The 144,179-nt window shown below is 40.6% G+C and overlaps 2 protein-coding genes and 1 pseudogene across 4 annotated transcripts; 2 read left to right on the forward strand and 1 right to left on the reverse strand.

Moving 5' to 3' along the window:
* Positions 1-12,521: 12,521 nt before the first annotated feature.
* Positions 12,522-73,891, reverse strand: LOC129557459 (fatty acid desaturase 2-like protein FADS2B). 3 transcript variants are annotated; one of them, XM_088837804.1, is made up of 12 exons: positions 73,674-73,891; positions 58,487-58,597; positions 31,890-32,087; positions 30,081-30,182; positions 26,761-26,886; positions 23,843-23,903; positions 21,150-21,226; positions 20,893-20,990; positions 19,173-19,269; positions 15,740-15,819; positions 14,386-14,511; positions 12,522-13,006 (listed from the first exon to the last, which is right to left on the reverse strand). In XM_088837804.1, the coding sequence occupies exons 2-12, from the start codon at positions 58,580-58,582 to the stop codon at positions 12,946-12,948; spliced, it is 1,122 nt and encodes a 373-aa protein (XP_088693930.1). In that variant the 5' UTR covers positions 58,583-58,597; positions 73,674-73,891; the 3' UTR covers positions 12,522-12,945. The 3 variants fall into 3 exon arrangements, with proteins under 3 accessions (XP_088693930.1, XP_055283957.2, XP_055283958.2); XM_055427982.2 differs by lacking the exon at positions 73,674-73,891 and adding an exon at positions 67,473-68,074; XM_055427983.2 differs by lacking the exons at positions 30,081-30,182; positions 73,674-73,891 and adding an exon at positions 67,473-68,072.
* LOC148777244 (uncharacterized) lies at positions 68,195-78,084 on the forward strand. The gene is made up of 3 exons (XM_088837805.1): positions 68,195-69,057; positions 72,469-72,608; positions 77,510-78,084. The coding sequence occupies exons 1-3, from the start codon at positions 68,752-68,754 to the stop codon at positions 77,589-77,591; spliced, it is 528 nt and encodes a 175-aa protein (XP_088693931.1). The 5' UTR covers positions 68,195-68,751; the 3' UTR covers positions 77,592-78,084.
* A 59,096-nt stretch (positions 78,085-137,180) lies between these two features.
* On the forward strand, positions 137,181-138,171 carry LOC129557420 (olfactory receptor 9G19-like; annotated as a pseudogene).
* The last annotated feature ends 6,008 nt before the right edge of the window (positions 138,172-144,179 follow it).

The following is a 144,179-nucleotide window of genomic DNA, read 5'->3' on the forward strand; positions in this document are numbered from 1 at the left end:
AGTTTCTAGGTACATGATGTTAGAAGAGATAAATTTATTCTGGATCTTTAAAATGCAACAATATTGGAAAGGTAATTACAGGATTGAATCCGTCTTCACAGATCTTAGTAAACACAAAGGAGCCCTAGCTTGGTTGAGCATGAGAATAAGATGGGAGAACTTTTAAAAGACTAAACTGTCACATCCCCAATGTATTCTTTCAAAATGTAGAGCCCAGCTCAGAATCTTATGTATGAATACACTTCCTGGGTTACCTACATGAGGAGAAAGCCACTCAGTAGATGTTCTGTGCTCTGGGATCTTCTCCCCTGTCCTTCCTACACTGACACCAGATCTGGGAACACAGATAGCAAAATACGGGCAGCATTACTGGTCCTTGCACTAGTTCATCAATGGATCTTGCACTAGTTCCACGTGACCAGCTCTTTCCGTGCCTGCAGGAAACCTAATTCACCTCAGTCATTCAGAAAAGTACTCCTTTTCAAATTTTCAACACTTTCAAAATGAATATGAATGTCCTGATACCCAAATAAATTTGAATCTTGATTGTGAACAGAGACTAAGCAATATTCATTGCTGGCAGAATTTGTCCTATTAAAAACCAAATGTTAAATCAACATTTTGAGTGGAGAGAAAGCTTTAAATTATATATGAATTTTCCAAATAAGAAAATTATTGCTTGTGTTTTATACCAATAAAAGTAAAATAGCCTTTAAAACATTTTAATCTCAATCAATTATACTACACTGTCTTCATACAGTATTGCTGAACTTTCGGTTTCCTGAAAGATGGAGAATAATTTCATCTATAAGGAAATGGCAACCCACTCCAATACTCTTGCCTGGAAAATCCCATGGACTGAGAAGCCTGGTAGGCTACAGTCCATGGAGTTGCAAAGAGTCGGACACGACTGAGCAACTTCACTTCATATAATTAATTATGTTTTTGAGTCCATCATTTTAATACATGAAGAAGCCCACTATGTGGTACAGACTAATACTCTTTGAGGTAAGGGCAAATGTCCACAAACACTTATCTCCCTTTGAACTATAGCCCACGTTTTTGAGGCATTTAATTGGGACATCTCCAAGACTGATTCTTATCTAATTAAATTCATTTGGACCTCAATCAGAATTTTGATGATAGACTCTTTATCTCCAGAGATTTCACCAGAATAATCACCATGTAGAAATGGGCTTCCAGAACCATGTTCTCTGGGGGGGATAAGCATAAAATAACAACTCGAATTCAAACCACTAAAAGGAAAAAGTTCAGTCTGAGCAGAAAAGAAATATGTAAAGCCTTTCCTGTTTAAATTATGGCCTTCAAAATAGGCAAATCTGTTAAGTTCAAGCTTTGTCTTTGTACATGACATCTGACCACATTTTCAGAAATGATGCATGCTAATCTCAGAAGTCATTTAAAACTTGTTTCTAGTGCATACAATTTGTCACACAGTTTCAGACATGCAATTTGACAGAATCTGTGTTTGTGTAAGGGTGGAGAATTATAAAACACTTGTGGGACTACTCTATTCATCTCAAAGTGCTACTCATGGAGCATTCACCAAGTAAACAGTGCGCTTGGCCACAAAAGAAGTTGCAATACATTTCAAAGGACTTAAATCATATAGAACATATAGATAAATTAAATATGCAATTCAACTAGAAAATGATTTTTTAAAAAACATTTCCTAGCTATTTACAAATTAAACAATGCATCTATGAACATTTCAAAAAATTAACTTTCAATAGAAATATGATCACTCATACATATAATATATATTAAATATATCTATGAAATGTATATATAATATATTATAATATATGTAAATTAATTGTATACACAGAATCACTAATTATTAGAGAAATACAAGTCAAAACTACAATGAGGTATCACCTCACACCGGTCAGAATGACTATTATCAAAAAATCCACAAACAAAAATTGCTGGAGAGGGTGTGTAGAAAAGGGAACCCTCTTGCATTGTTGTTGGGAATGTAAATTGATACAGTCACATGGAGAACAGTATGAAGTTTCCCTAAAGTATTAAAAATAAAACTACCCAGCAATCCCACCACTGGGCATAAACCCTGAGAAGACCATAATTCAAAAAGGCGTATGTACTTCAATGTTCATTGCAACAACATTTACAATAGCAAGAGATAGACACAAGCTAAATGTCTGTTGACAGATGAATGATAAAGATGATCTGGTACATATATACAATGGAATATTTCTTGGCCATAAATAGGAACAAAATTGGGCCATTTTCAGAGATGTGGATGGACCTAGAGTCTGTCATACAAAGTGAAGTAAGTCAGAAAGAAAAAATGAAATACTGTATATTAACTCACATACATGGATTCTAGGAAAATGGCACAGATGAACCCATCTGCAGGGCCGGAGTACAGATGAAGATGTAGAGAGTGGACATATGGACGCAAGGGCAGAATGTGGATGGGGGATGAATTAGGACTGAGAACCATACACCACCATGTGTAAATTACATTGCTAATGGGAACCTGCTGTGAACACAGGGAACTCAGCTCAGTGCTCTGTGATGATGCAAAGGGGTGAGAAGGAGATCCAAGGGAGAGTTTGAATATAATGATTCATTTCATTGTACCGCAGAGACTAACACAACATTGTAAAGTAACTATACCCCAACTAAAAAAATTTAAAGTGATTCTTAAAACATAAAAAAAAAAAAAAATTAATCGGATATAGCTTAAGGAATGGTAAGATAGTTGTTTATATCCTTAAATGCAAGTATTAGAGAACAAGTAATGTTAAAAATAAATTAAACTTTGATATAGGAAACTATTGATAGAAAAGAAAAAGCAAAATAAGCATAGAGAATGTTGTAGAATGGAAATAGAGAATAGAAGATAGAAAATCAATGAAATAAGTGCTAATTGGAAAATAAGTAAAATACATGAATCCATGAATTAATTCTTTGAAAGTTTGATAAAATTGAAAAGTTCCTAGCCAAAAAAAAATAAAGAAGGAAAACAAGCGATCAGAATTAAGAATGAAAAGTTCATCATCACTGCAGATTCCATAGATCTTAAAAAGATAATAAGTGAATATGATCAATGAACTTATGACAATATACTAGCCAACTAAAGAAAATGGGTCACCACCACAACTTTCTAAAAGCACTAGGAAAAATAATGAGAAACTAGAATAATCTAATATTCCAGAAAATTACTTCTTTAGAATGCTTCCTTTCCCAAACAAAATTGAATTCTCACATAGCTTTACTAATAAATTCAATATGACTATTAATCAAGAAATACTACCAATCCTACAGAAATACTTATAGACATGGGAGTAAATTATTAAACTTCCCAAGTCATTTTATGCACCAGATTAACTCTTATACCAGAATGAAGCAAGCACATTACAAGGAAAGCAACCAGATCAAATCTCACAGTAACACAGTCAGAAAACTCTGAACATAACATTATTTGGATTCCTTTGGATGCTTTATTCATTTATTTTTCCTCTTGCTGTTGTTGTTTATGAGGCAGGTCTGGAGAGGTGCTTAGGCCAGAGCTAATTATGTCATATACTACTGATGTACAACCTCCCTGGTAATCAACCCACAGCACTGACCCCATGAATTATGAGGATTTCCAGCTGGTGAGAATAAGCACTATTCCTGGTTCAGTGTGAGTACCACTTTCACTGTCTAATCCATAGGGGTAAATCTTTAGCCAGCCTGAGGTAGTCTTCTCAAATGCATGAATAGTTGAGGGGAATCTTCTCCAGATATCCAGCATTCCCCCTCTATGTATCTCTGAATCTCTCTCTCTGCCCCTCTGATCTATAGGTCTATCATCTGTGACATTCTACCATCAGAATTCTAGATGCCTTGGTCTCCTTAGACCCTCAACTTCATTTCCTATGCTGTTTGCGGATGGTTTAGAGTAGCTAAAAGTGTTTAGTATGCTCATTCCACCTATGAAAATTAGTTATACTGAACAGATAGTAAAATTATCCTCAAACGCCATCTTTTTCTGAACTGTTTTGGCGATGGAGAAGATGGTATTAGGGGTTTTAACCTTGATTTTTAATGTCAAAATTTCTTCTATCAAGAAGTATATATACTCATATACTTATTATATCAAGAAATATATATTCAATATATGTGTACTGAGAATAAATTCTCTACCATTTTCAAATGTTCCCTTCTTGCTTTAAAAATTGTATTGAAATGTCTATACAGATGTGCAGTTAATACAATTTTTATTTTTGTTTTTCTCATTTAACATATTGTAAAATTCTTCACCATCTATATTATTGACTAGTATTTTAGTTATAGAATATTATGTTATTAAGTTGTAGTGGTCTGATTTACATAAACATCTTATTATTGAGCATTTCATCAGTGATATTGGCCTGTAGTTCTCTTTATTTTTGTGGCATCTTTGTCAGGTTTTGGTATTGGGGTGACAGTGGCCTCATAGAATGAGTTTGGAAGTTTACCTTCCTCTGCAATTTTCTGGAAGAGTTTGAGTAGGATAGGTGTTAGCTCTTCTCTAAATTTTTGGTAGAATTCAGCTGTGAAGCTGTCTGGACCTGGGCTTTTGTTTGCTGGAAGATTTCTGATTACAGGTTCAATTTCCGTGGTTGTGATGGGTCAGTTAAGGTTGTCTATTTCTTCCTGGTTTAGTTTTGGAAAGTTGTAATTTTCTAAGAATTTGTCCATTTCTTCCAAGTTGTTCATTTTATTGGCGTATATTTGCTGATAGTAGTGTCTTATGATCATTTGTATTTCTGTGTTGTCTGTTGTGATCGCTCCATTTTCATTTCTAGAAAGTGAAAGAAAAGTGAAAGTGAAGTCGTTCAGTCGTGTCCAACTCTTTGCGACCCTGTGGACTGTGGCCCACCAGACTCCTCCGTCCATGGGATTCTCCAGGCAAGAAAACTGTAGAGGGTTGCCATTTCCTTCTCCAGGGGATCTTCCTGACCCAGGGATCGAACCTAGATCTCCCACATTGAGGGGAAGACGCTTTAACCTCTGAGCCACCAGGGAAGCCCTAATTTTATTGAGTTGGTTTTTCTCCCTTTGTTTCTTAATGAGTCTGGCTAATGGTTTGTCAATTTTATTTACCCTCTCGAAGAACCAGCTTTGGGTTTTGTTGATTTTTTCATATGGTTTCTTTTACTTCTTTTGCATTTATTTCTGCCCTAATTTTTAAGATTTCTTTCCTTCTACTAACCCTGGGGTTCTTCATTTCTTCCTTTTCTAGTTGCTTTAGGTGTAGAGTTAGGTTATTTAGTTGACTTTTTTCTTGTTTCTTGAGGTATGCCTGTATTGCTATGAACCTTCCCCTTAGCACTGCTTTTACAGTGTCCCACAGGTTTTGCGTTTTTCATTTACATCCTTTCTAAGCATATTTTGATTTCTTTTTTTATTTCTTCTATGATTTTGGTTATTGAGCAGCTTGTTGTTCAGCCTCCATATGTTGGAATTTTTAATAGTTTTTCTCCTGTAATTGCTCTCTAGCCTTACTGCATTGTGGTCAGAAAAGATGCTTGGAATGATTTCAATTCTCTTGAATTTACCAAGGCTAGATTTATGGCCCAGGATGTGATCTATCCTGGAGAAGGTTCCATGTGCGCTTGAGAAGAAGGTGAAATTCATTGTTTTGGGGTGAAATGTCCTATAGATATCAATTAGGTCTAACTGGTCTATTGGATAATTTAACACTTGTGTTTCCTTGTTAATTTTCTGTTTAGGTGATACATCATTAGGTGTGAGTGGGGTATTAAAGTCTCCCACTTTTTTTACTGTTAATTTCCCCTTTCATACTTGTTAGCATTTGTCTTACATATTGTGGTGCTACTATGTTGGGTGTATATATATTTATAATTGTTATATCTTCTTCTTGGATTGATCCTTTGATCATTATATAGTGTCCTTCTTTGTCTCTTTTCATAGCCTTTGTCTTAAAGTTTATATGAGTATTGTTACTCCTGCTTTCTTTTGGTCTCTATTTGTGTGGAATATATTTTTCCAGCCCTTCACTTTCAATCTGTGTGTGTCCTTCGTTTTGAGGTGGGTCTCTTGTTGCCAAAATATATAAGGGTCTTTTTTTGTATCCATTCAGCCAGCCTTTGTCTTTTGGTTGTGGCATTCAACCCACTTACATTTAAGGTAGTTATTGATAAATATGATCCCGTTGCCACTCATTTATTGTTTTGGGTTTGAGTTTATACACTCTTTCTCTGTTTTCTGTCTAGAGCAGGTCCTTTAGCATTTGTTGGAGAGCTGGTTTGGTGATGCTGAATTCTCTCAGATTTTGCTTGTCTGTAAAGCTTTTGATTTCTCCTTCATATTTAAATGAGATCCTTGCTGGGTACAGTAATCTGGGCTGTTGGTTATTTTCTTTCAACACTTTAAGTATGCCCTGCCATTCACTCCTGGCCCGAACAGTTTCTATTGAAAGATCAGCTGTTATCCTTATGGGAATCCCCTTGTGTGTTATTTGTTGCTTTTCCCTTGCTGATTTTAATATTTGTTCTTTGTGTTTCATCTTCGTTAATTTGATTAATATGTGTCTTGGGGTACTTCTTCTTGGGTTTATCCTGTTTGGGACTCTCTTGGATTCTTGGACTTGGGTGATTATTTCCTTCCCCATTTTAGGGAAATTTTCAACTATTATCTCCTCAAGTATTTTCTCATCGTCTTTCTTCTTGTCTTCTTCTTCTGGGGCTCCTATGATTCAGACGTTGGGGCGTTTAACATTATCCCAGAGATCTCTGAGATTGTCCTCATTTCTTTTAATTTCTTTTCCTTTTTTCCTCTCTGTTTCATTTATTTCTACCATTCTATCTTCTAAGTCACTTATTCTATCTTCTGCCCCCATTATTCTACTGTTGGTTCCCTCCAGAGTGTTTTTGATCTCATCTGTTGCATTACTCATTGTATATTGACTCTTTTTAATTTCTTCTATATACTTGTTAAACCTTTCTTGCATCTTCTCAATCCTTGTCTCCAGGTTATTTATCGGTAACTCCAATTTATTTTCAAGATTTTGGATCATTTTCACTATCATTATTCGGAATTCTTTATCAGGTAGGTTCCCTATCTCTTCCTCTTTTGTTTGGGTTGATGGGCATTTATCCTGTTCCTTAATTTGCTGGGTATTTCTCTGACTCTTTGTCTTACTTATATTGCTGTGTTTGGGGTGGCCTTTCCATCTTCTGACAGTTTGTGTAGTTCTGCCTATTGTGGAGTTTCCTCACTGTGGGTGAGGTCGGATGGGTGACTTGTCAAGGTTCCCTGTTTAGGGAAGCGTGTGTCGGTGTTCTGGTGGGTGGAGCTGGATTTCTTCTCTCTGGAGTGCAATGAAGTGTCCAGTAATGAGTTATGAGATGTCAATGGGTTTAGAGTGACTTTGGGCAGCCTGTATATTGAAGCTCAGAGCTATGTTCCTGTGTTGCTGGAGAATTTGCATGGTATGTGTTGCTCTGGAACTTGTTGGCCCTTGGGTGGTGCTTGGTTTCAGTGTAGGTATGGAAGCGTTTGATGAGCTCCTATTAATAAAATTTCCCTGGAATCAGGAGTTCTCTGGTGTTCTCGGAATTTGGACTTAAGCCTCCTGCCTCTGGTTTCAGGCTTATTCTTACAGTAGTCTCAAGGCTTCTCCATCTGTCACTTCCAAGGTGGTTCCCTCTGTTTTAGCTTCTTCTGTTTGCTGGTCTCTTCAGTGTCTAATTTCCGCCCTGACACTAGAGGGTGGTGGTGGACACTTTTTAAGGCTCACTTTTCAGTTGTGTTGTGGGGAGGGTGGAATGCTGCAGACAAATATCACTGATGGCTGTGGGGAGTGATCGCAGTGTCTTGGCCACACTGGGATTGCCCCCGCTCACAGCGTGTGTGCTGTCCCAGTCTACACTGCACAAGCTCTAGGTTGCTCTGCTGGGAACTGTCTGAGGCCAGCGCTGGGTTGCATGCACATCCCAGATCTAAGCCGCTCAGGTTCACATATGCAGGTACTCCACAAAGGCGCAGACTCGGTTGGGCCTGCGTTTTGTGCCCTTCCCCGGTCTGAACAGCTTAGGTGACCAGGTGTTTGGCGAGTGTGGTCACTGCGACGTATCACCTCCCTGGTCCCTGCTGCTCGGTTTTTTGGGTGTTCAACCAGCGAAACTTCTCAGGCAGATGTCGACCAACCAGAAACCCAAGAAGTCTTGGTTAGCAATGAAGCCTGTTTGCAGTTTGGTATCGGATAACTCACTAGGGCCACAATTGTCCCCTTCTGGCTCTGGCTGGCCTCCCCTGCCTGTCTCTGGTGGGGGATGGGTGATGGGCGGGTCAACAGCTGCCTATCTCTGCTCAGTCCTTTGTTATGTGAGCTGGTCTGGCGGAGTCTTAGGTTAGGGCTTTTCACCTTGTCACGGGGTAGCTATCCCACAGTCTGCTTTGCTATCTCCAGTTAGGTCTCTCAGATTGCCCTCATGGCATGCAGGCCCGGTCCTCACTCTAAGTGATGCAGCCTGCACCTCCCTGCCCAGCCCCCGCTTGCTAGTGGCAGATGCGTGCATCTGCGCTGCTTCCCCGCTGGGAGTTACCATTGGGCCCGTAATCTGTGGGTTTTACTTATTTCTTTCATTTTCCTCCTGGTTATGTTGCCCTCTGAGGTTCCAAGGCTCGCCACAGACTCGCCAGTGAGAGTGTTTCCTGTTGTTTGGAAACCTCTGTTTTTAAAGCCTCCCTTCCCGGGACAGAGCTCCGTCCCTACCTCTTTTGCCTCTCTTTTTATCTTTTATATTTTCTCCTACCTCCATTTGAAGACAATGGGCTGCTTTTCTGGGTGCCTGATGTCCTCTGCCAGCATTCAGAAGTTGTTTTGTGCAATTTACTCAGTGTTCAAATTTTCTTTTGATGAATTTGTGAGGGAGTAGTGGTCTTTCTGTCCTATTCCTCTGCCATCTTGATGACATCCCCTAGAGTTTATGTTTAATCTATACTTTCTGTGTCCTTCAGGTGGATGATTAGCAAGGAAATAGTCAAGAAAATCCTTTACAGTATATTGTTTAAGCAACAAGTGATATGCTTGGTATGATTTCCAGTAGAGAGTTGTGCACTCACATGGTTAATTGGAAGTTGCGAAAACTAGAGCCCATGTCTCACTATTCCTCTGGCTTAAAATCTGGCTACTGGTTCCAGGGGCTTGAGTAAAGTCAGAAGTGTAAAGTGACTCCCAGGTGTTACCTGTTGAAACAGGAGAAATCATTGTCTCACTTGTGACTCATAATTCTCTTATCTAAGGAAATGTGTCCTTGGCATCATTAAGATGGTTCAGTGTTTTTCTGTCTTGTTAATCTATTTGACCTTGTGGTTGCTCTTGCTTTTGATGGTCCAGGATGGGAGGAACCCTCATTACATTAATAACAATAACCAGAATGTGAATGAGTGTTCCTGGCTTATGAAAGTATTCTATTTGCCTTACTTTATTCGGTTGTCCCAACAATGCTGTTTCAAATAGGCCAAGTAATATTGTGCAACCACCTATTTTACAGATCGAGGCAATGTGTGAAAGACATAGCCAATTTCACGGTATGGTATTGAGGAGCTGAAATTAGGGCTGAGGTTCCTGACTTCTAATCTAATCAGTCACCTTTATCTAATGCCCAACTGGAAATGTAGGCAATTTTTCACTACCTGATTTTATCAAAAGGAGGGAGACTTTTTCAAGGAAAAAGAGTATCAGAGAAAAACCACAGGGAAAATGAACTTTTCCCAGGTTGAATTCATGCTGTTATCACAAAAACCCGAATCGATTTCTTCATTCTGTTCTTCCATGTTTTTTTGCAGTGTCTGTCCCTTCTGAAAGGTTAAATCTCTGCTTGATTCCCTCCCAGTGAATTTCTCTGAGGTAGATAATACTCTTTTAGGATTAGGGAGTAGAGACTAGCCAACAGGCATCCTTACTATGTTGCTGCTTGCCTGTCATATGTTCCTTGTATTCTCTCCTCCCCAGGTGGCTGTTCTTAGTGAGGTGGAACGATAACTACTTTAATGCTTATTCCATCAGCTCCTGGGAAACTATTAGAATTCAAATGCGTCCACTGCTCATGACTTGTAATGCCACTAAATTCCCGTTTACTTTTGGTTTCTTGAATGTTAATGAGTGTTGACTATGGAGTCAGACATCCCTGCCTCTGAGACTATACTCAAATTACCTGTGCCATCAGGCAAGTTGCTTGGCCTCCCTTAAGTCTCATGTTTTTATCTATAAAATGAGATTAATTATAAAACTTGCCCTTTGGAGCTGTTGTTAGTACTAAATGGAATAATACTTATGAAGGGGGCAACTCAGTACTTACTGCTTAGTAGATGCTCATAACTATTGCAAAGAATTTTAATAATTCAGAGTTATAATATAGAAATGCTCCTCATAAATTTAATAAAATTCATCTTATTCTCTAATTAGAAGGAATTGCATATACACTATTTTGCCAACAAAGGTCCATATAGTCAAAGCTATGGTTTTTCCAGTAGTCATGTACAAATGTGAGATTTGGACCATTAAGAAGACTGAGCACCAAAGAATTGATGCTTTTCAATTGTGATGGAGAAGATTCTCAAGAGTCCCTTGGATAGCATAGAGATTAAACCAGTCAATCCTGAAAGAAATCAACCCTGAATATACATTGGAAGGACTGATACTGAAGCTGAAATTTCAGTATTTGGTCACCTATTTTGAAGAGCTGACTCATTGGAAAAGACTCTGATGCTGAGAAAGACTGAGGGCAGGAGGAGAAGCGGGGTGAGGGGGTAGGGGGAGGCGGTGGGGGGCAGAGGATGCTATGGTTAGATGACATCCCTGATTCAATGAACATGAGTTCATTATGACAGCGAAGGACAGGGAAGCCTGGTGTGTTGCAGTTCACTGGGTCACAAAGAGAGTTGAATACAGCTTAGTGACTGAACAACAGCAACATTTACATACAGCTTTTTCTTCACGCCTCCTCCCTCCCTCTCTCCCTTCCTTCCTCTTACAGAGTGAAACAAAGGCACATCGTGAGAGCTGTGAGTTAAGTTTTGTTGGGGCAAAATGAGGACTATAGCCTGGAAGACAGCATTTCTGATAGCTCTGAGAAACTGCTCCAAAGAGGAACTGCTGCCTGTCTTACAGTTTTGTTTTTTTCTCGGAAAAAAAACTCAGTATCTGGTTATGGGATAAGATAAGTGTCATATATGATTTTAGTGAAGGGAGCACCTGCAGTCATGCACACATTTTGGCAGAGGTTTGCTGCTATTCATGAGCAAATTTGTCATCAATGATTTTAGTGCTTTTCTGGATATGAAGAGATGTAATAATTGAGTTCATAAAATCTTTGAAAATATCTAACTATCTGAAGACCTGTCCTGCCGGTTTTTCCAAGAGCACAAAGTGCTTCATTTCCACTCTCCACTCTAAATTCCTTTCAGAGAATATTGAATGTTAGCAGGTGCACCAACACTTGATTTATTCCTTGTAGAGGTAGCTATCAAGTGCCAATTTGTAGTTGACGCTTCCTTCTTTCCCTCCTTCCTTTCTCCCTTCCAGCTCCCTCTCTCCCTCTCTTCCTTCCTTCTGCACATTTTCATTGAGTGTCTCTATCATGCTAGGCAGTCTCTACTCTGATGGGTATTGCACGTTACAGTGGAAGACTAGTTAAGGAATCACAGAAATGGATGTAAAATTATACCTCTAGTAATTTCTACAGAGTATATCACAAGGAGGCCTTGAACTAATGGGGAAGCTTCCCTGAAATCTTTACCAAGCAAAGGGCTCACTGCTTGAAGCACGTGGAAACCAATACTATGGCAACACCTTTTGAGAAGAGTTTTATTTTGAGGCCAACTAGCAAGGAGATGCAGGAAGGGTTCCAATCTGTGTCTTTGATCTGGCGTTCGGTTAAACATGTGTTGGTGGAAGATGTATTAGTTGGCAGAAATGTTGGTGGAGTAGGTCTCAATTAGTGGGCTTTGAAACTTGTCCATTTATGATAAAATATGGTTCAGGCTTCAACAGGGGATCTTCTAGGATCCTTTGGTTCCCTGGAGGTGGTATGGGGACTTAGTTTTGGGATGTTATTTGAGGTCAAAAATTCTTCCCTTGTGCCCACTTTGACTTCCTGGGACTGGGAGGGAGTGGTACAAGGTGGATCAGGTTTCCTGGAGGAGGGCCAATGCTGGTAATCTGTTGCCAATCACCAGGTTGCAGATTGCAACTGTATTCCAAAAGCAATGGGAATCCATTGAAGAATTTCATGTAGGAATGTAACATAACTTCATGAGTCATTTAGTTTAAATGGAAATCTGCCCAACTAAGCCATCTTTATTTATGTGGGCCAGTGAGCAGAAGGCAGACATGATCCACAGGATTGATCATCTGAATTTTAACACTGTGCTCAGTGATCTGGGAAGTTGTGAAAGTAATAGGCCTTGGGTGTCCTCCTCTGGGAAGCTTATTGAACAAACTGTTAAAAAAACAAAACTTCAGTTGAGTAAACTTGAAGACTTAATTGGCTTTATTCAATGTCTTCTGAATCAACCCCAGTTAGTAAGCAGAAGGGAGTTCTGAGGGGTTGTGCAAGTGGAAGGTTTTTAAAGGAAGAAAGGAGAGGAAAGGAAACCATTAGAAAAGTATATTTAGGGCAGACACCATTTTTGTGGGGAGGGAGGGATTACACGGGTTTTATCATGCAGATATATATATATTCTTTCTCTGGGCCAGGGACAGGAAAAGAGAGTAAAATGCAACAGATTGCCACATTGCCTACCCAAATATTCCAGATATGTTGATTAAGATTACATTTCTGGGGAAGGCTGTAACTGCAATTATGTCAGGTATTGTAGAGGTTTGGTATCATGGATTTTATCACAAGTGACACTTTTGGGGCCTGTGGTTTTCTCTTTAGCACCTGAACATCTGCATTATATTTCTGGATGCATGCAGTAAGCCTCCTTCCAGAGGGTTCCGGACTTCTTCAAGGCCCTGCAAGAGGAGCAGACAAAATCATGAGTAGGAGAGACTCAGGTCAAAGTATGTTCTACTTCATGGAACATTTGCTCTATTTACTTCATACTTTATAACATTGTCATTTTCAGCTATATCTGAAAGACCTCTTTCTACCTTGCCTGGTGGAGGGAGTCAAATACACTGAATTTCATTTTAGAAGGTGAGCTCACATTTTCTATACTGAGGAGATTGAGATTTTCTTTTGTTTTATGCTTTTCTGTACTCCAAAGCATCACTTTCCTTTTCTCCAGTATTAAAAGAAAAAGCTCTGCTGAATCTCTATAAGATAAACCATATAACTTTAAACCAACTCATACTGTATCCACCTACCTCTTCTACTTTATAAAGTGAAATATTTTTCTAGGCTTTGGTGAAACAGCAGTGAATAAGAGTGATGAGAGTCTTGTCCACCTGGAGTTCTTGGTCTGCATTTGGAGACACATATTACCCAATATGCTATTTAATGATTGTGATAAAGGTCAGACAGGAAGAGAACCAAGCATGTGACAGGTTTAGTCTTGGGGGCAAGGGAGGACTGAGATGAAGAAAAGACCATTCAGGTGAGCTTTGGAGAGTGAATGGAAATTGAGAAGGTGACAGGAGGGCTGTGGCAAGTTGGAAGATTATTCTGGTAGAAGAAAAGGTGACCAAGGATGTGTCATGCAAGGGGCAGGGAGTTATGTAGAAACTGTAGGGAGGTCAGATATCTGGAGAGCAGGAGAGGAGGAGGGCAGTGGCAGAAAGTGAAGATGGGTCACTGTTCAGGGATCCAGGTCTAGCCTTGCTGGCTTATTTATTCATGAGATACTGTTTTTCTTTTTCCTAATCTTAAAATTAAAAAAAAAAAATAATCATCCAAGGTTTTGGTTGTTAATTTGATGCGCACAGGATTCTCTAGGGAACTATGAATGCTCCAGGATGAGTATGGATTCTCATTTCCCATAGAAAGAGTCACCCCTGCCTGTCCCATCAGACCTTGCAAGCATCTTAGTTTGCAACCCTGGACCAGATGATTTGAGAGTCCCTCCCACCGGTTAAGTTCTAAAGCATGTCAAGGCTCTGTGGGTGATACAAAGACAAATAATACAGAATCCTGGTTTATAAGAAGCTTGAAATTTAGTAGGGCATCAAGGTATTTTCACTAAGAAGTACCTAGAAGGCAGAAGGTAAACGGTAGGAATTACTATTAACATTTCTGTGTTAAGTGTTGTTCCTTATAGACCCTCATGTCCATGGTGGGCACATGAATGTTTCTTAATAAATAGTTATTGGCTGAATGATTCATAAAGCAGTGAAGAGTCTGGGGACCAGCAGTGAAGGGAAATGAGAGCTTTGGGTTGAGGGACTGTTATTACCTGAGAATATCTCCAAACGCCTTCAACATGGGCTTATTCACATACTGCAGTCCATGCTTGGCACACAGTGACTTCACCAGAGGTGCCACCTTGTGATAATTATGGCGTGGCATTGTGGGAAATAGACTAGGGAAACAGAGAACGTAGATATAAAACTTCTCAGACCTAAGGAGAAACCCAAAGTTTCCATTCCCCTTTTACAAAATAAAATGATATCAGCCACACAGACCCAACCTTGACCTTGCACAATACTTTTGTTCTGGGAAGTTAAGAAAGTTGCTGGCAGACTCATCTTATCCCTTATCCCTCTACAAGCCTTGTGGGTGGCAGATGTTGAGGAAGAACTAAGATATGTTTTAGCTCCATCAACTGTTTATTTTTGGCCTGATCCAATGAAAGTATACCTTTTGGAATTTTATACCATTTAGAACTACCCAGAGAACTGGAGATACTGAATTGCCCACCCTACCCCTACTAATCTCTGTTTTAGTCTCTGTCTTTCTAACTTCTTTAGCAAGAATAGATGAATGTATATTAAGTCATGGTAAATAGCTACTATTTTCAGGAAAGGAATAAGAAGTGAGGAGAGATGGATTTTTAATTCCAAGTTTTCATTAGTCAGATGACCATCTTGGATGTAAATCTCCCCTTTAATAAAACTATGAGCAATAATATTTTTGTTTGTTTTGCTGAAATTTTCAAGCCTTAACATGAGAAATACAGTGAAAAAAAACTCCTTGAACAAATAATGGTCTTGTTCCTTCTTTGACTATCATAGACTCACATGGTTTAGACAAAGAGAATGTGGAAAACCTCTGCCCTGATACTCTGGAGAAATTGACTCTCAATGTTTTAACTTGCATCAAGGCGTGAACTACCCACTTCCTCTCTGTAACTGACCCATTGGTAAAGTATTTCCAGATACCATTTAGAAATTACAGCAGGGACTCCATTATTTATCTTGTAAACTTGGCTGTAAAGAGAGATAAGTAAATATTTGAATTATAGCAAAGCTACATTTGAACACAAGTTGGTTACCCAAGTGTCCTGGTTTTTCTTAGGTTTTGCCAACAAAGCAAATACGAAGAAATCAATTCCTAAGCCCATAGGAATCTGGAAACTGAGTCACTGATAATTTCCCACGATTTCACTCCATTTACTCGCAATTGTGACATTTCATTTCTTTATTCCTTTCTTTATCATTGTTGTTAATTGAAAAATAGCATCCTTTAGGGAGTCCTGGTTCATTGTTTCCCCTTAAGATCGGGAGTCTAGTGCTCCACTCTGGACTATATGGAGGGCAGGTATTAGTGACAGCCCTTGCCCTTTATTGTGAACTATTTCTCTTACTCACTGGTGCTCAATTTGGAGGTTCAGGTGCCCAGTGAACCAGTCATTGAAAAGGGACTGTTCAACATTACAAGTGGCCAAGACCTGCAAAGAAAAACTTACATTAGATGTAAATGAACCCATGTCATACAAGATATTTAGTTACTCTTTTATTTATCCACCATTCAACAAGTGCTGATTGAGTATGCAGTTTGTGTAACAAACTATGAGGGATAAAAATTAGTCCCAGGTCTCAGGGGCCTTACAGTTATAAAGGAAATAAGGCATTTTGCTAAGAAGAAAAGACAAGGCAATAGATATGAAGAAGTAAATAGGATTTGAGAGGACTAAGTCCCTATCAGCTATCAAAATCAGAAGAGTAAGGTGTCATGGACAGGGAGGCCTGGCGTGCTGTGATTCATGGGGTTGCGGAGAGTCGGACACGACTGAGCGACTGAACTGAACTGAACTGAACTGAAGGTGTCATGAGTAAGGACTTTGGCAGATGGAAGTGGGATTGTAGGACTGATAGAAATTATAGGAGTTTGAATATCATTACCACAGAATAGACTTAAAGGACTTCTAAATGGGGAATAAAGCATGCAAGTGCTCTAATCAAGGGTTTTGTGCATAGAAATACATTTATTAATAAGTAGCTTCCTTTTTAATCTAGTGTATTTTACTCTATACAAAGACAGACTGAGAAGAAGTTCATAGGATTCTCCAGATTACTTAGAATGCTTATGAACGTGACTTTATTCAGTGTCTTTCAAAGAATTAATTCTTGTTACGGTTGTTGCCATTTTGAATGTTATTTTTGCAGTTGTTCTAAGGGTTCCTCAAAGTGTACTTTAGAGCACCTCAGGGTTCCCCAGGACACTTTCAGGGGATCTTCACGGTCAAAATGATTCCCATAATACTTCTAAGACAGAATTTGCCTTTTTCATTCTCATTCATGCATGCTTATTTAAACATGGGATGATGTCATCAATCTGATGTTAAGCTTTCTTGGATTTATCTTGTTATTTTAAAATTAATAAATATTTGTAAAGTTTCAATTTCAAATACAGTAAGTATCAGTGGTATCAGTTCAGTTCAGTTCAGTTCAGTCGCTCAGTCATGTCCGACTCTTAGCGACCCCATGAACCACAGCACGCCAGGCCTCCCTGTCCATCACCAACTCCTGGAGTTCACTCAAACTCATGTCCATCGAGTCGAGATGCCATCCAGCCATCTCATCCTCTGTCGTCCCCGTCTCCTCCTGCCCCCAATCGCTCCCAGCATCAGAGTCTTTTCCAGTGAGTCAACTCTTCACATGAGGTGGCCAAAGTATTGGAGTTTCAGCTTTAGCATCAGTCCTTCCAATGAACACCCAGGATTGATCTCCTTTAGAATGGACTGGTTGGATCTCCTTGCAGCCCAAGGGACTCTCAAGAGTCTTCTCCAGCACCACAGTTCAAAAGCATCAATTCTTCGGCGATCAGCTTTCTTCACAGTCCAACTCTCACATCCATACATGACCACTGGAAAAACCATAGCCTTGACTAGACGGACCTTGGTTGGCAAAGTAATGTCTCTGCCTTTTAATGTACTATTAAGGTTAGTCATAACTTTCCTTCCAAGGAGTAAGTGTCTTTTAATTTCATGGCTTCAATCAGCATCTGAAGTGATTTTGGAGCCCAGAAAAATAAAGGCTGACACAGTTTCCACTGTTTTCCCATCTATTTCCCATGAAGTGATGGGACCAGATGCCATGATCTTTGTTTTCTGAATGTTGAGCTTCAAGCCAACCTTTTCACTCTCCTCTTTCACTTTCATCAAGAGGCCTTTGAGTTCCTCTTCACTTTCTGCCATAAAGGTGGTGTCATCTGCATATCTGAGGTTATTGATATTTCTCCCAGCAATCTTGATTCCAGCTTGTGCTTCTTCCAGCCCAGCGTTCCTCATGATGTACTCTGCATATAAGTTAAATAAGCAGGGTGGCAATATACAACCTTGACGTACTCCTTTTCCTATTTGGAACCAGTCTGTTGTTCCATGTCCAGTTCTAACTGTTGCTTCCTGACCTGCATACAGATTTCTCAAGAGGCAGGTCAGGTGGTCTGGGATTCCCATCTCCTTCAGAATGTTCCACAGTTTATTGTGATCCACACAGTCAAAGGCCTTGGCATAGTCAATGAAGCAGAAATAGATGTTTTTCTTGAACTCTCTTGCTTTCTCCATGATCCAGTGGATGTTGGCAATTGGATCTCTGGTGCCTCTGCCTTTTCTAAAACTTGCTTGAACATCTGGAAGTTCACGATTCACATATTGCTGAAGCCTAACCTCCACAAACAAAAGCTCTTTGATGTTCTCAATAAGTTTTAAGTGTGGTTTCTTGACCAAAACGATTGAGTACCACTACTTTGTGGAATGTCCACTGAATTTGGAAATGAACATGGAGAAGGAAGCAGTATGATGACCAGATTCTCCAGTTGATCATGGCACAGCCAGTGTCAGGCTTAGGAGGCAGTGGTGTTCTGCATGGTTCACAAATCTTTTAATATTTAGCAGCATTCTTACCAAGAATGCTGTCTCCTCTCAACTATCTATACAAAGAAATGAGGGGGATTCCAGTGTTCGTCCTTCTGTTATTCTAGGAGTGTGAGATTCGTTGAAAGACTATCATGTTGAGGGAGGTTTAGTAAACCTTACCTGTAAAGTGCCACACAGTAAATGTTTTAATTCTGCATCAGTTCAGTTCAGTTCATTTCAGTCGCTCAGTCGTGTCTGACTCTCCGTGACCCCATGAATCACAGCACGCCAGGCCTCCCTGTCCATCACCAACTCCCGGAGTTCACTCAAACTCATGTCCACAGAGTCGGTGATGCCATCCAGCCATCTCATTCTCTGTCGTCCCCTTCTCCTCCCGCCCCCAACCTTTCCTGCTGTTTTAGAATGAAAGCTATCATAGAGAATATGTAATGTATGAGTGTGGCTGTGTTCCAATAAAACTATACAAAAACACAGACTGGGCTAAATTGACCCTTGGACTGTAGTTTATTAAGCCTTGGTTAAGAACAAAGGTTCTGAAATCAAACTGCCGAGGTTTAGAATATGCTTCTAGGGAACACCCACGTGGTCCACTGGTTAAGACTGTGTGCTTAAAACAGGTTTGATCCCTGATGGGAGAACTAAGATCCTGCATGCCACACAGTGTGGCCAAATAAATGAATGAAACCTGCTTCTACCACTTATTACCTGTGCGATCTTACACAAGTTAGGCAACTTCTTCATACATCAATTTTATCATTGCTAAAGTGGGAATACTCCAAGCACGTAGCTACATACCATATAGCCCCATTCAAAATGGTTGACAGTGCCTGGCCGCTAGCAAGCCTCCAATAAACATTATTTGAAGTAAGCAGATGGTAATCAGGATGCTTTGATGGATGCTTTCCCAAGAACAGCATTATTACCTGAGTGCTGAACCAGTCCTGGTTCTCCTCTTTGCTCATCTTCATTGGTATGTGGCTCATCTGGGTAACATATGCAATCCAGGGACTTTCAAGAAACCTTTAAGAGGATAAAAGGAAGATATGATCACTCCTTGGGGAGTGTCAGTTCTAGTCACTGAGCTTGCATAACCACTGGCAGATCTGGCTGAGCATTAGAGGAAATGGCATTGACTCAAAGGTTCCAATCATGTGGTTATTTGTTTTTCATCTTTGCAGACCTTTCATATCTAAAGATGAATACACTAGGTAGTCAGTCACACTACCTGTCTTGCAGCCTAATGTACCAGAGCAGTGTCCCCAGTATTTTCTGTAGGCATTGGTGCAAGGTTCAGAAGATACCTAGATAACTTAAGGTCAGGCTTCCCTGGTGGTTCAGTGGTAAAGATTCCATCTGCCAATGCAGGAGATGCGGGTTTGATTCCTGGGTAGGGAAGATCCCCTGGACTAAGAATTGGCAACCAACTCCAAGATTCTTGCCTGTGAAACCCCCAGAGCAGAGGAGCCTGGCAGGCTACAGTCCATGGGGTTGCAAAAGAATCAGACATGAGTTAGCGACTAAAGCAACAACAACTTATAGATATATGCAATGTGCTTAGTAGCTGGACTCTTGTCATCAGATAGAACTGTGTACAAGTTCTGATTTGGCACTGCCACTGGCCCTTATTTGCTCTAGAGTAAGTGATTTAATTTCTCTGAGCTTTAGCTCTCTTACCAAAAAAATGAAATTGATACTATCTACATTGCCTGGTTGTGCATTTTTTATTACATCAAATAAGATAACGCATGTAAAGTGAGTGAAGTTGCTAATCATGTCTGACTCTTTGTGACCTCATGGACCAGCTCTTCCATCCATGGAATTTTCCAAGCGAGAATACTGGACTGGGTTGTCATTTCCTTCTCCAGGGGATCTTCCCGACCCAGGGATTGAACCCGGGTCTCCCACAATGCAGGCAGGTGCTTTACTGTCTGAGCCACCAGGGAAGCCCACAATGTAAAGCCTTTAGCAAATTGCCTGAGGCATAGCAGCTACCATTATTGTTATAAATAGTAATGCAAATGAATGAGGAATGAATAAATTGGGAAGTTGAAGAGGGTTTTTCGGTTTAAAGTCATTTTGATTTGGGGGAAATCTCTAGTCATAAAATAACTTTTAAAAAAACTGGCCTCCTATTATCTTTGGTAAGAATTATTATGTCCAGCTGGCTTACAGTTTGAAAGACTTGGTGATCAGGCAGAATACAGTTGACCTTTGAGATACATGCAGGTCTACTTAAATGTGGATATTTTTAATTAAACACATACAATACTACAAGATTAGTGGTTGCCTGAATCCACAGTTATGGAACCACATATATGGATAGATGAGCTTGAATATCTTTGGATTTTGGTAACTGAGGTGGATCCAGGGACTAATCCCCCTCAGATGCTGAGAGACTACTATACTGCAACTGGGAATTAATAACGTGGGAAAAAATGACAAGATTGGGCAAATTCAGTTTCCAAGGAACTCATTCAACTATTTCAGATATTTTACCCCACATTTTCTTGGGAATGTCTCACCTACAAGAACGAGGTCTGGTGTCATAATCTGCTAATCATTGCTAATCATAAATAGATCAGATAAGAAAGGTAAGATTACCATCCAGGTAATAAGAGTAGGAGAATATTATTGTTTTCTTACTTGACTGAGTATATGAGCACCATGGTTCCAAAGATTCCATAGAAAGGGCCAAATGTGATGAAATAGCGGATATAAAAGCTGCTGACCCAGGCGATCTCCTGCAGAAAGAAGTGCTTGAAAGTTAATCTAGCGGAAATAAAACTGGCTAAATCTTATACCCTGGTACTCAAGGAAGCTACATCTGAAAAGGACCAAGCACTTACATTTCCCTTTTCTACCAGCCTGATCTAGCTCTAGGAAGGAATCGAGTTACTCACCTCCCAGTCCCTTCCGTTGTACATCAATAGAATGGCTTTCAGGGTGAAATATACCGGCACGAAAAGGGGGGCCCCAACTGAAAAGAAACCAAGAAGATGGTGAATAAATGAACAGATATGATTCCTGTGGAAGCTAGTGGGAGTTGATCTCGTTAACATGCTACACCTGGAATACTGCCCCTGAGAAGGAATGCAAGGTGGAGATCCACAGCCACATCCTGGATACTGCTGGGCTTTTAGAGTCTCTGAGGCTGAACCAGGACTTTGGTTCACGCTCCCTAAAGGAGACTAGGGAAGCTTTGAAGATCTAAGTCATTCCTGATGAAGGCATCCTGGAAGGGCTTCTACTGTGATCTTTCAAGTTTTCTCAAGGTTCCTGGAATCCTTCAATCCTCATGATCCTTTGTGTTGGGCCCTGTCACAATATGTCAAGGTGGCAGATATAGAATAGGTATACTGAGTCTGGCCAGATAGTTATTTACCTGCTTCTCCCCCAGGACCAATGAAGTTGCCTGGAGCATGCAGAAGTCATATGGAGACCCTTCAGATTTTGACACTCTCTTCTTAATCAAACTTTAAGTCAGATGCTCTGGAGCCCCCTTCCTGACTAGGCTTCAAAGTTGACCTGTAAACTTTTGAAGTCTGAAAACTGTCAGCACAAATGATTTTTCCACATGACACGCTAAGAGACTCGCATAAATGCTAGAAATAGTTTCTAAGAACAGTTCAAGGCCATGCTCCTGGGATGACTCCAGTCCCTTAAAATTCTTGCTTGAGAAAGTTCAAGACTGTCCAAAGAACTTACTGCTTGTTCAGTAGGCTTCTGATCTCCTTTTCCTTCGATCGTTTGTTAGAAAACTTACAATTATAAAATTCTTACTCTGTCCCTCTAAGATGGATGTTCCCTGACCCAGAAGTGTCTTTCTTAAGGACTTGGGAGTTATCCCTTTGGAGTACAATCTTTGAGGATTGGGCTCTGCTCTGCAGCCTCTGGGAAGGTAGGAGTTTGACTTTGATAAAGACCAGTTAGAAGACACACATGACTTAACCACAGGACCAGGTTCCCCTCCCTTTATCCTCTTTCCCTAATTTCCTTTAGCATGTTTCAGTGTTTTAAAAGTCTCCCACCTTTCACTTCTGGAGAGTTGAGCTTAGTTTATACTTAAGTACCTTTCCCTGCTACAGGAATCTGAATGAAAGCTGTCTCACCACCTTTATGAAATGTCAACCCTTATCTCTCTTTGACAGGTTGAGTGTGACTCATTTGTACCTCTCATACTAAGTTGAAGACATTTGAAAGAAAATGACAAAATGAAACAGCTCCTGAGGACGATGTGGTTTGTAAGCTGGGCATTCTGCAGTAAAGCTGCAATATTCATCCATTCCTCATAAACTACGGCTGTATTGTTTTACTACACACAGGAAGAGAGTTCAGACAAGAGACTCCAACAGTTTTTTCTTATGTGATTACACATCAGTCTGGACTGGAAGAGTTACCTTTCAAACTGGGATACCAATGTCCTCCACACCCTTTTTGGTCATGAAAGAGAATAACTGCATTACGATAAGTCCTCAGAATTCTAGCACTGGAAGAGGCTGCAGTGGTGGTTGAGCCTCGTACCTCAGAAAATGGACTCACAGGCCATCTTAGTCAGGCATGAGACAGATGACCACTGGTGGCCAATGTTTGGGCAAGCCAAATCATCTGCAACAGTTTCTCAATCTTATCACTGTTGGCATTTTAGGGTCAGATAATTCTTTATTGTTCAGGGCTGTTCTGTGTACTATAAGACATTTCATAACATCCCTGGCTTCTGCCCCATGGGTGTCAGTACCATACCTCCCCCTTTGTTATGATCATCAAAAAAATATATGGTGTCAAACGTCCCACTAGGGGCAACAATGCTCTTAGGTAGAACCAATGATCTACAGGAAATGTTTGGAATCTTCCCTAATTTGGGTTTATTTTGAAAATGAGTAAGCATGTTTTAGATGAGCATATTTTGGGGTCCTAAACTTTTCTTTGTGAGCTATCATGAGTTTGGCTTGGTTAAGAGCAAAACATTTTTGCTTCTAATATTTTTACTGGTATTAGCATTATTTAGCTACCCTATTTTCTCTCAAGCCTAGAACATATCCAGACCTATCTTATTATATGTGTGTGTGGGTGTGGGTGTGTATCTGTCCACTAAAATACCTTCTACAGCTGTGTGTAAGCTGTCAGAACAGTCAACTTTCTTCCACACAGAAGCTCTACAGGTGACTTTTATTCATGAGACTCTGCTTTTTCTGGTACTGCTGTCAGTGCTTGAGCATTCTTTTCCTATTTTTCCTCCTTATCCATATACCACTATCCTTTTCTTCTTGATAAGTTTTGTATTTGGTTTATCCAGGACGAGAGTCACAGATACCAGACCCCTTGATTGGCATCCTGCCTCCCATCCTTCTTAGAACATCTCCTTCCCTGTACAGTAGCCAGAGTGATGAGATGCCCATTAAGAATGCCTAATTGCTCTTCTATTTTCCTTTTCAGATTTTCACCAAAGTGTGAAATAAAACATGCTGCTTTTTTGAGGCAAAACAAGACATGAGATCGTGTTTCTGTGGGAGGATTTCAGTCATGCCTTCTGTCTTGACAACAGTTTGCTTCAAGGAAATGGGATTATAAGGATTGTGGCTCCCTGGTGACTCACCCGTGCAGAAGTACAGATGCTGTTTCTCGTAGTCGACGTATTTGATTTTTTTCTTGCCATACTGAATGAAGAGAGAATAAAACTAAAGTAAGAGCAATATAGACTTCTGTTATTATACTCAAGGGTGTGTGTGTGTGTGTGTGTGTGTGTGTGTGTGTGTGTGTGTGTAGAATCTCTATAGAAAGAGCCATCTGGTCAGAGTTCATTTACGGTCAAACTGAAGGCACTGAAAAACCAGAACTGAAGGGGGAGGGAATATTGTGGTATCTTTTTCTTTATTTAAATGCCGGAAACTCTTGAAGGGATGGTTTATTCCATTTCACTTCAGGGATTATGATTGTTTTTCATTCTTCCCATGGGAGCCATTTTGAAATTTTTGTCCTGGTGTAGAATGGAATTGTGATTGAGGAGAAATATTTCTGATCAGCTTTCAAGGTCTTCTTCAACCTATGTGCTTAGAATTCTGCTTGAATCTCAGTCTGCTTATATCCATTCCTCCATTTAACAGATATTTGTTGAATGGTTATGTTATAAAACCCATAGTTATAACCTCTAGTATCTACTTCATCTTCCCTCCTTTATTTCCATTGTGGATCTCATGCTGTGATTTACTCATGTTAAGGCATGACAATATATAATCTTACCACTGGGAATTTGAGTCATTTTCTAGGGGTCTTCTTAGTTAATTTAGTCGGTACCCAAATGCTTCCCTGGTGGCTCAGAGGTTAAAGCGTCTGCCTGCAATGCGGAAGAACCTGGGTTCTATTCTTGGGTCGGGAAGATCCCCTGGAGAAGGAAATGGCAACCCACTCCAGTATTCTTGCCTGGAGAATCCCGTGGAAGGAGGAGCCTGGCGGGCTACAGTCCACGGGGTCGCAAAGAGTCGGACACGACTGAGAGACTTCACTTTCAAATGCACAAAGGCAGCAAATATCTTGAGAGGAGGCATAGAAGTAATGGTTTATCTCTATTACCTAAGAGACACTTAATAAATGTTTAGTTGAAGGAATTAATGAATGAATGATAATTCAAATCTCCTCTATAATTTTACCATATGTTCAGTCAGTTTAAACACTGTGAGCCGTATTTGATTTTTGCTTTTCCCATTCTTTTGATACCTTTGCTTCAATATAGTTCTTCCGTTATTTGGATATTAGACTTGACCCTTCTTTCTCGTACTATCATAAATAAAAATAAATGTCATGGTGATAAAGTAATGATAGTTATTTACAGTTACTCCCAAGCTTCTGGATATTTAAGTGGTAGGAGATTTGAAAGAGGGAGTCAGTGGGAAATTTTGGAGAGTTGTCAAATGTAGGTTTGTAGACTGATTTTTGAGTATTGCTTCAAAAGAGAAGCCTAACTCTTCCAGAGTATGAGCACAAGACCTGGCCCTAGAGGATATAATTAATACTTGTTAAAGGAATGAATGTTTCAAGAAAGTGGTAGACAGACTGACAGGAAAATGGGAAGAACAGAAACACTTAGGGCTTATCAGAATTTGTTTTGCTGCAAAACTGAATTTTAGAGATTAAATTATTTTAAGTAATGTGTTGTACAGTTGCTTCGAAATTAAAGTATACAGAAACCTAAGGCTCGATGGATATGTCTCTAGAATAATGGATAAGTAATGACGTCTCCATCCTCTGTGAAGAGGCAGCATGTGAACTAGATACAGTTCTACAGAAGGCACTTCTGGAGGGGGCCAGGCTGCCTCATGAACTCCAGTGAGACAAGGCTCCATTGCTGTGAGGGAATGAGGAGAAAAGACAAAATATCATAAGTTTAGTGATCAGCCTAGGAGTTCACAGGGATTTCCTGTTGGCTCAAATGGTAAAGAGTCTGCTTGCAATGTGGGAGACCTAGGTTCGATCCCTGGAGGTGAAAACCCACTCCAGTATTCTTGCCTGGAAAATCCCATGGGTGGAGGAGCCTGGTGGGCTACAGTCCATAGGGTCACAAAGAGTCAGACATGACTGAACAACTTCACTTTAGGAGTTTGCAAACTTTAGAGAGCTCTGACTTGTTTGTGGAGTCATTCTGAAGAACAACTGACAGAAGACTAGAGTCAAAGTTTCTTTCTTTCTTTTTTTTTCTTTAAATCTAGGCAGGAGACTTTTTTTCCTAATTGGAAGAAGGTTGTCTTCCAAAACTAGGAAAATCTATCTTGAGAAAGTTGCACAATTTTGGTTACCACAAAGTTCATGCAGCAACTGACCAAGCTACACTCCTTTGTTTTTAGAAAGCTCCTAAATTCTTCCAGAAGGAGATAGAGCCTCTTCCTTAGGATTTAATTCTCAGGATCCATCATTTTCTCTTGAGGAAAAATACCTTTCTCTGATTATCCTTATACCTTCTATGTTGAAAGCAGACTCTAAACATCTTGGTAATAATCCTTACATTCTGGTTTTTAAGTTGAGGTTTTAGAAAGTCAACAGCTGAGACATTCTGGAGTTTGCCTTCCTTTCTCTGTTGCTTAAGAAGTCTGAATTAGAGGTGGGGTCCTAAGTGTATTATGAGGCATTTGAGCTGAGTTTCATGTATAAATGAACCAAAATGAACCTAAACTAAAAAATAGCAGCTTAGTTTCTTCCAACAGCTAGAATTAGTTGACATAACTAGGTATGTAGATGTTTCATGATTTAGCACTTGTTGAATTCTGCCATGCCTTCAATGAGTGATTTAGCATGAATGACTTTTAAGATCATGGAGTCATTTATTCCACATTTTCTTCTTTTCTTACAACACCAGTTTCACTTATTTCAAATCTATGTCCTGGCCATAAAAGAAGAAAAGACGCTCTGAAACCATGCTTGAAGCCAGAATCTCCAGCCTAATCTCCTCAAGACAAAAGTGTAGACCTTTCCAAGAACCACTTACTGGAACATTTCTCTAATGCTTAGGATTTCTAAACATACCTTGACAGGTTGTAAATCTCCAATAACAAAAAGTGGGCCTACATCAATATCTGGGTCTTTGGGGTAGATGTTTGTTTTAACATGGTGTGGGAAGTGTTGGCTATTCCACCATTTTGCAGATAGGCCCTGAGGAGAAAAGAACATTCATTAGCTGCAAGATTTCTCTCCTGAAATATCTTTCATTATCAGAGTTTTTCAAAAATAAAGAAAATTAACCCTGAATATTACTTGGAAGGACTGATGCTGAAGCTGAAGCTCCAATACTGGTCACCTGATGCGAAGAGCCAACTCACTGGTAAAGACCCTGATGCTGGGAAAGACTGAGAGCAGGAGGAAAAGGGGATGACAGAGGATGAGATGATTGGATGGCATCACTGACTCAATGGACATGGGTCTGAGCAAACTTTATGAACTGATAAAGGACAGGGAAGCCTGGTGTGCTGTGTTCATGGGGTCGCAATGAGTCAGACATGACTAGAGTCTAAATAGTAACTGATTTCTGCCTACATCTCCAAAGTTTAAGATATGTATTCCTGGAACATGCCACCCCCATTCCTGGGTCACAGAATGATTCATTGGCTAGAGGCTCTAAAAGCCTACCAGGAAATAATTATCTTATCCAGGAACACAGAGTCCAAGCTAAAACAACTCTTGATAAGATTAAAAACCATAGAAAAGAAATGTTTTTCCATCTTTTTATTGTCCTCCTTTTAAAGGAAATATGAAATAGGTACAGCAGAAAGTACACTTCTTATTTTATAAATAAAAGAAACTTCAGCTCTAAAACTAATTAGTTCTGGGGAGAAAATGGCCCCAGGGTTCCTAATTCAATGAATATTTTAAAGAGTCATGGATTTGAAGTCATCTATGGGGGTTTGCCTCTGATCATCACATGTTCAAGCTTCAATTATCTCATTAAATATAAATGAGAATAGTTGATGCTGAGCTCATATCATCTCTGATTAAGTTGTTTGGGATTTTCTCTCTTTCAGTGAAAATCTGAAAGTTTTAACAGAGAAAAGGATTTGGAAGCATATCAACTTAGTTGCATCCACTGGATATATAAATGCTTCGGTGTAGTTTGGGAAAATTGTCTACCTTTTGGTGTTAAATTTCATCTTCAGTAAATATAGTATAATATAATGACATTTACCTACATGGGTTGTTTGAGGAGACATGAGATGCTGTATGTAGAATGCTGGCATATTGAAATATTCAATTTCTCTTCCCTTCCCCTATTATGTTAATCATTTATAGAAGAATAAACAATAGTCATAGTTTTTATTGCATATTTGACATCTCTCAAAATTTTATTAATGTGTATTTTAGATCTACAGTGCTCAATAGAGTAGCCATTATCTATGTATGGCCACTGAGCACTTAATATGTGACCAGTCAAATTAAGGCAGGCTGTGTAAGTATATAATACATGTTAGATTCAAAACCTCAGAATGAAAAAAGAAATGTAAAATATATTAACAATTTTTATATTTCTTTCATGTTAAAATGAAAATATCTTGAATATATACAGGAGTAATAAAGTTGGAAGAAGGTGTTTGCTGTAACCAGTGTGTTCTCTTGGCAAAATTCTGTTGGCCTTTACCCTGCTTCATTCTGTACTCCAAGGCCAAATTTGCCTGTTACTCTAGGTGTCCCTTGATTTCCTACTTTTGCATTCCAGTCCCCAACAAAGAAAAGGACATATGTTTGTGGTGTTAGTTCTAGAAGGTCATGTAGGTCTTCATAGAACCATTCAACTTCAGCATCTTCAGTGTTAGTGGTTGGGGCATAGACTTCGATTACTGTGATATTGAATGGTTTGCCTTGGAAACGAACAGAGATCATTCTTTCATTTTTGAGATTGCATCCAATTCCTGCATTTCAGACTGTTTTGTTGATTATGAGGGTTACTCCATTTCTTCTAAGGGATTCCTGCCCACAGTAGTAGATATAATGGTCATCTGAATTAAATTTACCCATTCTCATCCATTTTAGTTCACTAACTCCTGAAATGTCAGTGTTCACTCTTGTCATCTCCTGTTTGACCACTTCCAATTTATCTTGATTCATGGACCTAACATTCCAGGTTCCTATGCAATATCGCTCTTTACAGCATTGTACTTTACTTCCACCACCAGTCACATCTATAGCTCAGTGTTGTTTTCACTTTAGCTCCAACTCTTCATTCTTGCTGGAGTTATTTCTCCACTCTTCTCCAGTAGCATATTGGGTACCTACCGACCTGGGAGTTCATCTTTCAATGTCACATCTTTTTGCCTTTTCATACTGTTCATGGGGTTCTCAAAGCAAGAATACTGAAATGGAGTACAAAATGAAGCAGGGCAAGGGCTACCAGAGTTAGGTAGGCTTTGATTACTGTGATACTGAATGTTTTGCCTTAGAAACAGAGATCATGCTGTCATTTGGTTTCTCACCAAATCCTAGAACATCATAGAAAAGCTGTGATCCAGTTGAAGTCCTAGTTTTAGAGGTGAGAACACTGAGAGCCAGGGATAGAATCTGACTTGTTCAGGGTTGCACAGTGAGCATTATCAGAGCCAGGACTAAAACCAGCTTTCATCAGTCCTTGTACTGTTATCTAGTTTCATTCATCTGTCCATCTATGCATCCATCATTCCATCCATCCATCCATTCCTTCATGCATTCAACAAATGCTTATTGAAGGCCTCCTGTGTGTTAGGCACTCTGTTAGGTGCTGCATTTCAGGGGTGCATAGGATAGTGTGCCTGTCCTCCTGGAGCATAATAAGGGGGATAAGACCAACTGTCCCTGCTTTTTCCAGCAGTCTGGGGTTTGCAACCCTCAACTCTTAAACAGAACCATCTAACTTTCCTTGGTTTCTCTCTTTTGTTAAACTTGTATCTATTCTTCATCCTTTCTTTTATTTATACACAGTGCTCCCAGGACTAAATGGTTTGATGGATTCCCCCAGCCTCCCAGAAGTACACATGCAGACCCCTTCTAAGAATATCCTTACTCATGACTTTATAAGATATATTTCCTGAGAGGTCGTTCTTTAATGGTGTACCAGGGATTGGGCCAAATAGTTTATTGGCTAAGAAAAAAAAAAGAACTTCTTAAATAAAAATAAACCTTTTCTCCTAAATATTTAAAATTCTAATTTTAGTGTATATATTATAATGTTATGTGTGTGTTTGTGTATAGTCACTACATTGTTAATATATTTAAATTTACTTGTGGGGTGTGTAGTAACATTTTTTGCTGATAAGTGTATGCAGAAACCACTGCTTAGTAAAATGACTTTCAGAATCCCATCATACTCCTGGAACATTCTGTACCTTCAGATGACCCATCACAAATTTTTGCATCAGGTAGTTCCACTTGGATTTCTTAAATATGCATAGGTGTCCCATGTCATGCTGCAGATATAAACCCTGAGCCTAGAAGAGACAGGGTTGCTGTCAGAGAAGTTGACAAGGAAAGAAGAAAGTAGTAAGTGAGCCTGCTGGTAGCTTCGGGAACCCATAAGAAAAGTGGGAGATCTCGTCTGACCTCAAGCCAAGTGTGTATCTATCACACTTGCTGAGTTCTTTCCCATCTCTGTGTCTTTGCACAGGTGGCTCTCTTAGCCTAGAATGCTCTTCTCTCCACTGTCAGAATCTTCCAATGTGTAATGGAAGGAGGATGCCTTTGGAGTCAGGCTGACTTGGGCTGTAAACAGTCCTTCACCACTTTACAAGTTATACAACTCTTGGCAAACTAGTCGGTAGCTCTGAACTCAGTTCTTTGTCTAAGAAGCAGGGCTTATAATATTATACCTTGCTCATTCAGCTGTCTTGCAGCCAAAATACATGTAAAATTCCTGATGATGCTAGATAGTCAAACAAATATTTGCTCCCTTTCTTGATTCCAAAAGTTTCTTTTCAAAGAATAAAGCAAGTTGACTTTTCAAGAAAAAAATGAGCATATAAAATTTTGTAATTAACTTTGATGTTATTTCTCCATGAAATCATCCCCAACTGCCTCAATAAGAATTAAATGCCTCTTTCTGCTCCAATAGCCCATGCTTGTTTCTTTCCTTTCTGCCTTGTATTCTGTCTAGATATTTAAATGACCATCTCCTCCACTGGATGACTGTGTAGGGTCCTCCACTTGGCCCTTCCCAAGTGCAGGGTCAGGTGCATTTCCCTTTGTGTCCACAATACAGTCTTGTGGTCATAGAAGGCCGTCTTCGGAGATCTGTGCTTCATTCAAAGGATTTATCAATTGCCCTGCTGCATGACAGTTGATGATTGTCAATTCTGGCAGAATACATGATCCTATTATCATGTAATAATAAATAGACTCTCTTCATAGACTGGTGTATTGACAAAAATTGGTGAAATGAGGCTTTTGGCTAGTGTCTTGGAATTTTTTTTAAGATACAAATATAACCTCTTTTTAGTAGATTTTTAAATTATGAAACAGCATGTATAAATAGTGAATAAATTAATGTGGGGCTTCCTTTCTTCATGGTGACTAAAGATGGTAAAGAATCTGCCTGTAATGTGGGAGACTCAGATTTGATCCCTGGGTCAGGAAGATTCCCTCATAAAGGGAATGGCAACCTACTCCAGTATTCTTGCCTGAAGAAATCCATGGACAGAGGAGCCTGGCAGGTTACAGTCCATGGGGTCTAAAAACGTTGGAAACAAATGAGTGATTTAAAAGAAAAGAAAAATAAGTTCACGTATGTACATATCATCTTAATAAAATCATTGAACAACCATGAAAAATGTTGGTTGGTTAACGAACAGAAGACAAAGGTGAAGGTTACACGGCCTAGAACAGAACATCGGTTACTGACACTTTGTGGATACTATCGGGCAAAGAGCAGCAACTGTCAAGGACATTGACTACACGCCAGTCTGTGTGCTGGGTACCCTACAGTTTAGTTCTCCTCAGAATATTCTCATAAAAAACGGTTACCTCATGTTATAGATAAGAAAACTGGGGCCCAGTGGGCTTTGATAACTTGCTTGTGTTAGACACTGGTGAGTAGCTTGCCAGGAAGTGCCAGACAGCCGCTGACACCAGTGTAAAGAGAGAAGGAAAAAATTCTGAGTCTTCCCATAAAGCCACTGCCTGGGCTTAGGATACCTGCTTACCTGAGCAACCGTGAGAAGAAACAAAATGAATATTGTGATAAGCCAGCCACTGCCAAAATGCCACACTATTACCCAAGCCAGGGCTTCCAAAATCAAGATCTGGGCGAGGTGAAGGAAGAAGAATCCCAGGTTGGCACTGAACATATTCATGGTCTCTAATGTTCTCCGCAGTTCTTGGAAATCTTCCACCAACTGGGACTGTGAGATAAATGTGCAGGAAAGGAATTAGTTCCTTCAGCGGAGAAGAGGCACAGATGAACATAATTATTAATATATTTTATCAAGGTATGATAACTTAATTTTATGAATAGACATTTATTTATTTAATAAATATAATAATGCATAATTTAAGTAAAAAACAAAATGTTAAAAACTAATAAAAAGTAAAATGCTTAAAACAAGTTATGATAATTTGTTTGCTGGAAAAGAAACAGATGAGTAGTGATTTGTAAACTGTCCTCAAAATGTTACGGGAATCATAAATTACTTCATTTGAGGGGGCCTGGGGGAACTTCAATGAAGAGATACATAACTCTAACAATTCTCTTTTTAAAACTGATTCAGTTCAGTTCACTTCAGTCGCTCAGACGTGTCTGACCTTTGCGACCCCATGAATCACAGCATGCCAGGCATCCCTGTCCATCACCAAATCCCAGAGTCCACTCAAACTAATGTCCATCGAGTTGGTGATGCCACCCAGACATCTCATCCTCTGTCGTCCCATTTTCCTCCTGCCACCAATCCCTCCCATTATCAGGGTCTTTCCAATGAGTCAACTCTTCGCATAAGGTGGCCAAAGTATTGGAGTTTCAGCTTTAACATCAGTCCTTCCAATGAACACCCAGGACTGATCTCCTTTAGGTGGACTGGTTGGATCTTCTTGCAGTCCAAGGGACTCTCAAGAGTCTTCTCCAGCACAACAGTTCAAAAGCATCAATTCTTTGGCGATCAGCTTTCTTCACAGTCCATCTCTCACATCCATACATGACCACTGGAAAAACCATAGCCTTGATTAGATGGACCTTTGTTGGCAAAGTAATGTCTCTGCTTTTTAACATGCTATCTAGGTTGGTCATAGCTTTACTTCCAAGGAGTAAACATCTTTTAATTTCGTGGCTGTAATCACCATCTGCAGTGATTTTAGAGCCCAAAAAATAAAGTCTGACACTGTTTCCACTGTTTCCCCATATATATCCCATGAAAGGATGAGACCAAATGCCATGATCTTATTTTTCTGAATGTTGAGCTTTAAGCCAACTTTTCAATCTCCTCTTTCACATTTTTTTTTTTTTTGATGCTTTCGAATTGTATTGCTTGAGAAGTCTCTCTCTCTCTCTCTCTCTTTTTTTTTACTTTACATTATTATATTGGTTTTGAAATACACTGACATGAATCTGCCCCGGGTGTACATGTGTTCCCCATCTTGAACACCCCTCCCACCTTCCTCCCCATCCCATCCCTCTGGTTCATCCCAGTACACCAGCCCCAAGCATCTTGTATCATGCATTGAACCTGAACTGGCGATTCGTTTCACATATGATAGTATTTCAATGCCATTCTCCCTAATCATCCCACCCTCGCCCTCTCCCATAGAGTCCAAAAGACTGTTCTATATATCTGTGTCACTTTTGCTGTCACGTATACAGGGTTATCGTTGCCATCTTTCTAAATTCCACATGCGTTAGTATACTGTATCGGTGTTTTTCTTTCTGGCTTACTTCACTCTGTATAATAGGCTCCAGTTTCATCCTCCTCATTAGAACTGATTCAAATGTATCCTTTTTAATTACTGAGTAATGCTCCATTATGTACACGTACCACAGCTTTCTTATCCATTCATCTGCAGATGGACATCTAGGTTTCTTCCATGTCCTGGCTATTATAAACAGTGCTGCAATGAACATTGGAGTACACGTGTCTCTTTCAATTCTGGTTTCCTCGGTGTGTAAGGCCAGGAGTGCGATTGCTGGGTCGTATGGCAGTTCTATTTCCAGTTTTTTAAGGAATCTCCACACTGTTCTCCATAGTGGCTGGACTAGTTTGCATTCCCACCAACAGTGTAAGAGGGTTCCCTTTTCTCCACACCCTCTCCACCATTTATTGCTTGTAGACATTTGAATAGCAGCCATTATGACTGGGGTGAAATGGTAACTCATTGTGGTTTTGATTTGCATTTCTCTGATTATGAAGGATGTTGAGCATCTTTTCATGTGTGTGTTAGCCATTTGTATGTCTTCTTTGGAGAAATGTCTATTTAGTTCTTTGGCCCATTTTTTCATTTGGTCGTTTATTTTTCTGGAATTGAGCTGCAGGTGTTGCTTGTATATTTTGGAGATTAATTCTTTGTCAGTTGCTTCACTTGCTATTATTTTCTCCCATTCTGAAGGCTGTCTTTTCACCTTGCTTATAGTTTCCTTTGCTGTGCAGAAGCTTTTGATTTTAATTAGGTCCCATTTGTTTATTTTTGCTTTTATTTCTGATATTCTGGGAGGTAGGTCATGGAGGACACTGCCATGATTTATGTCGGAGAGTGTTTTGCCTATGTTCTCCTCTAGGAGTTTTATAGTTTCTGGCCTTACATTTAGATCTTTAATCCATTTTGAGTTTATTTTTGTGTATGGTATTAGGGAGTGTTCCAGTTTCATTTTTTTACAAGTAGTTGACCAGTTTTCCCAGCACCACTTGTTAAAGAGATTGTCTTTTCTCCATCGAATATTCTTGCCTCCTTTGTCAAAGATAAGGTGTCCATATGTGTATGGATTTATCTCTGGGATTTCAATTTTGTTCCATTGACCTATATTTCTGTCTTTATGCCAGTACCATACTGTCTTGATGACTGTGGCTTTGTAGTAGAGCCTGAAGTCCAGCAGGATGATTCCACCAGTTCCATTCTTCTTTCTTAAAACTGCTTTGGCTATCCGAGGTTTTTTCTATTTCCATACAAATTGTGAAATTATTTGTTCTACCTCTGTGAAAAATACCATTGGTAGCTTGATAAGGATTGCATTGAACCTATAAATTACTTTGGGTAATATATTCATTTTCATAATGTTTATTCTTCCAATCCATGAACATGGTATATTTCTCCACCTATTAGTGTCCTCTCTGATTTTTGTCACCAGTGTTTTATAGTTTTCTATATATAAGCCTTTTGTTTCTTTTTTTTTTTTTGCTTTAATTTTTTTTTTTAATTTTTGTTTTTATTGGAGGCTAATTATTTTACAATATTATATTGGTTGGTTTTGTCATACACTGACATGAATCCGCCCTGGGTGTACATGAGTTCCCCCTCCAGAACCCCCCTCCCACATCCCTCCTCCCCTTATCCTCCCTCTGGGTCATCCCTGCATACCTGCCCTGAGCATCCTGTAACATGCATCGACCCTGAACTGGCGATTCGTTTCACATATGATAATATACATGTTTCAATGCCATTCTCCCAAACCATCCCACCCTCACCCTCTCCCACAGAGTCCCAAAGACTGTTCTATACATCTGTGTCTCTTTTGCTGTCTCGTATACAGGGTTATCATTTGCATCTTTCTAAATTCCATATATATGCATTAGTATATTGTATTGGTGTTTTTCTTTCTGGCTTACTTCACTCTGTATAATAGGCTCTAGTTTCATCCACCTCATTAGAACTGATTCAAATGCATTCTTTTTAATGGCTGAGTAATACTCCATTGTGTATATGTACCAAAGCTTTCTTATCCATTCGTCTGCAGATGGACATCTAGGTTGCTTACATGTCCTGGCTATTATAAACAGTGCTGCAATGAACATTGGAGTACATGTGTCTCTTTCAATTCTGGTTTCCTCGGTGTGTATGCCCAGGAGTGCGATTGCTGGATCATATGACAGTTCTATTTCCAGGTTTTGAGGAATCTCCGCACTGTTCTCCATAGTGGCTGTACTAGTTTGCATTCCCACCAACAGTGTAAGAGGGTTCCCTTCTCTCTTTTGTTTTTTTACATAGATATCTTCTTAAGTATTTTATTCTTTTCGTTGCAACGGTGAATGGAATTGTTTCTTTAATTTCTCTTTCTATTTTCTCATTATTAGTGTATAGGAATGCAAGGGATTTCTGTGTGTTGTTTTTAGATCCTGCAAATTTAATATATTCATCGATTAGTTCTAGTAGTTTTCTGGTAGAGTCTTTAGGGTTTTCTGTGTAGAGGATCATGTCATCAGCAAACAGTGAAGTTTTACTGAGTTTTACTGCTTCTTTTCCAATTTGGATTCCTTTTTTTTTTTTTTTTCTGCTCTGATTGCTGTGGCCAAAATTTCCAAAACTATCTTGAATAGTAGTGGTGAGAGTGGGCACCCTTGTCTTGTTCCTGACTTTAGGGGAAATGCTTTCAATTTTTCACCATTGAGGATAATATTTGCTGTGGGTTTGTCATATATAGTTTTTATTATGTTGAGGAATGTTCCTTCTATTCCCACCTTCTGGAGGGTTTTTATCATAAATGGATGTTGAATTTTTGTCAAAGGTTTTCTCTGCATCTATTGAGATAATCATATGGTTTTTATTTTTCATTTTGTTAATGTGGTGTATTACTTTGTTTGATTTGCGGATATCAAAGAATCCTTGCATCCCTGGGATAAAGCCCACTTTGTCATGATGTATGATCTTTTTAATGTGTTGCCAGATTCTGATTGCTAGAATTTTCTTAAGGATTTTTGCATCTATGTTCATCAGTGATATTGGCCTGTGGTTCTCTTTTTTTGTGGCATCTTTGTCAGGTTTTGGTATTAGGGTGATGGTGGCCTCTAGAATGAGATTGGAAGTTTACATTCCTCTGCAATTTTCTGGAAGAGTTTGAGTTGACTTTTTTCTTGTTTCTTGAGGTATCTCTGTATTGCTATGAACCTTGCCCTTAGCACTGCTTTTACAGTGTTCCACAGGTTTTAGGTTTTTCATTTTCATCCTTTCTATGCATATTTTTATTTCTTCTATCATTTGTTTGTTATTCAGCAGCATGTTGTTCAGCATCCATATGTTGGCATTTTTAATAGTTTTTCTCCTGTAATTGAGATCTAGTCTTACTGCATTGTGGTCAGAAAAAATGCTTGGAATGATATCAATTTTCTTGACTTTACCAAGGCTAGATTTTTGGCCCAGGATATTATCTATCCTGGAAAAAGTTCTGTGTGAGCTTGAGAAGAAGGTGAAGTTCATTGTTTTGGGGTGGAATGTCCTATAGAAATCTATTAGGTCTAACTGGTCTATTGAACCATTTAACGTTTGTGTTTCCTTGTTAATTTATTGTTTAGTTGATCTATCCTTAGGTGTGAGTGGGGTATTAAAGTCTCCCACTATTATTGTGTTAATGTTAATTTCCCCTTTCATACTTGTTAGCATTTATCTTACATATTATGGTGCTCCTATGTTCGGTGCATATATATTTATAATTGTTTTATCTTCTTCTTGGATTGATCCTTTGATCATTATGTAGTTTCCTTCTTTGTCTCTTTTTGCAGCCTGTGTTTTAAAGTCTATTTTATCTGATATGAGTATTGCTACTCCTGCTTTCTTTTGGTCTCTATTTGCGTGGAATATCTTTTTCCAGCCTTCATCTTCAATCTGAATGTGTCCCTCGTTTTGAGGTAGGTCTTTTATGGACAACATATATAGGGGTCTTGTTTTTGTATCCATTCAGCCAGTCTTTGTCTTTTGGTTGGGTCATTCAACCCACTTACATTTAAGGTAATTATTGATAAGTATGATCCCGTTGCCATTTACTTTATTATTATGGGTTCGAGTTCATACACCCTTTCTGTGTTTCCTGTCTAGAGAATATCCTTTAGCACTTGTTGGAGAGCTGGTTTGATGGTGCTGAATTCTCTCAGCTTTTGCTTGTCTTAAAGCTTTTGATTTCTCCTTCATATTTGAATGAGATCCTTGCTGGGTACAGTAATCTGGGCTGTTGGTTATTTTCTTTCAACACTTTAAGTATGCCCTGCCATTCACTCCTGGCCTGAAGAGTTTCTATTGAAAGATCAGCTGTTGTCCTTATGGGGGTCCCCTTGTGTGTTATTTGTTGCTTTTCTTTTGCTGATTTTAATATTTGTTCTTTGTGTTTCATCTTTGTTAATTTGATTAATATGTATCTTGGGATATTTCTCCTTGGGCTAATCCTGTTTGGGACTCTCTGGGGTTCTTGGACTTGGGTGATTATTTCCTTCCCCATTTTAGGGAAATTTTCAACTATTATCTCCTCAAGTATTTTCTCATCATCTTTCTTCTTGTCTTCTTCTTCTGGGGCTCCTATGATTCAGATGTTGGGGCGTTAACATTATCCCAGAGATCTCTGAGATTGTCCTCATTTCTTTAAATTGTTTTTCTTTTTTCTTCTCTGTTTCATTTATTTCTACCATTCTACCTTCTAACTCACTTATTCTATCTTCCGCCTTCGTTATTCTACTGTTGGTTCCCTCCAGAGTGTTTTTGATCTCATCTGTTGCATTATTCATTGTATATTGACTCTTTTTATTTCTTCTAGATCCTTGTTAAACCTTTCTTGCATCTTCTCAATCTTTGTCTCCAGGTTATTTATTTTAACTCCAATTTGTTTTCAAGATTTTGGATCATTTTCACTATCATTTTTCAGAATTCTTTATCAGGTAGGTTCCCTATCTCTTCCTCTTTGTTTGGGTTGGTGGGCATTTATCCTGTTCCTTAATTTGCTGGGCATTTCTCTGACTCTTCGTCTTACTTATATTGCTGTGTTTGGGGTGGCCTTTCCGTCTTCTGACAGTTTGTGGAGTTCTGCCTATTGTGGAGTTTCCTCACTGTGGGTGAGGTTGGATGGGTGGCTTGTCAAGATTCCCTGTTTAGGGAAGCGTGTATCGGTGTTTTGGTGGGTGGTGCTGGATTTCTTCTCTCTGGAGTGCAATGAAGTGTCCAGTAATGAGTATGAGATGTCAATGGGTTTGGCGTGACTTTGGACAGCCTGTATATTGAAGCTCAGGGCTATGTTCCTGTGTTGCTGGAGAATTTGCATGGTGTGTCTTTCTCTGTAACTTGTTGACCCTTGGGTGGTGCTTGGTTTCAGTGTAGGTGTGGAGGCATTTGATGAGCTCCTATTGATGAATGTTCCCTGGAGTCAGGAGTTCTCTGGTGTTCTCAGGATTCGGGCTTAAGCCTCTTGCCTCTGGTTTTTGGTCTTATTCTTGGAGTAGCCTCTAGACTTCTCTATCTGTCAATTCCAAGGTGGTCCCCTCTGTTTTAGCTTCTGTTTGCTGGTCTCTTAAGTGTCTAATTTCTGCCCTGACACTAGGGGGCGGAGGTGGATACTTTTAAAGGCTCACTTTTTCAGTTGTGCTGTGGGAAAGGAAGAACGCTGCAGACAAATATCTCTGGGGTCTGTGGGGAGTGATCGCAGTGTCTTGACCACACTGGGTTTGCCCCACTCAAGACGTGTGTGCTGTCCCAGTCTACACTGCACAAGCTCTGGGTTACTCTGCCGGGAACTGTCTGTGTCCAGCGCTGGGGTGCATTCACATCCCAGGTCTAAGCCACTCAGGTTCAGGTACTCGGGTACTTCACAAAGGCACAGACTTGTTTCGGCCTGTGTTTTGTGACCTTCCCCGGTCTGAGCAGCTCAGGTAACCAGGTGTTTGGCGAGCGTGGTTGCTGCCACTTGTCGCCTCCCTGTCCCTGCCACTCGGTTTCCTGGGTGTACAACCAGTGCACCTTCTCAGGAGAATGTCGACCAGCCAGAAACCCAAGAAGTCTTGGTTAGCAACGAAGCCCGCTTGCAGTTTGGTATCGGATACCTCACTGGGGCCGTGATTGCCCCCTTCCGGCTCTGGCTGCCCTCCCCTGCCTGTCTCTGTGGGGGATGGGCCATCTGCAGCCAGCATGCTCTACTCAGTCCTTTGTTCTGTGAGCAGGACTGGCGGAGTCTTAGTGCTTTTCACCTTTTTGCGGGGTAACAATCCCACAGTATGCTTTGCTATCTCCAGTTAGGCCTCTCAGATTGCCCTCGCGGCATTCAGGCCTAGTCCTTACTCTGAGAAGTGCAGCTGTTGCCTCCCTGCCCAGCCCCCGCTTGCTAATGGTGGATGCGGGCATCTGCAATGCTTCTCGGCTGGGAGTTACCGTTTGGCGCGTAATCTGTGCGTTTTACTTATTAAGTTCTTTTTCCTCCTGGTTATGTTGCCCTCTGAGGTTCCAAGGCTGGCCACAGACTCGCCAGTGAGAGTGTTTCCTGGTGTTTGGAAACCTCTTTTTAAAGCCTCCCTTCCTGGGACGGAGCTCTGTTCCTCCCTCTTTTGTCTCTCTTTTTATCTTTTATGTTTTTTCCTACCTCCTTTCAAAGACAGTGGGATGCTTTTCTGGGTGCCTAATGTCCTCTGCAGGCATTCAGAAGTTGTTTTGTGGAATTTATTCAGCGTTCAAATGTTTTTTTGATGAATTTCTGGGGGAGAAAGTGGTCTCCCCATCCTATTCCTCTGCTATCTTTGCAATGTTTTCATCCTCTTTCACTTTCATCAAGAGGCTTTTCAGTTCTTCTTCAGTTTCTTCCGTAAGGGTGGTGTCATCTACATATCTGAGGTTATTAATATTTCTTCCAGCAATCCTGATTCCAGCTTGTTCTTCTTCCAGCACGGTGATTCTCATGATGTACACTGCATATAAGTTAAATAAGCAGGGTGACAATATACATCCTTGATGTACTCCTTTTCCTATTTGGAACCAGTCTGTTGTTCCATGACCAGTTCTAACTGTTGCTTCCTGGCCTGCATACAGGTTTCTCAAGAGGCAGGTCAGGTGGTCTGGTATTCCCATCTCTTTCAGAATGTTCCACAGTATATTGTGATCCACACAGTCAGAGGCTTTGGCATAGTCAATAAAACAGAAATAGATGTTTTTCTGGAACACTCTTGTGTTTTTGATGATCCAGAGGATGTTGGCAATTTGATCTCTGGTTCTTCTGCCTTTTCTAAAACCAGCGTGAACAAATGGAAGTTCACAGTTCACGTATTGCTAAAGCCTTAATTAAAAAAATTTTGATGCAGATCATTTCTTTCGAAGTCTTTATTGAATTTGGGACAATTATTGCTTTTATTTTTTTATTTTTTTTGCGGGGTGGGGGGTCTGTGAGGCATGTGAGATCTTGGTTTCCTGACAAGGGATACAACCTGCACTCCCTGCATTGAAAGGAGAAGTCTTAATGACTGGGCTTCCAGGGAAAACCCCCAAAAGTAATTTTCTATTTTTCGAAACAAAAACTATTATTGAAGTATAATTGATTAACAACGTTGTATTGAAGTCACCTGTCCAACCCCACACACAAAGAGGAAACTACATAATAAAGAGATCTCCACAAACGGCCAGAAGAGGGAAAGGCCACCCCAAGCAAGGCATTATAAGCAAGATGAAGAGGCAGAGAAATACCCAGCAAGTAAAGGAACAAGATAAATGCCCACCAACACAAACAAAAGAGGAAGATATAGGAAATCTACCTGATAAAGAATTTCGAATTTTGGTGGTAAAAATGATTCAAAATCTTGAAAGCAAAATGGAGTTACAGATAAATAACCTGGAGAAAAGGATTGAGAAGATGGAAGAAAGGTTTAAGAAGGACTTAGAGGAAATAAAAAAGAGTCAATATACAATGAATAATGCAATTGATGAGATCAGAAACACTCTGGAGGGAACAAACAGTAGAATAACAGAGGCAGAAGACAGGATAAGCGAACTAGAAGATAGAACTGTAGAAATAAATGAAACAGAGAGGAAAAAAGAAAAACAAATTAAAAGAAATGAGAACAATATTAGACACCTATGGGACAATGTTAAACGCTCCAACATTCGAATCATAGGTGAGGAGATAATAGTTGAAAACGTCCCTAAATAGGAAAAGAAATAATCACCCAAGTTCAAGAAACCCAGAGAGTCCCCAACAGGATAAACCCAAGGCGAAATACTCCAAGACACATATTAATCAAATTAACAAAGATCAAACACAAAGAACAAATATTAAAAGCAGCAAGGGAAAAACAGCAAATAACACACAAGGGGATTTCCATAAGGATAACAGCCGATCTTTCAACAGAAACTCTTCAGGCCAGGAGGGAATGGCAAGACATACTTAAAGTGATGAAAGAAAATACCCTACATCCCAGACTACTGTACCCAGCAAGGATCTCATTCAAATATGAAGGAGAAATCAAAAGCTTTACAGACAAGCAAAAGCTGAGAGAATTCAGCATCACCAAACCAGCTCTCCAACAAATGCTAAAGGATCTTTCCTAGACAGGAAACACAGAAAGGGTGTATAAACTTGAACCCAAGGCAATAAAGAAAATGGCTACGGGATCGTACTTATCAATAATTACCTTAAACATAAATGGGTTGAATGCCCCAACCAAAAGACAAAGGCTGGCTGAATGGATACAAAAACAAGACCCCCATATATGTTGTCTGCAAGAGACCCACCTCAAAACGAGGGACACACACAGACTGAAAGTGAAGGGCTGGAAAAAGATATTCCATGCAAATAGAGACCAAAAGAAAGCAGGAGTAGCAATACTCATATCAGATAAAATAGACTTTAAAATAAAGGCTGTGAAAAGAGACAAAGAAGGAAACTACATAATGATCAAAGGATCAATCCAAGATGAAGATATAACAATTATAAATATTTATGCACCCAACATAGGAGCACCGCAATATGTAAGACAATTACTAACAAGTATGAAAGGGGAAATTAACAATAATGCAATAATAGTGGGAGATTTTAATACCCCACTTACATCTACGGAAAGATCAACTAAACAGAAAATTAACAAGGAAACACAAACTTTAAATGATACAATAGACCAGTTAGACCTAATAGAAATCTATAGGACATTTCACCCCAAAACAATGAATTTCACCTTTTTCTCAAGTGCACACGGAACCTTTTCCAGGACAGATCACATCCTGGGCCATAAATCTAGCCTTGGTAAATTCAAAAAAGTTGAAATCATTCCATGCATCTTTTCTGACCACAATGCAGTAAGATTAGATCTCAATTATGGGAGAAAAACAATTAAACATGCCAACATATGGAGGCTGAACAACACGCTGCTGAATAATGAACAAATCATAGAAGAAATCAAAAGAGAAATCAAAATGTGCATAGAAATGAATGAAAATGAAAACACAACAACCCAAAACCTCTGGGACACTGTAAAAGCGGTGCTAAGGGGGAAGTCCATAGCAATACAGGCACACATCAAGAAACAAGAAAAAAGTCAACTAAATAACCTAACTCTACATCTAAAGCAACTAGAAAAGGAAGAAATGAAGAACCCCAGGGTCAGTAGAAGGAAAGAAATCGTAAAAATTAGGGCAGAGATAAATGCAAAAGAAACAAAAGAGACCATAGCAAAAATCAACAAAGCCAAAAGCTGGTTCTTTGAGAAGGTAAATAAAATTGACAAACCGCTAGCCAGACTTATCAAGAAACAAAGGGAGAAGAACCAAATCAATAAAATTAGAAATGAAAATGGAGAGATCACAACTGACAACACAGAAATACAAAGGATTATTAGAGAATACTATCAGCAATTATATGGCAATAAAATGAATAACCTGGAAGAAATGGACAAATTCCTAGAAAAGTACAACTTTCCAAAACTGAACCAGGAAGAAATAGAAAATCTGAACAGACCCATCACAAGCACGGAACTAGAGGCTGTAATCAGGAATCTTCCAACAAACAAAAGCCCAGGTCCAGACGGCTTCACAGCCGAATTCTACCAAAAATTTAGAGAAGAGCTAACACCTATTCTACTCAAACTCTTCCAGAAAATTGCTGAGGAAGGGAAACTCCCAAACTCATTCTATGAGGCCACCATCACCCTAATCCCAAAACCTGGTAAAGACCCCACAAAAAAAGAAAACGACAGGCCAATATCACTGATGAACATAGATGCAAAAATCCTTAAGAAAATTCTAGCAATCAGAATCCAACAACACATTAAGAAGATCATACATCATGACCAAGTGGGCTTTATCCCAGGAATGCAAGGATTCTTCAATATCCGCAAATCAATCAACGTAATACACCACATTAACAAACTGAAAAATAAAAATCATATGATTATCTCAATAGATGCAGAGAAAGCCTTTGACAAAATTCAACATCCATTTATGATAAAAACCCTCCAGAAAGTGGGAATAGAAGGGACATACCTCAACATAATAAAAGCTATATATGACAAACCCACAGCAAACATTATCCTCAATGGTGAAAAACTGAAAGCATTTCCCCTAAAGTCAGGAACAAGACAAGGGTGCCCACTCTCACCACTACTATTCAACATAGTTCTGGAAGTTTTGGCCACAGCAATCAGAGCAGGAAAAGACATAAAAGGAATCCAAATTGGAAAAGAAGAAGTAAAACTTTCACTGTTCGCTGATGACATGATCCTCTACACAGAAAACCCTAGAGACTCTACCAGAAAACTACTAGAGCTGATCAATGATTACAGTAACGTTGCAGGATATAAAATCAACACACAGAAATCCCTTGCATTCCTATACACTAATAATGAGAAAATAGAAAGAGAAATTAAGGAAACTATTCCATTCACTGTTGCAACGAAAAGAATTAAATACTTAGGAATATATCTACCTAAGGAAACAAAAGACTTGTACATAGAAAACTATAAAACACTACTGAAAGCAATCAAAGAGGACACTAATAGATGGAGAAATATACCATGTTCATGGATTGGAAGAATAAATATTGTAAAAATGAGTACAATACCCAAAGTAATTTATACATTCAATGCAATCCCTATCAAGTTACCAACGATATTTTTCACAGAACTAGAACAAATAATCTCACAATTTATATGGAAATACAAAAAACCTCGAATAGCCAAAGCAATCTTGAGGAAGAAAAATGGAACTGGGGGAATTAACCTGCTGGGCTTCAGGCTCTACTACAAAGCCACAATTATCAAGACAGTATGGTACTGGCATAAAGACAGAAATATAGATCAATGGAACAAAATAGAAAGCCCAGAGATAAATCCACGCACCTATGGACACCTCATCTTTGACAAAGGAGGCAAGAATATAAAATGGAGAAAAGACAGTCTCTTTAACAAGTGGTGCTGGGAAAACTGGTCAGCCAGTTGTAAAAGAATGAAACTAGAACACTTCCTAACACCATACACAAAAATAAATTCAAAGTGGATTAGAGACCTAAATGTAAGACCAGAAACTATAAAACTCCTAGAGGAGAACGTAGGCAAAACACTCTCCGACATAAATCACAGCAGGATCCTCCATGACCCACCTCTCAGAATATTGGAAATAAAAGCAAAAATAAACAAATGGGACCTAATTAAAATCAAAAGCTTCTGCACAGCAAAGGAAACTATAAGTAAGGTGAAAAGACAGCCTTCAGAATGGGAGAAAATAACAGCAAATGAAGCAACGGATAAAGGATTAATCCCTAAAATATACAAGCAGCTCCTGCAGCTCAATTCCAGAAAAATAAATGACCCAATCAAAAAATGGGCCAAAGAACTAAACAGACATTTCTCCAAAGAAGACATAAAGATGGCTAACAAACACATGAAAAAATGCTCAACATCCTTCATAATCAGAGAGATGCAAATCAAAACCACAATGAGATACCATTTCACACCAGTCAGAATGGCTGCTATCCAAAAGTCTACATGCAATAAATGCTGGAGAGGATGTGGAGAGAAAGGAACCCTCTTACACTGTTGGTGGGAATGCAAACTAGTACAGCCACTATGGAGAACAGTGTGGAGATTCCTCAAAAAACTGGAAATAGAACTGCCATATGATCCAGCAATCGCACTCCTGGGCATACACACCGAGGAAACCAGAATTGAAAGAGACACATGTACTCCAATGTTCATTGCAGCACTGTTTATAATACCCAGGACATGGAATCAACCTAGATGTCCATCTGCAGACGAATGGATAAGAAAGCTTTGGTACATATGCACAATGGAGTATTATTCAGCCATTAAAATGAATACATTTGAATCAGTTCTAATGAGGTGGATGAAACTGGAGCCTATTATACAGAGTGAAGTCAGCCAGAAAGAAAAACACCAATACAGCATACTAACGCATATATATGGAATTTAGAAAGATGCAAATGATAACCCTGTATACGAGACAGCAAAATAGACACAGATGTATAGATCAGTCTTTGGGACTCTGTGGGAGAGGGTGAGGGTGGGATGATTTGGGAGAATGTCATTGAAACACGTATGTTGTCATATGTGAAATGAATCACTAGTTCAGGGTCAATGCATGTTATAGGATGCTCGGGGCTGGCATGCGGGGATGACCCAGAGGGAGGATAAAGGGAGGAGGGAGGTGGGAGGGGGGTTCAGGAGGGGGAACTTATGTAAACCCGGGGCGAATTCATGTCAATGTATGGCAAAACCAACCAATATAATGTTGCAAAATAATTTGCCTCCATTAAAAAATAAATTAATTACCAAAAAAAAAATAATAAAAATAAAGTCTTATTGCAAAAAAAAAACAATGTTGTATTGGTTTCAGGTGTACAGCAAATTATATATATATACATATATATATATATATATACACACACACACCAACACATGGTTTCCTCAGATTCTCTTCCATTGTAGATCATTATGAGATACTGAATATTGATCCCTGTCATACAGCATTTCCTTGTTGTTTGTCTGTTTTATATATAGAAGTGTGCATCTATTGATCATAATTGCCTTTTTAAATTAATATGTTGTTTGATCTCTGATTATACTTTGGGGAATTTTGCCATCTATATGGATCTGTGTTAGTTTCACGAGCCTCCCTCCAAAGTTCATCAGGCACTCTATCTATCAGACCTAGTCCCTTAAATCTATTTCTCACTTCCACTGTATAATCATAAGGGATTTGATTTAGGTTATATATGAATGGTCTAGTGGTTTTCCCTACTTTCTTCAATTTCAGTCTGAATTTGGCAATAAGGAGTTCATGATCTGAGCCACAGTCAGCTCTTGGTCTTGCTTTTGCTAACTGTATAGAGCTTCTCCATCTTTGGCTGCAAAGAATATAATCAATTTGATTTCGGTGTTGACCATCTGGTGATGTCCATGTGTAGAGTCTTCTCTTGTGTTGTTGGAAGAGGGTGTTTGCTATGACCAGTGCGTTTTCTTGGCAAAACTCTATTAGCGTTTGCCCTGCTTCATTCCGTGCTCCGAAGCCAAATTTGCCTGTCACTCCAGGTGTTTCTTGACTTCCCTCTTTTGCATTCCAGTCCCCTATAATGAAAAGGACATCTTTTTTGGGTGTTAGTTCTAAAAGGTCTTGTAGGTCTTCATAGAACCATTCAACTTTGGCTTCTTCAGCATTACTGGTTGGGGCATATGCTTGGATTGCTGTAATATTGAATGGTTTGTCTTGGAAATGAACAGAGATCATTCTGTCATTTTTAAGATTGCATCCAAGTAGTGCATTTCAGACTTTGCTTGACCATGATGGCTATTCCATTTCTTCTAAAGAATTCCTGCCCACAGTAGTAGATATAATGGTTATCTGAGTTAAATTCACCCATAGTATATTAAAAAGCAGAGACATTACTTTGCCAACAAAGGTCCGTCTAGTCAAGGCTATGGTTTTTCCAGTGGTCGTGTATGGATGTGAGAGTTGGACTGTGAAGAAAGCTGATCGCCGAAGAATTGATGCTTTTGAACTGTGGTGCTGGAGAAGACTCTTGAGAGTCCCTTGCACTGCAAGGAGATCCAACCAGTCCATTCTAAACGAGCTCAATCCTGGGTGTTCATTGGAAGGACTGATGCTAAAGCTGAAACTCCAATACTTTCACCACCTCATGCGACGAGTTGACTCACTGGAAAAGACTCTGATGCTGGGAAGGATTGGGGGCGGCAGGAGAAGGGGACGACAGAGAATGAGATGGCTGGATGGCATCACCGACTCATGGACATGAGTTTGAGTGAACCCCGGGAGTTGGTGATCGACAGGGAGGCCTGGCGTGCTATGATTCATGGGGTCGCAAAGAGTCGGACACAATTGAGCGACTGAACTGAACTGTGTTAGTTTCTATGTTTTCCGCTCTTTAGCATATCCAAAAGGCTCCTTTATGAATGACAGAGTTCACTTGGATTAGCTCAAAGGATGGATTTCCTGTGAAGTGCTCAGAATCTCTGCAGGAATGAGACAGGTTCTCCCGTGGTCTTAGTGTGTGTGTCCATTGGTTGGAGGAGTCCTGATTATGTGTGCATGTGCTGTGCTTATGTATGCAGGTCAAGTGCTAGCATGGATTTCATATTTGTACATCAGACTCGACAGTCAGTGAAAGGCCTGGGAAGAAATAACTCCTTAGCTTAATGACTATAATGGGTTTGAAACTCAGACTGTTGAGAAAATGATGAGGGTATAAGAATGAAAACTGGATTGTTCAGATATAAAAGAGAAGAGAAATTTGAAATAATAGTAAAAAAAAAAAAAAGAGCTATGAACAAAATTCTAGAAGCAACAAAATTCATTGATACAACCTTTAAATGATCCAATGTCTGGGAAAAGTCTGGATGGGCTCATCTCTCGAGGCCCCATGAACATCAGAATTCTGGTGGCATATATAACTTTACTAGATCACACAAGTGTGCTAGTCAACAGAAGAGTCTGAAATACAGTACTTGGGTGCAAAATCAATAATGAAAGATGATCTCTGTTCATTTCCAAGGGAAACCATTCAATATCAGAGTAATCCAAGTCTGTGCCCAGACCACTAATGCTGAAGAAGCTGAAGTTGGATGGTTCTCTGAAGACCTACAAAACCATCTAGAACTAAGACCAGAAAAAGATATCCTTTTCATCATCAGTTGAGTTAAGTCACTCAGTCGTGTTTGACTCTTGGCAACCCAATGGACTGCTGCATGCTAGGCTTCCCTGTCCATCACCAACACCTGAAACTTAGTTAAACTCATGTCCATAGAGTCGGGGTTGCCATCCAACCATCTCATCCTCTGTCCTCCCCTCCTCATCCTGCCTTCAATCTTTCCCAGCATCAGGGTCTTTTCAAATGAGTCAGTTCTTCACATCAGGTAGCCAAAGTATTGGAGCTCCAGCTTCAGCATCAGTCCTTGCAATGGACATTCAGGATTATTTCCTTTAGGATTGACTAGTTTGACCTCCTTGCTGTCCAAGGGACTCTCAAGAGTCTTCTCCAACACCACAGTTCAAAAGCATCAATTCTTCAGCACTTAGTTTTCTTTCATCATAGGGGATTGGAATGAAAAAGAAGGAAGTCAAGAGATACCTGGAGTAATAGGAATCTCTTGGAGATGGCCTTGGAGTACAAAATGAAGCTGGGCAAAGGCTAACAGAGCTTTGTCAAGAGAACACACTGGTCATAACAAACACTCCTTCCAACAACATAATAGATGACTCTACACAAGGACATCACCAGATGGTCAGTACTGAAATCAGATTGATTATATTATTTGAAGCCAAAGATGGAGAAGTTCTATACAGTCAGCAAAACCTTGACTGGGGGCTGATTATGGCTCAGACCATGAATTCCTGATTGCAAAATTCAGACTTAAATTGAAGAAAGTAGGGAAAACCACTAGGCCATTCAGTTATGACCTAGAATAAATCCCTTGCAGTTATACAGTGGAAGTGAGAAATAGATTCAAGGGATAAGATCTGATAGACAGAGTGCCTGAAGAACTATGGACAGAGGTTTGTAACGTTGTACTGGAAGTTGTGATTAAAATCATCTACAAAGAAAATAAATCCAAAATGGTAAAGTGGTGTCTGAGAAGGCCTTACAAATAGCTGAGAAAAGAAGAGAAGTGAAAGACAAAGGAGAAAAGGAAAGATATACCCAACTGAATGTAGAGTTCCATAGAATAACAAGGAGAGATAAGAATGCCTTCCTCAGTGATCAGTGCAAAGAAATAGATGAAAACAATAGAATGGGAAAGACTGGAGATCTCTTCAAGAAAATTAGAGACACCAAGGGAAAATTTCATACAAAATGGGTACAATAAAGGACAGAAACCATATGAACCTAACAGAAGCAGAAGATATCAAGAAGTGGCAAGAATACACAGAAGAACTGTACAAAGAAGATCTTAATGCCCAAGATAACCATGATGGTGTTGTGATGACTCACCTAGAGCCAGACATGCTGGAGTGTGAAGTCAAGTGGACCTTTGGAAGCATCACTACCAACAAAGCTAGCAAAGGTGATAGAATTCCACCTAAGCTATTTCAAATCCTAAATGATGATTCTGTGAAAATGCTGCACTCAACATGCCAGCAGATTTGGGAAATGCAGCTATGGCCAAAGGACTTGAAAAATCATTTTTCATCAAGCCTCTGTAAAATTGCACTCATTTCGCATGGGAGCAAAGTAATGCTTAAAATTCTTCAAGCTAGGTTTCAACAGTATGTGAACTGAGAACTTCCAGATGTTCAAGCTGGATTTAGAAAAGACAGAGGAACCAGCAATCAAATTGCTAACATTGTTGGACCATAGAGAAAGCAAGGGAATTCCAAAAGACATCTACTTCTGCTCCACTTACTATGCTAAAGCCTTTGACCATATGGATCACAACAAACTGTGGAAAATTCTTCAATAGGCGGGAATACCAGACCGCCTTACCAGCCTCCTGAGCAACCTGTAGGCAGGTCAAGAAGCCACAGTTAGAACTGGACATGGAACAATGGAGTGGTTCCAAATTGTGAAAGGAGTACATCAAGGCTATATGTTGTCACCCTGCTTATTTAACTTCTATGCAGATTATATGAGAAAGGTTGGGCTGGATGAAGCAGAAGGTGGAATCAAGATTTCTGGGAGAAATATCAATAATCTCAGATATGTAGACGATACCACCCTTATGGCAGAAAGTGAAGAGGACCTAAAGGGCCTCTTGATGAAGGTGAAAGAGGAGAGTAAAAAAGCTGGTTTAAAATTCAACATTCAAAAAATAAAGATCATGACATCCAGTCCCATGATTTCATGACAAATAGATAGGTTAAACAATAGAAAGAGTTACAGACTTTATTTTTGGGCTTTAAAATCACTGCAGATTGTGACTGCAGCCAAGAAACTAAACCTTGCTTGCTCCTTGGAAGAAAAGCAGCGACAAAACTAGACAACATATTGAAAAGCAGAGACACTACTTTGCCAACAAATGTCTGTCTAGTCAAAGCTATGGTTTACCCAGTGGTCATGTATGGATATAAGAATTGGACCTTAAAGAAGTCTGAGTGCCAAAGAACTGATGCTTTCAAACTGTGGTGTTGGAGAAGATTCTAGAGAGTCCCTTGGACTGCAAGGAAATCAAAGCAGTCAATCTTAAAGGAAATCATCCTGAATATCCATTGGAAGTGCTGATGCTGAAGATGAAGTTCCAATCCTTTGGCTGCTTAATGGGAAGAGCTGACTCATTGGAAAAGACCCTAATACTGGGGAAGATTGAAGGTACCAGGAGAAGGGGACGACTTCTCCTCGAATGAGAATGAGATGGCTGGGTGGCATCACCAAGTCAATGGATATGAGTTTGAACAACTCTGGGAGATTGTGAAGGACAGAGAAGCCTGATGTCCTGCAGTCCATGATGTCACAAAGGGTCAGACAAAACCTAGCGACTGAACAACAGCAACAGGGTGTTTCCCAACTTGGCTGCTTTTACCATCACATTCACTGTACTGTTGGGGATCACTAAAGCCCAGAAGAGTGATTAATGTGAAATCTTCATCAAGTGATGGAAGCTGGATGTTAGCCTGTACTTCCTGACATTCAGCTTTGTGCTCAAACACTAACTTCTATATGCATATCTCTGGGTAATCACAGATGCACAAAGAAAATTCATATTAGATCTTTACCCTCAGGGATCAGCACTGTTTTAGATAATGAATAATTATAGCTCTTAGCCATGAATGTGATTATCTTTTCCTTAGAGAACGTATTTAGGAAAAACAACTAAGCTCTGCAACACTTCCTCTTTTTAACCAAGGCATACTGCCCTAAATGATTCTATAAATTTAGAGGTTTGTAAATTACTTGTGTGACTGTTGAGTTTATGATAATTATAGTATGTAAATTTAATGATTATTTTCTACATTCCAGACACTGTTCTCGGAGAAGGCAATGGCACGCCACTCCAGTACTCTTGCTTGGAAAATCCCATGGATGGAGGAGCCTTGTAGGCTGCAGTCCATGGGGTCGATAAGAGTCAGACATGGCTGAGCGACTTCACTTTCACTTTTCACTTTCATGCATTGGAGAAGGAAATGGCAACCCACTCGAGTGTTCTTGCCTGGAGAATCCCAGGGACGGGGGAGCCTGGTGGGCTGCCGTCTATGGGGTCACACAGAGTCAGACACAACTGAAGTGACTTAGCAGCAGTAGCAGCAGACACTGTTTTAAGCACTGTAAATGCCTTTAACTCTTTCAGTAATCTGCCAATAATATTTATGTGATCGGCTCTATTGTCGCTATTTTACAGAGAGAGAAACTAAACCACAGATAGGTTTGGTAACTGGCCTAGACTCATATCCCACAGTCTCAAGCCCTTCAAAGTCAGGGCCCCAAGATGGATGGGCCATGGTGGAAAGTTGTGACCAAATGTGGTCAAAAGGGAAAGGCAAACCATTTCTTGCCTCAAGAATTTCACGAACAGTATGAAAAATCTAAAGCTATGACAATGAAAGATGAGCCCTCCAGGTAAGAAGATGTCCAATATTCTACTGGGGAAGACTGGAGAAACAGCTCCAGAAAGAACATGAGACTAGGCCAAAGCAGAAATGACGCCCACTTATGGATGTGTTTAAATGGTGAAAGTAAAGTCTGATGCTGTAAACAGCAATATTGCATAGGGACCTGGAAAGTTAGGTCCATGAATCAAGGTAAACTGGACGTGGTCAAGCAGGAGATGGCAAGAATGAGCATCAACATCTTAGGAATCAGTGAACTACAATGTATGGGAATGGATGAATTTAATTCATATGACTGTTATATCTATTACTGTGGGCAAGGACACCTTAAAAGGAATGGAGCAGCCCTCATGGTGAACAAAAGAAATTGAAATGCAGTACTTGGGTGCAGTCTCAAAAATGAGAGTATTATCTCTCTTTGATTCCAAGGCAAACCATTCAATATCACAGTAATCCAACTCTACGCCTAAACCACTAATGATGAAAAGTTGAAGTTAAATGGTTCTCTGAAGACCTACAAGACCTTCTAGAGCTAACACCAAAAAAAGATGTCCTTTTCATCATAGGGAATTGGAATGTAAAAGTAGGAAGTCAAAAATATCTGGAGTAATAATCAAGCTTGGCCTTGGAGTACAAAATGAAGCCAGGCAAAGCTAACAGAGTTTTGCCAAGAGAATTTACTGGTCATAACAAAAACCATCTTCCAAGAACACAAGAGACGACTCTACACATGGACATCACCGGATGGTCAGTACTGAAATCAGATTGACTATATTCTTTGCAGCCAAAGATGGAGAAGTTCTATACAGTCAGCAAAACCAAGACTGGGGGCTGATTATGGCTCAGATCATGAATTCCTTATTGCACAATTCAGACTTAAATTGAAGAAAATAGGGAAAACCACTGGGCCATTCAGTTATGACCTAAATCAAATCCCTTGCAGTTATACAGTGGAAGTGAGAAATAGATTCAAGGGGTAAGATCTGACAGAGTGCCTGAATAACTATGAACAGAGGTTCGCAACATTGTACTGGAGGTGGTGATCAAAATCATCCACAAGGAATCATCCACAAGGAAAATAAATACAAAATGGCAAAATGGTTTTTGAGGATGTCTTACAAATAGCTGAGAAAAGAGAAGTGAAAAGCAAAGGAGAAAAGGAAAGATATACCCAACTGAATGCACAGTTCCATAGAATAGCAAGTAGATCTAAGAAAGCATTCTTAGGCGAACAAAGCAAGAAGGAGAGGAAAATGATAGAATGGGAAAAAAACTAGAGATATCTTCAGCAAAATTGGAGATGTTAAGGGAACATTTCATGCAAACAAGGGTACAATAAAGGACAGAAATGGTAAGGACCTAACAGAAAAGAAGATATTAAGGAGATGTAGCAAGAATAAACAGAATTATACAAAAAAGCTCTAATGACCCAGATAACCATGATAACCAGATAACTCACCTAGAGCCAGATGTTTTGGGGTGTGAAGTCAAGTACGCCTTAGAAACCATTGATATGAGCATTGCTAATGGAGGTTATTTGCTTTGGCTCCATCCCTTCATTCTTTCTGGAGTTATTTCTCCACTGATCTCCAGTAGCATATTGGGCACCTACCGACCCGGGGAAACCTGCCTCTTGAGCAACCCATATGCAGGTCAGGAAGCAACAGTTAGAACTGGACATGGAACAACAGACTGGTTCCAAACAAGAAAAGGAGTACGTCAAGGCTGTATATTTGTTATTATTAACATATTTAACTTATACGCAAAGTACATCATGAGAAATGCTGGGCTGGAGGAATCACAAGCTGGAATCAAGATTGCCAGGAGAACTATAATAACCTTAGATATGCAAATGACATCACTCTTACGGCAGAAAGTGAAGAGAAACTAAAAAGCTTCTTGATGAAAGTGAAAGAGGAGAGTGAAAAGTTGGCTTAAAGATCAACATTCAGAAAACGAAGATCATGGCATCTGGTCCCATCACTTCATGGGAAATGGGGAAACAGTGGAACAGTGTTAGACTTTATTTTTCTGGGCTCCAAAATCACTGCAGATGGTGATTGCAGCCAGGTAATTAAAAGACGCTTACTCCTTGGAAGGAAAGTTATGACCAACCTTGATAGTATATTTAAAAACAGAGACATTACTTTGCCAACAAAGATCCGTCTAGTCAAGGCTATGGTTTTTCCCATGGTCATGTATGGATGTGAGAGTTGGACTGTGAAGAAAGCTGAGTGCCGAAGAATTGATGCTTTTGAACTGTGGTGTTGGAGAAGACTCTTGAGAGTCCCTTGGACGGCAAAAAGATGCAACCAGTCCATCCTAAAGGAGATCAGTCCTGGGTGTTCATTGGAAGGACTGATGCTAAAGCTGAAACTCCAATACTTTGGCCACCTCATGCGAAGAGTTGACTCATTGGAAAAGACCCTGTTGCTCTGAGGGATTGGGGGCAGGAGGAGAAGGGGACGACAGAAGATAAGATGTCTGGATGGCGTCACTGACTCGATGGACATGAGTTTGAGTGCACTCCAGGAGTTTGTGATGGACAGGGAGGCCTGGCGTGCTGTGATTCATGGGGCCGCAAAGAGTCAGACACGACTGAGTGACTGAACTGAGCTGAACTGAACTGAATGGAGGTTATTTAATGCTAACGGAGGTGATGGAATTCCAGCTGACTTATTTCAAATCCCAAAAGATAATGATATTGTAGTGCTACACTTGACATGCCAGCAAATTTGGAAAACTCAGCAGTGGCCACAGGACTTGAAAAATCAATTTTCTTTCCAATCCCAAAGAAAGGCAATGACAAAGAACACTCAAAGTACCGCATAATTGCTCTCATTTCATATGCTAGCAAGGTAATGCTCAAAATACTTCGAACTAGGCTTCAACAGTACATGACCTGAGAATGTGCAGATATAAAAGTTGGATTTAGAAAAGGCAGAGGAAATAAAAATCAAATTGGCAACATCTGTTGGATCATAGAATAAGCAAGAGAATTAAAAAAAAAATATCTGCCTCACTGACTACTCTAATATTCCTCTGGGTTTACTGTTTCTTCTGATTCTTTGTGGATCACAACAAGCCAGGGAAAATTCTTAACGAGATAGGAGTACTAGACCATCTTACCTGCCTCCTGAGAAACCTGTATGCAGGTCAAGAAGCAAGAGTTTGAACGGCACTTGGAACAATGGACTGGTTCAAAATTGGGAAAGCAGTATGTTAAGGCTCTATAGTGTTACCCTGGTTATTCAATTTATATGCAGAGTACATCATGTGAAAGCCTCTGCTGGATGAACCAGAAGCTTGAATCAAGATTGCTGGGAGAAATATCAACAACTTCAGATAAGAAGATCATGTTACTCTAATGGCAGAAAGTGAAGAGGAACTAAAGAGTCTGTTGATGAAAGTGAAAGAAGAAGATAAAAAAAGCTGGCTTCAAACTCAACATTCAAAAAATGAAGATCATGGCATTGAGTCCAATCACTTCATGGCAAATAGATGGGGGAAAAAATAGAAACAGTGACAGACTTTATTTTCTTGGGGTCCAAAAATCACTGCAGCTGGTGGCTGCAGCCATGAAATTAAAAGATACTTGCTCCTTGGAAGAAAAGCAGTGACAAATCTAGAAAGCATATTAAAAAGCAGAGGCGTTACTTTGCCAACAAAGGTCCATATAGTCAAAGCTATGGGTTTTTCAGTAGTCATGTATGGATGTGAGAACTGGACCAGAAAGAAGGCTGAGCACCAAAGAATTGTTGCTTTTGAACTGTGGTGTTGGAGAAAACTCTTGAGAGTCCCTTGGATAGTATGAAGATCAAACCTGTCAGTCCTATGGGAAATCAACCCTGAATATTCATTGAAATGACTATGATTAATCTAAAGGTCCAATACATTGGCCACCTGATGGGTAGAACCAACTCATTGGAAAAGACCCTGATGCCTGGAAAGTTGAGGGCAGGAAGAGCAGAGGGTGACAGAGGATGAGATGGTTGGGTGGCATCATGGACTCAATGGACATCAGTTCAGTTCAGTTCAGTTCAGTCGCTCAGTCGTGTCCGACTCTCCGCGACCCCATGAATCACAGCACGCCAGGCCTCCCTGTCCATCACCAACTCCCGGAGTTCACTCAAACTCATGTCCACAGAGTCCGTGATGCCATCCAGCCATCTCATTCTCCGTCGTCCCCTTCTCCTCCCGCCCCCAACCTTTCCCAGCATCAGAGTCTTTTCCAGTGAGTCAACTCGTCTCATGAGGTGGCCAAAGTATTGCAGTTTCAGCTTTAGTATCAGTCTCTCCAATGAACATCCAGGATTGATCTCCTCCAGAATGGACTGGTTGGATCTCCTTGCAGTATAAGGGACTCTCAAGAGTCTTCTCCAACACCACAGTTCAAAAGCATCGATTCTTCGGCGGTCAGCCTTCTTCACAGTCCAACTCTCACATCCATACATGACCACGGGAAAAACCATTGCCTTGACTAGACGGACCTTGGTTGGCAAAGTAATGTCTCTGCTTTTTAATATACTATCAAGGTTGGTCATAACTTTCCTACCAAGGAGCAAGCGTCTTTTAATTTCATGGCTGCAATCAGCATCTGTAGTGATTTTGGAGCCCAAAAAAATAAAGTCTGACACTGTTTCCACTGTTTTTCCATCTATTTCCCATGAAGTGATGGGACCAGATGCCATGATCTTTGTTTTCAATGGACATAAGTTCTAGCAAACTCTGGGAGATAGTAAAGGAACATGGAGGCCTGGTGTGCTGTAGTTCACGGGGTCCCAAAGAGTCAGACATGACTTCCTGACTGAACAACATCTCAGCTCCTATACCTTGTCATAGGAACTGGGCTATGTGTCCTGGCTGTCTGCCTGAGGGCCCACTCGTCTCAATACAGTGCGTTGCTTCCTGACACACAGCCTTGAGGGATGAACATGGCCCTAAAGAGTCAGCCTAAGTATTAATCTTGGGCCTGCACATAACCAGTCCTGTCTCCTCAGATGTCTCCTCTACCCTTTTGAGTTTATTTCTTCATTTCTTAAAGTGGAAATATAATTCTTATTCTTTCTGCCTCACAGTGATATCTGGATCATCACTTTGTACAAAATATTTCAAAAGAATGGTATAATTGCAAGCTGTTTTAAAACATGAAGTGAAAAAAAAAATACTGCTTAATATTACCTAAAATCCCTTTAAGGTTTATGTGCAGCCATTCTAACGAATTCTAGTCTTATGGAGGCCTGTCCTCTGAAGACAGTTTTTCAGTCAACCAAAGTCTTGGTGAAAGAAAAGTGGTGCTTTTCGTGGGGAATACCCAAAGATTTGGAGCCAGAAAGAGGTGAACTGAAGTTTCTGTTCTTTGATTTTCAGAAGGTACTTTATTCTCCTGGACCTGTAATTTCTCCAATTGTGTAAAGAACTATAGTTAGGATATATTCACATCATTGATTCAACAGCTATTTATGGAATTCCTGCAAGTCCAGTCCTGTGCTGGTAGGTACTGAGGACACAGGGATGGGCAAAACTGACATAGTCTCTGCTCTCAGGGAAACTGGTTTAACGGGGAACATCAAACAATTATAAGCTGTCATAGAAAAAGAAAATTTGTGTGTAAGTTGCGTGGCAAGAAGTAGGTAATTAGAAACTTGGAATTACTGTTTAGCACAAGGCCAACATTCTTTGTTTCTCAGAGGTTTAAGAATTCTGAGGCTCTCAGGAGAATGACATTATTTTGAAATATTTGGAAACCACTCATTTATGCTATTTAAGGCCCTCCCAGATATGATGGCTGGTTTCCCACAGAAAATAAGTCAACCCTGAAATATAGCTCCTCCCCATCCCTTTACATACTCTTGAGTCCCAAGACCTCACTCACATTTTTGTTTCTCTCCTGATTGGGCTCTCCTGGGGCAAGTTCTCCGATAAGCAGTGGTTTAAGGTATAACCGCACAAAGTCAGGGTCCGGATGCATGGCTCTGAAGACGTCCTGTGAATCAGAGAGGACTCTTAGAGGCTTAAAAAGACATGTTTACACACAGATATCTACCCTTCCTTACTTTGTTCTGTATCGAGCTTAGGAAATAGCACAGACTATGTTATAGAGCATTTACTTCTAACTCTAGGTTGACACTTCAAGTTCATTGATCAGAATTACCCTTGGAATTCCTCTATGAAAGCTTCACACTGGAGATCCACCCACTGAGTTCACGGCTTACTAGGCAAATCCAGGGTAGAAAGTTGATCCCCAAGCATTGGAAGAGATGGTTGTTTACTTTATTGAGCATGAGAAGAAGTAGTTGGCTTTGAGATTATGGGCCATGGTGAATCTTTAGAGTCAAACCTCAGGCTTGGTGTGGAAGTTGCCCACATTATTTGGGGCATGCAGCAACCAAGACTGCCATGCAAACCACATCTATCAGTGTTTTCCTTTTAGTTCTTTGTCAAGGACCAAGGGACAGAGGCTCTTGAATTAGTTATTTCCAAGGAAAGACAAGTTAAAGTTGATTATGATAATAAATATCTAAGATAGCATGGGAGCAAAGCCCTCGAACCCTTAGTTGTCTGAAGTGGCACTTTCTTGGCTAAGTTTATTGATGAAGAAACCTTAGCACTCTTTCTTAAAAAAAAAAAAACATAGCATTCTTTGTAGGGGCTTGAAACAGGCACAAAATAGAGCTGACCCACTATATTTTTCCAGCTCCATTCCCATGTTAAGTAGTAAACTCCAAGTGGCTATGAGAAGCAGTTTTGGTTCCCATGTCCTGCTTAAGTTTAGAAATAAGAGATAGTCTTTTTTTTTTTTTTTTTCTCCAGGGATTTAAACTGCTTTGGGGGGAAGGAGTCTTCTTCAAGAGTAAGATACTGGACTTCTTGCTATTATGGCTTTGAGAATAGGAATGACTAAGTATGAAAAAAATAGTCAAGATTTTAATCTGAATATGTGGAATCCATGCAAAATACCTTGGAGTGGTGGTGCTGCATAATGCTGATTAAGAAACTGGATTTTTGAGCAGCCTTCCTACACCTAAGTTCTATACTTGCTGTGTAATTGTGGACAAGTCTCTTGACCAGTCCATGCTCTTATTTTCTCTTCCCTAACATGGGAGTGACATTAATAGCTACTCAAATTATAAAGTTATTATAAATATTAAGTGAATTGATTAGAATCTGAGTGGCTTATAGTAAATTCTTAAACATGTTAGTTCTCTTTCCTATGTGCATATTTCTCTACTTCCCTGGTGGCTCAGATGGTAAAAAAAAAAAAAAAAAACTGCCTGCAACGTGGGAGACCCCAGTTTGATCCCTGGGTTGGGAAGATTCCATGGAGAAGGGAATGGCAACCCACTCCAGTATTCTGGCCTGGAGAATTCCATGGTCAGAGGAGCCTGGTGGGCTACAGTCCATGGGGTTGCAAAGAGTTGTACATGACTGAACGACTGAGACACACAGGGATATGAGCTACCTGTCTTCCTTCTCTTCAATAAAATGTAACAGTTCAGAGATTTTCTTTCCCTACTCCCATATCTAATGTGGAGTGAGCTCTGAATTATCTTAGTGAATATAATGAACCCTCCATCTGCAAAATCTAAAGCAACTTCAGATATATCTATAACTACAGACAAGCCTACACATAAAGCATTTTCATATGTGTAGGCTTGTATAATGAATGAGGTTATTCAGAAGGGTGTAATATCAACTCTTTAAACTCACTGTTATAGATTCAGTGATGTAAGAAAGGATTTGTAACTGCTAGAACCAGTCCAGGTTCTACCATCCATCCTGCCTTTGTACACTTTCTCTGATCTCCTTGGGAAATGCTGCTTTCAAAGATGTGTTTTAGTTGCCACATGCAATGACTTTTAAGTTAGTTTACCTAACCAGGATGAGAGTCATTCAGTGACTATTGTGACTAAAACATTTCAGGGAGACCCACACTGAAAAATCATGTTCTGCCTACTGTTAAGGAACAGATGAGGGTGAGAAACAGAAGGTTATTTTTGTGTGCCATAACTCACTCTATTATTTGAGAACCTTCATTATTTGAGATTTTTCCTGTGGTATATGTAACGGAGCTCCAGGCCAGACTCTCTCTAACTCCACTGTCCCCACCAAACATGTTCATCATCCTGGCTTCATTACCTCATAAAGGCTACTGCCACTTACTTACCTGCATACGTCATCCATCAGACAGTTTAGACTCCTTACTTCTGCTTACTTACCCAGTCACTTATCCCCTGTTACAAATTATGTCTCCTGGTTATCCATCCCCTCTTCCTCATTTCTGTTGTCAGTGCCTTATTCAGGGCTTCACCATGTTCCCTGGACTTCTGCCTTCATTTTGACTATATTTTTTAAGCTATTTTACATGGGACCATAGCCTATTAACAATGTTGTGATAGTTTCAGACTGGCAGCAAAGGGACTCAGACATACAGATACCTGTATCCATTTTCCCTTGACTAACCCTTCTTGATCTTCAACCTTTACTTAACCTCCAGGTTGGCATTTGAAAAGGAGTCCCTCTTCATGGCCATTGTCACCCATTAACACTTTAACTGTACTTGTCTCTTTACTCGTGTACCTATTTTTCAACTTGAACTATCATTCAAATGAGAACCAATTAAATTTAATTTTAAAGTAAAAAAAAAGTTGTTGACAGCCCACAAAAGATGTAGTTATTACTGATGACAACTTTTCTTTTACACACAGCTAGAATCCTGGTTGGTTTCCTTGTAGGACTGAAGGTAGGGAGGGATGCTGGGATAGAGAAATGTCATTATCTGCAGTAGGAGGAGAGGAAGACCTACAAAACATGGGTAAAATCCAGAGTGCTTCGCTCAGAACTCAAGACCCTTTCTCTCCCTCCTCCTCCTCATGTCTCTTTCTTTGCCTCCCACACCCTTCATCCTCTCTTCCTCCTTCTCCTCTTCTCATCCTCAAGCCATCATATTGACCAGGATTGTGCTCAGCAAAGGATGTGGTCAAGCTGGGACACCTATTCTGTTGGTGCTTACTCATGACGTGAACCTGATCTGTATGCCACCTCTGGATACATCCTCTCTTGCCCCGTCCCAGCTTTGCCTCTGTTGATTCCACATGACTCTTTTGGACTTGTACAGCTCTATCCTCTTTCACCTTGCAGTCTTCCAAGCAGTTGAAATAAATTTTGCTATATTTCCTCTAAGCTTTTGTCACCTTTTTCCTGTCGCATTGGATTTTTACTCTGATGAAGAGTTTGAGTTTCTCAGTGACCCCCTCAGAGTGTGATGTTCAGACATAAGGAGGCAGCTGACCATGCACATTGGGTAATATCCATGACTTCTTTGATCTGAACATACTGCTCTTGCACACCTCACAAGATTGTGTTCACTTCTTTTGTGGAGCCCAGAAATATTGTTGGCTTATATAAAACTTGGGGCTTCCCACGTGGCACTAGTGGTAAAGAACCCGCCTGCCAATGCAACAGACATAAAAGATGCAGGTTCAATCCCTGGATAGGTAAGATCCCCTGGAGGAGGGTAGGAAAACCCATTCCAGTATTCTTGCCTGAAGAATCACCAGGGACAGAGGAGTCTAGTGTGTCCATAGGGTTGCACAGAGTCAGAAGTGACTGAAGCAACTTAGCATAGCTTAGAATGCAGCATGGTTCATATGGAGATATTGCAATCTATATAATTAATTTTTCTTGTTGGACTTATAGGTTGCTTCTGGCTTTTCCTAGGTAAGCTTTACTAGGTGAGAAGACCTGACCCTTGACTTTAATTATTAGCATTGTGCATTAGTTTAAATCATTTAATTGGGAAAAATCAGATAAATTATATGTGCAATAATTACAGGAATTGATATGTCAGTGTTCTGTATAATAGACTTACCATTTTCCAACAATACAAGAGAAGAGTTTACACATGGACATCACCAGATGGTCAACACTGAAATAAGACTGATTATATTCTTCGCAGGCAAAGATGAAGCAGCTCTATACAGTCAGCAAAAACAAGACTGGGAGCTGACTGTGGATCAGATCATGAACACCTTATTGCCAAATTCAGAATTAAACTGAAGAAAGTAGGGAAAAACACTAGACCACTCAAGTATGACCTAAATCAAATCCCTAACAATTATACACTGGAATTGAGAAATTGATTCAAGGGACTAGATCTGAAAGACAGATTGCCTGATGAACAATGGGTGGAGGTTCGTGACATTGTACAGGAGACAGGGAGCAAGACTATCCCCCAAGAAAAAGAAATGCAAAAAAGCAAAATGGCTGTCTGAGGAGGCCTTACAAATAGTTGTGAAAAGAAGAGAAGCAAAAAGCAAGGGAGAAAAGGAAAGATATAAGCATTTGAATGCAGAGTTCAAAGAATAGCAAGGAGAGATAAGAAAGGCTTCCTCAGTGATCAATGCAAAGAAATAGAGGAAAACAATAGAATAGGAAAGACTAGAGATCTCTTCAAGAAAATTAGAGATACAAAGGGAACATTTCATGCAAAGATGGGCTCAACAAAGGACAGAAATGGTATGGACCTAACAAGCAGAAGATATTAAGAAGAGGTGGCAAGAATACACAGAAGAACTGCACAAAAAAAGATCTTCATGACCCAGATAATCATGATGGTGTGATCACTCACCTAGAGCCAGACATCCTGGAATATGAAGGATGGTCCTTAGGAAGTATCACTGTGAATAAAGCTAGTGGATATGATGTAATGCCAGTTAAGCTATTTCAAATCCTAAAAGATGATGCTTAGAAAATGCTGTAGTCAATATGCCAGCAAATTTGGAAAACTCATCAGTGGCCACAGGACTGGAAAAGGTTAGTTTTCATTCCAATCCCTAAGAAAGGCAAGGCAAATCATATGTGAAACGAATCGTCAGTCCAAATTCGATGCATGATACAGGATGCTCGGGGCTGGTGTACTGGGATGAACCAGAGGGATGGGAGGGGGAAGGAGGTGGGAGGGGGGTTCAAGATGGGGAACATATGTACACCCAAGGCAGATTCATATCAATGTATGGCAAAACCAATACAATAATGTAAAGTAATTAGCCTCCAATTAAAATAAATAGATTTTAAAAAAAATCAAACTACTGCACAATTGCACTCATCCCACACGCTAGTAAAATAAGGCTCAAAATTCTCCAAGCCAGGCTTCAACAATATGTGAACCGTGAACTTCCAAACAATCAAGCTGGTTTTAGAAAAAGCAGAGGAACCAGAGATCAAATTGCCAACATCTTCTGGATAATCGAAAAAGCAAGCGAGTTCCAGAAAAACAGCTATTTCTGCTTTATTGACTTTGCCAAAGCCATTGACTGTGTGGATCACAATAAACTGTGGAAATTTTGAAAGAGATGGGAATACCAGACCACCTGACCTGCCTCTTGAGAAATCTTTATGCCAATTAGGAAGCAGCAGTTAGAACTGGACATGGAACAACAGACTGGTTCCAAATAGGAAAAGGAGTATATCAAGGCTGTATATTGTCACCCTGCTTATTTAACTTATATGCAGAGTACATCATGAGAAACACTGGGCTGGAAGAAGCACAAGCTGGGATCAAGACTGCCGGGAGAAATAGCAATAACCTCAGATATGCAGATGACACCACCCTTATGGCAGAAAGTGAAGAAGAACTAAAGAGCCTCCTGAAGAAAGTGAAAAAGGAGACTGAAACTGTTAGCTTAAAGCTCAACATTCAGAAAACTAAGATCTTGGCATCTGGTTCCATCACTTCATGGGAAATAGATGGGGGAACAGTGGAAACAGTGTCAGACTTTATTTCTTTGGGCTCCAAAACCACTGCAGATGGTGACTCCAGCCATGAAATTAGAAGACACTTTCTCCTTGGGAGAAAAGTGATGACCAAACTAGACAGAATATTAAAAAGCAGAGACATTACTTTGCTAGCAAAGGTCCGTAGTCAAGGTATGGTTTTTCTAGTGGCCCTGTATGGATATGAAAGTTGGACTATAGAGACAGCTGAGTGCTGAAGAATTGATGCTTTTGGACTGTGGTGTTGGAGAAAACTCTTGAGAGGCCGTCGGACTGTAAGGAGATCCAACCAGTCAATCCTAAAGGAACTTAGTCCTGAATATGCATTGGAAGGACTGTTGTTGAAGCTGAAACTCCAATACTTTGACCATCTGATGTGGAGAGTGATTCATTTGAAAAGCCCCTGATGCTGGGAACGGTTGAAGGTGGGAGGAGAAGGGGATGACAGAGGATTAGAGCAGGGTATTCATCCTCAAGACACAAATCCTAAGGTGCCAAGGGTATTTTCCCATAAGGTTCTGATCGTTTCTATTTTATTAATCAATTCTTCCTTGTTAACTAGAATTGAATGTAGAATCATGGTCTTTCTCTAACTTCTGGGAGATAAAAACTCACTAGCAAATTACAAATTCATCAGCTGAGCTGCTTCCTACAAGCTACATCTATCAGTTATATTCAAGGTGGTTGAAGGTACGTGTTTTTCTAACACATCCTCTGAGCTGATTCTGTGACTTGTGTTAGAAAAACATCATCCATATTTTCTTTGTGTTGCGGAGATGAGATCTGTGGTATTTTTTCCTCTTTTTTGCCACTTTACTTTTTTAATTTAAATATAATTGCCTTACAGAATTTTGTGATTTTCTGTCATACATCAACAAATATTTTTTCCCTTTATTTTTGTTAATCTTTCTTGTGATTCTTGCACAAATGCCTGTCACTTGGCTTCTTCTACCCTCAGCTCTCTGGCTTCTTAGGGTTTTCCTGACCCATGTGAGACCCCCGTCATGGGCTACAGGCTCATGTGCACTTTCCCAGGAAAAGGTTGAGTTTTGTTTTAAAAATATCAAATCAGACAGGAGTGGTGGGGATGTGGAAGGGTGTGTTCAGAAAGCCATCCCTATGACTGCAGAATCAAGATGAGAAGGTGGTAGAAGACCCTGATTAGACAGAGAAGTTGAGAAATTGGGGGGAAATGAGAATTGGGGAAAAAAGATGTTGCTAGTGTCAAAAAACAAAATCTTCTTACTTTGCAAACTTGCCATATGCTTGTGTATTCTGTTTTTATCAGTCAGGTAACACTCACAAAGAAGAGATTCATCAATCAATATTTTTAATCCTATGCTTTGAAACCAGTTGGGAAAATTATATACTAAAATGAAAACAGCAAAGATAACATAAAAAAAATCTGTTTTAATTTCTACTCTATAATATGTTAATTTTCTGATCTTGTATTAGTTTATTTAACACCTTTTATTCTGCATTTCTTCATGTGTATAATGTGGAGAAAAAGTTCCTAATTGGACTAAAACCACTTTCTTATAGAATATTTTAGAAGGGATTCCTAAATGCATTTAAGGTTTGAGAAACTTTCTTCAATATAAAATGGAAATTTTATTTTTAAGATCAGCTATACAGGGCTTTATGGTAAAAAACCTATCTGATCTAAAAATTCATCACTGTTATTTGTGGGTTGTTAGATACATTATTTTCACGTTTAGCATCAGTTATTTTTTTCATCTTTAATATGGGAATACCATTCACTTTCCTTATGGTGAGGTTTAAGTGAGGTCATGAATTTGAATATATCTATGAAGAGCAACCCACTCCAGTACTCTTGCTTGGAAAATCCCATGGATGGAGGAGCCTAGTAGGCTACAGTCCATGGGGTCACAAAGAGTCGGACACGACTGAGCGACTTCACTTTTCACGACAGAGAATGAGATGGCTGGATGGCATCACCGACTCGATGGACATGAGTTTTAGTGAACTCCGGGAGTTGGTGATGGACAGGGAGGTCTGGCATGCTATGATTCATGGGGTCGCAAAGAGTCGGATACGACTGAGCAACTGTACTGAACTGAACTGAACTGATGGTATCTTAGGGCTTCCCAAGTGGTGCTAATGGTAAAAAACACTCCTGCCTACGTGGGAGAGGTAAGAGATATAGGTTCGATCCCTGGGTCAGTAAGATCACCTGGAAAAGAGCATGGCAACTCACTCCAGTATTCATGCTTAGAGAATCCCAAAGACAGAGGTGCCTGGCGAAATGTGGTCCATAGGGTCACAAAGAGTTGGATGTGGCTGAAGTGACTTAATATACATGATGCGTGGTATTTTAGGCATCCATTGAAAGTCTATTTTTTTCAGCTATTTTAGTGGAGGAAAAACACTTCCTTATTTTATGAGGAAAAACAGTGAAGGAAAGTGATTAAGACTGAAAGTTAAGAAAGATAAGTGTTTTGAATCTGAGATCTGAGATCTGCTGGCTGGGTGAACTTGGGTCAGTCACTTAACCACTCTGATTTCAGTTACCTCTTCCATAAAAGTGGGTTGTATTACCTTGTAGTACTGAATGAACTACACGACAAAAAAGAACTCTAAAAAGTCTTAAAGCCTATGTCACTGTACGTTTTCAACATTGTTCAACATTTTGATGCTCAACAGATGAATTGCTGTCTTTGTTTCAGACATTCCAGTTGTAGGAATCTGAGATATTTCTACTTGGGTGATGACGTTTTTTTCCAGATTTTACTCACCTATTTGTAACTTTCTTCTTATAAGCCAATGACTCCATTTCAAAAAAAAAAAAAAAATGCTAAGAACAAAAATCAAAACTTGAAATACACATAGTATCTACTATCAGCATCTGGACCCACCCCAAACCTAGTGCAAATAATAGCTAGACCTTGAGGCTTAATTAGCTTTCAAGTTTTTTCTGATAAGAGTCCTGAAAAATTGGTTTGGGAGGACATGAGTCATCATGGAACTTGAACATGTAATTGAAATGCTTTTGGACAGACAGCCAAGGTCCCAGCCACCCAGAAGCTGGAAGAGAGAGAGAGAGGGCAGAACTTTGAGTTCCTTACCGTGGCATCTTGCCCAGCATAGTGGTTGAGGACCTGGCGCCCACCAGGATGCCTGTCCACCCAGCCAGTAACATCGTAGACCCTGCGATTGATCACCAGCCACTGGTCAGTCTCCTTATTGTGTCTCTGGATCTCCTGCCAGGTGTACTTGTTGAGGCTTTTTCTGGGCACGTTGCACTTTGCATTTGCCTCCTGCCTTGCAGAGAGCTTGGCTTTCCCACTTGTTCCCGGTTTCCCATTTGCCTGATGCCTTCCACCTAGGTATAGCTGGTTCTCGTCTACAAGGCTCTCATTGCCCTCGGGCTTTTCTTCAAACTTCATTTTCTTTGCACTTTTAGAATTTCTGACTTGACACCTGGAATTTCTAATTCTCACCTGATTGAACAGAATGACTTTTTCCCTCACTTTTTATTCCATGAAGTAAGAAGCCTACACAGAAAACTTTTTAGCCTACTTGATTCTTGGTAAACCTGATAGTGAGCTCCTTCCCAGCCTCTCACTTCTCTGTCCTGAATCCTTTTTGTCCTGATGAAGACTATACTACCTTTCCCCCCTCTAGAACTTTAGTCTACATTTCTCTCTTCAGTTTTTCTCTTTCTGCTGGCTGATCTTTTAGCAGCGTTGTTATTTTCATTAAATGTCCCTTAGTCAAGAACTGTAGCCAATCACAGCCCAGAGGATGGTGTGGCCTGACCCCTGGGAGGAGGAGCTGGGAGCCTTCACTGTTGACTACCTACACTGGCATCATGCTGGGTCAGGCTCATTAGCTACCCCCCATTGAAAGGAAGAGTTATTTTAATTCAACACATTAACAGAAGCAATCAAAATCTATAGGAGGATATTATTAGGTAGTTAGAATAGGAAACAGGAGTCCAGAATGGTGGTGGCTAAAAGACAAGGAAGAGAAAAGCACACAAAAATAGAACAAAGGAAGGTCCAAGGACTGGAGTGAGGACCTCAGGTAAAAAAAAAACAATCCTGGCTAGCCCAATTTACAAAGGGCAGGCCCAGGGGGCAGGAAAAAACATATAAAAAGAGGAGACAAAGGACCAGGGGTCTCTCTCTCTCCCGAGTATTGGCGTGATCCCCCACTCTCTTCTCTTCACGTCAGCATGCCCTCATGCTTCGAAGATGGATTTTCCTGCTGTTTTCTAAATAAAATAGAACTGTAACATGAAGCTGTAACACTGATCTGTCTAAGCTATAACACGATTTGAGACCTAAGAGCTATAACACAATCTGTCTAAGACCTGAGAGCTGTGATGCGCTGAGGGCTTTAATGTCTGTCACTCCAAATCTTTGTTGTGACAAGACAGAACCGAGGAGCATACACTCGCTTAACATATGGTGCCATGACTCAGATTTAACCTGGCTGAAACAACCGTGGGGCTGCCCCAGCAAGGAGGAAACCAAGCACAGCAGAAGACCAACTCAGCGAAAGCTGAGTATAAGCAGAATGCGAAGAAAACACAGCACAAGGGAAGTGACAAGAGGCCCATCATGCTGGAAACTGGGACAGCAAAAATCTAACTCAGCAGAAAGCTCACGCTGCTCAGTCTCAGATTCCAGAAGATCTCCGGTTAAGGTAGGAGGTCCTCGCTCCTATGGCTGAAGGGACATATGGTTAACAAAATCTTAATTCCTTTACAATTTCTCATTTCTTATTTCCTTGAACCCCCTGCAAACAGGCAGGTGGCAGTGGGTGCAATTGAGGGACTCTGGAGAGGCTACTCTTTGATATGTCCCAAAGGCACTATCTGCTGAGCCCCAGTAGCTGTTGCTCAAGCTGGTGGGGGTTCTTCTGTCCTTAACCTTTTTTTGTGCCAAGGATCAGGCAAATGAAAACTGAGCACAGATCAGGTATTTAGCAGATTTTCTGGCAGGCTATGAGGGGGATTTTTTGGCACGGTTTTCCCACTGCTTTTTCCTCCTGTCCTTCAGCTCTCTCCTGGAACTTGAGCCCGGCCAAAACCCATGAATTTCAGGCTCTAATTTCTCATTGAAAAAATTCAATGAGAGACAAAGTGGTAGGTAAGAGGTAGACTTGTTAGGATTCAGAGAGAAGCACACTTTCAGGGTGAGGGCCATTGCAGAAGACAAGGGCTCAGGCCATGGAATGTGGCCTGGCTAGGTTTTGCTAGCAGGGTGAATTCATATGCTAGTGAGTGGGAGGATCATCCCAGCCATTGGGGAACCACCTACTCTTCCCTCTTTGACAGTGCCTTAGAGCTATCCTGCCACCTCTGGGTGTGTCATTTAGCTTACATATTGGGGATTAAGGTGAACTTGAATTTAACTCCTCACCTTGGACCCAATTGATTTTAACTGGTTTACATTAAGCCCTTGTGCTATGTCATTCTTTCAAAGGTTGTGCTCGGCCCCCTTCCCTCCTGTTTCATGCTCCTTTCCTCAACCCCGTCTAGGCCCACAATGCTGCCTCTACAATCTTCTGGAGGGACAACCAGAAAACAGCTGGCCTTGGGATGGAAATACTGTATAATATCCAACCCCTCTAGATATTCAGCCCTTCATCTTCCATTTTTCCTACAACATGTGCAACATCAACATCTCTCAGTGAACCCGCTAGGGTGGGTGATAGGCACACAATGCCTGCTAGAAGTCCATCAGTTGGCATCCCTTCAAAGGCAATGGGCTTCCAGGGATAATGTTTGCCACTTTGGGAGTTAACCCTGCAGGCCGTTTGGGTCCAAACCCTTACCACCCTTCTCCTAAAGTTACAAACATACCCATGGATCAAATCTCCACTCCACTTTTATGGAACATTTGGTCTGTTGCCTCTTAACAAATTTGTTCTTAAGCCAATTACTAGCTCCTACAATCAGGACCCTGCCTCCTTGTAGGCAATATTGCTCCACCCAGCCTATTATTAACATACTTTAATGCCCCTAACAAGGACAGATAACCCACTCCTTTGTCATTACTTCTGTTATTACCTAAAGTGAGTCTATGACAATGAAAAGTTTACCATTGGAGACACCCTAACCTGCTCTTATGGAGTACTGGGGGAAGAAATCAAAGACTTAAATCCCTTAGAGCAGTAAGAGGATAGGCTTATGACTGTTACACTGTTTCCCAGTCTTTGGGCACAGGCTTGGATTGCTTTACATCATGATATCTATTCCCATCCACAGTGGACAAACCAGCAATGATTTAAGATTAATCCTACCCAACGCTGGTCACGTTGGTCCCAGGAGGTCAACCTACCTTGACCTGCCTGGGGATCTGGTCCTCAAAAGGTTATCAGGCCTCAACCTGTTCAGGGATCCGCCAGTCCAGGGGTCCCAGGAGGTCATCATGCCTCGACCTGCCTAGGGACAGAATTCTCAGAAGGCTGACTGCTTCGACCTGCCCAGGGATTCGATCTCAAGGAGGCTGTCATGCCTCAGCCTGCCTGGGGTTCTGCATCCTGACCTGGGGACGCCTGGCTTTCAGGTTGCAACAGTACTGAGTTCAATAAGTTAAAAAAAACTCACCCCTAAGGAAGTCCACCCATGGAAATTGAAGGAGGCCTATAGTTGCTTTTCTTTTTTTCTTTTTCTTTTCCTCCCTGTCATGATTGTCTTTCAGATGGAAAATAACCAATCCACTTCCCAGCAGATGCCCTTAAGATGCCTCTTTGATAACTGGAAGCTGTTCGATCCTCTAACTCTAAGGAAAAGTTGCTTAAAATTCTTTTGTGCCACTGCATAGCCACAGTATCCACTGGGGGACGAGGAACACTGGCCTGAGGATGGGAGTTTAATTTACAATACCATCCTGCAACTAGAATTATTCTGCAAAAGACAAGGGAAATGGACAGAGATCCCCATGTCCAAATTTTCTTCTGACTAAGAGATATGATGGAACTCTGTCTTAAGTATAGGATTGTTGTATGCCCTAAAAGTGAGCCTACTAGGCAAATGGTGTTAGGCACAGGCAACCAAGAGAAGGAATCCCCCCCCATAAAGGCTCACCTCCCACTCCCCCAAAGAAACTGAAGCCTTCCACAGCTTCCAAGTTTCTTGGTGCTCCTTCTTTGTATCCAAACATGCCCTCTTATCCGGGGGCACTCACTCCACAAAAGCCAGCTCGAGTATGTCCCTTTGTTGAAACTGGAGGAGAATTTGGACCAACCCAGGTCCATAAGCCCTTCTCCCTCTTAGAACTAAGACAGATCAAACAAGACCTGGGAAGCTATACAGATGACCCAGGCAAATATATAGATGCATTACAACATATTACCTTGGCCTTTGACTTGACATCATGGTCATATTTAGTCAAACTTTATCTGACCCTGAACATACTAGGGTCTTAAATGGAGCCCACAGTTATGCAACAGGGCTTCACATGTCAAGTGATCAATACCCAGTAGGGGAAACTGCAGTCCCCTCCTCCGATCCTAATTGGAATTATAATGACCCTGAGCACATCTGGGAAAGGGATCATCTTCTAATCTGTGTGAAGGCAAGACTGAAAGCAGCCCAGCAAAAAGTAATCAGCTATGCCTGGATCTCAGCAATAACTCAGGAGTCCAATGAGAACCCCATTGCCTTTCTGGAAAGGTTAAAATAGACCCTCCAAAAGTTTACCAATCTGGACTTAGACTCTTACAAGGGACAGGTGATTTTAAAGGACAAATTCCTGTCCCAATGTGCGTCAGGTATCAGAATAAAGTTAGAACAGCCAAAGCAGCAGGACCCTACTTCATCTTTAGATGAGATGGTCCAGACAGCCACCAATACCTTTTATAACAGAGAACAGGAGAAGGAGGCCAAGGCCCAGGAGAGGGAGAGAAGGAAGGAGACAAGGCATGCCCAGATGCTGGTTACCCTCCAGGGAAGCCCCATGGCAAACCCCAAGTCCTTAAAGGACATGGTATGAGGCAAATGCCTAATCTGTAAACAGGCGGGGCATTGGGCCAGAGTGTCCAAATGGTGACAAGTCTCCTAAAACAGCTTGCTACAAATCCCAGTTGATGGGCGACACTGTGCCATAGGGACTCAAGAGCCTCAAGGTCAAGTGCCAAGCCTTCCCTCATGATGGTTCAACAGGACTGAAGCAGCCTGCTCCAGCCAGCCCACCTGTCACAGATAACCATCACAGGACTGGAGCCAAGGGTGCAACTGGGTGTGGCAGGTAGGTCCGAGAATTTCTTCGTTGACACGGGGGCTACCTACTCTGTCTTGATCTCATACTCCAGAGTCTTCTCCTCCCAAATCTGTACCATTTTTGGTGCTACAGGAAAAGCGACTACTAAAAGATTCACCCAAGCACTTCTTTGTTGCTAGGATAGACAAATATTTTCCCACCAGTTTCTGGTAGTCCCTGAGTGTCCTACTCACTTATTGGGAAGAGATACACTCACTAAACGGGACCACCCTTATGATGGGAAGTTTTTCAACCCCTAGAACCCTACAGCTTCTGGTTACTACTGAAGAACCCATTACACCTTCTCCAATAGAGAAGGACCAAAAACTATGGGAGAACAAAATTAACCCCCAGGTGTGGGACCAGGGGATTCCTGGATGAGCCCACCAAGCTGTCCTCCACCATCATTGTCCTCCAAGATCCCACTCGGTTTCCTAACCGGAAAAAATATCCCCTCAAAAGAGAGGCTCGGGAGGGACTACAGCCTTTAATAAATAAATTCCTTGCTTATGGGCTATTGGTCACCACCAATTCACCATGTAACACCCCAATCCTCTCAGTAAAGAAAAAGGATAGAACCTGAGAAATAGTTCAAGATCTCTGGATCATAAATGAAGCTCTAGTCCCCCTCCATCCCACAGTACCCATTCCCTATGTAATCTTGGGAGAAAACCCACCCACTGCCAAGTGGTTTATAGTCTTATATCTCAAAGATGCAATTTTTTTTGCATACCACTGGCTAAAGAATCCCAATATCTTTTTGCCTTTGAGTGGGAGGCCCCAGGAGAAAAACACCAACAGATGACTTGGACAGTATTACCTCAGGGGTCCAGAGACAGCCCCCATTTGTTTGGACAGGCCCTTAGCCGGGATCCCCTAGATCTGGACCTGGGAACTAATGGGAAAATATCACAATGTGTAGATGGCCTAATAATCTGCTCTCCAGTTGAGAAAAATGCCCAAGATGGAATTCAGGTTCTAAACTTTTTGGCAGAAAGGAGATATATAGTCTCTCGTGCTAAAGCACAGATGGTCGAGACAAAGGTCACTTACCTGAGAGTTCAGATTACACACGGGTCCAGGAAGCTGTCCTCTGATCGGGTACAAAGAATCCTCCAGTTGCCCTCCCCCGTGATTCGAAAACAATTGTGAGCTTCCCTGGGGCTAACTGGGTATTGTAGAATCTGGATACCCAACTACGGTCTAATTGCCCAGCCTTTATATGAAAGCGTAAAAGGACAGGATGATTCAATCCCACTGATGTGGGGAACTCCTCAAAAGAAGGCAGAGGCTACACTAAAACAGGCCTTAACTCAAGCACCTGCCTTGAGGTTGCCAGACCCAAGAAAAGCTTTCCAACTTTATGTCCATGAAAGAGAGGGAATAGCCTTGGGCGTGTTAAATCAAAGGTTAAGATCTGAGCCCCAGCCTGTAGCTTACTGATCCAAGAGGCTCGATCCAACCACCTGAGACTGGGCCTTCTAAATCTTGCAGCTATTGCAATCATGATAGAAGATGCTTTAAAACTCTCCTTTGGGGACAAACTAACTATTTTTACCAGCCACCAAGTGAAACAACTCCTAAATAGAAGAGGCCATTTATGGATGTCTAAATCACTGCAGATGCTGATTGCAGCCATGAAATTAAAAGACGCTTGCTCCTTGGAAGGAAAGTTATGACCAACCTTGATAGTATATTAAAAAGCAGAGACATTACTTTGCCAACCAAGGTCCGTCTAGTCCAGGCAATGGTTTTTCCCGTGGTCATGTATGGATGTGAGAGTTGGACTGTGAAGAAGGCTGATCGCCGAAGAATCGATGCTTTTGAACTGTGGTGTTGGAGAAGACTCTTGAGAGTCCCTTATACTGCAAGGAGATCCAACCAGTCCATTCTAAAGGAGGTCAATCTTGGATGTTCATTGGAGGGACTGATGCTAAAGCTGAAACTGCAATACTTTGGCCACCTCATGCGACGAGTTGACTCACTGGAAAAGACTCTGATGCTGGGAAAGGTTGGGGGCGGGAGGAGAAGGGGACGACGGAGAATGAGATGGCTGGATGGCATCACCGACTCTGTGGACATGAGTTTGAGTGTACTCCGGGAGTTGGTGATGGACAGGGAGGCCTGGAGTGCTGTGATTCATGGGGTCGCGGAGAGTCGAACACGACTGAGCGACTGAACTGAACTGAACTGATCAAAGAATCTTCAGATATCAAGTACTGCTGGTAGAAAATCCAGTCCTCGCTATATCCCCTTATGAGGTTCTTAACCCAGCCACCCTCCTGCCTATCCCCAAGGGCTCTCTCTCCTTTCACTATTGTATTGAAACTTTGGACCACTGGACAAAACCCTGAGAGCGATTACTGGAAGATCCTCTGACTGATCCTGAGGAAATCTGGTACTCTGATGGAAGCAGCTTTGTCTTGGATGGAAAAACAAGAGCCGGATATGCAGTAGTCTCCAATTTTGAGATCATAGAGGCTAAGCCTCTGCCACCAGGTACTTCAGCCCAATTAGCTGAGCTCATAGCCCTGACTCGAGCTTTAGAGTTGGGAAAGGGAAAAAGAATAGCCATTTACACTGACTCCAAGTATGCCTTTCTGGTGCTATATGCCCATGTGGCTATTTGGAAAGAAAGGGGCCACTTGACCACCCAAGGGTCCCCAATCAAATATGGTGATCAAATTCTTAGATTCTTGGAGGCAGTCCATCTGCCCACTGAGGTTTCAGTCTCTCACTGTAAAGGACACCAAAAAGTGAGCACAGAAGTGGCTGGAGGGAACCAAGCAGCTGATCAGGCAGCTAAGAGAGCAGCATCACAGGACAGTGACCTAATAGGGGTTGCCACCTTAGTTCCACAGACTAATTTGCCAGAAACTCCTTCATATACTGAAGGTGAGACTTTTAAAACTAAGAGTGAGGGCTTTCAAGAAGATCATATAGGATGGTTCCAAAAGGAGGGACTCCTTTTTCTGCCTGGGAAGTTGGTTAACTCCTTTTCTGCCTGGAAGTTGGTTAACTCCTTACATGCCACCACTCTTTTTGGGGAAAAGGCCCTCCAAAGATTACTAGAAAGGTCCTTCAGAGGAACATGCCTACAAACAACTGTAAGGCAAGTGGTCTCCTCTTGTCCTACTTGCCAGTTAAACAACCCCCAAGGAGCTCGAAGACCCTAGCTGGCCCAGCCCATCCAACGATATGGGGCCTACCCAAGAGAGGACTGGCAGATGGATTTCACCCAGATGCCAATTTCTCAAGGGTATAAATACCTATTAGTCATGATAGATACATTCACAGGATGGATTGAAGGCTTTCCCACCTGGACTGAGAAGGCTGAGGGGGTGGTAAAAAAAAAAAAAAATATCCTCCATGAAATCATTCCAAGATTTGGTCTGCCCAGGTCATTGCAAAGTGACAATGGGATATCATTTACTTCTAAGATCACCCAAGGGGTCTCTCTTAATTGGGCATTACTTATTACCTCCATTGTGCCTGGAGGCCTCAGTTTTCAGGAAAAGTAGAAAGAACCAACCAATTCTTAAACTTAGCTATAAAAAAGATAACCCAGGATACCTCCCTGGGATGGAAGGAAGCTTTACCAATAGCTCTCCTCCGCACCTGTATTGTACCTAAGGAACAAGTTGGTCTTAGTTCTTATGAGATGCTATATGGGAGACGTTTTGTTTATGTCCATGACCTCTTCCTAGATCCAGAGGTTCAGACCCTCCAGTCTTATGCCATGGCCATTGGGCAATTCCAGCAGAATATACGCTTATGGGGTGTGAACCAGGACCCAAAAGATTCTAAGGAGTCACCACTATATGCTCCAGGGACTCAAGTCCTAACTAAAGTCTGGAAAAATGGGTCCCCAAAGGCTCAATTCCAGCCCACATGAAGGGCCCCCACCCTGTATTACTTTCTACCCCCACAGCAGTCAAGGTACCAGGACATGACTCCTGGATTCACTACTCACGAGTCAAACCATGGAAGAAAACAGAAGAGGACACTCAATACATCTGTGAGCCCCTAGGAGATCTCAGATACCTATTCAGAACTACAAATGAGTGCCAGTCTAAAGAACACCCCCAAAATCTGGTTTATGGGGATAAGATTTCTCAGGATAGCTCTAAAGAGTCAACACAGCTTAGTAGGGATTGTACTTCAAAACAGACAGGAGATAGAGCTTTTGATCCCTGAAAAAGGAGGGACTTGAGCCATCCTGGCTATGGGAATTTGGAATTGGCTAATGCCGCTACTCCAATCGGAGAAGGCAATGGCAAGCCACTCCAGTACTCTTGCCTGGAAAATCCCATGGATAGAGGAGCCTGGTAGGCTGCAGTCCATGGGGTCACTTAGTCGGATAGGACTGAGCGACCTCACTTTCACTTTTCACTTTCATGCATTGGAGAAGGAAATGGCAACCCACTCCAGTTTTCTTGCCTGGAGAATCCCAGGGACGGGACAGCCTGGTGGGCTGCCGTCTATGGGGTCGCACAGAGTTGGACACGACTGAAGTGACTTAGCAGCAGCAGCAGCTACTCCAATACTTTGGCCACCTCATGCGAAGAGTTGACTCACTGGAAAAGACTCTGATGCTGGGTGAGATTGGGGGCGGGAGGAGACGGGGACGACAGAGAGTGAGATGGCTGGATGGCATCACCGACTCGATGGACATGAGTTTGAGTGAACTCCAGGAGTTGGTGATGGACAGGGAGGCCTGGCGTGCTGTGATTCATGGGGTCGCAAAGAGTTGGACCCGGCTGAGCGACTGAACTGAACTGAACTGAACTGAACTGAATGCCGCTACTAGTCCTTGTTATGCCATATTGATGCTGCTTATGATTGATCCATATATTGTCAATTGTCTAACCTGTTTTTCCTCTGCCCAGGTCAACAAGCTACAACATGCAGTTCCAGTTCAACAAGGATGTAAAACTACAGCCGACCACGGAAAATATCACTCACCCTTAGATGGACACCGCTATAAGGACTCTGAGGCCTGAGACTAGCAAGAGGGGGAGACCCAATACCCCTCACCATCCCAGTTCAGCAGGAAGTAGCCAGTAAGACCTCAGCACCCCTATTCCCAAAGAATTGGGCCTCCCATCTCTTGAGGGGGGAATGTTAGGTAATTAGAATAGGAAACAGGAGTCCAGAATGGAGGTGGCTAAAAGATAAGGATGGGAAAAGCCTGCGAAAATAGAACAAAGGAAGGTCGGAGGACCAGAGTGAGCAGCTCAGGTAGAAAAAACAACACTCCTGGCTAGCCTAATTTACATAGGGCAGGCCCAGGTAGAGTAAAAGATATATAAAAGGAGGAGCCAAAGGGACAGGGGTCTCTCTGTCCCGCTTGCTGGCGTGCTCCCCCACTCTCTTCTGTTTGCATCTTTGGGTTGGCATGCCCTCACGCCTCGAGGATGGATTTTCCTGCTATTTTCTAAATAAAATAGAATTGTAACACTGATTTGTCTAAGAGCTATAACACGGTCTGTCCAAGACCCAAGAGCTGTGATGCGCCAAGGGCTTTAATGTCCATCACTCCAAATCTTTGCTGTGATGAGACAGAAATGGGGAGCATACGCTCGCCTGACAATATGAACACCTCCTGGAATTGGGAAATGTTCTTTTGTTGTTGTTAAGATTGGAAATTTTCCTTTTATTCTCGTTTTCTCAGATTACTTTTTTTTATTTTTATTTTTTTGAACTGAAGGATAATTGCTTTACAGAATTTTGTGGTTTTCTGTCATACATCGACAAGAATCAGCCATAGGTACGACAATATCCTTTGCATCTCCCTTCCCATCCCACCCTTCTAGATTGTCATAGAACCCCTGTTTGAGTTCCCTGAGTCATATAGCAAATTGTTCTTTTAACAGCTGTTATTTCTCCCTAAGGGTTTTAAATTTCTGAAAAAAAGCATTTTGACTTTAAAATGTTTATGACACCCTATTGAGCTTACATTGGTTTATAACATATCAATTTCAGGTGTGGAAAATTATATTTCAACTTCTGAAACACTACAATATGCTCACCACCAGAAGTTTTATTTTCCATCAGTCATTATACAGGTGACCTTCTTTACCCACTTTACCATCCTCCTAACTCCTTCCACTTGAGTAGCCACTGCACTGTTTGGATGTTTGTTTTTAACTTATTTCATTTCTGTATTCCAGAAAGGAGTGAAATCATGTGGTAACTGTCTTTCTCTGTTTGATTTTTTTCACTTAGTATAATATTCTCAAGAAAGTGAAGCCGCTCAGTCATGTCTGACTCTTTGCAACCCCATGGACTGTAGCATACCAGGGTCTTCTGTCCATGGGATTATCCAGGCAAGAATATTAGAGTGGGTTGCCATTTCCTTCTCCAGGGGAACTGCCTAACCCAGGGATCAAACTTGGGTCTCCCACATTGAGGGCAGATACTTTACCATCTGAGGCCCCAGGGAAGCCCAAATTCTCAAGGGCCATCCCTAGTTCCAAAAGTGTTAAGATTTCATCATTTAATCATTTTAATTATTTTTTAATGATTTCTGATAACTTTGGTCTGTTTTGTTTTGTTGGTTTTTTTTTTTTTTTTTTTTTTTGCTTTATTCTTCTGTTGGCACTTGGCTTTGGTTTTATGGGGTTTTTTTGTTTTGTTTTGTTTTTTTAAAGTTGTTTGATTTCCTTTTTGGTTTCTTTAGTTTGTCTGGCTGTTCTCTTGTGTTTTGTTTTGGGTTCTGTTTTTATTTATTTTGTGTGTGTGTTATTCTTGTTTCTATTTACAATTCGGGGTTTTGTCTTTTCTTTCTTTTTTTCCTTTTCTTTAATCCTCATTGTGGTTTTGTTTTGCATTTCCCTGATGACTAACAATGTTGAGCATCTTTTCATATATCTGTTGGCCATCTGCATATCTTCTTTGGAAAAATGTCTATTCATTTCTTCTGCCCATATTTCAACCGGGCTGTTTGTTTTTTGGATGTTGAGTCATATGAGCCATTTATGTTGAGTGTTTTGAATCCCTTTTTACTCAGTTCAGTTCAGTTCAGTTTGGTCACTCAGTCATGTCTGACTCTTTGTGATCCCACGTACCTCAGCACGCCAAGTCTCCCTGTCAATCCCAACACCCAGAGTTTACCCAAACTCATGTCCACTGAGTCAGTGATGCCATCCAACAATCTCATCTTCTGTCGTACATTTCTCTTCCTGCCCTCAATCTTTCCCAGCATCAGGGTCTTTTCAAATGAGTCACCTGTTTGCATCAGGTGGCCAAAGTATTGGAGTTTCAGCCTCAACATCATTCCTTCCAATGAACACTCAGGACTGATTTCCTTTAGGATGGGCTGATTGAATCTCCTTGCAATCCAAGGAACTCTTCAGAGTCTTCTCCAACACCACAGTTCAAAAGCATCAATTCTTCTGTGCTCAACTTTCTTTATAGTCCAACTCGCATATCCATACATGACTACTGGAAAAACCATAGTTTTGACTAGATGGACCTTTGTTGACAAAATAATGTCTCTGCTTTTTAGTATGCTGTCTAGGTTGGTCATAACCTTCCTTCTAAATAGTAAGCATCTTTTAATTTCATGACTGCAATCACCATCTGCAGTGATTTTGGCTCATATCATTTGCAAATACTTTATTTCATTCAGTAAGTTGTCTTTTTTGTTTTATTGGTGGGTTCCTAAATGCTGTAGAAAGCTTTTAAGTAGGTCCCATTCATTTATTTTTATGTATTTATTTATTTTATTTTTCACCTGTGCTTTGTCTTCATTGCTGAGCATGGGTTTTCTGTAGCTGCAGTGAACAAGGGATACTCTTGGTTGAAGTGGCTTTTCTTGCTTGGAATATGGACTCTAGACACACCTTTAGCAGCTGTCTTGTTGGCCCTCGAGGGTGGGCTCAGTACTTGCGGTGTAGTTGTGGCTTAGTTATTCCATGGCACTTTGGATTTTCCTAGACAAGGGATTGAATCTGTATCCCTTACATCAGCAGGGGAACCCTTAACTGCTAGACCACCAGGGAAGTCTCCTATGTGTTTATTTTTGCTTTTATATTTTTTATTTTACGTTGCTCACTCACTCAGTCATGCCCAACTCTAGTGGACCCATGGACTGCAGCACGCCAGGCCTCCCTGTCCTTTGACATCTCCCAGAGCTTGCTTAAACTCATGCCCATTGTACACATGTGTACATGTGCACATGGATGTTCACCCAAGTTCATGTCCAAGTTCAAGAAGAATGAAGGTGGAGAAGCCAGTTAAGATGCTCTTGTAGCACTCCAAGTGAGAGGTGATGATGGATTGCACATGAGGAGTGGCAGCAGAAGTGGAGAGATTGTGTAAATGAACTTATTCTTTCATATTCTTCTCTGATATATTGCTTTTCTAACGAGGAAAGAAAAGTTGAATTTTTAAAAGCCAGGTCTTCATCCCAAGTAAATATTTCCCCTACCCATCAGTTCAGTTCAGTTCAGTTCAGTCGCTCAGTCGTGTCCGACTCTCCGCAACCCCATGAATCACAGCACGCCAGGCCTCCCTGTCCATCACCAACTCCCGGAGTACACTCAAACTCATGTCCACAGAGTCGGTGATGCCATCCAGCCATCTCATTCTCTGTCGTCCCCTTCTCCTCCCGTCCCCAAACTTTCCTAGCATCAGAGTCTTTTCCAATGAGTCAACTCGTCTCATGAGGTGGCCAAAGTATTGCAGTTTCAGCTTCAGCATAAGTCCTTCCAATGAACACCCAGGATTGATCTCCTCTAGAATGGACTGGTTGGATCTCCGTGCAGTCCAAGGGACTCTCAAGAGTCTTCTCCAGCACCACAGTTCAAAAGCATCAATTCTTCGGCGCTCAGCTTTCTTCACAGTCCAACTCTCACATCCATACATGACCATGGGAAAAACAATAGCCTTGACTAGACGGACCTTGGTTGGCAAAGTAATGTCTCTGCTTTTTAATATGCTATCTAGGTTGGTCATACCTTTCCTTCCAAGGAGTAAGCGTCTTTTAATTTCATGGCTGCAGTCAGCATCTGCCAATGAATCCTCATTAGCTTGAATCACATATAATTGTTACTTTTTAACTGTCAAGCCAGTTAAATATAATTAGTGTCTTATGGCTCAGTGACAGAAACAAAATTCATCTGAACATGCACATGTTGAACATCTGTTTTGTGGCAGCCTTGTGCTGTTTCCTACAATTAAAAGGTTGTTCCTAAATGAAAAGACACCGGGATTCTTGGCCTATGGAGGACAAGAATTCAATCCAGGGCCAGAGATGAGGCTTTTGCATAATAAAGCTTTATTAAAGTATAAAGGAGCTAGAGAAAGCTTCTGACATAGGCATCAGAAGGGGGAAGAAGAGTAAACCCCCACTAGTCTTCAGTTCAGTTCAATTCAGTTCAGTCACTCAGTCGTGTCGGACTCTTTGAAACCCCATGAATCACAGCACGCCAGACCTCTCTGTCCATCACCAACTCCCGGAATTAACTCAACCTCATGTCCATCAAGTCGGTGATGCAATCCACCTATCTCATCCTCTTTCATCCCCTTCTCCTCCTGCCTCCAGTGCCTCCCAGCATCAGAGTCTTTTTCAAAGAATCAACTCTTCGCATGAGGTGGCCAAAGTATTAGAGTTTCAGCTTTAGCATCAGTCCTTCCAATGAACACCCAAGACTGATCTCCTTTAGAATGGACTGGTAGGATCTTTTTGCAGTCCAAGGGACTCTCAGAAGTCTTCTCCAGCACCACAGTTCAAAAGCATCAATTCTTCGGCGATCAGCTTTCTTCACAGTCCAACTCTCACATCCACATATGAACACAGGAAAAACCATAGCCTTGACTAGACGGACCTTGCTGGCAAAGTAATATCTCTGCCTTTTAATATGCTGTTTAGGTTGGTCATAACTTTCCTTCCAAGGAGTAAGCGTCTTTTGATTTCATGGCTGCAATCAGCATCTGCAGTGATTTTGGAGCCCAGAAAAATAAAGTCTGACACTGTTTCCACTGTTTCCCCATCTATTTCTCATGAAGTGATGGGACCAGATGCCATGATCTTTGTTTTCTGAATGTTGACCTTCAAGCCAACTTTTTCACTCTCCTCTTTTACTTTCATCAAGAGGATTTTTAGTTCCTCTTCAATTTCTGTCATACGGGTGGTGTCATCTGCATATCTGAGGTTATTGATATTTCTCCCAGAAATCTTGATTCCAGCTTGTGCTTCTTCCAGCCCAGCGTTCCTCATGATGTACTCTGTATATAAGTTAAATAAGCAGGGTGGCAATATACAGCATTTACTTACTCCTTTTCCTATTTGGAACCAGTCTGTTTTTCCATGTCCAGGTCTAACTGTTGCTTCCTGACCTGAACATAGGTTTCTCAAGAGGCAGGTCAGGTGGTCTGGTATACCCATCTCTTTCAGAATTTTCCACAGTTTATTGTGATCTACACAGTCAAAGGCTTTGGCATTGTCAATAAAGCAGAAATGGATGTTTTTCTGGAACTCTCTTGCTTTCTCCATGATCCAGCGGATGTTGGCAATTTGACCTCTGGTGCCTCTGCCTTTTCTAAAACCAGCTTGAACATCTGGAATTTCATGGTTCACGTATTGCTGAAGCCTGAGTTGGAGAATTTTGAGCATGACAATACTAGCATGCGAGATGAGTGCAATTGTGTACTAGTTTGAGCATTCTTTGGCATTGCCTTTCTTTGGGATTGGAATGAAAACTGACCTTTTCCAGTCCTGTGACCACTGCTGAGTTTTCCAAATTTGCTGGCATATTGAGTGCAGCACTTTCACAGCATCATCTTTCAAGTTTTAAAGTAGCTCAACTGGAATTCCATCACCTCCACTAGCTTTGTTCGTAGTGATGCTTTCTAAGGCCCACTTGACTTCACATTCCAGGATGTCTGGCTCCAGGTGAGTGATCACACCATCGCGATTATCTGGGTCGTGAAGATCAGTTCTTCTGTGTATTCTTGCCACCTCTTCTTAATATCTTCTGCTTATTTTAGGTCCACACAATTTCTGTCCTTGATCGAGCCTATCTTTGCATGAAATTTTCCCTTGGTATCTCTAATTTTCTTGAAGAGATCTCTAGTCTTTCCTATTCTGTTGTTTTCCTCTATTTCTTTGCATTGATCGCTGAGGAAGGCTTTCTTATTTCTCCTTGCTATTCTTTGGAACTCTGCATTCAAATGAGAATATCTTTCTATTTCTCCTTTGCTTTTCGCTTCTCTTCTTTTCACAGCTATTTGTAAGGCCTCCTCAGACAGCCATTTTGCTTTTTTGCATTTCTTTTCCATGGGGATGATCTTGATCCCTGTCTCCTGTACAATGTCACGAACCTCCATCCAGAGTTCATCAGGCACTCTTTCTATCAGATCTAGTCCCTTAAATCTATTTCTCACTTCCACTGTATAATCATAAGGGATTTGATTTAGGTCATACCTGAATGGTCTAGTGGTTTTCCCTACTTTCTTCAATTTCAGTCTGAATTTGGCAATAAGGAGTTCATGATCTGAGCCACAGTCAGCTTCCAGTCTTGTTTTTGCTAACTATGTACAGCTTCTCCATCTTTGGCTGCAAAGAATATAATCAATCTGATTTCGGTGTTGATCATCTGGTGATGTCCATGTGTAGAGTCTTCTCTTGTGTTGTTGGAGGAGGGTGTTTGTTATGCCCAGTGTGTTCTCTTTGCAAAACTCTATTAACCTTTGCCCTGTTTCATTCCGTGTTCCAAGTCCAAATTTGCCATTATTCTAGGTATTTCTTGACTTCCTACTTTTGCATTCCAGTCCCCTATAATGAAAAGGACATATTTTGGGGGTGTTAGTTCTAAAAGGTCTTGTAGGTCTTCATAGAGCCATTCAACTTTGGCACCTTCAGTGTTGCTGGTTGGGGCATAGACTTGGATGATTGTAATATTGAATGGTTTGCCTTGGAAACGAACCACCTATACAGTGACTGGCAAATTTTAATAGAAAGAGCCCTATTTGTACAGAAGAAGCAAGGTTGGTATCCTTGGCAAAGCTAGAAAGAAAAGAATCAACAAAGATAGTGGTTTGGGGATGGTTTTTTCTGGTTCAAAATGATATGGTTCTCATGGTCGGTAATTGAGTGAAGAGATAAAGGATTGGCAGAAACAATTATCTAATTCCTACTAAAACCTAAGGGAGCACAGGTCTCATCCCTGAGCCAAAGTCCTACGAATATGCAGGTAATAATTCTAAAGTTGGAATTTAGCTATCTCTGTGGTGTGGTGTTGTGTTTTTGAGATTGGTTCATGCTTTAGAACATTATTCTGAAACAGTGAAGTTGGATTCTGGTTTATAGACTCCATGGTGGGGACTGGGCTGGACGACAGGTATAGCCAGTAAAAATATTTTATGAAAACAAGTAGAATTGGTAATTCATGGTGGGAGTATATGATTATGTAAAAACAGTATGTGGTTTTTTGAAGAATGGAATTTCCTCAGCTAAGTCTATGGCATTTACCATGACTTTGTCAGCAACCTAATAATGTATGTGATTTTTGAACTTTTTCCTTTGCACCCTGGGCCACATCAAAATCACAATATTTGTGGAATGATGATAAACAAAATGGGCTCTCCTCTCACAAGTAAGAGAAACATTCCCAGGACCAGCACATTTGTTCGAAATAATGGTGATGATGATTTGACAATGGTAACAATAATAAAACATTTATTAAGCACCAAAGATGTGCCAGCTGTATTCTAAACCCTTCATATGCGTTAGAAAAGTTAATCCTCACACCAATCCTATGAGACAAGCGTTAAAAGCTTTAGGAACTTGCTGTTATTTACACAGGTCATAGTGGTAGTACTGGCAAATCACTTACACAATGACTAATCTAGCCATAGTTACACTTCTCAACTGTGAAATTTTCTTCTGCTGAACAAAAACTTTGTTTCTATAGTATGCTTTGTTTGGGAACCTTCTCACTTTACCTGGCCAGGAAAACTTCTATATATCCATTAAGACCCATTTAAGGAAACATGTGAAGATTTCTTTAACTCTCTTGTGTTTTCTTCATACTTAGTATATTTCCCAACATACTAATATTCTTTATGTGCCTGTTTGCCTTCACTGCTAATCTCTACATAATTCTTTCTTCTTTTTATCCTTGGCACTAGGTCAATGCATAATAAATGTTTTATGAGTGAATAATGAAAGAATGACTATAAGAGCTTAATTATTTGAGCAGAGCCAAAATTCAGACAGTTAGCAGCCCAAATGAATTGTCCTCAGAGAAGTGCTTTTGAAATGTATTTAATTGTCTATCCATCATCTCTTTCTAATAGAATTGCCCAGCCTCTGGAGCAACTATGTTTCTGTAACATGACCCCTCTCCTCTAAGCCACAGAGGCTGATTCAGGAGAGCTACTCAGGAGAGCTACTCAGCTCCATCTTAGCCAGGGAACTTCTCCAGGAATTAGCTATTATCTTGAATGGAGGATATGTAAATTTAAGAGCTATTGACCACAGTTACTCTCCACCACTTGGGCCAGGAAGCCCAAAGACTTGTCTGTAGCAAGTGTAAAAAGTGAGGAAATAGTAAAAAAAAAAAAAAAAGTCAAGATTATAAATTCATGAAAATTTCCTGGATAGATCTTTTGTAGTATTCCAGTGACTGAGAGCAATAGGCTCCATGAGCAAATAATCATTTTTATTGTGTCCACTATCATATTTTCAGTTCTAGCAGAATAGACATTTAATAATTATTTGTTTAATGAATAAATAAGCAGGGTCCTAAAAAAGAAGAAATACCTGGAGGAAGGAAAGGGACAGCAGGTCTAGTTCTTACATCTCATGTAGGATTATAATTGATTGCCATAGTTGATGCCATCATTTGAATTTAGAATCTTCTGTTCTGATAAATGTTGCAAGAATTTACTTGGGTGGATTAGATAATTATGAGTTACCAGGAAAGCTTTTGTAAATGTTGAATTCTGGGTATCAGCCTGTGGAAATTCTGATTCAGTTAGTTCAAGATGGGGTTTCCAGATTCTGCATTTTCCAAAAGTCCCCCAGATGATTTTACTGAACAAATAGGTTTTCAGAGTTTCTTGAATTCCCACACCCTATAGTTCATTCATCTCCCAGTTCTAGTACTAGACTTTTTATTCCATTAAGTGTGTTTTAGATAACATCAATTTGCCATTCATTCAGGGACTACTGATGAAAGGATCAAATGTATGTAAAGAATAGCACAAACTGATTGCTCTGCTTTTAAATTTTCCTGGTGAAAAAATCAGTTACCACCATCCTTCAATGAAGAAAACAACAATTCTTACTTTTGGCTCAGAAGTTTCAAGGTACCATCTAATCAGAATGTAAGACAAGCCCTTCTTTTACGTGTGAAGACACGAATCAGTAATATGACAAGGGCAGAGAATGTGGGTTTTTGAAAAACCCTCTTTTTATCATTGTAAGCTGGCCTCATTAATACTGACCCTTTTTGTTTGCTTTCCACAGACTTAGTTTTAGTTCAAGATAAATTGGAAGCTGAAACTCTGACCATAAACATAAACTGTAAAATTGTTAATTGTGAGTGGTCTGTACTTAGGGACCCTGAAAGTCATGGTTCTGGTGGCTGCCTATTCAAACAGGTGGTGACCAAACTGTGGCAAATCAAATATTAATCAAGGCATCTGGGCTCTAGCCCTCATTATGGACTGTTGCTGTTGTTCACTCAGTCGTGTCCAGTTATTTCTGACCCCACTGAGTGCGTGCCATAGGCATCCTGACCTTCACCATCGTTTGGAGTTTGCTCAAATTCAAGTCCACTGGGTCCGTGATGCTATATAAATATCTTCATCTTCTGTTACCCACTTCTCCTGCCCTCAGTCTTTCCAATGAATATTCAGGGTTGATTTCCTTTAGGGTTGACTAGTTTGATTTCCTTGCAGTCCAAGGGACTCTCAAGAGTTTTACCAACACCACAGTTCAAAATCAGCAATTTTTTGGTGTTCAGCCTTGTTTATGGTCCAACTCTCACATCCATACATGACTACTGGAAAACCCATAGCTTTAACTATATGGACCTTTGTTGGCAAAGTGATGTCTCTGCTTTTTAATATGCTGTCTAATTTAGTCATTGCTTTTCTTCCAAAGAACAAGTGTCTTTTAATTTCGTGGCTGCAGTCACCATTTGCAGTGATTTTGGAGCCCAAGGAAATAAAATCTGTTACTGTTTCTACTTTTTCTTCTTCTACCATGAAGTGATGAAACTGGATGCCATGATCTTAGTTTTTTCAATGTTGAGTTTTAAGCCAGCTTTTTCACTCTCTTCTTTCGTTTTCAACAAGAGGCTTTTTTAGTTCCTCTTCATTTTCTGCCATTAGAATGATATCATCTGCATGCATGAAGTTGTTATTTCTCTTGGCAATCTTAATTCTGGCTTGTCATTCATCCAGCCTGGCATTTCACATGATTTACTCTGCATAGAAGTTAAACAAGCAGGGTGAAAATATACAGCCTTGATGTACTCCTTTCCCTATTTTGAACCAGTCATTTCCCCATCCAGTTCTGTTACTTCTCGTCCTACATACAGATATGTCAGGAGGCAGGTAAAAATGGTCTACTATTCCCATCTCTTTAAGAATTTCACACAGTTCTTGTGATCCACACAGTCAAAGGCTTTAGTGCAGTCAATGAAGCATAAGTAGATGTTTTTCTGGAGTTCCATTGCTTAATCTATGATCCAACAGATTTTGATAATTTGCTCTCTAGTTCCTCTGCCTTTTCTAAATCCAGCTTGTACATTTGGAATTTCTTGGTTCACATACTGCTGAAGACTTGCTTGAAGGATTTTGTGCAGTACCTTGCTAGCATGTGAAATGAGTGCAATTGCACGGTACTTTGAACATTGCTGTTTAGCTGGATGTATTACACAATCATTTTTCTTTTTGGGGTCTCCATGTCCTCATCTCACATTGAGTGATTGGATTAATGTTGTTTTCAAGAACTCACTGATCCCAAAGAATACTGAATTAGAAATCAAAAGCTATTTTTTGGCTGATCATTGAACATTGCATTGGATAATATCTGAGATTGCTTCCAGCTATTAGATAAAAAGGAGCCCTGTCTGTTTTCCTTGCCCTGGTAAAGTTAGGTCTTCATTGTTCTCCCTTAACCATAGACAAAGTATATTTCTGATTCTGCTCTATTGTGTATGGGATTAAACCTTTAGATAATATGAGATTTCATAATAAATACTTATCTCCTGTGAACATATGTGCCAAACATCCTGCTAGGCGTTCTTTGGTAACCCATATTGGGGCTAATTATAAGAAAAGTGATTATCTCCGCTGATGAGAGAATAGTCAAGCTCCTTGACACGTTTTTAGATTTTGAGAAATAGATTTATTCATCCTCCATAGACAAAACATAAGGTCTGCCACCTTGAACTCTAATAATAGTAAGGGTCATGTAAGTGAAAGAAAGGCCAAGTGGTTTTCTAATTATAAGCAGGACCGAGAGAAATGAAACTGAGTAACTGGAATATAGAGCATCAACTATCTAGAAGTTGTTCTGTATTTGCTGCTGAAAGTTAGATGAACAGAGATAATAAACATTATGAGTCTTTGAGACAAATGAATCTATGTTGGCAAAGTGAGATAGCCTCTCGTCTTATTTTTTTCTGAGACGGAAGAAGTGTCCAAATATTTGAGTCTTCTCCCACAGGCCCTGATTTCCTTTGGGCCTATGAATTTAGTAGATTGTGAAGTACAGTGCAGAGATAGCCTAAATGGATTCTTGCTGCTGGCTTGTAGATCCCTGATAAACAAAAGGAAATCTGTTTATCAGGGAACACATCCATATTGCTCTGGATGTGTAAAGCAGACCTTTGTAGAATGACATCCACTTACACCATGAATAATGCTAGCCAGAATTTTTGAAACAAAATAACAAGGAATATATACCAGGTATCTAAGAAGAGATAGTAACACAACACATTGTTAAGAGATCTGAAAAAAAAAAAGGAAGAATTTCTAGCTGAGCAAAGAAAAATATTTTTAAATATTTTAAGAATCCAGAAAAGTGAAAAATACTATAATAAAGATCATCTTGTTTTCAGAATTAACAAGTTTGTGCATTTTTATCATTTTGCCTCAAATTTTTAAATAAAATAAAAATTACTGGCAGAGGTAAAGTTCACTTATCATCTTACTAGTTTGTGCATGACATGAAAATGAATAAGTGATATCCTGTCAACATTCTGCAAATGATTTTATTTTCACTGACAAACTGATATTCTAAATTTGTACAATATACTTGTACATATCTATTTACATGTAAAAAAAATTTTTCAAGATTACATTACCAGAAGCACAATTACTAGTCATTTTCAGCTAATCAAATAATGCAAAATTCTCAATAAAAATTTATATAAATAAATAAATAAAAACAAGAAAGGCAGAGTGTGTCCTCTCTGCTCACAGTGGTTTCCCATCTGCCACCCTCTTATACTTTCTGCACTCCTGCAGTGGTCTTTGTATGAAGTCAAAAAGTCACCATGCCTGTTAGTCCCCACCATCCTGCCTTTCAAGGGTACTCCTGCTCATTCTTCAGAATTCAGTTTAAACAAACACTTTTATTGTTTGCTGTTGATTCTTGATAGAGTTGAAACTCCTTATTTGTGTTCTCACTATCTTTCAGCACGGTGAGATTATTGCTTCGATCATGTCTTGTTTGTGGTGTTGTCACCACTGTTGTGTCTTTCCTCCTCTAGATGATCAACTGTTTGAAGGCAGGGAGCATGCCTTTTTCACTTCTGCATTTTTCAAACCAGGCACTAACTAGTGTTTAGTATTTGCTTACAGAGTGAATGTCTGGTTCAGTGGATAGCTAAGACCCAGAGTTTTCCACACTCCACTCTGTCATATATACATTCTGTGATGGAGGTGAAGGGGAGTGAGTGCAAGCCCCACTTAAAACCCCCAACTCCTATCTCACCTTAGCAGTGCCAAGCCTTGTGACTGATGTCAGTGTTATCCTGACTGTTCTTCTCACCTGATTAGGAGTGCGCTTAGGTCTTTAATTCTAGGTGCACTCATTTATCTCTTGATGTGCTGTTTACATTCTTGTATCATTTGCATAATCTTTAAGTCTGATGATAATTCTAAAGTCTGCTAAATAAATTCTCATGAAAAGCAAAAGGTGATTCAAAGAATGCTCAAAATACCGCACAATTGCACTCATCTCACACGCTAGTAAAGTCATGCTCAAAATTCTCCAAGCCAGGCTTCAGCTATATGTGAACTGTGAACTCCCAGATGTTCAAGCAGGTTTTAGAAAAGGCAGAGGCACCAGAGTTCAAATTGCCAACATCCGCTGGATCATGGAGAAAGCAAGAGAGTTTCAAAAGAGCATCTATTTCTGCTTCATTGACTATGCCAAAGCCTTTGACTGTGTGGATCACAATAAACTGTGGAAAATTCTGAGAGATGGGAATACCAGACCAGCTGACCTGCCTCTTGAGAAACCTGTATGCTAATCAGGAAGTAACAGTCAGAACTGTACATGAAACAACAGACTGGTTCCAAATAGGAAAAGGAGTACGCCAAGGTTGTATAATGTCACCCGGCTTATTTAACTTATATGCAGAGTACATCATGAGGAACGCTGGGCTAGGAGATGCACAAGTTGGAATCAAGATTGCTGGGAGAAATATCAATAACTTCAGATATGCAGATGACACCACCCTTATGGCAGAAAGTGAAGAGGAACTCAAAAGCCTCTTGATGAAAGTGAAAGAGGAGAGTGAAAAGGTTGGCTTGAAGCTCAACATTCCGAAAACAAAGATCATGGCATCTGGTCCCATCACTTCATGGGAAATAGATGGGGAAACAGTGGAAACAGTGTCAGACTTTATTTTTCTGGGCTCCAAAATCACTGTGGATGCTGATTGCAGCCATGAAATTAAAAGACGCTTACTGGAAAGGATTTGGGGCGGGAGGAGAAGGGGACGACAGAGAATGAGATGGCTGGATCGCATCACCGACTCGATGGACATGAGTTTGAGTGAACTCCGGGAGTTGGTAATGGACAGGGAGGTCTGGCATGCTGTGATTCATGGGGTCGCAAAGAGTCAGACACGACTGAGCGACTGAACTGAACTGAACTGAACTCCTTGGAAGGAAAGTTATGACCAACCTAGATAGTATATTAAAAAGAGAGACATTACTTTGCCAACAAAGGTCCTTCTAGTCAAGGCTATGATTTTTCCCGTGGTCATGTATGGATGTGAGAGTTGGACTGTGAAGAAAGCTGATCGCTGAAAAATTGATGCTTTTGAACTGTGGTGCTGGAGAAGACTCTTGAGAGTCCCTTGTACTGCAAGGAGATCCAACCAGTCCATTCTAAAGGAGATCAATCCTGGGTGTTCATTGGAAGGACTGATGCTAAAGCTGAAACTCCAATACTTTGGCCACCTCATGCGACGAGTTGACTCACTGGAAAAGAGTCTGATGCTGGGAGGGATTGGGGGCAGGAGGAGAAGTGGACAACAGAGGATGAGATGGCTGGATGGCATCACCGACTCGATGGACATGAGTTTGAGTGAACTCCGGGAGTTGGTGATGGACAGGGAGGCCTGGCTTGCTGTGATTCGTGGGGTCGCAAAGAGTCGGACACGACTGAGCGACTGAACTGAACTGAGCAAACTCTTCAAGTGACAAAATAAAGACCCAAACTGTGGTTTTCTAAGAAGAATCTGCAGTTGCAAGCGGCAGATTCATGCCTTTCATTCAGTACTGCATTTGATCTTATGATTCTCATAGTTGTTTTTATCTTTTATTGCACAACTGCTGTGTTCCAAAATGTCAATTACAATTTCTGTCAGTCGTAACAGTTGGTCCTTAGCCCCATTTTGCAGATGAGTTTCAGAATAGATATGAACTGCTCAAAGTCACATAACTAGAAAGTGACTCAATTAGGATTTGAACTTGGTTGTGGTTGGCTTCATAGGTGAAGCTCTTTCTGTTTTGACACAGTATTATTCCACTATGACTAATTTCATTATATACCAGCTTATTGTAAACCTGCATCCTAATGACCCTCCAAATTTGTGACCTCTATGGGAAAAAAATAGTAAAAGTAGAACTAACACATTAAACATCAGTTTTATTCCTGGGTATATATTCAAGGAGAGCAAAAACACTAATTAAAAAACTATATATGCACCTGAATGCTCACTGCAAAATTGTTTATAATTGTCAAGCTATGGAAGCAACCTATGTGCCCATCCATACTTAGATAAATAGATAAAGATGTATCAATTAGGGAAGTTTTATAATCATAGTTTCAATTTCAATACTTGTGATTAGTCTGTTTATATTTTCTGTTTCTTCATGCTTCAGTCTTGTGAGATTGTTCATTTCTAAGAATTTGTGCAGTTATTCCAGGTTGTCCATTTTATTGGCATGTTGTTTGTAGTAGCTTGTAATAGTCTTTTATGTTTCTTTTTATTTCTAGGGTGTCTGTTGTAACTTCTTTTTCATTTATTTCTTTATTAATTTGAGCCTGCTTCCTTTTTTGTTGATGAGTCTGGCTAGAGGTTTATCAATTTTGTTTATCTTCTAAAAGTAACACTTTTAGTTTCATTGTTTTTTTTTCTTTCATTTTCTTCATTTCTATTTCGTTTATTTTTGTCCTGATCTTTTTGATTTCTTCCCTTCTGCTAACTTTGAGTTTTGCTTGTTCTTTCTCTAGACCTTTAAGTATAATGTCGGGTTCTTTTAGGTTCTCTGTGATTTTTCTTCCTTCCTGAGGTAAGATTTTGTCACTATAGACTTTCCTCTTAGAACTGCTTTTGCTGCATCCTATAGGTTTTGGATGATTTTGCATTCATTTTCATTTGTCTCCAAGTGTTTTTTGATTTTCTGTTTTATTTCTTCTGTGATCCACTGATTGTTTCAGTTCAGTTGAGTAACTCAGTTGTGTCCGACTCTTTGCGACCCCATGAATCACAGCACGCCAGGCCTCCCTGTCCATCAACAACTCCCAGAGTTCACTCAAACCCTCCTCCATCGAGTCGGTGATGCGATCCAGCCATCTCATTCTCTGTCGTCCCCTTCTCCTCCTGCCCCCAATCCCTCCCAGCATCAGAGTCTTTTCCAGTGAGTCAACTCTTCGCATGAGGTGGCCAAACTATTGGAGTTTCAGCTTTAGCGTCAGTCCTTCCAGTGAACACCCAGGACTGATCTCCTTTAGAATGGACTGGTTGGGTCTTTTTGCAGTCCAAGGGACTCTCAAGAGTCTTCTCCAACACCACATCTCAAAAGTATCAATTCTTTCGAGCTCAACTTTCTTTATCCTCTAACTCTTACATCCATACATGACTCCTAGAAAAACCATAGTTTGACTATACAGGCCTTTGTTGGCAAAGAGATGTCTCTGCTTTTTAATATGGTCTCTAGGTTAGTTATTGCTTTACTTTCAGGTAGCAAGCATCTTTTAATTTCATGGCTGCAGTCACCATCTGCAGTGGTTTTGGAACCCCCAAAATTAAAGGCTGTCACTGTTTCCATTATTTCCCATCTATTTGCCATGAAGTGGTGGGACCAGATGCCAGCATTTTAGTTTTGTGAATGTTGAGTTTTAAGTCAAGTTTTTCACTCTCTTCTTCACTTTCATCAAAAGGCTCTTTAGCTCTTCTTCTCTTTCTGCCATAAGGGTGGTGGTGTCTGCATTTCTGAGGTTATTGATATTTCTTCCAGCAATCTTGATTCCAGCTTGTTCTTCATCCAGCCTGGCATATTCATGATGTACTTTGCATATAAGTTAAATAAGCATGGTGACAATATATAAATAAGTAGCCTTTCTGTACTCCTATCCCAAATCTGAACCAGTCTGTTGTTCCACGTCCATTTCTAACTTTCTTCTTGACCTGCATAGGAGGCAGGTGAGGTGGTCTGGTATTCCCATATCTTCAAGAATTTTCCACAGTTTATTGTGATCCACACAGTCAAAGGCTTTGGCATAGTCAATAAAGGAGAAGTAGTTGTTTTTCTGGAACTCTTTTGCTTTTTTATGATCCAACTGATGTTGGCAATTAGATCTCGGCTTCTTCTCCCATTTCTAAATCCAGCTTGCACATCTGGATGTTCACAGTTCACGTACTTTTGAAGCCTCTCTTGGAGAATTTTGAGCATTATTTTGTTAGTGTGTGAGATCAGTGCAACTGTGCAGTACTTTGAACATTCTTTGGCATTCCCTTTCTTTGGGATTGGAATGAAAACTGACATTTTCCAGTCCTGTGGCCACTGCTGAGTTTTCCAGGTCACAGACCAGGTATTTATTAGTGCCTCTGAGGGCTGGCAAAAGGTTTTCCATGTTTCAATTTATTCTTCTTGTTCTGCCTCTGCTGTTCTCCTCTTTTGTTATGTTTGAAAGAAACATGAGTGAATGAATGAATGATGGTGGGGGTAAATGCCATGTGTCCAGATTGGAGAGATTAACTTGGCAATCTTATTTAACTTCTGCTTAATTAACAGCATCCTGTTTATCTAACTTCTATGCAGAGTACATCATGTGAAATGTTAGACTGTACTTTTTCAACCTCCTTGCTTAACTTCTATGATGAGTACATCAAGCAATATGCCAGGCTGGATGACTCATAAGCTGAAATCAAGGTTGCCAGGAGAAATATTAAGAGCTTCAGATATGCAAAATGATACCACTTTAATGACAAAAAGTGAAGAGGAAACAAAGAGTCTCTTGATGAAGGTGAAAGAGGAGAGTGAAAAAGCTGTCTTAAAACTCAACATTCAAAAAATGAAGATCATGCCATCTGATCCTATCATTTTCTGTCAGTCCAGTCACTCAGTCGTGTCAGACTCTTTGTGACCCCAGGGACTACAGCATGTATACTTTTATTAACACTGTAAGCAAACCAAGCACAAAACCAGTCAGTCCACTTGATCCCACAGAATGAAACTAAGTATAACAATCACAAACAGCCACTTAGGATTTTTGCTCATTATTGGTTTCCAAATAAAGCAACCAATTAATCAGGAGCCAACCAAATGACTTCCTCTCTCTGCTCTGTGTCTTCTCTGAAAAAACACCTCTAACTCCTATTCATGGAGTGCTCTTAACTACTTTGGCAGTTGCCTGATTCAAAGGTTCAGTTCAGTTCAGTTCAGTCGCTCAATCGTGTCTGACTGTCTGCGCCCCCATGGATAGCAACACACCAGCCTCCCTGTCCATCACCAACTCCCAGAGTTTACTCAAACTCATGTCCATTGAGTTGGTGATGCCATCCAACCATCTCATCTTCTCTGGTCCCCTTCTCCTCCTGCCTTCAATCTTTCCCAGCATCAGGGTATCTTCAAATGACTCAGCTCTTCTCATCAGGTGGCCAATGTATTGGAATTTCAGCATCAACATCAGCCTTTCCAATGAACACTCAGGACTGATCTCCTTTAGGATGGACTGGTTAGATTTCCTTGTAGTCCAACGGACTCTCAAGAGTCTTCTCCAACACCACAGTCCAAAAGCATCAATTCTTCTGTGCTCGACTTTCTTTATACTCCAACTCTCACATCCATGCATGACTACTGGAAAAACCATAGCCTTGACTAGACAGACGTTTGTAAGCAAAGTAATGTCTCTACTTTTTAATATGCTGTCTGGGTTGGTGATAACTTTCCTTCCAAGGAGTAAGCATCTTTTAATTTTTTTAGCTGCAATCACCATCTGCAGTGATTTTGGAGCACAAAAAAATACAGTTAGCCACTGTTTCCCCATCTATTTGCTATTAAGTGATGGGACTGGATGCCATGATCTTAGATTGCTGAATGTTGAGCTTTAAGCCAACATTTTCACTCTTCTCTTTCACTTTCATCAAGAGGCTCTTTAGTTCTTCTTCACTTTCTGCCTTAAGGGTGGTGTCATCTGCTTATCTGAGGTTATTGATATTTCTCCCGGCAATCTTGATTTTAGCTTGTGTTTCATCCAATCCAGCGTTTCTCATGATGTACTCTGCATATAAGTTAAATAAGCAGGGTGACAGTACTCCTTGAAGTACTCTTTTTCCTATTTGGAAGCAGTCTATTGTTCCATGTCCAGTTCCGACTGTTGCTTCCTAACCTGCATACAAGTTTCTCAAGAGGCAAGTCAGGTGGTCTGGTATTCCCGTCTCTTGAGGAATTTTCCATACTTTATTGTAATCCACACAGTCAAAGTCTTTTGCGTAGTCAATAAAGCAGAAATAGATGTTTTTCTGGAACTCTCTTGCTTTCATGATGATCCAGAAGATGTTGGAAATTGACCACTGGTTCCTCTGCCTTTTCTAAAACCAGCTTGAGCATCTGGACATTCACTGTTCATGCAATGTTGAAGCCTGGCTTGGAAAAATTGAGCATTACTTTACTACCATGTGAGATGAATGCAATTGTGCGGTAGTTTAAGCAGTATTTGGCCTTGCCTTTCTTTGTGATTGAAATGAAAACTGACCTTTTCCAGTCCTGTGGCCATTGCTGAGTTTTCCAAATTTGCTGGCATATAGAGTGCAGCACTTTCACATCATCATCTTTTAGGATTTGAAATAGCTCAGCTGGGTTTCCATCACCTCCACTAGTTTTGTTCGTAGTGATGCTTTCTAAGGCCCACTTGATTTCACATTCTAGGATGTCTGGCTCTAAGTGAATGATCACACCATCATGATTATCTGGGTCATGAAGATCTTTTTTTGTACAGTTCTTCTGTGTATTCTTGTCACCTCTTCTTGATATTGCCTGCTTCTGTTAGGTCCATAACATTTCTGTCTTTTAATGAGCCCATCTTTGCATGACATATTCCCTTGGTATCTCTAATTTTCTTGAAGAGATCTTTAGTCTGTCCCATTCTATTGTTTTCCTCTATTTCTTTACACTGATAACTGAGGAACGCTTTCTTATCTCTTCTCACTATTCTTTGGAACTCTGCATTCAAAAGGATATATCTTTCCATTTCCCCATTGCCTTTTGCTTCTCTTCTTTTCACAACTATTTGCAAAGCATCCTCAAACAGCCACTTAACCATTTTTCTTTTTTACATTTCTTATTCTTAGTGATGGTCTTGATCCCTGAATCCTGTACAATGTCATGAACCTCTGTCCAGGCACTCTGTCTATCAGATCTATTCCCTTAAATCTATTTCCCATTTTCATTGTATAATCATAAGGGATTTGATTTAGGTCATACCTGAATGGTCTAGTGGTTTTCCATACTTTGTTTAATTTAAGTCTGAATTTTGCAATAAGGAGTTAATGATCTTAGTCACAGTCAGCTCCTGGTCTTGTTTTTGCTGCCTGTATACAGCTTCTCCATCTTTGGCTGCAAAGAATATAATCAATCTGATTTCGTTGTTGACCATCTGGTGATGTCCATGTGTAGAGTCTTCTCTTGTGTTGTTGTAAGAGGGTGTTTGCTATGACCAGTGCGTTCTCTTGGCAAAACTGTATTCACACTTGCCCTGTTTCATTCTGTACTCCAAGGCCAAATTTGCCTGTTATTCCAGGTGTTTCTTGACTTCCAAATTTTGCATTCCAGTCCCCTATAATGAAAAGGGTATCTTTTTTTGAGTATTAGTTCTAGTAGGTCTTGTAAGTCTTCATAGAACCATTCAACTTTAGCTTCTTCAGCATTAATGATAGGGGCATAGGCTTGGATTACTATGATATTGAATGTTTTGCCTTGGAAACGAAGAGAGATCATTCTGTCGTTTTTGAGATTGCATCCAAGTACTGCATTTTAGACTCTTTTGTTGACTATGATGTCTACTCCATTTCTTCTAAGGGATTCTTGCCCACAGTAGTAGACATAATTGTCATCTGAGTTAAATTCACCCATTGCAATCCATTTTAGTTCGCTAATTCCTAAAATGTCGACACTGACTCTTGCCAACTCCTATTTGACCACTTCCAATTTGCCTTGATTCATGGACCTAACATTCCAGATTCCTATGCAATATTGCCTTTTACTGCATTGGATCTTGCTTCCCTCACCAGTCACATCCACAACTGGGTGATGTTTTCGCTTTAGCTCTGTCTCTTCATTCTTTCTGGAGTTATTTCTCCACTGATCTCCAGTAGCATATTCGGCACCTACTGACCTGGGGAGTTCATCTTTCAGTGTCCTATCTTTTTGCCTTTTTATCCTGTTCATGGGGTTCTCAAGGCAAGAATACTGAAGTGGTTTGCCGTTCCCTTCTCCGTTCCGTTCCATTCCATCGCACAGTCGTGTCCGACTCTATGCGACCCCGTGGACTGTAGCCTACCAGGCTTCTCCGTCCATGGGATTCTCCAGGCAAGAATACTGGAGTGGGTTACCGTTTCCTTCTCCATCCCTTCTCCAGTGGACCACATTTTGTCAGAACTCTCCACGATTACCCATCCGTCCTGGGCATGGTTCATAGTTTCATTTAGTTAGACAAGGCTGTGGTCCATGTGATTAGATTGGTTAGTTTTCTGTTAGTGGTTTTCAGTCTGTCTGCCCTCTGATGGGAGCTTCCCTGGTGGCTCAGATGGTAAAGCATCTGCCTGCAATACAGGAGACCTGGGTTCAATCCCTGGGTTAGGAAGAGCACCTGGAGAAGGAAACGGCAACCCACTCCAGTACTCTTGCCTGGAGAATCCCACAGACGGAGGAACCTGATAGGCTACTGTCCATGGGGGTCGCAAAGAGTCAGACACGAATGAGCAACTTCACTTTTCATGAAAGCTTACTGATGGGAGAGAGTGAGTGAGGGGGGAACTGGGCCTTGTTCTGATGGGTGGGACCATGCTCAGTAAATCTTTAATCCAATTTTCTGTTGATGGATGTAGCTGTGCTCCCTCCTTGCTATTTACCTAGCAGGGAAATCTGTATATAGGTCAGGAGGCAACAGTTTGAACTAGACTTGGAACAACAGAATGTTTCCAAATAGGAAAAGGAACATGTCAAGGCTGTATATAGTCACTCTGCTTATTTAACTTATATGCAGAGTACATCGTGAGAAACGCTGGACTGGAAGAAGCACAAGCTGGAATCAAGATTGGAAGGAGAAATATCAGTAACCTCAGATATGCCAATGACACCACCCTTATGGCAGAAAGTGAAGAAGAACTAAAGAGCCTCTTGAAGAATGTGAAAGAGAGTGAAAAAGTTGGCTTAAGGCTCAACATTCAGAAACCTAAGATCATGGCATCTGGTCCCATCACTTCATGGCAAATAGATGGGGAAACAGTGGAAACAGTGGCTGACTTTAATTTTCGGGCTCCAAAATCCCTGCAGATGCTGATTGCAGCCATGAAATTAAAAGGCGTTTCCTCCTTGGAAGGAAAGTTATGACCAACCTAGACAGCGTATTAAATAGCAGAGACATTACTTTACCAACAAAGGTCCATCTAGTCAAGGCTACGGTTTTTCTATTAGTCACGTATGGATATGACAGTTGGACTATAAAGAAAGCTGAGCGCCAAAGGATTGATGCTTTGATCTGTGATGTTAGAGAAGACTCTTGAGAGTCCCTTGGACTGCAATGAGATCGAACCAGTCCTTCCTAAAGGAGGTCAGTCCTGAGTGTTCATTGACAGTCCCTTGGACTGCAAGGAGATCCAACCAGTCCATCCCAAAGGAGATCAGGCCTGAGTGTTCATTGAAAGGACTGATATTAAAGCTGAATCTCCCATACTTTGGTCACCTGATCCGAAGACTGACTCATTTGGAAAGCCCCTGATGCTCGGAAAGATTGAAGGTGGGAGGAGAAGGGGACAACAGAAGATGAGATAGTTGGATGGCATCACGGACTTAATAGACTTGGGTTTGTGTAAACTCTGGGAGTTGGTGAAGGACAAGGAGGCCTGGCATGCTGCAGTCCATGCGGTCACAAAGAGTCGGACGTGACTGAGCGGCTGAACTGAACTGAAATTACGGTGACCTCCTTCAAATGATTCCATGCATGTTCCGCTACACTCAGTGCCCCCAATCCTACAGCGGGCCACCACCAACCCACACCTCTGCTGGAGACTCCTGGGCCCTCACAGGCAAGTCTTGGTCAGTCTCTATTGGGGCACTGCTCCTTTCTCCTTGGTCCTGGTGCACAAGGTTCTGTTTGTGCCCTCCAAGAGTATATTTCTCAGTCCTGTGTAAGTTCTGGGAGCTCTATGGTGGAGTTAATGGCGACCTCGTCCATAATGGCTTATGCCATGTCCCAGTCTGCTGCACCCGGAGCCCCTGTCCTTGTGGCAGTGCACTGCTGACCCATATCTCCACAGGAGATGCTCAAACACCGTTCTGTCTCAGTCTCTGTGGCGTCCCTGGGTCCTGGGGCACACAAGGTTTGTTTGAGACCTCTGAGTGCCTCTGGTGGGAATAGGGTCTTACTGGGCTTTCTCTGACCTTGGACATGGTTATCTTTCAGGTGAGATGGAAGCCATTGAGGTCTTGAGCAGAAGAGTGACTTGTTCTGATTTCTTTTCTTTTTTTTTCTTTTTTTAAAGAATCACCTGATCACAGTGCTGAGATCCTACTCTACTAGTCTTCAGGGGAAGAAGGAAGCAGAAAAACCAGTTGGGAGACTGTCATAATAATATCAGTGAGAGAGTTGTTAGTATCTTGAACCAGAGTCATATCAAGGAAAAGAGTAAGAAATAATTGAATATGGATGTAGTATTTTTTAGTAGAACCAATAGTATTGTTGAGTGGATTTTATGTGGGGTGGAAGATAAGGAAGAAAATCAGGGTGACTTCAACATCTTTACATTCCCTGGTGGCTCAGAGGTTAAAGCATCTGCCTCCAATGCGGGAGACCCGGGTTCGATCCCTGGGTCAGGAAGATCCCCTGGAGAAGGAAACAGTAACCCACTCCAGTATTCTTGCCTAGAGAATCCCATGGACGGAGAAGTCTGGTAGGCTACAGTCCATGGGGTCGCAAAGAGTCGGACACGACTGAGCGACGGAATGGAACGGAAATAGAAAAATTAAAATTCTGTCAATTAATATGTGTCTCCTCTCTCCACGGAATTTTCCGTGAAAGAATAATGGAGTGAGTAAGCCATTCTCTTCTCTAGGGTATCTTCCTAACCCAGGGGTTGAATCTGGGTCTCCTGCATTCCAGAGAGATTCTTTACCATCTGAACCACCAGGGAATTGCAATATGTCAAAGGCTATAGATGGGTCAGGTTAAGAAGGGATGATCAAAAATTTTATTTGGGACATATTAATTTTGAGATGCCTATAAAATATCCAATAATATTTGTTGAATAGGTGTGTAGAGTGTGTGTTTAGAAAGACTTCTACTGGACATATGAATTTGAGAATCAAACCCATATGACAATGAAATTAGATGAGCTAATCAAGGGAGTAAGTATAGACAGAAACAAAACTTAATGATACAGCAGAGAACTTCTCCAGCATTCCAGACACTTAAATCCAACTTTCTACTGGATGTCTCCTTAGATATCCTGCAAGCATCTCAAATTCAACATGTCCAAAAGACAGTACGTATTTTGACCAATCCCAAAGCTTGCTAAGTAATCACAGTGCCAATATGTAATTCAATTATTTTAATAGCAACATTCTGATGGACAGGGAGGCCTGGCGTGCTGTGATTCCTGGGGTCTCAAAGAGTCGGACATGACTGAGTGACTGAACTGAACTGAACTGAGCTCTTATTATGTGTCTGGGATAGTAAAGAATCTGTCTTCCATGCAAGAGATCTGGCTTTGATTCTCAGATGGGGAAGATCCCCTGGAGAAGGGAATGGCTATCCACTCCAGTATTCTTGCCTGTAGAATGCCATGGACAGAGAAGTCTGGCAGACAGTCCAAGGGATTGGACACCACTGAGTGACTAACACTTTCACATGCATTATTTTAATCCTCACACTGTCATTTGGAGAATATTACTATTTTCTTTCTATTGAAAATAAAGTTAGGTAGGAAAGTTCGAGTAAATTACCCAGTGATGCACAGCTAGTTAAGCAAAGCAGTTCAGTAAATATTCCAGCTCTCCTGTATCCAAAACTCATATTCATAACCACCATGTTATATAGTATATTAATATTAAGGAAGAATAAGTCTGAAGATTCTTATGAATCCTCAAAATCATGATTTATCACATTATTTTGGATCATGGGGTCCTTTGGAAAATGTCACATGAGTTCCCTAGAAATATACACATATGCAAAGAGATTCAATATTTTGTGTAAATTTTCAAAGGCACCCTAAAATCTATGCAAGAATTATAGCCACTTAAAGATCAAAGAAGAGAGGCGAAAAGCAAAGAAGAAAAGGAAAGATATAAACATCTGAATGCAGAGTTCCAAAGAAGAGCAAGGAGAGATAAGAAAGCCTTCCTCAGTGATCAATGCAAAGAAACAGAGAAAAACAACAGAATAGGAAAAACAAGAGACCTCTTCAAGAAAATTAGAGATTCCAAGGGAACATTTCATGCAAAGATGGGCTCGATAAAGGACAGAAATGGTATGGACCTAACAGAAGCAGAAGATATTAAGAAGAGGTGGCAAGAATACGCAGAAGAACTGTACAAAAAAGAACTTCACGTCCAAGATAGTCATGATAACGTGATCACTGACCTAGAGCCAGACATCCTGGAATATGAAGTCAGGTGGGCCTTAGAAAGCATCACTACGAATAAAGCTAGTGGTGGTGATGGAATTCCAGTTGAACTATTTCAAATCTTGAAAGATGATGCTGTGAAAGTGCTGCACTCAATATGCCAGCAGATTTGGAAAACTCAGCAGTGGCCACAGGACTGGAAGAGGTCAGTCTTCATTCCAATCCCAAAGAAAGGCAATGCCAAAGAATGCTCAAACTACTGCACAATTGCACTCATCTCACACGCTAGTAAAGTCATGCTCAAAATTCTCCAAGCCAGGCTTCAGCAGTATGTAAACCGTGAAATCCCAGATGTTCAAGCAGGTTTTAGAAAAGGCAGAGGCACCAAAGATCAAATTGCCAACATCCGCTGGATCATGGAGAAAGCAAGAGAGTTCCAGAAAAACATCTATTTCTTCTTCATTGACTATGCCAAAGCCTTTGACTGTGTCGATCACAATAAACTGTGGAACATTCTGAAAGAGATGGGAATCCCAGACCACCTGACCTGCCTCTTGAGAAACCTGTATGCAGGTCAGGAAGCAACAGTTAGAACTGGATATGGAACAAAAGACTGGTTCCAAATAGGAAAAGGTGTACATCAAGGTTGTATATTGTCACCTTGCTTATTTAACTTGTATGCAGAGTACATCATGAGGAACGCTGGGCTGGAAGAAGCACAAGCTGGAATCAAGATTGCTGGGAGAAATATCAATAACCTCAGATATGCAGAACACTACCCTTATGGCAGAAAGTGAAGAGGAACTCAAAAGCCTCTTGAGGAAAGTGAAAGAGGAGAGTGAAAAGGTTGGCTTGAAGCTCAACATTCAGAAAACAAAGATCATGGCATCTGGTCCCATCACTTCATGGGAAATAGATGGAAAAACAGTGGAAACAGTGTCAGACTTTGTTTTTTTGGGCTCCAAAATCACTGCAGATGCTGATTGCAGCCATGAAATTAAAAGACGCTTGCTCCTTGGAAGGAAAGTCATGACCAACCTTGATAGTATATTAAAAAGCAGAGACATTACTTTGTCAACCAAGGTCCGTCTAGTCAAGGCAATGGTTTTTCCCGTGGTCATGTATGGATGTGAGAGTTGGACTGTGAAGAAGGCTGATCGCCGAAGAATAGATGCTTTTGAACTGTGGTGTTGGAGAAGACTCTTGAGAGTCCCTTATACTGCAAGGAGATCCAACCAGTCCATTGTAAGGGAGATCAGTCCTGGATGTTCATTGGAGGGACTGATGCTAAAGCTGAAACTCCAATACTTTGGCCACCTCATGCAACGAGTTGACTCACTGGAAAAGAGTCTGATGCTGGGAAAGGTTGGGGGCGGGAGGAGAAGGGGACGACAGAGAATGAGATGGCTGGATGGCATCACAGACTCTGTGGACATGAGTTTGAGTGTACTCCGGGAGTTGGTGATGGACAGGGAGGCCTGGCATGCTGTGATTCATGGGGTCGCGGAGAGTCAGACACGACTGAGCGACTGAACTGAACTGACTGAAAGATCAAAGACCTATGAAAAAGTGTTTTTGCATTCTGTCCCTCACATTTTCCATCATAAATTACAATAAACACTTATTGGGAAAAAAAATAGTGATTCAGACTTTATTTATATTTTAGGATATTAGATTCATATATGTCGAAAATAAATACTATACAGTTTATTTCAAATTTCATTCCGACCACTAGCCCTTTTCATGTGCCAATACCTCATATTTTTGTAACAACTTCTATTACTCTCTTGAGTCTCTATTCAGAGTCTAATATAAACATAACCATGAATGTATTTATTTGTCCCGGTACCAATCTCTTTCTTATATAAAGGTAATGAACAGAAGATATTAAGAAGAGGTGGCAAGAGAATAGAGAAGAACTATACAAAAAAGATCTTCATGACCCAGATAATCACGATGGTGTGACGAGTCACCTAGAGCCAGACATCCTGGAATGTGAAGTCAAGTGGGCCTTTGGAAGCATCTCAATGAACAAAGCTAGTGGAGGTGATGGAAATCCAGTTGAGCTATTTTAAATCCTAAAAGATGATGATGTTAAAGTGCTGCATTCAATATGCCACAAATTAGAAAATTCAGCAGTGGCCACATGACTGGAAAAGGTCAGTTTTCCTTTCAAACGCAAAGAAAGGCAAAGCCAAAGAATGTTCCAACTACTGCACAATTGCACTAATCTCACACACTAACAAAGTAATGCTCAAAATTCTCCAAGCTAGGCTTCAACAGTACATGAACCGTGAACTTCCAGATGTTCAAGATGGATTTAGAAAAGGCAGAGGAACCAGAGATATAATTGCCAATATTTGTTGGATCATCAAAGAAGCAAGAGAGTTCCAGAAAAAACATCAACTTCCGCTTTACTGACTGTGCCAAAGCCTTTGACTGTATGGATCACAATAAACTGTGGAAAACTCTTCAAGCGATGGGAATACCAGATCACCTTACCTGCCTCCTGGGAAATCTGTATACAGGTCAAGAAGCAATAGCTAGAACTGTATATGGGACAACAGACTGGTTCCAAATTGAAAAAGGAGTATGTCAAGTCAGTATGTTCTCATTCCGCTTATTTAAACTGCAAGTAGAGTAAATCATGTGAAATATAAAGCTAGATGAAGCACAAACTGATATCAGGATTGCCGGAATAAATATCAATAACTTCAGATATGCAGATGACACCACCCTATGGCAGAAAGTGAAGAAGAACTAAAGACCCTCTTGATGAAAGTGAAAGAGGAGAGTGAAAATGTTGGCTTAAAACTCAACATTCTCAAAACTAAGATCATGGCATCCGGTCCCAACACTTCAAGGAAAATAGATTGGAAAATAATGGAAACACTGAGAGACTTTATTTGGGGGGGGGGGGCCTCTAAAATCACTGCAGATGGTGACGATTTAAAAGACGCTTGCTCCTTTCAAGAAAAGTTATGACCAACCCAGACAGCGTGTTAAAAAACAGAGACATTACTTTACCAATAAATGTCCATCTAGTCAAAGCTATGGTTTTTCCAGTAGTCATGAATGGATGTGAGAGTTGGACTATAAAGAAAGCTGAGCATGGAAGAATTGATGCTTTTAAACTGTGGTGTTGGAGAAAACTCTCCACAGTTCCTTGGACTGCAAGGAGATTCAACCAGCCCATCCTAAAAGAAATGAGTCCTGACTGTTCATTATCAGGGACCAGCCTCGATATGGCCCAGGGTATTCTCAGGATGAACGGCGTCAGCGTCAGAGAGAGAAAGAGAGAGAGAGACAGGGGCTGATGATTCCTTGGTTTAAGCTGGAAACCAATAAAACCCCAGCACAGGGTTTGCTCTGTTTATGTAGGCCGCAGGCGCCCTCTCGAATCACTGGAGGTACCCAACCAGGGCACCCCCTCGAGTGGGTCTTAGAAGCCCAGGCAGATAAGTAAACGCAGAGGGCCCAACGCTCCAAGGATCTCAACCAGAAAAAAGGAGAATAGAGAAAAGGACGGAAAAAGAGAAAGAACGACACGGGGAGACCAAGCTTCAGTGAGCAAGGCCCAAAACTTTATTTTCCAGTGCTGCTTTTATACCCTAAGTTGTGCACATAAGAAACAGAGAAAGGGAGGTATAGAGTCACGCCAAAATCACGCGGGGTCAGCAGTCTTGACCCTTATCAGGATCAGGGCTTATTTTTGTGTGTCTTGTGATAAAAGTTTTAGGTGGTTTACATCATCTTCTGGCCAGGGGGCCTGCTAACAGTTTATGGCCCTCTCTCCTAACAATAGGTTAGTTAGCTAGTAAAAGGCTTATATTCTTTTAAGGTGACTTTCCTAAAGTCAGGTGCTAGACACATAACAAAGTTACATTCCTATAAGGCACAGGTGTAGTGAGCTACAAGAAAGGAATTTATTAACTTAAGATCTGATGTGGTTAAATCAAAGGCTACTACTTATATTCTCTATATGTGATTAATATATTTCCAAGGATACAATAGATAGAGGAAACTTTGCAGCAAGCATTGATTCAACAAGGAAATCTTTTTTAGTACTATTCTAATGATTTTAACTTCTTCAACAGATTCCTGTATTTTAGAATATTAGACTTTCTGTCCTTGCATGGCTGGGAGGCTATAAACAGTCACACTCATAGTTGTAAGAGCCCGGACAAACTTGTCATGCAAGTTAGAAAGCTATCAGAGGGGCTTGGATTGGAACACTCCTATTAAGCCGAGGAGAACTTTTAAACTACAGCTCTGAATTAATGTTTTCAGAGAAAGGTGGTTGGGGGGAAGCCCCCGTAAGTATTAGAGGACTTGATAAGAGGCGTAAGATAGTAAAGCAGTCAGACTCCGGTTTTCTTTGGGGTAGATGCTCAGGTAAGTCCAGGGGGTTCCTCGAGTCCTGATTAGCCTTTGCCCATCAGGCCTCTTCCCCAGTTGACCTTTGCCACAGGTAGGATTTCCCTCGCTGGCTCCCGGCAGTTCATTGGAAGGACTAATGCTGAAACTGAAACTCCAATACTTTGGCCACCTGATATGAAGAACTGAGTCATTGGAAAAGACCCTGATGCTGGGAAAGAGTGAAGTTAGGAGGATAAGGGGACGACAGAGGAAAAGATGGTTGGATGGCATTACTGACTCAGTGGGCATGAGTTTGAGTAAACTCTGGGAGTTGGTGGACAGGGAATCCTGGTGTGCTGCAGTCCATGGGGTTGCAAAGAATTGGACATGATTGAGTGACTGGACTGAGCTGAAGTGTAGTTTGCCATTATTTCTTCACTTTGCTTTTATTGCTACATCCTGGGCATATTTCCAACTTATTATAGAAACCATCTTCGTTAATTTTTTATTGCAATATAGTCCATTTGTCCCACACTAATGGACATGGGTAATTTTTAATATTTTCTCCTACAGCACTTCAGCAAATAACCAATAATATCAGTTGATACACTTGCAGGAATATCTACCAGATAAAGTCCCAGAAGTAGAGTACCAGAGTCAAAGAGTAAGTGTATTTACAATTTTTATAGATATTACAAAACTGCACCCGTTCAATAATTATATATTGAAACATTTTGCATCCTCACCAACAGTGTAATCTAAGTGAGTGGCTATTTCGCCACAGATTTCACAGAAGCTGGTATAATGTTAAACTTTTGAATTTTTGCCAGTCAGATAGGTGAGAAATGTCATTTCAACATAGTCTTAATTTGCATTTTTCATTTTATGAGAGAGATGAGAAGCTTTCATATGTTTCAGGATGCATTTATATTTCATTTTCTGAAAACTTTCCGTTCTCTACTTTTTAATTGGGATTTGGTTCCTTTGCATATTAATAATTGTACAAATATATGACTAAACTGATCTATAAAGTTACTAAGATAAATATTATTAAAATTTGTTCTACATGGCTCTATCCAAGTTTCTTTTTCTTTTCGTTTCTTTCCCTGTTCTTTTCCATTCTTTCCTATTTTACAACCATCATGCCCACAGTAAGGTCTTATTATTATTCCTCAGTGCTGGGGAGCTTTCCTGATGATGGGACAAATCCAGCTTAATAATAAAGATTGTAACTTCACCCTCCAAAACTCAGTTAGTAGGCTCCAACTTGCTAACCTCAGTTCAGTTCAGTTCATTTTAGTCACTCAGTCTTGTTCGACTCTTTTCGACCCCATGAATCACAGCATGCCAGGCCTCTCTGTCCATCACCAACTCCCAGAGTTCACTCAAACCCACGTGCATCGAATCAGTGATGCCATCCAGCCATCTCATCCTCTGTTGTCCCTTTCTCCTCCTGCCCCCAATCCCTCCCAGCAACAGGGTCTTTTCCAATGAGTCAACTCTTCGTATGACGTGGCCAAAGTATTGGAGTTTCAGCCTCAGCATCAGTCCTTCCAATGAACACCCAGGATTGATCTCCTTTAGAATGGACTGGTTGGATCTCCTTGCAGTCCAAGGGACTCTCAAGAGTCTTCTCCTCAGTAGCTCATTTTTCCTTGGATATCTTTGTGTGCCAAAGCATTTTCATCTAATACAAGTATGTTTTGTCTGTGTTGAGCAAATATCCTTATCCACACTTTTTCCACAATGAGCCTTTTCAGCTTTTCAATTTGGAAAAAAAATAAAAATAATGTTCCTTCTTAGATTGAATTTGCATTAAGCAAGCAAAAGTAAATCTTAAAATTTTCCCACCAACCTTTACTCAGTGGTAAACTTAATTTCAGCAGATATGTTAGTATATTTACAATTTGTAGTTTAAGAATGAGTATTTACACATTCCCAACTTTTCCCTGAAGTACATTCCTACAGAGAGGCATTTGTTTCTTGTATTTATCTTCTCATGACAAGTCAACCACCTTTTCAGCCTCTGCTACAATCATTTCTCTCACTTGCAGAGTAATTTTTTTCCCTGGTGACAGCACTTACCAAAACAGCTCTCAAATATTCACCTTGGAGATGTAAACTATTACTACATTTGATATTCACATTTAAGCAAACCTTTTGCTTTCAGTCTGAGAACTCTTATTTTCTCAGATTCTTCACTTCCATCTCCAATACTACGAGCTGGCTTTCTTTCTCTCTCTCCTATTTTTTTTTTTTTTTTTTTTTTTTGCTTAGTCTCTCAGTCGTGTCCTATTCTTTGTGACCCCATGGACTGTAGCCCGCCAGGCTCCTCTGTCCATGGGATTCTCCAGGCAAGAATACTGGAGTGGGCTTCCATTCCCTCCTCCAGGGGATCTTCCCAACCCAGGATCAAACCCAGGTCTCCTGCATTGCAACGGACTCTTTACCGTTTGAGTTATCACATCTACTTCTCCCTGAAAGGAGGTTTATCATGGCTAGACTGTCTTGTGAGAACCCTCTTACAGTGTGATAAAAATCTGTGACATAAGACAGTAAAGATGGCTGCATAGAGTAGGGCTAACCATAAACCTCTAAATATGATTCATTCATCCTCACAAACCCCCAAATGGCAACAGGTCTTTTATTTTTATAACTAAACTTCCATCATTTTTGTACTGATACAAAGATGAGTTTCATGTTAATCATTTAGGGGCTATGCTTGTACCAGGACCTCCCTGCCAGGACATTTCTAACCAGGAGTGTAGAAGCTGCAAATGAACCACAAATTTACACAGCAGAAAATTTTAGTTGGAGTAATGAACCTCTTAGGGATGAGATCCACAGGGGGTGGCTGCTTCATGAGATTCCTGCTGCAGTTTGCCATTTCCATAGGTCAATGTCTTTTTATTTTAATGCAGTTTTGTTTTAACATATTTTTATGTATTAATAAGCATTCATACCTCTTCTGTGAACAGCTTGCTTTTACTTTTTTAAACAGAAATCTTTAGCTCTTCAAAGGAAGGAACTCTGGTTTTCCCATTTACTGAAGGTCTATCAAATTTAAATTCAAGATCAATATTCTCCCCTATCATCTCTCTCGTTTTCTAGCACTTGCAAATTCCAGGAGTGTCCGAGTTTTCCACTTGAAAAGAATTATCATTTTCTTTTTTAAAAATATTTTTATGTGAATTATTTTTAAGGTCTTTATTGAATTTGTTGTAATATTATTTTTGTTTTATGTTTTGATTTTATTGGCTGTGAGGCATGTAGGATAACTACCTGGTCAGGGACACAACCCACACTCCCTGTATTGGAAAATGAAGTCCCAACCACTGGACCACCAGGGAAGTCCCTGAATTTTCCTTTTCATTCATGCCATCCCATCTCTCTTCTTCTTTCTCATTCTGTTCTCCCATTGGATTCCTGCCTTCTTCGTGATGACCCACTCACACATCATATTATCTCTGGTCCCATCTCCCTGGAAAGGGTAATTCATCCCCCACTGCCCTCCCCCATGCTCTCCCCCCACCCCAGGATCTACTTACACCACTTCAGATCTTTCTTTTATATTTGCAAATAGACTATGACTAAACGCTCTGTCTGGGCTGGGGAGCTGAGCAAAGAAGGTTGCAAACCTACATAAAACGAGGTTTTTGTCTGTATGACTCTTACCTGTTTTTGTCTATCTGACTATTTGTAATCTGTCCAACTGTCACCCTGATCTATCTTTGTATATTCCTGTGGAGCAATGTCTAATAACTAGCTCACTTCTCTAGCCTTCTATCAAAGTATCAATTCATCTTCGATGATCTGAAATTGCTTCTCAGGGGAGCTTGGCTGAAGACAGTCCTTCCTGGAAAAGCCTTGAGACTGGGAATAATTTTTTCCAGAAGCAAATTCATCTGAATTAGAATTCAGTCTCCATTTTGAAGACCAGGTTTTCTGCTGTGAGTAGGAAAGGGGTCTAGGAGGAAAGCAGACACTAGATAGCCATCTCCATCTTTAATGTATTGGGATCGAGTCCATGTCCTCTGGGTTCCCACTTAGTCAGAGGCTGAGTGTCAATCAGTGTGATTCTGAACATTCCCCTTATGACCTCTTGTGTTCCACAGGGAGGGAGCCAGGGACATGCAAACTCCAGCCTTCACCTAGGCTGGCTGTGGGGTGGGGATGGTGTTTTACTCATCTCCACTCACTTGGGCCCTCCTTAAATTTCATCCCTCCATTCTCCATCCTACTGTGTGTGAGATTTGCTCACCTGTGTTCCCACATCCTGATCCAATTAATACCAAATCATCTATCAGTATCATTTAAAAAGTGATAAAGTTAGCCTCTGGGACATCGATTAATTGACAATACAATGGCTATAGTTAACACTGCTCTATGTGAACCATGAAATTCCAGATGTTCAAGTAGGTTTTAGAAAAGGCAGAGGCACCACAGATCAAATTGCCAACATTCGCTGGATCATGGAGAAAGCAACAGAGTTCCAGAAAAACATCTATTTCTGCTTCATTGACTATGCCAAAGCCTTTGACTGTGTGGATCACAATAAACTGTGGAAAATTCTGAAAGAGATGGGAATACCAGACCACCTGACCTGCCTCTGGAGAAACCTGTATGCAGGTCAGGAAGCAACAGTTAGAAGTGGACATGGAACAACAGACTGGTTCCAAATAGGAAAAGGAGTATGTCAAGGTTGTATATTGTCACCCTGCTTATTTAACTTATATGCAGAGTACATCAGGAGGAATGCTGGTCTGGAAGAAGCACAAGCTGGAATCAAGATTGGAAGGAGAAATATCAGTAGCCTCAGATATGCCAATGACACCACCCTTATGGCATAAAGTGAAGAGGAACTAAAAAGCCTCTTGATGAAAGTGAAAGAGGAGAGTGAAAAGGTTGGCTTGAAGCTCAACATTCAGAAAACAAAGATCATGGCGTCTGGTCCCATCACTTCATAGGAAATAGATGGGGAAACAGTGGAAACTGTGGCTGACTTTATTTTGGGGGGCTCCAAAATCCCTGCAGATGCTGATTGCAGTCATGAAATTAAAAGACGCTTACTCCTTGGAAGGAAAGTTATGACCAATCTAGATAGCATATTAAAAACCAGAGACATTACTTTGCCAACAAAGGTCCATCTAGTCAAGGCTATGGTTTTTCCAGTGGTCATATATGGATGTGAGAGTTGGACTGTGAAGAAAGCTGATCGCCGAAGAACTGATGCTTTTGAATTGAGGTGCTGGAGAAGACTCTTGAGAGTCCCTTGGACTGCAAGGAGATCCAACCAGTCCATTCTAAAGGAGATCAATCCTGGGTGTTCATTGGAAGGACTGATGCTAAAGCTGAAACTCCAATACTTTGGCCACCTCATGCGAAGAGTTGACTCAGTGGAAAAGACTTTGATGCTGGGAGGGATTGGGGGGGGGGGTGGGAGGAGAAGGGAACGACAGAGAATGAGATGGCTGGATCGCATCACCAACTCGATGGACATGAGTTTGAGTGAACTCCGGGAGTTGTTGATGGACAGGGAGGCCTGGCATGCTGTGATTCATGGGGTCGCAAAGAGTCAGACACAACTGAGCGACTGAACTGAACTGAACTGAACTGATGGCATATAGGAAAAATATTAAGAGAGTATATCCTAAAAGTTCTCATCACAGGAAGAAAATTTTTCTTTTTCCCTGTCTTCTTTCTTTTAATTCTCTTGTATCTACATGAGATGATGTCTATTAGTTGAAATGATTGCGATCATTATTTCACAATATGTGGAAATCAAATCATCATGCTGAACATCTTGAGCTTATACAATGATTTATGCCAATTGTTTCTCAATGAGCCTGGAAAAAAACAATTTGTTTCTCAGCCTTGCTTAATCCTGACAGTATATTTTTTTAAATCAAAAAACCAGGTCGCTTGCTTATGAGCTGCTAAGTGTTATTCTATTGTGGTTGGAGAAGTGCTTACTGTTGAGAAACTGAGGAAGAGGTGCCTGAGGAGAAGGTCCTCACAAGAGGCCTTGGTGGAGGTCCGGCCTCGCTTAGCATGTCTCCAACGTTCTCACAAACATCTTGCCCTTTGAAGCTGTTTCATTCGACCCTTAACAACCCTTGGCATGCAGCGCAAGAAACACTCCCTAGCCTAAGAAACACTTTCTTTTAGCTTTAGGAATACTCCCTACGCACGTAGTCCTTGAGTTAATTGAAAGCTATGCCAGTAACCTTGATTGATAGCTGACTTGAAGCTTAGGAAACTGATTACTCTTAGAAGTGGAACCAGCATGTCTGGTAAAGCTATGTAAATCTAAGTTTATCAACACTCCACAGGTGTCCTGGTTTTTGTCATGCTGATATAGCTGTTAAAGTCTTACCTCCTTGTTAAACTATAAATAGCACTTGTAAAATAAAGCAAATTATCAGTCTCTGAGAAGGCTGTCCATGTCTCTTTTTCAGAGTCATCTCCACCGAGCTCTACAGCTTACTACAGTGGTTTTTCAAGCAGGACCTGAATTGCTAACTTGTCCCTTGAATCCTAGTTACTGTCCACACTGATAAACACTGTCTCAGAGAGAGCAGTCAATCTTTCAGAAAAGCAGAAGTTTTAGTGAATTTGAGTTCATCAACAGCAACATAGAAGACCTTGCAAGCAAACCCTCACAGAGACATTATAGGCACTGCTTGCTTTATGTTGTAACTTGACTCAAAATCCTTTTCATTTCAGCTGCTGGCAAGTTCACCAAGTGAAGTCCTTTAACCTGAGTAGAGAACAACTTACAGCAGTGGCGCCAGAACTTATATGTGGCCAATCTCACATTAGCAGCCAAGGTCCAGAGTATCCAACCTTAACTGGTGGGAAGAAAGCAGTGAGTCTCCCTTTTGTGTCTGAGAATATCATCATTGAGGCTGGAAAGAGAATCTTCTATCTCCAGCAACAGAGAAGAGAGTAGTCAACCATCAATTGGATGCACTAATACTGTTTGGATGTACTTAGTGGCAACCAAGTCTGGCCCCAGGAAGAAAAGCAGGTCCCAGGCTCAGTTGCAGACATTGGCCAAAAAGATTTCAGGGATCTTCTGAATGCTAGCCAGGGCTGAAAGGGAAATATTTGAATAGGGAGAGGTAGGGATGATTTATAGGGATGGAGCCAAAAGACATTTCCTATCATTGTTTTAGCACTTCATTTTTAATTGTCCCCTTGTGGCCTGAGAAAGTGCAGGTTACATATATGAGTACAGAATTAATCTCAGCTGACCTGTTAGAATTCTGTGCTTATTTCAGGGACACCCGGAGCCAAGGTGCTGATCCTGGCTAACCAGGATGAACTAGCTAGTGATAAATATTCCCGTGCCAGAGTCTGAGAGATACTGGTACACAGTCTGTGCTAGTTTATTAATGTTGGTCATAAGAATAAACAAGCAAAAAAACACCAGCTTCCCTGGTGACTCAGAGGTTAAGAATCCACCTGTCAATGCAGGACACGTGGGTTCAATCCCTGATTCGGGAAGATACCACATCCCATGGCGCAACTAAGCCCATGAATCTCAACTTTTGAGCCTCTGCTCTAGAGCCTGGGAGCCACAAAAAGAGAAGCCACCACAATGAGAACCCCACTTACCATACCTAGAGAGTGGCTCCCACTTGCTGCAACTAGAGAAAATCCCACATAGCAATGAAGACCCACAGCCAAAAATAAATAAAATTATATTAAAAAAAAAAAAAAAACGATACTGATACAAGATTTGCACTCAGCTTCTGTAATTGTACCCAAACAGGTCCCTATGTGCCCTTCCAGGGACCGGCCTTCCCCCATATTATGTGCTTCAGCATCTCTCCAGAAGTGTCTATTGTATAGGTAACAGGATCGGATGGGCTTTTCCTGACTTGTTTTACAGATGGGAAAAGCCCCTACCGAATAGAAGATGTTAACTACTTGATGACATAGAGCACATAGCCCCAGGCCTCCTGGAGCCTAAGAAGTGATAAAGTTAACCTCTGGGACATCACCCTGCTCCCTCCCATCAGCCAGTTGGAGAACAGTCCCTGAGTTGATCAGCACGACCTACCCTGGGACCCGCCCCTCCCACACCTGACTTTTTAAAATGCTTTGCCAAACCCTTCAGGGAACTTGGACCTTTTTCAGTCATGAGCCACCTGTCTTCTTGAGTGACTCTGCAATAAACATTTCTCTGCTCAAAATCCAATGTTTTGGTTTGTTAGGCTTCTCTGTGCATCACACAGGTGCGCTTGATCTCACATTCGGTTTTCTCGGTTTCTTCGGTTGTTGTTGGTCAGACAGCCGAATTTTGGTCACCCAGCCTTCCCTGGACATTAATATGGCTCTCCTAAGTCCAGGTCTTGTATGCATCCTTGTAATTCATGACTGGAAATACAAAGAGCATCCTATGCCCCTGGGAAAGGCTCTTGGGAACTGTGTCTCAAAGTTTTGGACCTCACTGATGTTTATCTGTGCTCTTTCCTCATTTATTGGAGTCTCATTTCAATGATTCAGCACTGTGTAATTGACGCTTTAGGCTGCTGCTGCTGCTGCTAAGTCACTTCAGTCGTGTCCGACTCTGTGTGACCCCACAGATGGAAGCCCACCAGGCTTCCCTGTCCCTGGGATTCTCCAGGCAAGAACACTGGAGTGGGTTGCCATTTCCTTCTCCAATGTGTGAAAGTGAAAAGGGAAAGTGAAGTCGCTCAGTCGTGTCGACCCTTAGCGACCCCACGGACTGCAGCCTACCAGGCTCCTCCATCCATGGGATTTTCTAGGCAAGAGTACTGGAGTGGCTTGCCATTGCCTTCTCCAGACGCTTTAGGCTAGGTTTGTATTTACTCTGGAATATGATACAGTGAAAAGTCTATACACATTGTCAGCTCCTGTCTCAAGCAAATCTCAGGTCTAGCTGGAAGAGGTCAGATGAGAAACTGATAACCTTGAATACCTGATTTTCAACCCTCCTCTTCCTCCTTTCTCCTCATCCCCCTCAGAGTAGAATTCCCTCATATTTTCACCAACCATTCTCTCTTCAAAGCCTTCTGTGAATTGTTCCTAGTTATTTTGTTCAGTCACTCAGTCATGTCCGACTCTTTGTGACCCCATGGACTGCAACATCCCAGGTTTCCCTGTCCTTCCACAACTCCCAGAGTTTGCTCAAACTCATGTCCATAAAGTTGGTGATGCCTCTCAACAATCTCGTCCTCTTTCATCAACTTCTTCTCCTGCCTTCAGTCTTTCCTAGCATCAGGGTCTTTTCCAATGAGTTGGCTCTTCACATCATATGTCTAAAGTATTGAAGCTTCATCTGCAGCATCAGTTCTTCCAATGAATATTCAGGGCTGATTCCCATTAGGACTGACTGATTTGATTTGCTTGCAGTCCAAGTGACTCTCAAGAGTCTTCTTCAACACCACAGTTCAAAGGCATCAATTCTTTGGCACTCAGCCTTCCTTATGGCCTAACTCTCATATCTATATATGAATACTGGAAAAACCATGGCTTTGGCTAGATGAAACTTTGTCTGCAAAGTAATATCTCTGCCTTCTAATATGCTGTCTATATTTGTCATGGCTTTTCTGCCAAGGAGCAAGTGTGGGGTTTTTTGGTTTTTTTTTTTTTTAATTTCATGGCTGCAGTCACCATCTGCAGTAATTTTGGAGGCCAAGAAAAGATAGTCTCTCACTGTTTCCATTGTTTCCTCATTTATTTGCCATGAAGTGATGGGACCAGATGCCATGATATTAGTTTTCTGAATGTTGAGTTTTAAGCCAGCTATTTCACTCTCCTCTTTCACTTTCATCAAGAGGCTTTTTAGTTCCTCTTCACTTTCTGCCATAAGGGTGGTGTCATCTGCATATCTGAGGTTATTGATATTTATCCTGGCAGTCTTAATTCCAGCTTGTGTTTCATCCAGCCCAGCATTTCTCATGATGTACTCTGCATAGAAGTTAAACCAGCAGAGTGACAATATATAGCCTTGACATACTCTTTTCCCAATCTTGAACCATTCAGTTGTCCCATGTCCAATTCTAACTGTTCCTGACAACCTCCCTAATTCTCCCCTGCTCTGTCCCTACTAAATAAAGCTAGTTTCCAGCCATCTGCATAGCAAGAGCATGTCTTTACAAAACTGCTATGACACATCACATCCTATTATATCCTTTTTTCTCTCAATAGACTAAAATGTGTGAAGACAGAAATTCTTTTTATTCATTTGCATGATTCCACCAACTTTTAGCAAGTCTCTTATAAAAGTATGTACTCATTAAATGCATGATCAAAGAAACTAGTAAATTAATAACAAATAGCTCTTTAGAAACAAAAAAGTTCCTTCACTTTGAAGAGTTACTGAGGGTTTACTGACTGGCAAGAATCTCCCAGGTGTATTTCTATGCCAAATGTAGTAGGTGAATAAAACCTTAAGCTAAAGTCATGCTATTTCAATCATGCCTATCAGATATTGCCAGTGTGTAGGTGAATCAAGTGAATAAGTGTTTGCATATATTCTTAAGCTGGGGCACAAGGAACTTTCACAGAGACATCAAATAATGCCTTGTGGGTGATTGTGACTGTGAATACACTTTGGACCCTGGATAGATCAGTGACTATTAATCTGGCTTAAGTTGGAGTCAGTTCTACCCCTGATGAAATCTCAGTGTCATTTCTCTTGAGTCATTTAGCATAGAGGTAATGGTCCCTGTGCTCAGCCTAAGCTTTGCCACCAAATGGTCACAAGACCACACATCATATGACTTTTGTGAGACCTTCATTTCCTTATTTTTAAAATAAAGTTTCCTATAATCTCTGGGGTGTCCTTTAGCTAAATATTTTATCTGACCATGGCTAAATGAATTACCCATATTCATTTGACTAGAAAAGCAAGTATTTTGCATGAAATCAGTGAGATAACAATCTTCCACTGTCTTGACAAATGAAAGAAAGTAGCTGTGGCATGGAGGATTAACAGGTCACCTTTAGATAGGAAATAAAAAAGAAAGAAAGACAAACGCGATTATAACAGATTTTTTGTTTTCAACTTATTTAGCCTAAACTATACTATACCCAATTTACTTCTCTTTGGAATCAACTTTGCTAATTGATATCATCTAATTGTCTGATTGCCCATATGGCTGGGAAAGAGACTATCTGGTGAGTTAATAACCATCACTACGTCTATGATGTACTCAGGTGATCATTTATTTACACCTCTGCAGAGGATGGAGATAAGAGTGTATGTGTAAGTCAGTTGAATATTCACCAAAGCAGACTCATTAATGTTTGAAAGTTTAGTCCATGGACATAAAGTGTCATGAGACAAAGCTGAGCGATTGCCCAAAATTCTTAGAAAAAATATTTATTTCAAACACTTCTAGTCTGAATCTAGCTATATTGTCAAGTACAGAATCTTGGTGTTAGGAACAATTGGACTGATGGTTTTGACTTGAACCAAAGAATATAACAGGACAATGATATCTAAAGGCCTCCAAAAACTCACCAAAGGATAATACATGAAAGTAGACTTTATGATTTTATCAATAGATATGTACTTTGGCCACCTGATGCAAGGAGCCAACTAACTGGAAATATAGAGGCAGGAGGAGAAGGGGATCACAGAGGATGAGATGACTGGATGGCATCACTGACTTAATGGACATGAGTTTGAGCAAACTCTAGGAGATAGTGAAGAACAGGGAAGCCTGGAATGCTTCATTCCTTGGAATTACAAGAGTCAGACATGACAGAATGACTGAACAACAAATGTAGTTTCTATAGATAATAAAAAACATGACCTCATTCATTCAGGCCCCCTGAAGAATATCTACATTTGTCTGTGGGGGGTGGGGTGGCATATGCTAGCTTTGAGCTTGCTTGGTGGATATGGAAATGGTAAAGGAGGGACAGCTAAAAGTTGAACATTTGGTGGTATCTGATTAAGCTGCCTTAAGAATGATAATCCATAGTTCCTTACTTCATATAACACATTTGAATAGGAACTTTCACCTATAGCCTTATTTTAGAAGGTTAAGTGTGTGGGGGGGGGCGGGGCGTGTATTACTTGTCAACTCCTCTTCTAACGAATGTACTCTCTCTTTAGATAGAGCAATAATTTCATCGTATTTCTGTACAACATAACAGGTTAGATTTTTTCAAAAGTGAATGGATATTTTCTTCTCCTCAATTATTTTCCACTCACTGACAGTTTTACCTTCAGAATGGGCAACCCTAATTTCCTTCTATTTCAAATATATTAATTTTTGGAGAGGATTTCTGGAGGTGCAAATGAAAAGCCTTAATGTTATCCCTAGGGGATTTTTAGGTGGTGGAGTGGTAACAAAATCCATCTGCCATTGCAAAAGATGCCAGAGATGGAAGTTCTATCCATGAGCAGGGAAGTACCCTGGAGTAAGAAATGACAATCCATTCAGTATTCTTGCTTGAAAATTCTGTCAACTAAAAAATATAGTCATAATATGAAAGTAGAGAGTTATTTTATTGGGTGGGAATGTTTAGGACTCCAAGCCCGGGAGACAGCATCTCAGCAACTCTGAGAAAACTGCTTCAAGGAGACAGAAGGTGAAGTTAGACTATACAGAAGTTTGCAACAAAGGGAGCAGGCAGTCTGAACATAAAAGATCAGTATCAAGTTAAAAAAAATTAGCATTCTGTGTAAGGGACGATGCAAGGTCAAGTAGAGAACTTGTCAAGTATGAATTCAGTAAGGACTCACTGAATTCATTCCTTTCATATGCACCACAAAATTCTCCAAGTCAGGCTTCAACAGTACATGAACTGTGAACTTCCAGATGTTCAAGCTGGATTTATAAAATTCAGAGGAACCAGAGATCTATTTGCCAACATTTGTTGGATAACAGAAAAAGCATGAAAGTTACAGAAAAACATCTACTTTTGCTTTATTGAATATGTCAAAGCCTTTGACTGTGTGGATCACAACAAACTGTGTAAAATTCTTCAAGAAATGGAAATACCAGACCACCTTACCTGCCTCCTGAGAAATCTGTATGCAGGTCAAGAAACAAAAGTTAGAACTGGACATGGAAAAACAGACTGGTTCCAAATGGTGAAAGGAATAAGTCAAGGCTGTAGGATCACTGTTCTTTTCTCCTGAGTCCTGGTGCACACAAGGTTTTGTTTGTGCCCTCCAAGAGTCTGTTTCCCCAGTCCTGTGTAAGTTCTGTAATCAAGTCCCACTGGCCTCCAAAGTCAAATTTGAAACAGTATGAAAAGGCAAAAAGATATGACACTGAAAGATAAACTCCCCAGTTCAGTAGGTGCCCAATATACTACTGGAGAAGAGTGGAGATATAACCCCAGAAAGAATGAAGGGATGAAGACAAAAGAAAAACAACACCCAGCTGTGGATGTGACAGGTGATAGAAGTAAAGTCCAATGCTTTAAGGACAGTATTGCGTAGGAACCTGGAATATTAGGTCCATGAATCAAGGTAAATTTTAAAGTGGTCAAACAGGAAATGGCAAGAGTGAACACTGACATTTTAAGACTTAGTAAACTAAAATCGACTGGAATGGGCTAATTTAATTCAGATGACCATTATACCTACTACTATGGGCAAGAATCCCTTAGAAGAAATGGAATAGCCCTCATAGTCAACAAAAGAGTACGAAATGCAGTACTTGCCTGCAGTCTCAAAAACGACAAATGATCTCTGTTCGTTTCCAAGGTAAATCATTCAATATCACAGTAATCCAAGTCTCTACCCGATCCACTAATGCCAAAGAAGCTGAATGGTTTTATAAAGACCTACAAGACCTTCACCTAAACCTAACACCAAAAAAAAGATGTCTTTTTCATCATAGGGGACTGGAATGCAAAAGGAAGAAGTCAAGAGATACCTGGAATAACAGGCAAATTTGGCCTTGGCATACAAAATGAAGCAGGGAAAGGCCAATAGAGTTTTCATAAGAGAACACACTGGTTATAGCATTTTCCAACAACACGAGAGAAAATTCTACACAAGGACATCACCAGATGGTCAACACCAAAATCATACTGATTATATTTTTTCAGCCAAAGGTGGAGAAGCTCTATGCAGTCAGCAAAAGCAAGACCAGAAGCTGACTGTGGCTCCGATCACGAACTCCTTATTGCCAAATTCAGACTTTAGTTGAGGAAGGTAGGGAAAACCACTAGACCATTCAGGTATGACCTAAATAAAATCCTTAAAGATTATACAGTGAAAGTGAGAAATAGAAATTTAAAGGCCTAGATTTTATAGAAAGAGTGCCTGATGAACTATGGATGCAGGTTAATGATATTGTATAGGAGACAGTGAACAAGACCATCCCCAAGAAAAAGAAATGCAAAAAAGAAAAATGGCTGTCTGAGGAGGCCTTACAAATATCGGTGAAAACAAGGGAAGTGAAAAGCAAAGGAGAAAAAGAAAGATATACACATTTGAATGCAGAGTTCCAAAGAATAATGAGATAGGAAAGCCTTCCTCACTGTTCAGAGAAAATAAATAGAGGAAAACAATAGAATGAGAAAGACTAGAGATCTCTTCAAGGAAATTAGAGATACCAGGGAACTTTAAATGCAAAGATGGGTTCAAAAAAGGACAGAAATTGTATGGGGGTTATGGCAGAAAGTGAAGAGGAACTCAAAAGCCTCTTGATGAAAGTGAAAGAGGAGAGTGAAAAGGTTGGCTTGAAGCTCAACATTCAGAAAACAAAGATCATGGCATCTGGTCCCATCACTTCATGGGAAATAGATGGAAAAACAGTGGAAACAGTGTCAGACTTTGTTTTTTTGGGCTCCAAAATCACTGCAGATGCTGATTGCAGCCATGAAATTAAAAGACGCTTGCTCCTTGGAAGGAAGGTTATGACCAACCTTGATAGTATATTGGAAAGCAGAGACATTACTTTGCCAACCAAGGTCCGTCTAGTCAAGGCAATGGTTTTTCCCGTGGTCATGTATGGATGTGAGAGTTGGACTGTGAAGAAGGCTGATCGCCGAAGAATCGATGCTTTTGAACTGTGGTGTTGGAGAAGACTCTTGAGAGTCCCTTATACTGCAGGGAGATCCAACCAGTCCATTCTAGAGGAGATCAATCCTGGATGTTCATTGGAGGGACTGATGCTAAGGCTGAAACTGCAATACTTTGGCCACCTCATGCGACGAGTTGACTCACTGGTAAAGACTCTGATGCTGGGAAAGGTTGGGGGCGGGAGGAGAAGGGGACGACAGAGAATGAGATGGCTGGATGGCATCACCGACTCTGTGGACATGAGTTTGAGTGTACTCCGGGAGTTGGTGATGGACAGGGAGGCCTGGCGTGCTGTGATTCATGGGGTCGCGGAGAGTCGGACACGACTGAGAGACTGAACTGAACTGAACAGAAGGAGAAAGGCAATGACAAAGAATGCTCAAACTAACACAATTGCACTAATCTCACATGCTAGTAAAGTCATGCTCAAAATTCTCCAAGCCAGACTTCAGCCATACGTGAACCGTGAACTTCCATATGTTCAAGCTCATTTTAGAAAAGGCAGAGGAACCAGAGATCAAATTGCCAACATCTCCTAGATCATGGAGAAAGCAAGAGAGTTCCAGAAAAACATCTATCACTGCTTCATTAACTATGCCAAAGCCTTTGACTGTGTGGATCACAATAAACTGTGGAACATTCTGAAACAGATGGGAATACCAGATCATCTGACCTGCCTCTGAAGAAACCTGTATGCAGGTCAGGAAGCTACAGTTAGAACTGGACATGGAACAACAGACTGGTTCCAAATAGGAAAAGGAGTACGTCAAGGTTGTGTATTGTCATCCTGCTTATTTAACTTACATGCAGAGTACATCATGAGGAACGATGGTCTGGAAGAAGCACAAGCTGGAACCAAGATTGCCAGGAGAAATACCAACAACCTCTGATATGCAGATGACACCCCCCTATGGCAGAAAGTGAAGAGGAACTCAAAAGCCTCTTGATGAAAGTGAACGAGGAGAGTGAAAAACTTGGCTTGAAACTCAACATTCAGAAAACTAAGATTATGGCACCTGGTCCCATCACTTCATGGGAAATAGATCGGGAAACAGTGGAAACAGACTTTATTTTTTAGGGCTCCAACATCACTGCGGATGCTAATTGCAACCATGAAATCAAAAGACACTTACTCCTTGGAAGGAAAGTTATGGCCAACATAGATAGCATATTAAAAAGCAGAGACGTTACTTTGCCAACAAAGGTCTGTCTAGTCAAGGCTATGGTTTTTCCAGTGGTCATGTGTATTTGTGAGAGTTGGACTGTGAAGAAAGCTGATGCCTGAAGAATTGATGCTTTTGAACTGTGTTGTTGGAGAAGACTCTTGAGAGTCCCTTGGACTGCAAGGAGATCCAACGAGTACACTCTAAAGGAAATCAGTCCTGGGTGTTCATTGGAAGGACTGATGCTAAAGCTGAAACTCTAATAGTTTGGCCACCTCATGAGAAGAGTTGACTCATTGGAAAAGACTCTGATGCTGAGAGGGATTGGGGGCAGGAGGTGAAGGGGACAACAGAGAATGAGATGGCTGGATGGCATCACTGACTCGATGGACATGAGTTTGAGTGAACTCCGGGAGTTGGTGATGAACAGGGAGGGCTGGCGTGTTGTGATTCATGGGGTTGCAAAGAGTTGGACACGACTGAGCGACTGAACTGAACTGACTGACTGAACAGAAGGAGAAGATATTAAGAAGAGGTGTCAAGAATCCACAGAAGAACTGTACAAAGAAAAAAAATCTTCATGATCCATATAATCAAGATGTGATCACTCACCTAGCGTCAGACATCCTGGAATGTGAAGTCAAGTGGGCCTTAGGAAGCATCACTACGAACAAAGCTAGTGAATGTAATGGAATTCCGGTTGTGCTATTTCAAATCCTAAAAGATGATGCTGTGAAAGTACTACACTAAATATGCCAGCAAATTTGGAAAACTCAGCAGGGGCCAAAGGACTAGAAAAGGTCAGTTTTCCTTCCAATCCCAAAGAATGGCAATGCCAAAGAGTGTTCAAACTACCACACAATTGTACTCATCTCACACGGTAACAAAGTAATACTCAAAATTCTCCAAGCCCGGTTTCAACAATACGTGAACCATGAACTTCCAGATGTTCAAGCTGGACATAGAAAAGACGGAGGAACCAGAGATCGAATTCCCAACATCCCTGGATCAACTAAAAAGCAAGAGAGTTCCAGAAAAAAATATCTATTTCTGCTTTATCCACTATGCCAAAGCCTTTGACTGTGTGGATCACAATAAACTGTGGAAAATTCGGAAAGAGATGGGAATAGCAGACCACCTGACCTGACTCTTGAGAAATCTGTCAGGAAGCAACAGTTAGAACTGGACACGGAACAACAGACTTGTTCCAAATGAGGAAAGGAGTATATAAAGGCTGTATATTGTCACCCTGCTTATTTAACTTATATGCAGAGTACATCATGAGAAATCCTGGACTGGATGGAGCACAGCTGAAATCAACATTGCTGCTAGAAATATCAGTAACCTCAGATATGCAGATGACACCACACTTATTGCAGAAAGCTAAGAACTAAAGAGCCTCTTGATGAAAGTGAGAGAGTGGAAAAGTTGGCTTAAAGCTCAACATTCAGAAAACTAAGATCATGGCATCTGGTCCCATCACTTCATGGCAAATAGATGGGAAAAGTATGGAAATAGTGGGAGACTTCATTTTTGGTGGGCTCCAAATTCACTGTAGAAGGTGACTGTAGCCCTGAAATTAAAAGACGCTTGTTCATTGAAAGAAAAGTCATGACCAACCTAGACAGTATATTAAAAAGCAGAGACATTACTTTGTCAACAAAAGTCCATCTAGTAAAAGCTATGATTTTTCCAGGAGTCTTGTATGGATGTGAGAGCTGGACTATAAAGAAAGCTGAGTACCAAAATACTGATTCTTTTGAATTGTGGTGTTCAAGAAGACTCTTGAGAGTCTTTTGGACAGTAGGAGATACAACCAGTCCATCCTAAAGGAAATCATTCTTGAATATTCATTGGAAGGTCTAATGTTGAAGCTGAAACTCCAATACTTTGGCCACCTGATGTGAAGAACTGACTCATTTGAAATGACCCTGATGCTGGGAAAGATTGAAGGAAGGAGGAGAAGGGGATGACAGAGGATGAGATAGTTGGATGGCATCACCAACTCAATGGACATGAGTTTGTGTAAACTCCGAGAGTTGCTGATGAACAGGGAGGCCTGGTGTGCTGCAGTCCAATGGGTCGCAAAGAGTCAGACAAGACTGAACAACTTAAGTGATCCAGACTGAACTGAAGACAGACTATAGATGATTGTGCATAGTGTTTTATAGCCAGAAATAACATTGGTGCATCTCACTTTTATTTTTACTCCATTGGCTAAAATCTAGTCTTGGGATCTTTCCCTAACTGCAGAGTGAGCTGGTAATGTAGTTTCCTGTATTCCCAGAAGAGCAGATGGGTGGGGTCAGTATCTAGCTTACTTGTATTTCATAGAAGGTAAGTGTCTTTAAATATATATATATATATATGAAAGAACAAATTATTGCTTTTCAAATGATTGTTTTCAGTGATGATTGCTTTCATAATTATGATCCAATCACTCAATTGAAATTCTTTTATATGAAAAACAGCTTCCCTGTGGCTCAGATGGTAAAGTGTCTGCCTGTAATGTGGGAGACCTAGGTTTGATTCCTGGGTCAGGAAAATCCCCTGGAGAAGGAAATGGCAACCCACTCCAGTACTCTTGTCTGAAAAACTCCATGGACTTTCGCCTGAGGAGCCTGGTAGGTGACAGTCCATGGAGTCACAAAGAGTCGGACACGACTGAGCAACTTCACTTCAACCCTTCAATTAGGACTTCTCTTTTTTTTTTTCACAATGAAATGAATGCAATGAAATCTTAATATATCCTTTTTTATGTCTTCATAGTCCTCTTGGCAATGTTTTCATAATATTTTGGCTAGTTGTCTTTTTTTGGTCTTACATCTCAACTGTACTGATGATAGGGATCTGTTGATGTTACTTTATAGTTTATTCACATTGTCCACCTCCCATAGTATCTAGTCCCTAAATACTGTTCAGACCCTGCTTATGACAATTAATACAATCCAACCAACCCTTAAGTATATACCTGAGTGTTCCCAGAAAAGTGCTTGTACTCCCCATCTGGGTTGTGTTTGAAACTCTCTTTAGGACCTAGCAGCAAAGATGAGTGTTGACGGCAAGAATTTAAAAGATATAGATGTCTCCTGCCATGTAGACTATCCTGCTGCTGCTGCTGATGCTAAGTCGCTTCAGTCGTGTCTGACTCTGTGCAACCCCATAGACGGAAGCCCACCAGGCTCCTCCGTCCATGGAATTTTCCAGGCAAGAGTACTGGAGTAGGGTGCCATTGCCTTCTCCGGTAGACCATCCTAGACAGTTTTTTTCCCTCCTGAGAGAAAGGAAACTGGGTTTTCAAACAAAGAAACTTCAGAGATATTTGGGTGCTCAAAATTTTCATCATCAAGTCCCATGTATAAAGAGAGTTTTATTTAGGATTTTATTTGACCACACCAACCATAAATGGCTCCTTTTCACTCCCTTTGAATATATTCCAGAATCATTAACAATTGACTGTTGTTGTTGTTTAGTCTCTAGTTGTGTCTGGTTCTTTTGCCACCCCATGGACTGTAGTCAGACAGGCTCCTCTGTCCATGGGATTTCCCAGGCAAGAACACCGGAGTGGGTTATCATTTCCTTCTCCACAGGTTCTTCCTGACCCAGGAATGGCCACTAGTCCCTATGCTGTCAGGCCTTGCTCACCTCTCATGCCAAATTCAATTCTGTTCTCTTAACTCTCTTGGATACTTCCACATGAATTTCCTTTACCTTCTGGAATCTACAGTGCTTTTTCTCAATTAGTGCCTTTGCACTTCCTGTAACCTCTGCAGAACTATTCTCCCTATCCTCCTTTAGGCTGCCATCCCTTCTCCTATCACCCACTTTGACCAGAGAATTTCTGTTACTATCTTTTTGCTCGCAAGTCAAATATCATCTCCTCAGATAAGTCTCCTCTGATTCCACATTATGTTAGATCTTCTGATGCAGTCTGATGACATGTTATTATTTTCCTTCCCAACATAGTCATATTTTATAAGTATAAATTTATACAAGTTTTGATTACCTCAATGAAATGAGGGTGTAAATTCCACAAGACCAGGTACTATATCTCTCTTTCTTTCTTTTCATTGTCTCACTAAGTTTTATTGAGATATATTAAAATTTTCTGTATATGTCATTTCATTTAATCTTCACAACAATTTTATGAGAAAGGCAATTTATTTTCATTTTATGGGTACGTAAACAGAGGCTTGGTGGGCTTAGGTGCATCACTCTTGGTCACAAGACTGGTGAGTAGTTGGGCTGGGGTTCACACTTAGATTATCTCTATCCTGAGCTTGCCTAATAACTCTTACTAAGCTCATTCAGGATCTTATCACCCTTACAGTTAACTCAGTTCTGTGTACTTAAGGTTTTCTTCCAATTCTGTTTTGATTGAATAAATATAAATAAGGTCTGAAAAGAAGATGAAGTTTGCTTTAGCTACATGACTTTTTCTGTCTCTCAATCAATTTCTCAAATTCTGTCTCAGTTTAAATGTTTATAAAACGTGCAAATAAGGTCATCATGAACATGTTTAAGAACTAAAACTCTGTCATTACTATTTTAATTAGCATTATTATTATCATTATAGACTATAAATAATTCCTGAGCATCTACCTTGCTAGTCTATGGTGTTGGTTATTCCTTTCTGCAAGTTTTTCTTTTATTTCAAATGCATTAATTAACTTAGCAATCAAAAAAGTTTTTCAAGGTAATTCAATCAATTATATTGGTGATGAATGATCTCTCCCATTTCATTCCAGAAAGATAGTGAGTATTATAATTGGACACTTGGCACCAGAGCAACACAAAGTCCTCTGCTTCTAGTAACATGTCCCAAAGGGGTGTTCAGGCTTATAAGTTCTCCCCATCCTGTTATCACTGGAGAGAGAATTTCTTTGGAATGAGTAAAAAGTACTTTTTTTATTCTAATGTAATGTGGATAATTCTGGACCACGGTGAAATTCAAATGGAGTAACTATTTTCATGAAGAAAGTACTGTGTTTAATTAATTTAGTTTAATTTATCCAGAGGGAAAAGCTCAGTAAATCATAATATGGACAAAACTGTGTTGAATATAATCAAACTGTAACAAAATTTTGCTTCATGGAAGAGAATAAAGTGTTCTCTCCTATAATTATATTTAGTGAAAGAAGCTATTAATAAAATGTTTCCAAATATCTTTTCTTCAGGCCTTACTTTCTCTTTCAGTGAAACTAGCAGGTGGATGTGTTCTTCATGGATGTTTTCATTCTCATCAACACTCTGTAGATGGTGTGGCCCATGTCTCACTAAGAAGAGAAAGTCTTATTCCTTAGAGTAAGTCAATATATAGAAAAAATAAAATGGGTCAGTATAATCATGACTTTATCATGCTTCTTTTTCTATATCGGGCTTTCCAGGTGGTGCTAGCAATAAAGAACCTGCATGTTAGTGCAAGAGAAAAGGGAGACCTGGGTTTGATCTCTGGGGTCAGAAAGATCCCCTGGAATAGGAAATGACAATCTGCTCAGGTATTCTTGCCTGGAAAATCCCATGGACAGAGGAGCCTGGTGTGCTATAGTCCATAGGGTCACAAAGAGTCGGACGTGACTGAAGCGACTTATCTGGCGCCCTGCAGGAGAAGGAGTACTGCAATAACCTATCATTTATCTGTTTATCCATCATCATCATCTATATCTATCTGCCCATAATGATTTATATCTATACCTACATCTATCTTTGACATTATGCTATACTATCACAATTGATATCTAACTCAAGAACTGTCTGATTAAAGTATCAAACTGAACCACACAGATGGCAAAATGCATTAGTCCTAGACAGGACTGGGAGCTTACAAAGAGATCAACTCCTTCTGGATGGCCACTCCTACAACCATCAACCTTTTAGAAAGTCTCTGTGCAGGGAGATATTTAACAGATGAGGAGGAGGAGACATTTTTTTTTTGGGGGGGGGGAAGTTTCTCAGTATCCCCTGAATCAAAGCATGCAGCCTATGGATAAATGGCAAATAAATGTAGCTCGACAAAAGCTCTTTTTGTGTCTACATTTATCAGTCTACTATTCAATGGAGTCCGTGGGGTCCACTGGGGCCATGGGGCCCATGGGTTTACAAAGAGCCGGACACAGCTGAGCAACATTCACTTTCATTCAATGTACTATATTATGCATTATCGTTTACTCACTTTTTTTGCACGGATCCTTGAGAGAAGTGATTTCAAAGTTAGTATCAAGAATGGTAATATTGCTGCCCACCTTTTCTGGGTTAGTTAGTTTGTTTGTTTGACACTCCCGTTATTTAGTCACTAAGTTGTTTCCAAGTCTTTATTACCCCCATGGACTGTAGCCTTCAAGGTTCTTCTGTCCGTGGGGTTTCCCAGGCAAGAATACTAGAGTGGCTTGCCATCTCCTATGTCTCCTGCATTGGCAGGTGGATTCTTTACTGCTGAGCCACCTGTGAAGCAGCATTAGAAGTGTTAGACTGTACTAATTGTATACATAGGCTTCCAGAAAGTTTTGAGTCAAATTTATGGTCTGCACAGAGCAGTGCGTGGGACTGGTTAAGTGTGTAGCAGGTTTTATCCTTGCTTGTTATGTCCAGGGCTTATTTTTCCATTTCACATTTTTCTAATTTATATTATTTACCTGAGTTTTATGTCTTGCCCTAAGCCACTGCCAAACCTTTTTTTTTTTTTTTTTGGTATATGAAAGCATTTGTGTATATATACATATATATATTCATGTATGTAGACATTCACTCTTATGTCTATTTTATGTCTTAATAATGGTAGAAGAAAATAGGAAAGTTTAGGGAAGAAATGTCTCCTGCAAATTTTATTTCTAACTGTAATTCTGAAAATAATCCTAGCAAGTTCTGTTTGTGCAAAAGCAACATGTTAAAGAGTGGGACATTTATGCATAGGAAATACATGAAATTCACAGCAAGATTGCCACGGAAAATCCTTGGGAGGTAAAGCAAATATAACTGAAGGACAGACTGCAGAGATGAAAAATGTCATGAAATCATAGAGGATGCAATTTGTAGTTTTAACTTCTAGTTCTCAAAGTTCTTTCTCATATCTGTGATCTCATAAAATTCACTGAAATAAGTTAAAAAATATAATTTTTAATTTTATTTAAAATAGTTGTTTGCTTGCTAAATCGTGACTAATCTTTTGTGACCCCATGGATTGTAGTTCTCCAGGCGTCTCTGTACATGGGATATTCTAGGCAAGAATACTGGAGTGGGTTGCCATTTCCTTCTCCAGGGGATCTTCCTGACCCCGGAATTGAACCTGTGGCTCCTGACATGGCTCCTACATTCCAGATGGATTCTTTTACTGCTGAGCCAGTGGGGAAGCCTCTGTTACTTAAAATTGGCTGCAGCTAACTGAGATCAGGGGGCAGGAGGAGAAGGGGACGACAGAGAATGAGATGGCTGGTTGGCATCACCGACTCGAGGGACATGAGTTTGAGTGGACTCCAGGAGTTGGTGATGGACAGGGAGCCCTGGCGTGCTGTGATTCATGGGGTCGCAAAGAGTTGGACACGACTGAGTGACTGAACTGAACTGAGATCAGAACCCAGGTCTCTTTGTTCTTGGTCTTAAACCGTTTTCAGGAATATGTTCCGTTAAAAAAATGATCTTTCCACCTGGCAGCATTGAAATTCAAAAAGAAATTAAATGTCTCTTATTACAACCTTCTTTTCTTATTGTGAAGAATTTCTACTTTGACAAAATCTATAGCTTTCATATTTGTTTTAAATAATATAATTATAGATTCTTACAATATCTTAGGTATGGAGCTTCTCGTACCATATTTTAGGTATGAATCTGTCTGCCAATGGAGAGATGCAAGTTCAAACCTGGGGTTGGAAAGATACTCTAGAGAAGGAAATGGCAACCCATTCCAGTCTTCTTGCCTGGGAAATCCCATGGACAGAGGAGCCTGGCAGTCCATGGGGTTGTAAAAGAGTAAGGCACAACTTAGTAACTAAACAACAATCATTTTAGGTATGATTCCAAAAGCAATTTTTTATTTGCTATATCAATTTTAAGTCTGTGGCTTAGAAAGGTGGCTAAGATGAAAATTATCTCTAATATATTTTCAAAGCCTTGGACTCATTAACAGAAACTTTGTGTCTCTTGCCAATTTATAACACTGACAAATATAATTTAGATGTTTTTTTGATTGTGGTGCATTGAAGTAAGGGCTCTATGGATTGTAACATAGGCAATCAGAGATGATGCTTCCTCTATTGCTGGCAAGAGTCTAGGCTCCTGCCTAGACCTTAAAGGAAAAAAGAGTGTTAGATATTTTTTCCATGAATATATTAATTAGTTTCCTAATGCTACTATATCAAATTACCACAAACTTGGTGGCTTAAAACCACAAGAATTTATTTTCTCCTAATTTCTGGAAGTCAGAAGTCCAACACTCCATCTAGAGGGTCTAGTGAAAAGTACTGTCCTTGCCTCTCCTGACTTTCTGTGGCTGTTGGCTTTCCTTGGGGTTGCATCACTCCTCTCTCTGTTTCTGCAGTCACATTGCCTCTTACTCTTGAGTCTGTAATCAAATTTCCATCTTCCTCCTTCATATAAGGATGCTTGTGATTGTTTTGGGCTTCCCAGATGACTCAGCAGTAAAGAATCAGCCTGCAATACAGAAGCTGCAGGAGACTTGAGTTCAATCCCTGGGTGGGGAATATCCCCTGGAGGAGGAAATGGCAAACCATTCCAGTGTTCTCACCTGAGAAATCCCATGAACAGAGGAGCCTAGCTGGGTATGGTCCATGCTGCTAAGTCACTTCAGTCGTGTCTGACTCTGTGCGACCCCATGGACAACAGCCCACCAGGCTCCTCTGTCCCTGGGATTTTCCAGGCAAAAATACTGGAGTGGGTTGCCATTTCCTTCTCCAATACATGCATGCATGCTAAGTCACTTCAGTTGTGTCCGACTCTGTGCGACCCCATAGACAGCAGCCCACCAGTCTCCTCTGTCCCTGGGATTCTCCAGGCAAGAATACTGAAGTGGGTTACCATTTCTTCCTCCAGGATATGGTCCATAGGGTCGCCAAAAATTGGGCACGACTGAAATGACTTAGCATGCATGAACAGATAATCTCTCTATCTCAAGTTTCTTAATTGTAATAACCTTTTCTCATCTAGAATAACATTAACAGATTCACAGTCTCCTGCATTGCAGGAGGACTCTTTACCAGCTGAACTACCAGGGAAAACCAAGCAATTAAAATCTGGTTATATTTATGGACCATTATTCAGTGGAATGCTCAAAATTCTCCAAGCCAGGCTTCAGCAATACGTGAACCATGAACTTCCAGATGTTCAAGCTGGTTTTAGAAAAGGCAGAGGCACCAGAGATCAAATTGCCAACATCCGCTGGATCATGGAGAAAGCAAGAGAGTTCCAGAAAAACATCTATTTCTGCTTCATTGACTATGCCAAAGCCTTTGACTGTGTGGATCACAATGAACTGTGGAACATTCTGAAAGAGATGGGAATACCAGACCACCTGATCTGCCTCTGGAGAAACCTGTATGCAGGTCAAGAAGCAACAGTTAGAAATGGACATGGAACAACAGACTGGTTGCAAATAGGAAAAGGAGTAAGTCAAGGCTGTATATTGTCACCCTGCTTATTTAATTTTTTTTTTGACTCCTTATTTTATTTTATTTTTTTAAGTAATTAATTTATTTTTTATTGGAGGCAAATTATTTTACAATATTATATTGGTTGGTTTTGCCATATATTGACATGAATTCGCCCCGGGTTTACATAAGTTCCCCCTCCTGAACCCCGCTCCCACCTCCCTTCTCCCTACATCATGAGGAACGCTGGGCTGAAAGAAGCACAAGCTGTAATGAAGATTGCCGGGAGAAATATCAATAACCTCAGTTATGCAGATGACACCACCCTTATGGCAGAAAGTGAAGAGGAACTCAGAAGCCTCTTGATGAAAGTGAATGAAGAGAGTGAAAAATTTGGCTTAAAGCTCAACATTCAGAAAACTAAGATTATGGCATCTGGTCCCATCACTTCATGGGAAATGGATGGGGAAACAGTGGAAACAGTGTCAGACTTTATTTTTTTGGGTTCCAAAAGCACTGCAGATGGTGATTGCAGCTGTGAAATTAAAAGATGCTTACTCCTTGGAAGGAAAGTTATGACCAACATAGATAGCATATTAAAAAGCAAGACATTACTTTGCCAACAAGGGTCCGTCTAGTCAAGGCTGTGGTTTTTCCCGTGGTCATGTATGGATGTGAGAGTTGGACTGTGAAGAAAGCTGATCACCGAAGAATTGATGCTTTTGAACTGTGGTGTTGGAGAAGACTCTTGAGAGTCCCTTGGACTGCAAGGAGATCCAACCAGTCCATTCTAAAGGAGACCAGTCCTGGGTGTTCATTGGAAGGACTGATACTAAAGTTGAAACTCCAATACTTTGGCCACCTCATGCGATGAGTTGACTCACTGGAAAAGACTCTGATGCTGGGAGGGAGTTGGGGCAGGAGGAGAAGGGGACGACAGAGAATGAGAAGGCTGGATGGCATCACCGACTCGAGGGACATGAGTTTGAGTGAACTCCGGGAGTTGGTGATGGACAGGGAGGCCTGGCGTGCTACAATTCATGGGGTCTCAAAGAGTTGGACACAGCTGAGCGACTGAACTGAACTGAACTGATTCAGTGTATCATGGTACAAAAATAACTTTTTCAACCAGTTGTTTTTTGTTTTTTTTTAACCTCATGTCTGTAGGAAATCCAAGCCTCATTATAAGCAAATTTTTTCTTTGCTGTATCTTTTCACTTCTCTTCTGGATGCATTGGAGTGTCATAAAGTTAGCTATGGTCTCAAATTCCTAGTGTCTAAGTTAATTGATTTTTTTTAACTTAAATTACACATTTTTTATTTCATTGTTCTTTGCTTTGTGGATTAAAAACTTGAATAAAATATAAGTATTGCCTTCAAGGAAGTTAAAGCAAAATGCACTTCCAAAGATAATGCAAAATATGGTTAGAATAATAAAGTATGTTTATCCATGTGACTATCTGGAAAATGATAAAAGGATTCAAGTACCTGAGAAGAAAAACAAAGCATTTCTTCAAATTGCTTAAAAAAAAAAAGGGCATATCTGGCCCCAAATCATACTAGGTGCAAACAGAGGAGAATAGAACCATGCTTTCTCTAAAGGAGGAAAATTAGATTAAAATATGAGGTGACACACACTATGAACAGTTCAGCTGTTCTTTCAAGGCAGCATACAATGATTTCCCAGGTATCAAAGAATGATAACCAGTTCAGCATAAACATGTCTTATAAGTAATAGTATATATGTATCAGTTGGAATTTTCATGATTTAAAATGGCATTTGAGATTCATGTCAATGTATGGAAAAACCAACCAATATAATATTGTAAAATAATTAGCCTCCAATTTAAAAAATGGCATTTGATGATATACTGATATCTTAAGTTTTTATTGGAGTACAGTTGATTTACAATGTTGTATTAGTGTCTCATGCATAGCAAAGTGAATCAGTTATACCTATACATGTATCAAGTAAAAAATAATTCCCATTAGGTCGCTATAGAGTATTGAGTAGAGTTCCCTTTGCTGTACACTAGGTTCTTACTAGGTATCTATTTTACACATAGCAGTGTGTATATGCAATCCCGATCTTCCAATTTATTCTTCTCCCCACCCTTTCCCTTTTGATAACTATGTTTGTTTACTATATCTATGGCTTTATTTCTGTTTTGTAACAGGTTCATCTGTACTATTTTTTAAATATATTTCATATAAGCAATATGAGATAAACTTTGTCTTTGTCTGACATACTTCACTCTTTACGACAATCTCTGGGTCTATCCATGTCATGGAAAATAGAATAATTTTGTTCTTTTTAATGGCTGAATAATATTCCATCGTGGACTTCTCAAGTGGCTGTGTGGTAAAAAATCTGACTGCCAAGCAGGGGATGCAGGTTTGATTCCTAGGTTGGGAAGATCCCTTGGAGAAGGAAATGGAAAAACATTGGGAAATCCCAGGCAAGAATAGCCTGGTGGGCTATAGTCCCATGGGTTCGCAAAAGAGTCAAACACAACTTAGCAACTAAAATAGCAATAACAATATTACATTGTGTTTATGTACTACATTTTCTTTATCCATTCCTCCATTGATGGACATTTAGGCTGCTTCCATGTATTCAGTTCAGTTCAGTCTCTCAGTCATGTCCGACTCTGCGACCCCATGAATCACAACACGCCAGGCCTCCCTGTCCATCATCAACTCCCGGAGTTTACTCAAACGCATGTCCATCAAGTCGGTGATGCCATCCAGCCATCTCATTCTCTGTCGTCCCCGTCTCCTCCCACCCCCAATCCTTCCTAGCATCAGACTCTTTTCCAGTGAGTCAACTCGTCGCATGAGGTGGCCAAAGTATTGGAGTTTCAGCTTTAGCATCAGTCCTTCCAATGAACACCCAGGATTGATCTCCTTTAGAATGAACTGGTTGGATCTCCTTGCAGTCCAAGGGACTCTCAAGAGTCTAGTTATTGTAAATAGTGCAGCAATGAATTGGGATGTATGTATCTTTGGGAATTATGGTTTTCTTCAGGTATATGCTCAGGAGTGGGATTTCTGGGTCATATGGTAGTTCTATTTTTAGTTTTTTTTTTTTTTTTTTTTTTAAAGGAAACTACTGTTCTCCATGGTGGTTGTACCAATTTATATTCCCATCATTGGTGTAGGAAGGTTTCCTTTTTTCCACACTCTCTCTCTCTCCAGCATTTATTGTTTGTAGATTTTTTGATGATGGCTATTCTGACTGATGAGAGGAAATACCTTGTTGTAGTTTTTATTTGAATTTCTCTGATAATTAGTTGTGTTGGGCATCATTTCCTTGCCTCTTGGTCATTTATAAGTCTTCTTTGGAAAAATATCTGTGTAGATCTTCCTCTCATTTTTTGATTGAGGTTGTTTGTTTTGACATTGAACTACATAAGTTGTGTATTTACAGATAAATCCTTTGTCAATTGGTTCATTTGCCAGTTTTTTTTTCCCTCCTTTCTGTGTTTTATTTTGTTTTGTTTTGTTTATGTCTTCTTTTGCTGTACAAAAGCTTTTTAGTTTGCTTAAGTCCCATTTGTTTCTTTTTGGTTTTATCTTCATTACTCTAGTAGATGGATCTAAAATAACCTTATTGTGATCTATGTCAGATAGTGTTCTGCCTATATTTTCCTCTAAGAGTATTATAATATCTTGTCTTACATTTAGATCTTTAATCCATTTTGAGTTTATTTTTGTGTATGTTATTAGAAATTGTTCTAATTTCACTTTTTTCCCCCATGTAGAGGTTCAGTTTTCCCAGAACCATTGTGTATTCCTGCCTCCTTTATCTTAGATTAGGTGACCAGGGGTGAATGGATGACATACTGATATCTTAAAGTATGACATATTTATTAATCCATTTACAGAAAAGAACCATAGAAACCCAAATCAATGAGAAAAATTTTACCACCTTGAAGGAGTTTATACTTTTAGGATTTACGACAGACCCGTGGTTACAGAGAGTTCACTTTTACATCTTCCTCATCATTTATATCATCAGTCTTCTAGGGAACATCATGCTGATTTTTCTGATCTGTTCTGATTCTCGGCTCCATATACCCATGCATTTCTTCATTGGAAGTCTGTCATTCCTGGATTTCTGGTACGCTTCTGTCTATGCCCCCAAATCCTGGTAACCTGCATCTCAGATGACAAATGCATCTCTTTTGCTGGCTGCCTAGCTCAATTCTTCTTTGCTGCTGGTATGAACTGCACTGAATGTTACTTGTTGGATGCCATGGCTTATGACCACTACGTGGCCATCTCCAACCCCTTGCTTTATTCCCAGGCCGTGGCCCCAAGGTTATGTGCCAGTCTTGTTGTGGCATCATATTTTGGTGGCTTTGTGAACTCGACCACTGTCATTAGTGAAACATTTACCTTGAACTTCTGTGTGAACAATGTCATTGATTTCTTCTGTGACCTGCCCCCCCGTGTCAAGTTGGCCTGTGATGTGAAGGAAAGTTACCAGGCTGTGCTCTATTTCTTGTTTGTCTCTAACGTCATCACTCCCGCCGTGCTTACCCTTGCCTCCTATCTCTTCATCATTGCCTCCATCTTGAAGACCTGCTCCACCCAAGGCCACTCGAAGGCCTTCTACACTTGTGGCTCTCACATGACAGTTGTCACCTTGTAATATGGGTCAGTTCTTTTCATTACTCCCGGCCAAGTACGAGCTATGCCCTGGAGAGGGATAAAGTGGTGTCTGTCTTCTACACAGTGGTGATTCCTTTGTTGAATCCCTTGATCTATAGCTTAAGAAATAAAGATGTTAAAGCTGTCTTGAGGAAAATGATAAAGAGAGCAAAGTTTCTTAAGCAAAAACTTTAGTAAACAAAGAGTGCTTTTTTAATTTTCTTTTCTTTTTAACAGATTAATCTCTACATCATCAATGACAGTCTGTAGTCTCAGAAATAAATAAAAAAGAACACAAATTATTAAATAATGTGGAAATACCAGCCTGTATTATTTTCAGTTGACAATAATGTATGTCAATATGTTTTATAAATAAAGGGGCTGGATTCTGAGAATTTTGTGAGAGATTTGATTTCTACAACAGTAGAAATCCTCCATGGTTGTTTGCATATATAGTAAATTAATCAGTGTAGTGAAGTGAAATTTGCTCAGTCCTGCCCGACTCTCTGTGACTCCATGGACTGTACGGTCCTGAGAACTCTCCAGGGCAGAAAACTGGAGTGGTTAGAAGGTAGATTGTCTTATCCATGGGACCTTCTCAAGCCAGGGACGGAAACCAGGTCGCCCACATTGCAGGCAAATTCTTTACTAGCTGAGACACAAGGGAAGCCCAAGAATACTGGAGTGGGTAGCCTATCCCTTCTCCAGCAGGTCTTCCTGACCCAGGAATTGAACCAGGCTCTCCAGCATTACAGTTGATTCTTTACCAGCTGAGCTACCAGGGAATAATAAAATTTATTATTGAATCATGGTCACGATTATATGGATTAAATGATTTGATTCAAATCTTGCAGTCCACAGGTGAGAAAAAAAAAAGTACAAACCTTGAATATTGGTTCTGAAGATATTTATCCATTTCTTAGAAGAATGAGTTAAGAGGTCACAAGTAAAATACCAGTCATAAAATACCTTTAAAATAAATTTATTTTTTATTCTGATAGTCATTTGTTTGCTTCCCATTATATATTTCTTCAGCAACAGATGAAGAAGATAGCAAATATCTTTACTTAGATTCACTGTCAGTTTTCAATAAAGGAGTCAGTTCAATTCAGTTCAGTTCAGTTGCTCAATCGTGTCTGGCTCTTTGCTACCCCATGAATCACGGCACACCAGGCCTCCCTGTCCATCACCAACTCCCGGAGTTCACTCAAACTCATGTCCACAGAGTTGGTGATGCCATCCAGCCATCTCATTCTCTGTCATCCCATTCATCCTTCTCCCCAATCCCTCCCAGCATCAGAGTCTTTTCCAGTGAGTCAACTCGTCGCATGAGGTGGCCAAAGTATTGCAGTTTCAGCTTTAGCATCAGTCCTTCCAATGAACACCCAGGATTGATCTCCCTTAGAATGGACTGGTTGGATCTCCTTGTAGTCCAAAGGACTCTCAAGAGTCTTCTCCAGTACCACAGTTCAAAAGAACCAATTCTTCGGAGATCAGCTTTCTTCACAGTCCAACTCTCACATCCATACATGACCATGGGAAAAACCATAGCCTTGACTAGACAGACCTTTGCTGGCAAAGTAATGTCTCTGCTTTTTAATATGCTATCTAGGTTGGTCATAACTTTCCTTCCAAGGAGTAAGCGTCTTTTAATTTCATGACTGCAATCAGTATCCGGAGTGATTTTGGAGCCCAGAAAAATAAAGTCTAACAATGTTTCCTCTGTTTCCCCATCTATTTCCCATGAAGTGATGCCATGATCTTTGTTTTCTGAATGTTGAGCTTCAAGCCAACCTTTTCACTCTCCTCTTTCACTTCCATCAAGAGGCTTTTGAGTTCCTCTTCGCTTTCTGCCATAAGGGTGGTGTCATCTGCTTATCTGAGGTTATTGATTTTTCTCCTGGCAATATACATTCCAGCTTGTGCTTCTTCCAGCCATATACCTTATGATGTACTCTGCATACAAGTTAAATAAGTAGGGTGGCAATATGCAACCTTGACGTACTCCTTTTCCTATTTGGAACCAGTCTGTTGTTCCATGTACAGTCCTAACTGTTGCATCCTGACCTGCATACAGGTTTCTCAAGAGACAGGTCAGGTGGAGTGGTATTCCCATCTCTTTCAGAATGTTCCACAGTTTATTGTGATCCACATAGTCAAAGGCTTTGGCATAGTCAATGAAGCAGAAATAGATGTTTTCCTGGAACTCTTTTGCTTTCTCCATAATCCAGCGGATGTTGGCAATTTGATCTCTGGTGCCTCTGCCTTTTTTAAAACGTGCTTGAACATCTGGAAGTTCACAGTTCACGTATTGCTAAAGCCTGTCTTGAAGAATTTTGAGCATGACTTTACTAGCCTGTGAGATGAGTGCAATTGTGCAGTAGTTTGAGCATTCTTTGGCATTGCCTTTCTTTGTGATTGGAATGAAGACTGACCTTTTCCAGTCCTGTGACCACTGCTGAGTTTTCCAAATTTGCTGGCATATTGAGTGCAACACGTTCACAGCATCATGTTTCAGGATTTGAAATAGCTCAGCTGGAATTCCATCACCTCCACTAGCTTTGTTCGTAGTGATGCTTTCTAAGGTCCACTTGACTTCACATTCCAGGATGTCTGGCTCCAGGTGAGTTATCACGCCATCGTGATTATCTTGGTCGTGAAGATCTTTTTTATACAGTTCTTCTGTGTATTCCTGCCACCTCTTCTTAATATCTTCTGCTTCTGTTAGGTTCATACCATTTCTGTCCTTCATCGAGCCCATCTTTTCATGAAATGTTCCCTTGGTATCTCTAATTTTCTTGAAGAGATCTCTTGTCTTTCCTATTCTGTTGTTTTCCTCTATTTCTTTCCATTGATCGCTGACGAACTATTTCTTATCTCTCCTTGCTATTCTTTGGAACTCTGCATTCAGATGCTTATATATTTCCTTTTCTTCTTTGCTTTTTGCCTCTCTTCTTTTCACAGCTATTTGTAAGGCCTCCCCAGACAGCCATTTTGCTTTTTTGCATTTCTTTTCCACGGGGATGGTCTTGGTCCTTGTCTCCTGTATAATGCCACGAACCTCCGTCCAGAGTTCATCAGGCACTCTATCTATCAGATCCAGTCCCTTAAATCTATTTCTCACTTCCACTGTATAATCATAAGGGATTTGATTTAGGTCATATCTGAATGGTCTAGTGGTTTTCCCTACTTTCTTCATTTTAAGTCTGAATTTGGCAATAAGGAGTTCATGATCTGAGCCACAGTCAGCTCCTGGTCTTGCTTTTGCTAACTGTATAGAGCTTCTCCATCTTTGGCTGCAAAGAATATAATCAATCTGATTTCGGTGTCAACCATCTGGTGATGTCCATGTGTAGAGTCTTCTCTTGTGTTGTTGGAAGAGGGTGTTTGCTATGACCAGTGCGTTTTCTTGGCAAAACTCTATTAGCCTTTGCCCTGCTTCATTCCGTGCTCCAAGGCCAAATTTGCCTGTTACTCCATGTATTTCTTGACTTCCTACTTTTGCACTTCAGTCTCCTATAATGAAAATGACATTTTTTAGGGGTGTTAGTTCTAAAGGATCTTGTAGGTCTTCATAGAACTGTTCAACTTCGGCTTCTTCAGCGTTACTGGTTGGGGCATAGGCTTGGATTACTGTAATATTGAATGGTTTGCCTTGGAAATGAACAGAAATAATTTGCTCGTTTTTAAGATTGCATCCAAGTACTGCATTTCGGACTCTTTTGTTGACTATGATGACTACTCCATTTCTTCTAAGGGATTCCTGCCCACAGTAGTAGATATAATGGTCATCTGAGTGAAATTCACCCATTCCAGTCCATTTTAGTTCACTGATTCCTAGAATGTCTACGTTCACTCTTGCCATCTCCTGTTTGACCACTTCCATTTTGCCTTGATTCATGGACCTAACATTCCAGGTTCCAATGCAATATTGCTCTTTAGAGCATCGGACCTTGCTTCTATCACCAGTCACATCCACAACTGGGTATTGATTTTGCTTTGACTCCATCCCTTCATTCTTTCTGGAGTTATTTCTCCACTGATCTCCAGTAGCATACTGGGCACCTACCGACCTAGGGAATTCCTTTTTCAGTATCCTATCATATTGTCTTTTGATACTGTTCATTGGGTTCTCAAGACAAGTATACTGAAGTGGTTTGCCATTCCCTTCTCCAGTGGGCCACATTCTGTCAGACCTCTCCACCATGACCCGTCCATCCTGGGTGGCCCCACACGGCATGGCTTAGTTTCATTTAGTTAGACAGGGCTGTGGTCCATGTGATCAGATCGACTAGTTTCCTGTGATTATGATTTCAGTGTGTCTGCCCTCTCAAGCCCCGTCACAATACCTACCATCTTATTTGGGTTTCTCTTACCTTGGTCATGGGATATCTCTTCATAGTTTCTCCAGCAAAGAGCAGCTGCTGTACCGTACCTTGGACAAGGGGTGTCTCCTCAAGGCCGCCCCTCCTGACCCTGAACGTGGAGTAGCTCCTCTCGGCCCTCCTGCGCCTGTTCAGCCTCTTGGACATGGGGTAGCTCCTCTTGGCCGCCGGCCCTGACCTCGGGGTTGGGTAGCTCCTCGCGGCCGCTGCCCCTGACCTCGGGCATGGGGTAGCTCTTCTCTGCCACGCTTCTGCACATGGTCGGTTGTGCCGGAGTATTTCCTCCAAAAACTAGAGAATCAAGAACAAGAGTACAGCAAGTGTAAGACTTAAAGTCATGAAATTAAAACATGCTTGCTCCTTGGAAGGAAAGTTATGACCAACCTAGACAGCATATTAAAAAGCAGAGACATTACTTTGTCAAATAATGTCTAGTCAAAGCTATGTTTTTTCCAGTAGTCACGTATGGATGTGAGAGTTGGACTCTAAAGAAAGCTGAGTGCCAAAGAATTCATGCTTTTGAACTGTGGTGTTGAAGAAGACTCTTGAGAGTCCGTTGGACTGCAAGGAGATCCAACCAGTCCATCCTAAAGGAAATCAGTCCTGGGTGTTCATTCGAAGGACTGATGCTGAAGCTGAAACTCGAATATTTTGTCCACTTGATGCGAAGAACTGACTCATTGGAAAAGACCCTGATGCTGGGAAAAATTGAAGGCAGAAGGAGAAGAGGACAACAGAGGATGAGATGGTTGGATGGTATTACCAACTCAATGGGCATGAGCTTGAGTAAACTCTGGGAGTTGATGATGGACAGAGAGGCCTGGCGTGCTGCAGTCCATGGGGTCACTAAGATTCGGGCCTGACTTGAGTGACTGAACTGAACTGCAGACTTAAACATAAATGGAGATATAGATAGAAATAGATAAGTAGAGGGATAAAGAGAAAGATTTCAAACAGCTCTATACCTAAGAGAGATTCAGAATGAAAATCTCAGTGACAATGAAAGTGAAAATTGCTCAGTCATGTCCAAATCTTTCCAATCTCAGGGACTATACAGACCATGGAATTCTCCAGGCCCAAATACTGGAGTTGATAGCCTTTCCCTTCTCCAGGGGATCTTCCCAACCCAGAGATTGAACCCAGGCCTCCCCAATTGCAGGCGGATTCTTTACTAGCTGAGCCACAAGGGAAGTCCAAGAATACTGGAGTGGGTAGCCTATCCCTCTCTAATGGATCTTCCCAACCCAGGAATAACCAGCGTCTCCTGCATTGCAAGCAGATTCTTTACCGAGTTATTGGGGAAGGCCTTAAAAATCTCTATAAGATGAATGAATGACTAATATCAGTAAAGATCCCACCAATTTTTGCATTTCTTTGCTTGTTCAGCTTTATGTGTAAATTAAAAACTTAGAGAATGTTTTATTATGGTCATCACATTTCCGAATTTAAGTAGTCTTTATATATGTAAACCGTGATGTTTGCCAACATAAAGAAGCCCTACTATTGATAAGAAAGTATACTACTTCGCTGCTGCTGCTGCTGCTAAGTCGCTTCAGTCGTGTCCGACTCTGTGCGACCCCATAGACGGCAGCCGACCAGACTCTGCTGTCCCTGGAATTCTCCAGCCAAGAACACTGGAGTGGGTTGCCATTTCCTTCTCCAATGTGTGAAAGTGAAAAGTGAAAGTGAAGTCGCTCAGTCGTGTCTGACTAGTAGCGACCCCATGGACTGCAGCCCAACAGGCTCCTCTGTCCATGCGATTTTCTAGGCCAGAGTACTGGAGTCGCTTGCCATTGCCTTCTCCGACTAGGTGACATA

This window comes from Moschus berezovskii, chromosome 7, assembly GCF_049115385.1.
Source record: "Moschus berezovskii isolate FMDL1 chromosome 7, NW_MosBer_1.0, whole genome shotgun sequence".
Taxonomy (NCBI): domain Eukaryota; kingdom Metazoa; phylum Chordata; class Mammalia; order Artiodactyla; family Moschidae; genus Moschus; species Moschus berezovskii.

Excerpts from the sequence above, each read along its gene's own strand:
- LOC129557459 (XM_055427982.2), bottom strand. The coding sequence starts at position 67,793 with ATGAAGTTTGAAGAAAAGCCCGAGGGCAATGAGAGCCTTGTAGACGAG. Across the intron at positions 21,227-23,842 it reads GCATCTGTACTTCTGCACGG|TTGGGGCCCCCCTTTTCGTG; the intron begins GTGAGTCACCAG and ends GTTTCTTTTCAG. Across the intron at positions 19,270-20,892 it reads GTGCTCATATACTCAGTCAA|GTTTCTTGAAAGTCCCTGGA; the intron begins GTAAGAAAACAA and ends ATCCTCTTAAAG.
- LOC148777244 (XM_088837805.1), top strand. The coding sequence starts at position 68,752 with ATGTCTGTCACTCCAAATCTTTGTTGTGACAAGACAGAACCGAGGAGC. Across the intron at positions 69,058-72,468 it reads CCAGAAGATCTCCGGTTAAG|GGACTCAAGAGCCTCAAGGT; the intron begins GTAGGAGGTCCT and ends ACTGTGCCATAG. Across the intron at positions 72,609-77,509 it reads GGTGCAACTGGGTGTGGCAG|GTCAACAAGCTACAACATGC; the intron begins GTAGGTCCGAGA and ends TCCTCTGCCCAG.